A 144,179-nucleotide genomic window follows, 5' to 3' on the forward strand; every position below is an offset into this window, starting at 1 on the left:
AATTGCTGAAGCCTTGTACCTCGTGCTTGATTGTCGCGCATCAATTTTATTGACAAACACAAAACTCTCGACAGAACTGAGAGTATGGAGCAAATGCTGAAACCAGAGCGTCTGATGCTGGACCCACGTGCGGTCGGCGCCTCTAACACCTTCGACCATTGGCTGAAGTGTTTCGAGGACTACCTGGCAGCCTCTGCAGCAGTTACTACGGATAACGACAGACTCCAGGTCTTCCATGCGAGGGTAAGCGACACTGTCTACCTCGAGCTCTTGAAAAAGCGATACACGAGACCACCCAACGAGATCCACGCTCGTTACCTCCTCGCTACACGACGTCGGCAGTCGGGCGAAACCATGGAGGACTACGCCAATGAGCTCTTGCAGCTTGCCAGGGGCTGCGACTGCAAAGCTGTGTCGGCCGAGCAGTACATGTACGACCTCGCCCGAGATGCGTTTGTGGCAGGGGTAGGGTCTTCGTACATCCGGCTCAAGCTATTGGAGAAAGGGAATCTCAACCTGACCCAAGCGATGGAGATGGCTGAGATGCTGGAGGTGGCGTCGAAAAGCTTGGCCCTGTACCCAGAGGACCACGTGGAGACAACGTGGCAGGAGCAGTCACAAATCCCTCCTCGCCCGACGGGCTCGCGCTCCCATATCGACCCGACAACGGCAGCAGCTCCAGGCGGCCCGCGGTGCTATTTTTGCGGAGGAGCCAAGCATCCACGGCAACAGTGTCCAGCTAAAACGGCGATCTGCAACCAGTGCGGTAAAAAGGGGCACTACGCGAAAGTCTGCAAATCGAAGCCCAAGAACGGCAGTGCAGCCTGCGACCCTCCAGAACGGAGATCATCTCCATCGGCGTCGCAGGACCCACGAGGTCCGACCACGTGCGAGCCCAGGACGACGCCATTGTGGCTGGCGGAGGAGGAGGATGACCACCAGGAGTCGTTACGCTTGCGCCCTCACCCACGTGCGATTCATGGGGGCGGCCATCTTGGTCGACGACGACCAGGAGCGACCAGCAGGGGTCCACAGCATCAACCTCGGCTGCCTGCAGTGACGTCCAAGGGCCAACGGTGGCGTCGATCACCCTGGACCAGGCTAAGCATCACAGGCTTGACTGTTCAATGATGAACATCAAGGTAAATGGTCGTACTGTGTATTGTCTGTTTGACAGTGGGAGCACCGAGAGTTTTATTCACCCTGACACTGCAAAGAGGTGTGGACTCCGGGTTCTACCTGCCAAACAGACAATTTCTATGGCATCACGGTCCCGGTCTGTACCGATCCAAGGACGTTGTGTGGTAACTCTGGAGGTGCAGGGCACAATTTACGAGCGATACAGGCTCCTTGTGTTGCCGCATCTTTGCGCGCCAATTCTCCTCGGACTAAACATTATGGTCCACATGAAGAGTGTGATCCTACAGTACGGTGGGCCACTCCCTTCGCTGGCAGTAGGGAATCAGCCGCAGCCTCCAAATCGTCCAAAGCGTCCCGCATGCAATCTTTCCACACTAAAGATCACCACACCCTCTTTATTTAAGAATCTGGTACCAGGCTGCAAGCCCATCGCTACTAAAAGTAGGCGTTACAGCGCTGAAGACCAGATCTTCATCAGATCTGAGGTTCAGCGGCTCCTCAAAGAAGGGATCATACAGTCCAGCGTTAGTCCGTGGAGAGCACAGGTCGTGGTGGTTAAAAGCGGGAACAAACCCCGGATGGTCATCGACTACAGTCAGACCATTAATCGTTATACGCAGCTGGATGCGTATCCTCTCCCGCGTATATCTGATATGGTCAATCAGATTGCGCAGTACCGGGTGTTCTCCACCATAGACCTTAAGTCCGCCTACCACCAACTCCCCATCCGCCCAGAGGACCGACAATACACGGCTTTTGAGGCGGATGGTCGTCTGTATCAGTTTCTTAGGGTTCCATTTGGTGTCACCAATGGGGTCTCGGTCTTCCAGCGTGCTATGGACCGAATGGTGGACCAGAACGGGTTGCGGGCTACCTTCCCGTACCTGGATAATGTCACCATCTGCGGCCATGACCAGCAGGACCATGACACAAACCTCCAGAACTTTTTGCGCACTGCGTCTCGCCTGAATCTGACCTATAACAGGGAGAAGTGTGTATTCCGTACGCGCAGGTTAGCTATCCTGGGATACGTGGTGGAAAACGGGATCATTGGCCCTGATCCAGACCGTATGCGCCCCCTTACTGAACTTCCCTTGCCCGCTAGCGCAAAAGCACTGAGGAGATGCCTCGGCTTCTTCTCTTATTATGCGCAGTGGGTCCCCAACTACGCGGACAAAGCCCGTCCGCTCATCAAGTCCACGACTTTCCCACTCACGCCGGAGGCCCAATTGGCCTTCAAGGCTTTGAAAAGCGACATTGCGAAAGCCACGATGCACGCGGTGGATGAATCCATCCCTTTTCAGGTGGAAAGTGATGCATCGGATTTCGCCCTGGCCGGCACACTAAACCAGGCAGGCAGGCCCGTCGCGTTTTTTTCCCGCACCCTTCAAGGTCCCGAAATTCGGCACTCAGCGGTGGAAAAGGAGGCTCAGGCTATTGTGGAGGCCATCAGACACTGGCGCCATTACCTGGCGGGGAAGCGGTTCACCCTGATCACGGATCAGCGATCCGTGGCGTTTATGTTCAGTAATACGCAGAGGGGCAAGATCAAGAATGACAAGATCTTGCGGTGGAGAATTGAGCTCTCCACCTATAATTACGATATTATGTATCGTCCAGGGAAACTCAATGAGCCCTCGGATGCCCTCTCGCGCGGAACATGCGCTACCATACAGGAGGACCGCTTGAACGCCCTCCATAATGACCTGTGCCATCCTGGGGTCACTCGGCTCTACCACTTCATCAAAGCCCGCAACCTGCCCTACTCGGTGGAGGATGTCAGGTCAGTAACAAGAAGCTGTAGGATTTGCGCGGAATGCAAACCGCACTTTTACCGACCTGACCGGGCACAATTGGTCAAGGCCACTCGCCCCTTCGAGAGGCTGAGTGTGGATTTTAAGGGCCCCCTTCCCTCTACGGACCGGAACGTGTACTTCCTCAATATCATAGATGAATACTCCCGGTTCCCGTTTGTTGTCCCCTGTGCGGACACGTCGACTGCCACAGTGATCAAGGCATTCCGTGATCTTTTTACCCTGTTCGGGTACCCCTGCTATATACATAGCGACAGGGGCTCGTCGTTCATGAGTAACGACTTGAGGCAATTCCTGCTCTCATACGGGATTGCCTCTAGTAGAACCACGAGTTACAACCCTAGGGGCAACGGACAGGTGGAGAGAGAGAATGCTACAGTCTGGAAGGCTGTCCTATTGGCGCTGAAGTCCAAAGGCCTTCCAGTCTCCCATTGGCAGGAGGTCCTTCCAAATGCGCTTCACTCCATTCGCTCCCTCCTGTGTACGGCAACCAATGCTACTCCCCACGAGAGGATATTCTCATTCCCTCGGAAGTCGTCCTCGGGGATATCTTTACCAGCCTGGTTGACGTACCCAGGACCCGTCCTTCTGCGGCGACATGTGAGGGCCCGCAAGTCCAACCCCTTGGTCGAACCGGTCCAACTCCTCCACGCCAACCCTCAGTATGCCTATGTGGCATATCCTGACGGGCGAGAGGACACAGTCTCGATTCGAGACCTGGCGCCCGCACGGGACGTAGCAACTCCTGTCGCTCCCATACCCCCTGTCACGAATCCCCTATCACTTATTTCTTCCCCGGACGTGGCGCGGTCAGCACCGGGACCAGTGCATAACAGTTATACTCCCATGTACAGCTTGCCTGAGACTCGGAGATCGGCGCCACCCACAGACGGTACCGGGATCCCCTGCACCACCGCTTCACCAGGGTCAACCGGCCCGTGAGTCCTCGAGGGGACAGCCGGACGCTGTTTTGGAGAGAACGCCACCGCAAGCACCTGCTCCGGTGTCACAACCGGTGTTGAGGAGGTCACAGCGTCGGTGCGGTCCTCCTGACCGTCTGGACTTGTAGATTTTGTATATATGTAGTCTGTTTTCGCACCCCGCCGGCCTTTGTTTTCAAAGGAGGGGTGAATGTGGTGAACCATCGTTGGTTACCACTGTGGGGTTATTCTAATGTTGCTGTTGAGTTAGGGGGTTGACACTGTGGGGTTGTTATAATGTTGTTGTTGGGCTAGGGTGTTTACACTGTGGGATTAATATACCTGTGGTGGATGCTGTTATGGCACATCCCAGTCGGGCCCCGCCTCCTGGGAGAGGTATAAGACCCTCTGCTCAGGCGGGACCCCTCCAGTCTGGAATGGTGTACTCGTGTTAGATAGTTCCATTGTTTGTCAATAAAAGCCTTCAATTGCTGAAGCCTTGTACCTCGTGCTTGATTGTCGCGCATCACCTGCCTTTTTTGTGTGTCTGCCTTTCAGCTTCATCAATCGACTGAGTCTCTTGGGACGGCTGCCTATTCTAAAACATAAGCACAGCTACCTTTCTGCATCTTGCTCATCCTTCTTGTGGATTCTGACCCAGGAGTCTTGGAGCGTTCTCTATATTGCTCACCCATCTTGTAATTGCCCATGTTACTACATTACTCAGGGTCTGGTCATATCTCTTCTTAGGTGCATGTCTCTCTCGTGAGGCTATGGTGTTCCACATCTTGGGATATTGTTCTACATTCCCGCACTCCTACATTCCTTGCCACCTTTTTTAATTGCCACCACAGTACTATCACCAAACCCCTTTCCGAAACCATGTCTTAATTTGGATGTAATATGGGTTCTTTATGTTGCCGTAGTGATGGCTCATTGAGATCTCATAGAATCATTGAATCCCGACTGTGCAGAAAGTGGCCATTTGGCCCATCGAGTCTGTACTGACCTGACCCAGGCCTTCCCCGCCCTATCCCCGTAACCCCATGCATTTGCCAAGGCTAATCTATCTAACTGGCACATCTTTGAACACTAAGGGACAATTTAGCACGGCCAATCAACCTAACTTGCACATCTTTGGACTGTGGGAGGAAACTGGAGCACCCGGAGGAAACCCACGCAGACATGAGGAGAATGTGCAGACTCCGCACAGAAGATCACCCAAGGCTGGAATTGAACGCGGGGTCCCTGGCGGTGTGAAGCAGCGGTGCTAACCATTGTGCCACCACGCTGCTTGTGTGTTTAAACGTGTTTATTGGCCAGCTTCAACTTCTAACAATTCCAAGTACGGTCTTAAATTGTGGAATCAAAATAACACTTGATGTTAGACTTTAAGCCGATTCCAAAGCCAGCTTTTATCAGCATGTACTCAGTGACTTCAGGCATTTAAAAATAACAGCAGTGATACTAACTCAGCCACCTTATCCATTTCAGATTATAAGCTGCTGCAGCCCATGTATTTTCTGATAAAACTAATACTTATCGCTCACCATCACTTACTGATTTGGGGTTATTGGTTCTTCTACAATGCTTATGTATCCTTCACTTTTGCATAATGTCTTAGTTACACAAGAGGTGTACTCATTTATACATGTGTTTGATTTCTTTAAAACAGCACCGTAAATAAAGTTTTAGGGGACCACTTTCATGGAGCTTTATTCATTTCCCAAAACAAGAAGTGCGATCGCCGGAGTTTTTCACAGTGTGGAAGTTGAGAAGTTGAAGCAAAATCTTGCACTAGATGTGCAGCTGTCAAGAGGCTGAAAAGAACATTCACAAAAATAGTGCGGTCACAGTGAGTCAATCATTCGCCATGTTAGAATGCCCCCACGGCTGTTTGACTGGCTCCCTTATGTTGCTGCCACTCAAAGTCAAAGCACTTTCCCCTTACCTTTCGGAGGAAGATGGCGATACAAGGAGTTTGGGTTTATGCTTCTGCAGGCAAGTTTTTTTATTGTATTATCGGGATACTTTTATTAATAATTGGAACATTGTGTGTTTAGGTTAGAAAATATATATATATATCCCAAAGTGAGTATATTTTGTATAGCACCTTAACATTTATATCCTTTACCATTGCATTCAGCTTCTGAACAGGGTATGAATTTAATGCTGTCTTTGCAATTATACTTCAATTCAATCCAAAGTCAAAATATATTTGAAGTATTTCCTGTATTTAGCATTATTAAAGTTTATTTTATTTAGCTACACTTTGAGTAGATGACCAGGGCGTGTTGTACAGAAGTATTTTAAATTGCGCTATTATTAAATTGCTTGCTTTGGTCGCATGGCAGTGGATGTATTTCGAGCAATAATTGACTGGGGAACTACTGGGAAGAAATAATGCAATGATGCAGGTCATTTAAAGTTTATAAACTCGCGTGTCGGCCAAAGATATTTAACCAGAAGCGGTATAGATGAACAAAAACATGACGTAAGTCAATTTGTCAGTGAAGTGCTTTAGTTTGGATGATCTAACACAAGTGGTACCAAATATTAAACGAAAGAGCACATATCCCCATGGTGTGGTTATTTTAATATTTCTGCTTGGGTAATCTTCAGATCTCATTCCCACCTGTGACCTGCAATAGGTTATCTTCAAATAAACAAAATTAATGGTCAAGGTTTCTAGGCCCTGACAGGCCCATCCGGCGTGTCAGTTCGCATGCTCCTTCCCAGCCCCGGGGACATTTTGCTGGAGGCAGGATTGGGGCTACCCATCCACAAGTGGCAGGGGGTGGTCGATTAACAATAATTAAAGTCCATTGTCAGAGGCTGACTGGTAGTTTACTGTGCCCCCCCCACCGCCCCCCCCCCTCCCCCCGCCCCCGCCGCCGCAGAGGAGTTGGACATTAGACCCAGTTGCCGAGAAGCAGCTTCCGGGTGGCAGACTGGGGCGCAACACTGTGGTGAACCATCGTTGGTTCCCACTAGATAGTACTGAGCCAGGGTCTGGCCAGTACTACGAGTATGTATATATGTTGCTGTTGGGGTTAGGGATGGGTTGTTCTACCTGTTGCTGTTGGGGTTAGGGTTGGGCTGTTACACCTGTATTATAGTTATTATGGTACATCCCAGTCGGGCTCCGCCTCCTGGGAGAGGTATAAAGGTCACTGCTCTGTCTGGGACCCCTCAGTCTGGGATCGTGTAGCTTCGTTGTAACAGTAAATAAAATTGATGCGCGTTATCACACACGAGGCTTGAGATGCTCAAGGAAATAAAGGCTTTTATTTACTGTTACAACGAAGCTACCATGTATAGTACACGATCCCAGACTGAGGGGTCCCAGACAGAGCAGTGACCTTTATACCTCTCCCAGGAGGCGGAGCCCGACTGGGATGTACCATAATAACTATAATACAGGTGTAACAGCCCAACCCTAACCCCAACAGCAACAAGTAGAACAACCCATCCCTAACCCCAACAGCAACATATATACATACTCGTAGTACTGGCCAGACCCTGGCTCAGTACTATCTGGTGGGAACCAACGATGGTTCACCACAAACACTTTAGTAAGAGTTTTAACAACACCAGGTTAAAGTCCAACAGGTTTATTTGGTAGCAAATGCCATTAGCTTTCGGAGCCCTGCTCCTTCATCAGATGGAGTGGATATTTGCTCCCAAACAAGGCACGCAGAGACACAAAATCAATTTACAGAATACTGATTAGAATGCGAATCTTTACAGCTGATCAAGTCTTGAAGATACAGACAATGTGAGTGGAGGGAGCATTAAGCACAGGTTAAAGAAATGTGTATTGTCTCCAGCTTACCTGTCTCCAAGGCGGCCTTCACGACACACGACAGCACAGAGTCGCTGAGCAGAAACTGATAGCCAAGTTCCGCACACATGAGAACGGCCTAAACCGGGATCTTGGGTTCATGTCACACTATCAGTAACCCCCACAGCTTGCCTCCTGGACTTGCAGAATCTCACTGGCTGTCCTGTCTGGAGACAATACACATTTCTTTAACCTGTGCTTAATGCTCCCTCCACTCACATTGTCTGTATCTTCAAGACTTGATCAGCTGTAAAGACTCGCATTCTAATCAGTATTCTGTAAATTGATTTTGTGTCTCTGTGTGCCTTGTTTGGGTGTGGAGATGCCGGTGTTGGACTGGGGTAAACACAGTAAGAAGTTTAACAACACCAGGTTAAAGTCCAACAGGTTTATTTGGTAGCAAAAGCCACACAAGCTTTCGGAGCTCCAAGCCCCTTCTTCAGGTGAGTGGGAATTCTGTTCACAAACAGGGCATATAAAGACACAGACTCAATTTACATGAATAATGGTTGGAATGCGAATACTTACAGCTAATCAAGTCTTTAAGGTACAAACAACGTGAGTGGAGAGAGCATCAAGACAGGCTAAAAAGATGTGTATTGTCTCCAGACAAGACAGCCAGTGAAACTCTGCAGGTCCAGGCAGGCTGTGGGGGTTACAAATAGTGTGACATGAACCCAATATCCCGGTTGAGGCCGTCCTCGTGTGTGCGGAACTTGGCTATCAGTTTCTGCTCATCTCCAACTTCCACCCTAAACACGTTAAAGAAGCCATCCCCTACGGACAAGTCCTCCGAATACACAGGATCTGCTCAGATGAGGAGGATCGCAACAGACACCTCCAGATGCTGAAAGATGCCCTCATAAGAACAGGATATAGTGCTCGACTCATTGATCAACAGTTCCAACGCACCACAGCGAAAAACCGCACCGACCTCCTCAGAAGACAAACACGGGACACAGTGGACAGAGTACCCTTCGTCGTCCAGTACTTCCCCGGAGCGGAGAAGCTACGGCATCTCCTCCGGAGCCTTCAACATGTCATTGATGAAGATGAACATCTCGCCAAGGCCATCCCTACACCCCAACTTCTTGCCTTCAAACAACCGCACAACCTCAAACAGACCATTGTCCGCAGCAAACTACCCAGCCTTCAGGAGAACAGTGACCACGACACCACATAACCCTGCCACAGCAACCTCTGCAAGATGTGCCAGATCATCAACACAGATGCCATCATCTCACGTGAGAACACCATCCACCAGGTACACGGTACATACTCTTGCAACTTGGCCAACGTTGTCTACCTGATACGCTGCAGGAGAGGATGTCCCGAGGCATGGTACGTTGGGGAAACTATGCAGACGCTGAGACAACGGATGAATGAACACCGCTCGACAATCACCAGGCAAGACTGTTCTCTTCCCGTTGGGGAGCACTTCAGCGGTCACGGGCATTTGGCCTCTGATATTCGGGTAAGCGTTCTCCAAGGCGGCCTTCACGACACACGGCGGCGCAGAGTCGCTGAGCAGAAACTGATAGCCAAGTTCCGCACACACGAGGACGGCCTCAACCGGGATATTGGGTTCATGTCACACTATTTGTAACCCCCACAGCCTGCCTGGACCTGCAGAGTTTCACTGGCTGTCTTGTCTGGAGACAATACACATCTTTTTAGCCTGTCTTGATGCTCTCTCCACTCACGTTGTTTGTATCTTAAAGTCTTGATTAGCTGTAAGTATTCGCATTCCAACCATTATTCATGTAAATTGAGTCTGTGTCTTTATATGCCCTGTTTGTGAACAGAATTCCCACTCACCTGAAGAAGGGGCTTGGAGCTCCGAAAGCTTGTGTGGCTTTTGCTACCAAATAAACCTGTTGGACTTTAACCTGGTGTTGTTAAACTTCTTACTGTGCCTTGTTTGGGAGCAGATATCCACTCCATCTGACGAAGGAGCAGGGCTCCGAAAGCTAATGGCATTTGCTACCAAATAAACCTGTTGGACTTTAACCTGGTGTTGTTAAAACTCTTACTGTGTTTACCCCAGTCCAACGCCGGCATCTCCACATCATGAGCAACACTTTAGTCAGGCTTTGCTGGCCCTCCCCATCTGCCTGGTCTCAGCTGTAGTCTCAGGCCTCTCAGTGGAGCAGTTTCCTCCTCCGCAATGGTGACCTACATTTTTTAATTTAAAAATTTGAAATATTGGAGAGGGAGCCTCAAAATTGAAGCGTCCCATAGCCCTCTTATTGACACTTCAGGCCTCATCTCTTGGCACTGAAGGGTCTCCTATTCATCCTCCAGCTGCGAGAGCTTGTCCCCCCACCCTCACCCCTGCCCTTAAAAGAACAGTGAATCTGTCCTTTATTGGCTGATGATGGGAAAATCATTGCCAAGTGACTGTTTCTCACATAGTGTGGGCCTATGAACCCCATCTGACCCTCACATTGGGGTCCATTTCCACAAGGAAATTATGATGAATTTGTCTAAGACACTGGCTAGGCCACAGCTGGAAAACAGCAACTTTACATGGTAAGAATTATTTTTTTCAACCTGAGAGTGATTAGAACTTAGCACAATTAGTTATTAAAGTGTAAACTACCACAAGATTGAAAGGAAATTTATGCTCCAAACTTCTTTCAGAATGAAATTTGAACCTTTAACTTTAGTATTGGCTTTAACCGCGAATAATGATTGAACATTGGATCCTAACTCAGCTTTTTAGGAAGTCTTAACCTCTTGTTGTATTGTTACACTTATGAATTGTAGAATCCCTACAGTGCAGGAAGAGGCTATTCAGCCCATCGAGCCCGCACCAACAACAATCCCATCCAGGCCCTATCCCCGTAACCCCGCGTATTTATCCCGCTAATCCCTCTTGACACTAAGGGGCAATTTACCATGGCCAATCTACCTAACCCGCACATCTTTGGAGTGTGGGAGGAAACTGGAGCACCCCCACACAGACATGGGGAGAACATACAAACTCCACACAGTTAGTCACCCAAGGCCAGAATTAAACCCAGGTCCCTGGCTCTGTGAGGCAGCAGCGCTAACCACTGTGTCACCGTGCTGGCCCAAATTACAATATTACAACATAAGCAGGATCCATTTCATCTGACCATGAACTGTCTTTTTTTCCCCAAATTTTTATTCAGTCCAAATCCAAATTCTAATTGAATCCAATTCTTGCGACGGGATTTTCCCATCTCGCCCCCCACCCCCCCCCACCCCCCCCCCCCCCCCCCCCACCCCCCACAGTAATTATAGTGGGTGGGACACTGGACCATTCAAAGATCTATTGACCTCGGGCGGGATTTTCCGATCTTGGGGGAGTGTGGTGGGAAAATCCCACCTATGTTCTCCACACAAGTGATGCAAATAAGATCCAAGCTGACAAGATAAGGCATTGCGCTCTCATCTTGGGCTTGATCTGATGCTTCATCTTAGCCAAAAGGCTGAGATGGCTTTGAAAAATTGCATCAGGCAACACCTCCGTTGAAGTTCATTGGAACCCTGATCCTAGCCTGCGAGATCAAGCTGCCTTAACATTGATTCTCCCCTAGCCTGGGCGAACCACTTGCATGGGGCGAACAGGATCAAAGGTTATGGGGAGAAAGCAGGCTTAGACTATTGAGTTAGACAATCAGCCATGATTGTGATAAATGGCAGAGCAGGCTCGAAGGGCCGAATAGCCTCCTCCCGCTCCTATCTTCTATGTTTCTATGATCATGGTTTCAACACTGCCAGGTATCCGACCATGAACTGTCTTCTCTTGGCAGGCAGGTAACAGGGCTTCGATCAGTCTAGTTTCTCACTGGCTGGTGGGCAGCCCTCCTCTTTATGGTAAGAGGTCTCACAACACCAGGTTAATATCCAACATGTTTATTTGGAATCACGAGCTTTCGGAGTGCTGCTCCTTCATCAGGTGAGTCACTTGATGAAGGAGCAGCGCTCCAAAAGCTCGTGATTCCAAATAAACCTTTGGACTCTAACCTGGGTGTTGTGAGACCTCTTACTGTGCCCACCCCAGTCCAACACCAGCATCTCCACCTCCTCTTTATGAATGAAGCATATGCTTTTCAACATTTGGATTCAACGTTAATTACAACTGAGTCCCCAGCCTACACTCCAGCTTGTGTACAGGGAGGAACCTACTCTTTCCCTACACCTGCCACACAGCTCAAGCTGCAACGTGGCGTTTTTTCCAGCTCATTATACACTCTCAAGTGCATAATTAAGACATAATTTACATATATCCTCTTCTAATGTAATCAATGCAAATAAATTGTAATTTTAATCCAATTAACATGTAATTAAGTAAATTGCACTGTCGGACGTCCTGTGCCTCAGTGCATGGCCTCTCAACACAAAACTCCAAGTTCTAGTCTCACTCCAGGCTTTCTTTGCAATGGGAGAGATGAGCTTGATAATCAGCCTTGCTAATCCTTGCAGTATCTCCCCACCAGTCCCCAATAAGAATGTTTGTGAAGATATATCAACATAACCAAACTGCATTAGTGGACCCACCAGCAACTGACAGGACAGCTGAGATTTTCCTAATCTTTGGTAGTTCCCGTGGAACTGCATCAACTTTTAACATCCACCCACAACTGAGTCAAGGGCATTTCCTGTGATCATAGTGGGGAGAGATCAGGTAATGAATGGTCTCTATGGCAGGCCAGTGGCACCTGTCACAGCTTTAAGGATTGGGAAGCGGAGTGATCTCTAGATATAGTAGCATTCACTTTTTGGGAAGTCCTTATTAAAAAGCCCGAATAGGAATGCTGAGTGCCCGCAGATACATCTAATGTCCGGTTCCATTAAAGCATCAATGCCAGGAAGAATGCATTTTTCTATCCTGCCATTAGTGAGGCACGGTTGCACAGTGGTTAGCACTGTTGCCTCACAGCACCAGGGACCTAGGTTCAATTCCAGCTTCGGGTCACTGTCTGTGTGGAGTTTGCATATTCTCCCCGTGTCTGCATGGTGCTCTGGTTTCCTCCCACAGTCCAAGGATCTGCGGGTTAGGTTGATTTGCCATACTAAATTGACCCTTAGTATCAGGGAGATTAGCAGGAAAATATGAGGGGTTACAGGGATAGGGCCTGGGTGGGATTGTTGTCAGTGCAGGCTCGATGGGCTGAATGGCCTCTTTCTGCACTGTGGGGATTCTATGATTCTATGAGGCATGCCAACCTTAAGGGTAGCTTCCCTGGCCCTGCCCACCACTGGGATTGTCCAAACGTGCTAAAAGCTACTGGACTATTTGGCTGGTCTGCCGAATCTTCCATGGGGGGGGCTGGGAGGGGTGTGGTTTGGGGAAAGGGGGTTTTGGATGTGGGGGGGGGGGTCCTACCTTATTAGGACCGGAAAGTCCTGGCTTATTTTCAGTGAAAATGACACCAAAAATTATTACAGTGCTCGATTATTACGGAGCTCTTCAAAATGCAGCTGATGAAAATACAACAAAACGTACTCCAACTTATAAATCAAAGAAAGGTTTTAATAAAGAAACATCATTACTCCAAACTTGGGGCCTCACCCTGGGCCACTCCAAGCTACACACAATACTACATAGTTCCTTATTTATAGTGGTCAGTGTGGTGGACTTCAGTTGCACCTTTGTCCTGCCTGGACCACCATTGTTGTGTTTGTCATGCCTGGACACATCCCCTGCCGGCTCCTCCCCTTGTCACCTAGTATAAAGGTGGCTGTTTCCTCCCCCTTGTTCAGTGAATAAAAGCCTACAGTTGTATTGGCACACAAGTAGTCTTTTGCCTAATTGATAGCGCATCAGTCAGCTGACTATTACATCACTCTTTAATTGGTTTACTGGGTCAGCTGACCCTTACATCTTGTTCCCATTGGTCATATTACATCCAATACAAAGTTGTCACCGATTACATTCTAACGCTTGAACTGTGCTGAGATCTGGGACAGTTGTCCAATTATCTGCCATCAACAAGAATTACGTCAGTGAACGAGCATGGCTGGAGAGGAAAACCGTTCTTATAAATAATAATTTTCAAACTATTAATTTGTGTTCTCAGATACAATACATTAAGAGCAAAGTAAACAGACTAAAGTACAATCAATAATTTCTTCACAATTCATTCCCTGCTTATAAAAAAACTGGTGTCATTCCAAGCTAATTTTTTAAAAGAGTGTGTTTCTTGCATTGGTTTAATTGATCTGTTCTGGTTTGCAGGACTCCTCACTTTAATATGTTCCATATTCGCTGAACAGACTGTGAATTCCAGGGTAGGGGTTTTATTTCTTCACGTGCTGCAGAGGGGCTACTATCAAGAAGGATTTCTCTCTTTCCAGGAAACATTTGGTGAGCAAAACCATCCTACTTCATGTTTTCTTATGGTGTATTTACGCTCCAAAGTTCGCATCGGCACAGTAATTTCAACAGTGCACTGATGCTGAAATTTATCCATTCGTTGGACATGGGCGTCACTGGCGAGACCATAGCATTTATTGCCCATTCCTAGATGCCCTTGAGAAGGTGGTGGTGAGCTGCCTCCTTGAATCGCTGCAGTCCACATGCTGTGGGTTGACCCACAATGCCATTCGGGAGGGAATTCCAGGATTTTGACCCAGCAACACTGTAAGAATAATGCGATATGTTTCCAAGTCAGGATGGTGAGTGACTTGGAGGAGAACTTGCAGTTGGTGATGTTCCCGTGTATCTGCTGCCCTTGTCCTTCTAGATGGAAGTGATCGTGGGTTTGGAAGGTGCTGTCTAAGGATCTTTGATTTGATTTTTTTTTTGATTTGATTTATTATTGTCACATGTATTAACATACAGTGAAAAGTATTGTTTCTTGCGCGCTATACAGCCAAAACATACTGTTCATAGAGAAGGAAACGAGAGAGAGCAGAATGTTGTGTTACAGTCATAGCTAGGGTGTAGAGAAAGATCAACTTAATGCAAGGTAAGTCCATTCAAAAGTCTGACAGCAGCAGGGAAGAAGCTGTTCTTGAGTCAGTTGGTACATGACCTCAGACTTTTGTATCTTTTTCCTGAAGGAAGAAGGTGGAAGAGAGAATGTCCGGGGTGCCTGGGATCCTTAATTATGCTGGCTACTTTACTGAGACATCGGGAAGTGTAGACAGAGTCAATGGATGGGAGGCTGGTTTGCGTGATGGATTGGGCTACATTCACGACCTTTTGTAGTTTCTTGCGGTCTTGGGCAGAGCAGGAGCCATACCAAGCTGTGATATGGTGCATCTGTAAAAGTTGGTGAGAGTCGTAGCTGACATGCCAAATTTCCTTAGTCTTCTAAGAAAGTAGAGGCGTTGGTTTGCTTTCTTAGCTATAGTGTCGACATGGGGGGACCAGGATAGGTTGTTGGTGATCTGGACACATAAAAACTTGAAGATCTCGACCCTTTGTACTTCGTCCCCATTGATGTAGACAGGGGCATGTTCTCCTTTTAAGCTTCCTGAAGTCGATGACACTCTCCTTCATTTTGATGACATTGAGGGAGAGATTATTGTTGCCACACCAGTTCACCGGATTCTCTATCTCATTCCTGTACTCTGTCTCGTCATTGTTTGAGATTCGACCCACTGCGGTGAATTGCTGTAGTGCATCTTGTAGATAGTACACACTGCTGCTACTGCGCGTTGGCAGTGGAGGGAGTGGATGTTTGTGGACAAGATGCCAATCAAATGGGCTGCTTTGTCCTGGATGGTGCCAAGCTTCTTGTGTGTTGTTGGAGCTGCACCCATCCAGGCAATTGGGGGGATATTCCATCACACTCCTGATTTGTGCCTTGTAGATGGTGGACAGGCTTTGGGGAGTCAGGAGGTGAGATACTTGTCATAGTTTTCCTCGCCTCTGACCTGCTCTTGAAGCAGTTGTGTTTATGTAGTGAGTCCAGTTAAGATTCTGGTCAGTGGTAACCACAAGGATGTTGACTGTCCGTGTAAACCCAGAGACAGGCCCCTGACATTGAAAGAAGTGGAATGAATTGAATTTGGATACAATGTGGTGTCAAATCTGGTTGGTAAAGAACTCTTTGGTTAGATGCTCTGCAAACTGATCTGGCCTAACTATAGATATTTAGAGAGTGGAGATTCCCCACTCTCTCTGAGTGCTGCTGCAGCCACACATCACAGAGCTCTCACCAAAACGGGAAGAGTTACATTTCCAGCCAGGAGGACAGCAAGCGATGTAAACAAAGTTCTGCCGACCTGGAATTGCCGGTCTGAGATTGAAAACTGATTTGATTTGATTTATTATAGTCACATGTATTGGGATACAGTGAAAAGTATTGTTTCTTGTGTGCTGTAGAGACAGAACATAACATTCATAGAGAAGGAAAGGAGAGGGTGAAGAATGTAGTGTTACAGTCATAGCTTACTGCAGCGTAAATGTGTCCTTTCTGTATAGTAGTACGGATATGCAGCTAAACAACAAATTATACTTTCATAAGCCCATAAGATATTGGAGCAGAATTGGGCCATTCGGCCCATCGAGTCTGCTCCGCCATTCAGTCATGGCTGACATGTTTCTCAACCCTATTCTCCTGCCTTTTCCCCATAACCATTGATTACTTTACCATTCAAGAACTATTTATCTCTGTCTTAAATACATTCAGGCCGTAACTCTACCACCTCGCCCGCCATGGAATCGGCACAGGCAAGGGCCCGACAATGGAAATTTCCATTGACCTCAGGCGGGAATTTCCGGTCTCTCCCGAGCAAGGCCATAAAATCCCGGCCTTATGGTCCCGGCCTCCACAGCTTTCTGTGGCAATGAATTCCACAGATTCAGCACCCTCTGCCTGGAAAAACTCTTCCTCATCTCAGTTCACAAGGGTCATCCCTTTACTCTGAGGCTGTGCCTTCGGATCCCAGTCTGTCCTACTCATGGAAACATCTTCTCCGCATCTTCAGTATTCTGTAAGTGTCAATGAAATCCACCCCCCACCTCATCCTTCTAAACTCCATCCAGAGTCCTCAAACACTCCTCGTACGTCAAGCTTTTCATTCCCGGGATCATTTCAATAGGATTTGGTTATAAACAACGATAGTACAAAATTAATTGAATTCCTCGATCTGCAAAAAATATTTTCAAAGTAGCAATGTCCAATTTTTAGAAAACGTTTAGGAGACTTTGAGCGAATCTGTTCGAGAACATAAAGATCGATTCTGTCTTCAGATTTGAATCCATTCCAAATGGTCAAGAATTGTAGCCATTCATATCCGAATGGTCAAGTATGAAGAGCACACATGGCACGGTGGCACAGTGGTTAGCACTGCTGTCTCACAGCGCCAGGGACCTGGGTTCAATTCCGGCCACGGGTCCCTATCTGCGTGGAGCCTGCACATTCTCCCAGTGTCTGTGTGGGTTTCTTCCGGGTGCTCCGGTTTCCTTCCACAGATGCTTAGGTTAGGTGGGTTAGCCATGCTAAATTGCCCTTCAGTGTACAGGGATTTGTAGGTTAGGTGGATTGGCCATGGTAAATGAGTGGGGCTATGGGGATGAAGTGGGGGTGGGGTAGGCCTGGGTAAGATAATCATGCAGAATTGATGGGCCAAATGGCCTCCTTCTGCAATGTAGGGATTCTATGCACAGTAGCAGATACAGTCTCAGATGTGTCAGACAGGAGATGAGACAGGAAATTCAGTGATATATTTAAAGGGGTGGGAACAATTAAAGGGACGTGTCACAGCTGGGGAATACAAGATTTAGAAAGCCTTTGAAGCCAAAGCTTGAAAGGACAGACTATTAATTTGTTGTCGTCAAAATGAAGGGAAAGGGACCCCAGATAGGGGAGGCGATGGCCTAGTGATATTATCGCTAAACTATTAATCCAGAAACTCAGCTAATGTTCTGGGGACTCGGGTTCAAATCCCACCGCGGCAGATGGTGGAATTCGAATTCAATAAAAAATATCTGGAATTAAGCATCTACTGATGGCCATGAAACCATTGTCGATTGTCGGAAAAACCCATCTTGTTCACTAATGTCCTTTAGGGAAGGAAATCTGCCGTCCTTACCTGGTCTGGCCTACATGTGACTCCAGAGCCACAGCAATGTGGTTGACCCTCAACTGTCCTCTGAAATGGCCACTCAGTTGTCAAGGGCAACTCGGGATGGGCAATGAATGCTGGCCCAGCCATTGACATACATGTCCCGCGAATGAATAAAATAATACACAAAGACGTGTCTGCAGACGTGTGAACAATTAGCCCAACACTTTGCCCCGTTTGAAGGCTCTTGAATCTGTAGTGTTGCACGAGTTCCTTGGTGGGCAAGGTTGTACTGTGACAATATTCCACAGATCCATTCAACTGGGTCGGCCAAGTTTTCAACTGTAGTTAACTTTCGCTTCACTGTCCCTATGATGCTTGCTGTTTGTGGTGTCCTTGTAGACCCTGAGAAGACAACCAATGAAACAAAACTGGTTCTTGATTGCGCTGGCATTCTTCCCTCATGCAGCACCATGGACACATAACGCATGATGTTCTGTGGGTCCTGCCTCTGAGGAACCATTGAGCAGGACGTTTAGACAGGCATTCACATATTGGGGGTGATTCTCCCATCGCGACCCACAACTTTTCTGGCTGGTTGGGCTGGGAGATGCGCGCCTTCGGCCTTTTTTCGGGATTTGCGCATGCGTCGGGAATGCAAGACAGGTAGGTCATTTGAATTTTTTCAAATGAAGTTTAAATATATTTTGCATTTCATTATCGGGCATTTGCCGGTCCCGATAGAATCTCCCACCCCACCCGGAGTACTTCATTCTGGCGGGGTTTAGAGTAGCTCCCCATGTTCGGGGAACTAGTGAGAGACCCCGCTGGAATGAAGGGGGGGCAATCAGGGCCCCCCCCCGGGAGTCGGGGGGGGGGGCAGGGGGGTGGTGCCCCCTGGTATGGCAAAGTGTCCATACCCAGGGGGCACCTTGGCAGTGCCCACCAGGCATCGGGCAGTGACTAGGGGGTGGGGCCTATTGTGGGTGGGGCCTAGGTGCAATTGGTGGGGGTGGGGGGTTCCGTTGCCACTCTTCATGCCGATCAGTCAGGGCTGGAGGGAGGCCAGCGATCGGGGCAGGCTTGGAGGGGGGGGGGGTGGCGGGGTGGGGGGGGGGGGTGTGGTCTGCCGAGGAGGGAGAGTGGTCTGCCTCCCGGGGGCGGGGGGGGGGGGGGGGTGTCTGTCCCTGGGGGGGGTGTCTGCTAGCGGGGGAGGGGGTGGGGGGATCACCATTCTGGGGGGTTGGGCTGGACATCGGGGCACTCCGGGGCAGGTGTAGGTCAGGGCTGGCCCGGGAATTGCTGTGGGGGCTGTGATCGGGCCGTGGGGAGGGCTGGAGGGGCAGCACTGCGGTGGTCCTGTGCTGGCCAGCGATTGAGCTGGCCAACAAACTGGGAGACCGACAGATTGGGATCACTGTGCATGCGCAGAGTTCCAGAACTGTCAGACTCCGGCGCGAATAGGTCCCGCTCCCGCCCTCCCACCCCCCCGCCCCCTGGTATTTAATGAGATTCACGATTGGGACCTCTGCATTGCACAGAGCGGGGAGATTCGAGTGAGAAGTTGAACTGAGAAAACAGTCGTGATCTAGAACAGTTTTCCCGCCAATTCAGCACTTTTGGGAGAATCGCCCCCATTATTGCGAACCATTGGGGGATTAGTTCACACAACGTCCATTAAAAAGTGGATCCTCCTCCACCAGCACCACATCTGCTGAAGTGAGGTAGTTTCACCTCTCTTTGCAAGTGCAGGAGGTAATGAAGTTCCTCGTTTCATTGTTTTTTAAAAAAAATTTTGAAATAGGCTTTTTTTTTACTGACAGTTCAGTAAATGAAATTTCTTTGCCACGAATCTAAGGTAAAGGCAATAAATCCAATTTGGAATTCAGGAGAAACATCTTTATTGAGTGAGCAGAAGTTGAGAGGAATAAGATGGATGCTTTCAAGGTGAAATTAGATAAACATGAGGGAGAGACTAATCGAAGGATATGCTGATAGGGAGAGAGGCAAAGATGTTTGAGGAGGGCCCCATGGAGATTAAACACTAAATGGAACCAGTTAGGCTGAAATGCTGGTTACATTCAATGTAATTTATTTTTTAAAGTTTATTTTTTATTGTCACAAGTAGGCTTACATTAACACTGCAATGAAGTTACTGTGAAAATCCTCTCGTCGCCACACTCCGGTGTCTGTTAGGGTACACTGAGGGAGAATTTACCACGGCCAATGCACCTAACCAAGACGTCTTTTGGACTGTGGGAGGAAACCAGAGCACCCGGAGGAAACCCACACAGACACGGGAAGAACGTGCAGACTCCACACAGATAGTGACCCAAGCCGGGAATCGAACCCAGGTCCCTGGCGCTGTGAGGCAGCAGTGCTAACCACTGTGTCACCATGCCACTCTCGTCCTCACATCACCATACAACATTCACCAATCCTCACTAAACTCACCAAGGTTCCTTTGACAGCACCTTTCAAACGCTCAACCTTTACCACCAAGTAGGACAAGGGCAGCAGATGCATGGGACCACCACCACTTGACAATTCCCCTCCAAGCCACTCACCAGCCTGACTGGGAAATACATCATCATTCTTTCATTTTCACTGGATCATAATCCTGGAAACGCCTCCCTAACTGTACTGTGGGTGTACCAACACCACCGCGATTGCAGCAGTTCAAGAAGATGGTTAATCACCACCTTCTCAAGACCAGTCATGGATGGGCAATAAATGCTGACACCAGCCAGTGATGCCCATATCCTGTGAATGAATAAAGAATAAATAAAGAGGTAGATATGTATTGTCGGCTTTACAATCATCACTTTGGCACAGAAGAAGCTTCTTGTTCATTATTTTATTGACCCTATCCGTTTCAATGTAAAATTGTCATTTACTATTTATTTCAATCTCAACTTTCTATTGTAGGCGTAATAACCAATACTCCGATCACATTCAGCACCAACCTCGATGATCACCCTGATCGCCCACGATGGCTTCGCTTCACTCAGCGGACTGCGTACCATGATGGGATGCTTTATGGCACGCCAACTTTGGAGGACATTGGGCAGACGATAATTGAAGTAATGCATTTTCTGTACAGACAGTTCTTGAGCATTTTTAGAATAAGTTTAAGTTTGTTTATTAGTGTCACAAGTAGGCTTACATTAACACTGCAATGAAGTTACTGAGAAAATCTCCCAGTCGCCACACTCCAGCGCCTGTTCGGGTACACTGAGGGAGAATTTACCATGGCCAATGCACCTAATCAGCACGTTTTTCGGACCGTGGGATGAAACCTGAGCACCCGGAGGAAACCCACGCAGACACAGAGTACAGACAGCGAGCCAATACGTGTACAACATTCAGTAAAAATTTTACAGTCTAAGTATGATGTCCTTATAATTAACCATCTATTTATAATTCTAGCCCACTACCATTTTACTTCATGGCAAGTATGCAATAACATCCTTTATTTGACTAAAAGATTATGGTTAAGTGTTCTTGATCCAAACTCATTTTTCCATATGTTGTATGTAGCATGATATAATATACTTAATTAAATCGGATGATTCATTCAGATTGTTATAATGTTCTTAACTTAATTGTATTGTAATATTTAATCTTTAGTGACAAAAGAAAAAAATGGTCATGTATAATTATGGTTCAAAACATTTCCCTAATTTTTACAATGGATGTAGGGCTGTTTTCTTGTTCTATATTATTTTATGTACTTTAAACACAAACATTAATTGTGCTTTCAAGAAGAAATTAGATCTAGCTCTTGGGGCTAAAGGGATCAAGGGAGATGGGGGGAAGGTGGGATCAGGATATTGAATTTGATGATCAGCCATGATCAAAATGAATGGCGGAGCAGGATTGAAGGGCTGAATGGCCTACTCCTGCTTCTAAATTCTATGTAGCTACAGCAGAATTAGATTTTTGTCTTTAATGAGTTCATGTTATACAATCCGACATGAATACTCAATCAAATCACAGAATCACAGAATCCCTACAGTGCAGAAGGAGGCCGTTTGGCCCATCGAACCTGCACCGACAACAATCTCACCCAGGTCGTACCCCTGTAATACCATGTATTTACCCTGCTAACCTCCCTAACACCAAGGGACAATTCAGCATGTCCAATCAATCTAACTTGCACATCTTTGAATTGTGGGAGGAAACCGGAGCACCCGGGGGAAACCCACGCAGACACGAGGAGAACATGCAAACTCCACACAGACAGACACCCGAGGGCGAAATTGAACCCGGGCCCCTGGCGCCGTGAGGCAGCAATGCTGACCACTGTGTCACCGTGCCGCCCCGTCTGATTTTTTAAATTAATGTTCTCATGATGCGCTTTAAGAACTCAGGGTGGGATTTTCTACCCCTTCTCGTGGGCGGGATGTTCTGGTACCATCGAAGGCATCATCCCCCGATGGGTTCTCTGGTGGCACAGCTGGTGAGCAACGCAAATGGCCATTGACTTCAGTGGGACTGGAGGTTTCCGCCGGCAGCCACCTTCATCACTGGAAAACCTGCCACGGAGGGTGAGGGAGTCCCTCAGACACCCTGCTGTACAACTCCAGCCTGGCTGAAGAAAATGAGGTTTGACCAAACCACTCATGCTAATTTTCTCTTTAATCTCTACACTCCATGCATACCAAGATCAAACTACAACACATTAAATGACCCATAATTCAGACTTGAGGTAACTTGGAATGTGAAGATGCGTTCAGGTTTATCCCAGTCTCTCCCAGTGATTCTGTTATGATTCTATGGTCCATTTCAGATATTCGACTCCTTTATGACTATAACTATTGACCAAATAACTTGCCCCAGATTCTCAGTGAGTGACCTCCCTTCAGCTCCTCATCCTTTGCAAAGCATCCCCGTTCAACAGAACCAAAACCTGTTTCAACTCATTGTGTGCTGATCCCACAACCAAAGACCTACCATAAATCACAGCCTATCAGTTAACATGGTGCATCAGAAGCCCTATTTTCCCAGCCCCAAAAGTCAAACCTTTACCTATACTTGATGTGTAAGCCAACCCTTCTTTTCAACCACAGCATGCGATGCTTTCATTAAAAGTCAACCTCAATCTTTCACCTCACACATGCATGTTTTAGTTTCTGATATATTATAATGGCGGCACAACGGTTAACACTGCTGCCTCTCAGCACCAGGGACCTGGGTTTAATTCCGGCCTCGCATTACTGTCTGTGTGGAGTTTGCATGTTCTCCCCGTGTCTGCATGTGTTTCCTCCGGGTACTCCGGTTTCCTCCCACAGTCCAAAGATGCGCGGGTTAGGTTGATTGGCCATGCTAGAATTTTCCCTTAGTGTAGAGTGGGATTAGTAGGGTAAATACATGGGTTACTGGGATCGGGTGGGATTGTTGTCAGTGCAGGCTCGATGGGACGAATGGCCTCCTTCTGTGCGGTAGGGATTCTATGATCCTATGAACCGAGTGCAAGGGACCAAGTGGTGAAAATGGGAGTTTAAGACAAGCTCACACTTGCATTGGATGCCGAGGATGTTCCAAAATGGCGACTGCCGACTCCTATACCAGCTTTTATACTCGCTGTGTAAGGCAACCCCAATTTTGGAGGGATTTTTCGAGGCTCCAAATATTGACTGATTCGTCAACATCCAAGGTGCACTGAAATACATGAGTAGTGTTAATCTACACCAGACACTAAGAATACTGCACAATAAAGATGTTCTGAGGTTAATTGCTGTTTTCTTTTTGATTAGGTAACGGCTTATAATAGGGAAACGTTTGAGACAACAAGACAAAATATCATCATTAATGTCGAGCAGCCAATAGGTGAGATTTTTCTCATTCGTTCATGGGATGTGGGCGTCGCTGGCTGGGCCAGCATTTATTGTCCATCCCTGAGGGCATTTAAGAGTCAACCACATTGCTGTGGGTCTGGAATCACATCTAGGCCAGACCGGGTAAGATTTCCTTCTGTAAAGGACATTAGTGAACCAGATGGGTTTTTACAACAGTCAATAATGGTTTCATGGTCAACATTAGACATTTAATTCCAGATTTTTATTGAATTCAGATTTCACCATCGGTCATGGTGGGATTCAAACCCAGCTCGCCAGAGCGTTACCCTGGGTCTCTGGATTACTGGTGCAGTGACAATACCACTACAAATTTCAACATCTGCCGTGGTGGGATTCGAACCCAGAGCATTACCCTTGGCTTCTGGATTACTAGTCCAGCGACAATACCACTAGGCCACTGCCTCCCCGCACTATTTCCCATGAAATAATCAATTGATGACTTTCCCACTCTGTCACCCGGTCGTGAAATAAGCCTGAATGAATGAACCCACTTTATTTACAGTGTGTTAATTTATCTGAGGATCCATATTGTTTTGACTTTTAGATATTGTATAATTTGATGAGCTAATGGAGAGTCACACTCCGAGAAAAGAAACAGAGACTAGATTATGGGGCGGCACGGTAGCACAGTGGTTAGCACTGCTGCTTCACAGCTCCAGGGACCTGGGTTCGATGCCGGGCTTGGGTCACTCTCTGTGTGGAGTTTGCACATTCTCCTCGTGTCTGCGTGGGTTTCCTCCGGGTGCTCCGGTTTCCTCCCACAGTCCAAAGATGTGCGAGTTAAGTTGATTGGCCATGCTAAAAAATTGCCCCTTAGTGTCATGAGATGCGTAGGTTAGAGGGATTAGCGGGTGAAATGTGTAGGGATATGGGGGTGGGGCCTGGGTGGGATTGTGGTCGGTGCAGACTCGATGGGCCGAATGGTTTCTATGACTCTATGATCCCGAACAAACCACAACCAATAGATAAAACATATTGGCTGGAACTCTACCACCTCGCCTGCCATGGAATCGACGCGGGTGAGGGTCCGACAACGGAAATCTCCGTTGACCTCAGGCTGGAATTTCCGGTCTCGCCCGAGCGAGGCTGTAAATTTCCGCCCATTATTTTATTTGGATATCAGCAAGTCTGATTTTATTTTTCCGCATTCAGACAGCCCCATCATATAAATTTCAGACTGACCGATTTAATTTGAAGATATTCTCGTATCGTTAATAATACAATGACACTTACTGGAAGACAGACATTCATTGGGCAATTAATCACCATCAGCAGTGAAAACAGGAAGTGGCGGCACTGTCTGGAAATGACCAGGATTCGCAAGTGGCCATGAATGTCGCTGGCATTGTTTGTGGGTTGTTGAGGTTATACTTGTAGGAAAACCAAAAAGTATTTGCGCCAGAGGTTCAGTTAAATAATTTGGATTGGGACATGGATTAATTTCCTGGGTGATTGTGTTATTCACTCACAGAATGTAGGCATCACTTGCTAGGCCAACATTTATTGCCCTTCCCGAAAGGCCCTTGAGAAGGTGGTGATGAGCTGCCTTTTTGAACCACTGAAGAGCATGTGGTGTAGGTCCACAGTAATAGTTTTAACAACACCAGGTTAAAGTCCAACAGGTTTATTTGGTAGCAAATACCATTAGCTTTCAGAGCACTGCTCCTTCGTCAGATGGAGGTGAAATGTCACTCCATCTGATGAAGGAGCAGCGCTCCGAAAGCTAATTGTATTTGCTACCAAATAAACCTGTTGGACTTTAACCTGGTGTTGTTAAAACTCTTACTGTGTTCACCCCAGTCCAACGCCGGCATCTCCACATCATGTGTAGGTACACTCACAGTGCTGATAGGGGGGGTGTTTAAAATTAAAATCTACATCTTGTAAAGTTACACTTCGCACATCAGATGTACAAGTTTCAAGTATCATTTCAAACATTATACAAGTTCAAAGGTTCAGTCTACTTTTTTATACAGTGTATTTACAGGCACTCATCACACTGGGTGACTTACTCCATTGTTTGCCTTTGTTACTTAGACACAAATGTCCACCAAATGCTTATTTTCAGGTGTCCATTTTTAAAGAAACAGATGTGTGATAAATGCTGATAATGGACTATCAGGCCATGTCTGTGCATTTATTCTCAAATATTTAGCACAGTAAATTTTGTTCCAGCAACAGAAACCTGCTTTGTGCTTTCATTTAGCTGGGCACTGAAGCTAGTCCATTTTCATTTTGACCCGGTGACAGTGAAGGAATGATGATATAATTCAAAGTCAGGATGTGAGGCCAAAAGTTTTTCTCCAAGCCATGAGGGGATATTAACTTTCTAGTTGTTTATTGTGACAAAGAATGGAGCATTTCTGTTTGCCATTACCTTTGTAATGGTTCCTTTCATTCAATCACAAGACACAAAGGAGTTGCGCTCAGGATCATGTCCCGAGTCTAACTCAGTAGAAAGGTGGTAGGCTCAAATAGAACATATTGCAGTATTCAATAAAAGCAAATTACTGCGGATGCTGGAACCTGAAACCAAAAGAGAAAATGCTGGAAAATCTCAGCAGGTCTGGCAGCATCTGTAAGGAGAGAAAAGAGCTGACATTTCGAGTCCAAAGCTCTTTGAACAAAGGGTCATCTGGACTCGAAACGCCAGCTCTCCTTACAGATGCTGCCAGACCCGCTGAGATTTTCCAGTGTTTTCTCTATGTAACAGTATTCCTTATGTGGCAGGGGGACAGGAATCTCAGTCAGGGTGGTGCGTGGGCCCAGATCTCGCAGATCAAATTTTCTGACAATTTCAGCAACAATGAAAGGTGGAATCACAGGGGAGAATTACGTGTTGGATGGGACTTTCCGGCCTTGCTTGTCCTGAAACTCGAGGTCAACAGACCTTTCCGTGGTCTGCCCCTCGCCCGCTCCGATTCCCATGGCGGGCAGGGGGGTAAAATTCTGGCCTTTATGTCAAATGTATTTGAATGCTTAAATATTTGTTCCCACTGTAACTGATGTGAAGGTCTGATCTTTTTGCATACAATAGAAAGGGTACGTTACAAAACCAATCCACATTGGTTTACATTTATAATTTACCAGCTATATATAATGTATAACGTGTAAAGCACTCTTAATTACAGACGATTGATCATCATTCACCTATTTGCAGACATTGGCCTTCAAATTCAATGATGCTGTCTATTCCACAGCTGTAAGACGGGTATCAAGGTTCCCATATGGTGGGTGGTTCGCACATACATTCTGAGCAGGACATGTACCATATTGATACAGACACCAAGAGCATCAGAGGTCAAGGTTTGACACAAGATTATGTCCTTTTCATGTGAAAATCCATAAATGCCAGCAACAGACTGCTCCATTTTGTTTTCAAATTACTTCCCTGAATTTGGAGCTGGGACGTGTCAGAGCATTCCTCTCGACTCCTTATTAAAATCAAGGCCACTGTTGGTTGCTACTCAGCAACCCCTGCTGCCCCCCCCTCCCCCCCCAACACTCCCCCCCGCTTTCCCCTACCCCCCCACTTTCCCCCCAAACCCCAATTTCCCTCACCCCTCCGCCATCTCCCACCCCTCCGCCTTTCTCCTCCCCCCCCCCCCCCCCCCCCCCCCGCCCCCACTTTATCAGTGACCTACCTGGGATCGGGGGTCGGCCAGCTCAGTTGGCTGGTTTGTGACTCAGAGCGATGCGAACAGCATGGGTTCAGTTCCTGTATCGGCTGAGGTTATTCATGAAGACCCCACCTTCTCAACCTTGCCCCCTCGCCTGAGGTGTAGTGATCCTCAGGTTAAATCAGCACAAGTCCGCTCTTCCCCCTCAAAGGGGAGAGAAGCCTATGGTCATCTGGGATTATGACGACTTTACCTTTTACTTGAGAATGTCCAGCTGATCCCCCCCACTCTGATTGTACATCAGGCCTGAGACCCAACATCGAGTGGGTCTTCGACCAACTCCTCCTTGAGAAAACTAAAGTCTCGGTCTTATGGTTTTTGAGTCACGAATGAAAGTTTTAAAAATGTTTACGTTGATAACCAATCACTTTTTTCTTATTCCTACACTTTCTCCTCTTGCGCAAGTGAAATGAAAATATATCAATGTTTTACATAGAAGAAGATAGGAGCAGGAAGAGGCCATTCGGCCCTTCGAGCCTGTTCCGCTAATCATTACGATCATGGCTGATCATCCAACTCAATAGATTAATCCTGCTTTTTCCCCATAACCTTTGGTCCCATTCGCCCCAAGTGCTATATCCAGCCACCTCTTGAATACTAAAATATTTTCCCCAACATTGTTACACAAACAGGTTACCCTGCGGGAGAGGATTTGTCTGCTATTATTTCTGCAGGCAGTAATACAACAATTAATGCGGACAAAATCAGCTGTTAATTCTCTTGCAGGGGAACTTTGCTCACATTTGTTAGTCAAGTTAAATGAAAGTTCTTTCTTGCTGCAGAGTTGAAATTGCCGTACCAGGTTGAATTCCTTGTGAAAAACAGAGATGTGGAGGAGGTATTACCCTTCGAGGTTCAAAAACATTTCATGGACAGATTGCAGAGCATCTGGGAATCCAATCACCTGAGTATGGTCAATATCACTTCTGCATTAGACAGGGGAGGTCGAGTCCCACTGCCTATCGAAGGAAGGAAAGAAGGGTGAGGCAATTTCTATCCATTTCAAAAGCATTTTTGATTTTGATTTGATTTGATTTGACTTATTATTGTCACATGCATTAGTATACAGTGAAAAGTATTGTTTCCTTGCGCGCTATACAGACAAAGTATACCGTTCATAGAGAAGGAAAGGAGCGAGTGCAGAATGTAGTGTTACAGACACAGCTAAGGTGTAGAGAAGGATCAACTTAATGCAAGGTAAGTCCATTCAAAAGTCTGATGGCAGCAGGGAAGAAGCTGTCTTTGAATCGGTTAGTACGTGACCTCAGACTTTTGCATCTTTTATCTGATGGAAGAAGGTGGAAGAGAGAATGTCTAGGGTGTGTGGGGTCCTTAATTATGCTGGCTGCTTTTCTGAGGCAGCGGGAAGTGTAGACAGAGTCAATGGATGGGAGGTTGGCTTGCATGATGGATTGGGCTACATTCACGATCTTTTATAGTTTCTTGCGGTCTTGGGCAGAGCAGGAGCCATACCACGCTGTGATACAACCATTGTGAGTCTCAATGCAGCGCTTCTGCACATTTCTTTATGGGTGAAAATATAACTGACAGGTATAAACCATCCAGCTAACTATTGCCAATATCTGTCAGGTTTGACATCAACTATCACATTAAAAACATAAAGGGCAATTTCTCATTTCCAATGCTCTGCTAAGTAGGAGCTTGACTGAAAGTCATCAGATCTTGGAGTGCAGAATATTGGGCACCTCTTATACTGAACAAGCTGTTTGGGGAATGGAATGGGAGATTAGGAGAAGATATGGTCATTTCTTGATTTTCCTATATTCATTTATGGGATGCGGACATCGCTGGTTAGGCCAACATTTATTACCCATCCTTAATTGCCCTTTGAGAAGGTGGTGGTGAGTCGCCTTTTTGAACCACTGCAGTCTCTGTGGCGTAGGTACACCCGGAGTGCTGTTAGGAATAGAGTTCCAGGATTTTGACCCGAGGGACCTGATTTTACCATTTTGACTCTAAGTGCTGAATCTGGGCGCAATTCAGATCCGACTTGGAAATCTGTTCTCAGGCGCCCCCATACGCACTTAGCCTGAAAAAAAAATCGCGAGTCTGAATCGCGCTGTGGGCGGGGTTATCACATCCTAAATGATCGGACCTCTGAACTGCGCATGCGCAGTGAAAAAAAAATTGAAAAATGCACCTGTGTCACATCGCTCACGGGCCGTGAAAAGTGGAAAAAGCAGCTGCGATGGCCCCACGGACATCGCCCCACTCCCACAACATAACTGTCCCCCTTATCCACCCACCCCCCCCCCCCCCCCACTACCCAGACCGATCGCGATCCTTTGCCCCCCTTCCCCTCCACCGATCGCCCACAGAGTGGCAGTGGTCCCCCTTGCCCCTGCCCATTCCCCCATCCAAACCCCCCCCCGCCCACCAGAGATCCATCTGGCCTCCCTCCCCCCCTACCAGAGAATGATAGGGCCTCCCTCCTCTCCCCCCACCCCCCCCTCCCCACCGCGCCCCCCACCAGAGAGCGATCGGGCCTCCCTCCTCTCTCCCCCCACCAGAGAATGATAGGGCCTCCGTCTTCCTCCCCTCCCCCCCCCACCAGAGAATGACCGGGCCTCCCTTCCCCCCCCTCCAGAGATACATCTGACCCGCCTCCCTCCTCCTCCCTTCCCCTCACCAGACAATGATCTGACCTGCCTCCCTTCCCCCACCACCGATCCAAGTCAGAGAGCGGCCGGAAGCTCTTCAGAAGCTGGAGCGCCCGAAACAGACCTTTGCCGAGCATGTCTGTTTTGCGCCGAATCTGGATGGGTGAAGGCGATGGTAAAGGGGGAAATGCTGGTAAAGTTGGGTGGGCAACCCATTAATTCAATTTAAATGCATGCAAATGCATTTAAATCATCATTGCGCCTGTTTCGGGCGCAGTTCAGATCGTGGCCATTACTGGGCCTTGGTAAAGTGGGCATTTACGCGGACGCGGGCGCGGATCGGGCTTATCGCCTCACGCCCGACTTTACCAAGTCTTCACCCCCGAAATTGAGCGTGACGCAATGGGTAAAATCGGGCCTGAGGAGTCCGAGGGGAAGTATTCCTGCTCCTCCTGGCCCCCCCAAATAATTAAACATGTCCTGGGCCATTTTGTGAATGGCTGCCAGTCATCCCGTTTCGTATATCATTCACTTATTTGTATCTCAAACTTTCAAACAGGGCTCTGTATGCACCATAGGATCCTGATTTGTAGAATTGAATGAGGCTCTGGCCTGATTCAGGCTCAGGTTTGGGTTGTCCTTTGGTGAAGGACCTGGCAATATGGTAGCCATTACGTGAGGAACAGGAACAGACTGATACCTGCATCACCCCAGTTGAAAAAAAACATTTTCATCCAGCATGCCAACTTAAAATTGGTCTTACAAATGCTGCCATATGAGATATATTTTGCAGCCACTGTTCATGGAAAGGGTGAATGTCTACTAATTGGTAGGTAGATGCATAGCACAACAACCATTTTTATTATCCCTTCTCTAAAACTAACAGTCCTGATCATAAAAGACAAGACCCATGCCCAAAACTGAAATAGAATATTAAATTTAAGGCACATCTCTGGAATCATAGAATCATAGAATTCCTACAGTGCACAAAGAGGCCATTCAGCCCATCGAGCCTGCACCGACAACAATCCCAACCAGACCCTCTCCCCGTAACCCAATATATTTACCCTGCTAATCTCCCTGACACTAAGCAGCAATTGAACATGGCCAATCAACCTAACCCGCGCATCTTTGGACTGTGGGAGGAAACCGGAGCACCCGGAGGAAACCCACGCAGACACGGGGAGAACGTACAAACTCCACACAGACAGTGACCCGAGGCCAGAATTGAACCCGGGTCCTAGATGATAGAGTTTTATATATAGAATGATATTCTACATCTCTAGTTGGCATTATTTCTACCTGTATTTTAAGACTGGTAATTCTATCAATCTACTGTGCTTTGTTGGTCTCTTATCTCTTAATGTGTTCTGAGTCGAATCTAATTTCTCTCAGTAATATTAAGATAAAATTGCTTATTAATGGAAAATTCTGCCCCTGTGCAAGCCTACATTCTTTCAGCTTCTATCCACAAAATTCCTAACTTCGTTTTTCCTTTTCAAATATTTCATTGCTTTGCTTCCAATGAACTGTTTCATTAGTAATGCCTTTGCAATTAAAATGCCACAGGTTGTATGGGATGATGGCATGCACAGGATCTTGTGCCTAGCTGGCATGCTATATCAACATTTGTGGAATAATGAAGATCTACTGTGCATTCGTAGTTAGGTTTCATATTAATCAAACGCGGCTGTCGATAAATATGGAATCCACATAGAAACACGCTCTGTCAGAGAATGAAAAATTGCACGAAACTAAACTGGCAATTGAAGTGTTCATCTATTTATGTAGATGGTGATACAGGAAGAAAAACGATTGCAAGCATATCGCATTATTTCCCTTTATCAGCAGGAGCTCCGAGTACCTTCGTCGTGCACAGAGACTATTTTTAATTTGTAGCAAGTATGAAATGTTTGTAAGTACATAGAATGGAATCTGGCAGAGAATAAAATTTACCATAGCAACCACAGCCGGTGCGAAGCTACTGTGGAGAATTAACCTCCTGTCGCATGTATTATGTCTGGTTCGCCCAAACATAATGCATATTCATTCAGAATTGCTGTTGTGCGTTGCTAAAACTAACACATGCACAACTGCAGGCAGCCATTACTGAACAATGTGATTTATACTTCAGCCAAAGGGCAACACTAAGGGCCCTACTCTACACGCCCTCGCTACTTTAAAAATAACTCAAATGTAAAATAGTACATGCACATAATTCAATGTGCCTAAACTAATATCAACGTACCTGAAAACTTAACAGGTTGGGTTGCAAATCTGTTCTTCATTACAACTATAACGTATTTGACCAACATTTCCAGAGTAATTTACAGGTTTAAACAATGTATTTCACGGTGGCACAGTGGTTAGCACTGCTGCCTCACAGCGCCAAGGACCCAGGTTTGATTCTCAACCTCGGGTGACTGTCTGTGTGCAGTTTGCATGTTCTCCCCATGTCTGTGTGGGTTTCCTCCGGGTGCTCTGGTTTCCTTCCCACACTGTAACGATATGCAGGTTAGGTGGGTTGGCCATGCTAAATTGCCCCTTAGTGTCCCAGGATGTGTAATTTAGGGGGATTTGTGGGGTAAGTACATGAGATTTTGGGGATAGGGTCTGGGTAGGATGCTCTGTTGGAAAGTCAGTGCAGACTTGATGGGCCCACTGGCCTCCTTCTGCACTGTAGGGATTCTATAATTTCCTTAACACCAGTATATTTTTAATAAAAATAACAGCATTTGACAAGAAACGATGACAAGAACAATTTTCTTCTTCTTCCTTCCTACACACTTTCAATTTACCTCCTTGGCTTATTTCTCTTTTGCCGGAATTCTATCACCTCGGACAACGGAAATATCCGTTGACCTCGGGCGGGAATTTCCGGTCTCGCTCGAGCGAGGCAGTAAATTCCTGCCCTTTATGTTTGCACATCTTCTTCCATTTCCATTGCTTGACTTTGTTCTCTCAACAACTCCGACCATGACCTTCCGACCAGTGATGAACTCTCTCAGATTCATGCCTGATCTATCATGGCTTGTCCTCACTCTGTCTTGCATTTCTATAAGACCATAAGAAGTAGGAGCAGAAGTAGGCCACTTGGCCCATCGAGTCTGCTTTGCCATTCAATGCGATCATGACTGATCTGATAAGATAATCCTCAACTCAATTTTCCCACCTTGTCCCATAACTGTTGATTCTCTTACTGAATAAAATCTGTCTAACTCAGTCTTCAACATACTTAATGACCCAAACTCCACAGTGCTCTGTGATAAAGAATTCCAGCAATTCAATACTCTTTGAGAGAAAAAAATCCTTCTCATCTCTGTCTTAAAGGGGTGACCCCTTACTCTGAGATTATGTCCTCTGGTCCTAGGCTCTCCCACAAGGGGAAACTACCTCTCCACAACTACCCTGTCAAGCCCCCTGAAAATCCTATATGTCTCAATAAGGTAATCTTTCATTCTTCTAAACTTCAATGAGTACAGGCCCATCCTACTCAACCTCTCCTCATAAGAAAAGCCCTTCACACCCGGGATAATCTAGTGAATCTTCTCTGGACTGCCTCCAATGCCAGTATAGCTTTCCTTAGATAAGGAGACTGTGGTGAACCATCGTTGGTTCCCACCAGGTAGTACTGAGCCAGGGTCTGGCCAGTGCTATGAGTCTGTATATATGTTGCTGTTGGGGTTAGGGTTGGGTTGTTCTACATGTTACTGTTGGGGTTAGGGTTGGGCTGTTCTACCTGTATTATAGTTATTATGGTACATCCCAGTCGGGCTCCGCCTCCTGGGAGAGGTATAAAGGTCACTGCTCTGTCTGGGACCCTTCAGTCTGGGATCGTGTATTATATATGGTAGCTCTATTGTAGTAGTCAATAAAAGCCTTTATTTCCTCGAGCATCTCTAGCCTCGTGAGTTATATCGCGCATCAGAGACCAAAGCTGTTTTCTCTTAATTTGCTATTGATGTCAGGCTTATGCAAACAGAATATTGTGCTACTTGCAAGGTTGAGCAGCCTGTTGTAGGCTATGGGGTTATTCTGCAAGGGAACAGAAAATTGTCTAGCCTGTACCGAAGGGAAACATGGACATTGCTGCTTAGTAGCTCACCCAACAAACACTTCTACACAGATCTCTTCACAATCTTTACACATCTTTCTGCAGCACCATTCGATGTTGGGCGATTCAGTGGCATTGGAACACGTTTGATTCCATTCTTGCTCAAAAATATTTCAAACTCTTTGGATGTAAACAGCAGACCATTATCTGATACCAAAACCTCTGGTAGCCTTGAGATCGCAAATCAATTTCTCAAACCCTCAATAGTTTTAACACTTGTGATATTGGGCATAGACTCAACATTTATCAACTCGCTTACAACTATCGACTTTTCCCTTCCACTTCAAATAATTGGGACTGACTCACTTCCTTTCTTGGAAGACCATGGAATGAAAGGAACCTAGGTTGGGTCATTCCTCATTCTGAGACACGCTCCATAACTTTTCACCAACTCTTTACCATCCCTATTTTTGGTTACCAAAAATGACTTCTTGCTGTAACTTTCTCATAATGACTATTTTTGTGAACTCATAAGAACAAAGAACAAAAGAACAAAGAACAGTATAGCACAGGAACAGGCCCTTCGGCCCTCCAAGCCTGTGCCAATCATGATGCCTGCCTAAACTAAAACCGTATGCACTTACGGAGTTTGTATCCTTCCATTTCCATCCTATTCATGTATTCATCTAGTTGCCCCTTAAATCCTGCTATTGTACCTGCTCCCACCACCTCCCCAGGCAGCGAGTTCCAGACATTTACCACCCTCTGTGTAAAAAACTTGCCTCACACATCTCCTCTAAACTTTCCCCACACACTTTAAACCCATTGATGCACCATCAATCGAGCAAAGACTAGTTTGTATGCAAGAACAAATAGGCTTTTATTAGCAAAAGACTTGAAGCACACCCATGCCGATGAACTGGTCCAGACTGAGGCAGAGGGTTGGGGAGCAGTCGCCTTTATACCTGGACCGGGGGGGGGAGGAGTCTCGGGTAGGGCCGGCAGGGATGTGTCCAGGCATGTCACATATACAGGTAATAAGCTAACAGTGGTTTACCCCACCAATGTCCCCGAGTACTTGACTTTTCTACTCTAGGAAAGAGCATCTGACTATCCACTCTGTCCGTGCCACTCATAATCTTGTAAACCTCTATCAGGTCACCCCTCAACCTCCGTCATTCCTGTGAGAACAAACCAAGTTTATCCAACCTCTCCTCATAGCTAAAAGCCTCCAGACCAGGCAACATCCTGGGTAAACCTTTTCTGTACCCTCTCCAAAGCATCCACATCCTTCTGGCAGTGTGGTGACCAGAATTATACACAATATTCTAAATGAGACCTAATTAAGGTTCTATATAGCTGCAGCATGACCTGCGAATTTTTATATTCAATGCCCCGACCGATGAAGGCAAGCATCTTATATGCTGAATGCATGATACATGATGAAGTTCCTCTGACAATCTTTTTCGAATGGCAGAATAATGGCTTTTAAACCCCAAAGGACTCAGGTTTGATCTACATTCAGTTCATCGCTCTGTGTGACATACTCCTGCCATTTCTCATCATCACACTCCTTAGGACTGCCATTGAGCACTTTACCAAGCACCACTTTTCTTGAGAGTTCCTTCACTAATTTCTCTGGCAGATGTTTGTGTACGTAAAGCAATTCACAGCTAACTCAGTGGCTAAAAATGGATCAGTATTCAAGGGAAATGCTGAAAGGGAGTCTGTATTTGCATGATCTGCTGACTTAATCTCATATTGATCCGTAATTTTCTATCATCTGGTCGTCCTTGTTCAAAGACCACTTTGTGCTCTCTTAACATGTTCTCAATGTCAAACCTACTCTTACTGATTTCTACTGTCAATTACCCAGTCCACTTTAACCATATTTTCTTCAGCCAATTCCTTCCCATCAGGGATGCTTAGTTCCCTCCTACAACTACCAATAGCAAGTTATAGCATGTATCATTGTATCCCACCCTAACATTAGATTCACCTAACACTGTTATTTGAATAACACGTTTAAAGTTTTTTTTAAAGTTTATTTGTCACATGTAGGCTTACATTAACACAGCAATGCAGTTACTGTGAAAATCCCCTAGTCGCCACACTCCGGCTTCTGTTTAGGGTACACTGAGGGAGAATTTAGCATGGCCAATGCACCTAACCTGTCTGTGTGGAGTTTGCACATTCTCACCACGTCTGCGTAGGTATCCTGTGGGTGCTCCGGTTTCCTCCCACACTCCAAAGATGTGCGGGTTAGGTTGATTGGCCATGCTAAATTGGCCATTAGTGTCAGGGGCATTAGCAGTGTAAATACATAGGATTATGGGTATAGGGTCTGGGTGGGATTGTTGTCGGTGCAGACTTGATGGGCTGAATGGCCTCCTTCAGCACTGTAGGAATTCTATGATTCTAACCAGCACTTCTTTTGGACTGTGGGAGGAAACTGGAGAACCTGGAGGAAATCCACGCAGACACGGGGAGAACGTGTAGACTCCACACAGACAATGACCCAAGCTGGGAATCGACCCGCTCTGAGGCAGCAGTGCTAATCACTGTGCCACCGTGCCGCCCTACTAGTCAGTTCTCACCAGTTTTGCATGAGTAAGTGTGACTTAGGGATTTCTTGTACTCTCCTTCCAAGGTAACAGACACTGCTGCAATTGTGTCAATGATTAAAGGAAGTTGTGAATCTCTGACTTTCATTTTTATTGTGGGTGCAGGGATTATATATTCAGCCCTATTACCCTCATCTTCCATGTGTTGTTTCTCTTGCTCACTGGCTGAATATAACCCTTGATCTTCCTGCTCGGTAATTTCTGTTTCAAGGATTTCCAGGCTCTTGAACTAGTTTTAAGTCCACCATGATCTTGATTTAGTGCATGGATGCAACCTGGTGCTTCACAATGACCTGGAGTATTACTGTTTCCTCCATTCCTGTGTGTCATCTGGACATGCCCCACTTTCCTACAAGCACTTTGACTGGAAATAGGGGCAGTTAAATGGTTGGTGGCTACCATGATTTGATTTTGATTTAATTTGATTTGATTTGATTTATGACACTGTTAGCATCCAAATTTCTGACTCTGGGACTTTGAACTTGCCTACCATGGCCTGTACCGCATTGAAATCCAGAGGGCCTCCCCTGCCTGCTCAGAGAAAGAACTCCCTTGCAATCTGCAGCTATCCCTTTCTGCCATCCATGGCTAAACTTCATCTAAGGCTTCTTTCTATATCTGCTTATTGCGTTTGCTCAAAGGTTTGGCCTGGGTTTTGTTGTTCTTTAGTTCTCCTACGGACCAAATCTCTGTGCTTGATTTCTGAGTTCATGCCATAGCCACTGTAACAAGGGGGTTTCTTTAATCTGAGATTAAACTGGAATTCTTCCATTTTGAGACTAAATGCGGTGGTGGGCGGCTCCAACAGTGCCTGTCCCACAGATGGTAAGATCCCGTGCCAGAACCTGCACTTGGAAACTCATGAATCACGCACAGGGGAGTTCCCCTCCGACTCTCTTGGTGGGCCGGCAGCTGATTCAACTGCTCTCAGCTGAAAGGTTGAAAGGCCCCAGTGCCATATTTAAACACCAGTCCAGCACACTCATATCATTCTCTCCGGCCCACCTGCCTTCACCAGACTGCGCAGGATGTCAGCAACCCAGAGGGAAAAGACCAGCAGCCTCAAAAAGAAATATGTTTCTCGAGTCAACCACTCTCCCCCTGAGCCCATCATCTGCGAGGTGTCCATGCCCCACTTAGACCTCCATCCACCACATCTAGATTCTTTGTGCATCCCCTTCCAGTAAACAATGTGGCATCCCTTTGACCCCCTTGTTTGTGGGCTTTTCATGCAGCCTTGTCAGGGTCCAAATTCCCCTCCCCTCGGTCTTCCCTCTGCCATCCAAAGCGTTAACTGTAATCTGAGATATATCGTTGCAGCTATAAACATCCATCTTTTGCAGCAGAAGTCAATGGGCCGAATTCTCCCAAATTGCCCGCAATGGGTTTGGTGGTGGACGATGGAGAATCCAGCGAGAGCCAAAATGTTGGAAACACGCTACACAAAATTACGTTGCAATTCTCCCAATGGCGGGTTAATGGCGGGTCAGTCCTCCGGCTGGCAGGTGATGCGAAGGCCATTTGCATTAATTTACATTTTGTGAATGCTTATTAAACAGCTTCCTGCCAGTGTCCCATCAGGCCTTCCAATCTTGCGTCACGCCAACCAGAAACCACGTCCGCGTCAAACCCGATTGCTAAAGAGGGGTGTGCACAAAGTGGTCCTCATTTAGCACGAGAGCTGCACTGATTCTGATGCATTGAAGTCACCCTGTTGGGGCAGACCGGATCCTGCCCTCCATCTCCATGCCCAGCCGGTCTTTATGGACAGCACAATGCCCATGCACCCTCCTGTGTCACCATCTTGGTCCATTACAACCCCTGGGGCTGGGGAATGTAGGGATCTTCTTGCCCCTGGTGCCACACATCAGTGTCGATCTGGACAGCAGTGTGCTGCGGGACTCATGCAGCCACCACAACAAAGACCCGAAATTCAACAGGGCTGAAATGCGGAGGGAGCGGGGGTGGTGGCCTGATGAAGGCAAGTGGGGCAATATGGAAGGAGGGCTGTGCTGGGGTGGGGGTAGGGTGAGGGTTCATGATGACAGGCAGAAAGGCAAAGAGGTGGATTGACTGCTGCTGCAAAAGATGGATCTTTATAGATGCAACGATATATCTCAGATTATAGTCATGCTTTTGATGTTCGACAGGTTGGTTCAATCATGTCACCACCTGCTATTACATAAACACTCTGCGTGAAATAAATGCTTGTTAAGTCTTTTGGGGCGGCACGGTAGCACAGTGGTTAGCACTACTGCTTCACAGCTCCAGGGTCCCGGGTTCGATTCCCGGCTCGGGTCACTGTCTGTGTGGAGTTTGCACATTCTCCTCGTGTCTGCGTGGGTTTCCTCCAGGTGCTCCGGTTTCCTCCCACAGTCCAAAGATGTGCAGGTTAGGGTTGATTGGCCATGCTAAAATTGCCCCTTAGTGTCCTGGGATGCGTAGGTTAAAGGGATTAGTGGGTAAATATCTGGGGGTAGGGCCTGGGTGGGATTGTGGTCAGTGCAGACTCGATGGGCTGAATGGCCTCCTTCTGCACTGTAGGGTTTCTATGTTTCTATGTTTCTTGTGTATGAAATTTGAATTATTTTCGTAGCTTAACCAAACCTTTTAGGGGGTTAAATTCCTCACCCGAAATTCAGCAGAAGTGCTACAGAAACCGGAGGGAGCTGATATGAATGGATTCCTGTGGCAGTTCCACCAAAGTTCCACCAGCCAAGCAAGCTATCCCCTGATGAAATTCTCCCAATGTCTAAAATAAAGTCTCATTTTGTATGGACTGCTCAATGTTGAGTCCCAATGGCTCTGAACTGCTTCCAATGTATTTATATCCTTCCTTAAATAAGGAGACCAATACTGTACACAGTACTCCAAATACGGTTTCACCAATGCCCTGTATAACTAAAGCATAACCTCCCTACTTTTGTATTCAATTTCCCTTGCAATAACTGAAAAGAGGACTAATAAAAAAGAAGCATATTATCTGAATGGTGAGAACTCTGAGATGCAGAGGGATCTGGGTGTTCAAGTGCATGGATCTCAGAAGGTTAGTATGTAAGTACAGCAAGTAATGAGCAAAGATAATAGAATGCTATCAGTTATTGCAAGGAAAATTGAATACAAAAGTAGGGAGGTTATGCTTCAGTTATATTCGTGAGACCATATTTGGAGTACTGTGTACAGTACTGGCCTCCTTATTAAAGGAAGGGTATAAATACACTGGAGGCAGTTCAGAGAGGGTTTACTCGACTAATACCAGGAATGGGCAGGTTGTCTTATGAGGAAAGGTTGGACAGGCTAGGCTTTTATCCACTGGAGTTTAGAAGAATAAGAGGTGACTTGATTGAAGCATGTAAGATCCTGAGGGGTCTTGATAGGGTGGATATGGAAAGGATTTTTCCACTTGTGGGAGAATGGGAACTAGGGGGTCATTGTTTAATAATAAGAGGTTATCCATTTAAGACAGAGATGAGGAGAATTATTTTCTCCCAGAGGGCAGTAAGCCTTTGGAGCTGTCTTCCTCAAAAGGTGGTGGAAGCAGAATCTTTGGATATATTTAAGGCAGAGGTGGATAGATTCTTTATAAATGAAGGGTGAAAGGTTTGGGAGTAGGCAGGAATGTGGGGTTGAGTTACAATCAAATCAGCCATGATCTTATTAAATGGTGGGAGCAGGCTTGAGAGGCTGAGTGGCCTATTTGTGCTCCTAATCCATATGGTGTGGTAACTATCACTGGAATTTGCCTGTAGTTTTAAAACCTATGGGATGTTGTTTGGGGAGGTTTAACTCACAAGATAGGGAGATAGAGGGATATGGAACTGGGTAAATTTAAAGATAATGATGTCTAACCATTAAAGTACTAAAATGGATTTTTTATTTAATAAACATTTATTTTGTTTAAAATTATCACAAAAACACCTGGGAAATCTTTTACTGGTCTTCACAGCTTTCATCACTTAATATCAAATTGCAAAATGCGATTGAGAGCAACTGTTCCAAACATCTCTTCTGGGATTTGTAATACCCGAATATGCTTCTTTTTTATTAGTCCTGTCGAAAAGGAAAATTCACATTTTCCCACATTGTACTCCTTTTGCCAAATCTTTGCCCACTCACTTAACCTGTCTACATCTTTTGTAGCCTCCTTACATCCTCTTCACAACTTACCTTCCTACCGATCTTTGTGTCATCAACAAATATAGCAAACATATACCTTTGGTCCCTTCATCCAAGTCATTGATATTAATTGCAAACAGTTGAGGTCCCAGTACTGATCCTTGTGGCACACCATTAGTTACATCTTGTCAACCAGTAAATGACCCATTTATGCCTACTCTCCATTTCCTGCTGCTAGCCAATCTTCTATCCCTGCCAATATGTTACCCCCATATCATCAACTTCTATTTTTCACAGCAACATTTGATGTGGCACCTCAGTAAATGTCTTCTGGAAATTGAAGTACATTACATCCGCTGGTTCTCCTCAGCACATGTTCAATCCACAGCACATGTTATTTCTTCAACAAACTCCAATAAATTGGTTAAACCTGATTTCCGTCTCACAAAACCATGTCCAAATTGTTGGAAATCAAAATAAATTATTTTTAAATGTATACACGTATGGACATCCAAAAAAATATAGGACAGGAAAGGACCATAGGGGCGGCACAGTGGTTACCACCGCAGCCTTACAGCGCCAGGGACCTGGGTTTGATTCCCGGCTTGGGTCATGGTCAGTGCGGACTTTGCACGTTCTCCCTGTGTCTGTGTGGATTTCCTCCGGGTGCTCCGGTTTCCTCCCACAGTCTGAAAGGCGTGGCTAGTTAGGTGCATTGACCCGAATAGGTGCCGGAATGTGGGAATTTCACAGTAACTTAATTGCAGTGTTAATGTAAGCCTTACTTGTGACTAATAAATTAACTTTAACTTTAACTTTTGACCAGTTGCTCCATCATGCCTCTCTACTGACTTCTAAACCCCATTATCCCATCCATGTTCCAATGCACCTGAATACCCAATTCCCTTTTGAAATAGTCTTGCAACACTGATGTGGAGATGCCAGCGTTGGACTGGGGTGGGACAGCAGGAAGTCTCACAACACCAGGTTAAAGTCCAACAGGTTTATTTGGAATCACAAGCTTTCAGAGCACTGCTCTTCTCTGCTTTTGCAACACTGTTCATGGATCTTCAATGATTTGTGAGCTAGACCATCCAGCTCCTTCTCTATCTCAGTGATTTTACTAAGTATGTACATTTTTGGTGTCGCTCCTAACCAAATGCATAACACCATTATGAGTCGTGATTAGAATACTGCCCAGTTCTGCCCTTCATATTATGAGGCCCATAAAGGATTTACAAGGATTGTGCCATAACTGAGAGTTTAAACTATTGGGAAAGACTGAACAAGGTAGGGCACTTTCCTCTAGAAAAGAGAAGACGTGGGGTGACCTAATAGAGATTTTGTTTTCTCTAGAATTTGATCGGGTAGACATAGAGAAAATGGGCAGGATTTTTCCAACCACGCTCGCCCCAATGCTGGAAAATCCCGCCCGAGGTCAACGGACCTTTGCATTCAGCCCAATGTTTCTGTTTGTTGTGGATTAGGAGTTCAAATCTATATAGAATAGTTACTAATAATTGCAGCAAGGAATTCAAATGCAACGTCTTTCCCCAGAGAGTAATTAGAATGTGGAATCTGCTGCCACATAGTTAGTGAGGGAAATAATATAGATGCATTTAAAGGAAAATGACATAACTACATAAGAGATAAAGGGAGTGGAAGGCCGTGCTTACTGTGTTAGAAGTAGGATGAGCAGAGACTTGTGTACGGCATAAACATTAGTTGGGCTGAAAGGTCTGTCTCTGTGATGTAATTTCTATGTAATGCACAACTAGTTTAAAGGAAATATGCCAATTCTGTCATATCCAGATCTGCTTGCAGTCTATTTTTTATCTAAGGCCTTTACAGCTGCACAAAAGAGGTGAGATGAACTCCAGAGGTGAGGTGAAGGTGACTGCCCTTTTGATAACAAGGCTGCATTTGACTGAGTGTGGCTTCAAGGAGCCCGAGCAAAACTGGAGTCAATGGGAACCAAGGAGAAAACCCTCTACTGGTTGGATTCATACCTAACAACAAGGAAGATGGTTGTGGTTGTGGTTATTCGAGGTCATTCATCTCAGTTCCAGGACATCTCTGCTGGAGTTCCTCAGGGTTAGTGTCCGAGGCCCAACCATCTTCAGCTGCTTCATCAATGACCTTCTTCCATCTTGAGGTCAGAAGTGGGGATGTTCGCAGATGGTTGCACAATGTTCGGCATCATTCACGACTCCTCAGATACTGAAGTAGTCTAAATGCAACAACACCTGGACAATATCCATGCTTAGGCTGACAAGTGGCAAGTAATATTTATGCCACACAAGTTTTTTTTTATTCAGCCAGGGGATATAGGTGTTGACGGCTGAACCAGCATTTATTGCCCACCTCTATTTGCCCCTGAACTGAGTGCCTTGCTCAGCCATTTCAGAGGGCATTTCAGAATGAACCACATTGCTGTGGGTCTGGAGTCGCATGTAGGTAGCAGATTTCCTTCTCTAAAGGACGTTAGTGAACCAGAAAGGTTTTTACAACAATTGACAATGGCTTCAAAGTCATCATTACATTTTTAATTCCAGATTTTTATTGAATTCAAATGTCACCATCTGCCATGGTGGGATCTGAACCCAGGTCCCAGAGCATTAGCCTGGATCTCTGGATTACTGGCAATGGAGATTCTTCTAAATTGAGGTTAAAAAAAATCAGTAACAATCAATAAAACTCTCATTTAAACATTTGTCATTGATACTGTAAATAAAGTAAACTGTAGTCCTTTAGTAAAAACATAAAACACCTAAGTAACAAATAACCATGTAGTCAGAAATGACATCAAAGGCAGATAATGTTATTACAGCCTCTCAAAACTGTTAATCACGCTCTTGAACAGCTGTATCAACGGAGCTGAGCACACATACAGATTTTGGAATTCAGCCCAGTGTTCATAACAACCATATTTATCAAAACATTGGCTTGCAGCGCCAGACCCTGAAATTGAAAACAGTTGGTGTTAGATTTCCATTTCGAAGTAGATTGCCTGTCAATAAATGGAGTAGAGTGGGCATTTTTTCCCTTTGGCAATGGAGCAATATACTTTCAAAGTTAAAATGTCCCTGGACATTGAAATCACAGTCCAAGAAAAGACAGAAAAGTTTACCAGCACATTTTCTCCACAGTTTAGAATGGCACTTTCTCCAAAATGATAACTGCTGTACTGTATGTCAACACTTTGACAATGCTGGTCAATGTAATAACCAAGTTACCTTTTCAGGACAGATCTCTGTCGCACAGTGGCACAGTGGTTAGCACTGCTGCCTCACAGTGCCAGGAACCCAGGTTCAATTCCCTGCTTAGGTCACTGTCTGTGCAGAGTCTGCATGTTCTCCCTGTGTCTGCGTGGGTTTCCTCCGGGTGTTCCCATTTCCCCCCACAGTCCAAAAGATGTGCTGGTTAGGTGCATTGGCCATGCTAATTTCTCCCTCAGTGTACCTGCTGGAGTGTGCCAACTAGGGGATTTTCACAGTAGCTTCATTGAAGTGTTAATGCAAGCCTACTTGTGACACTAATAAATAAATTTGAACTAAGAATCCATAGAATCCCTACAGTGCTGAAGGAGGCCATTTAGCCCATTGAGCCTGCGCCAACAACAATCCCACTCAGGCCCTATCCCCATAACCCCACATACTTACCTTGCTCGTCTCCCTGACACTAAGAGACAATTTAGCATGGTCAATCAACCTAACCCACACATCTTTGGACCGTGGGAAGAAACCAGAGCACCTAGAGGAAATCCATGCAGACACGGGGAGAATGTGCAAACTTCACACAGACAGTGACCACAGGCTGGAATTGAACCCAGGTCTCTGGTGCTGTGAGGAATGATGTGGAGATGCCGGCGTTGGACTGAGGCAGCAGTGCTAACCACTGTGTCATCCATGCCTTATGATCAATCACTGCATTAAAAGCGCATCTACATTACAATGCAACACTTAATAGTGATATTTAAGGTGTCAGAACATTTGACATTTACTTGTCAGAATGTTCTGAATCTCACAGCAGATGTCGCCCAGTGATCATGAATTCGCAGAGCTGGCGGGATTCTTTTTTAGAACTTCCATAACTCCCATCGACACAGGAGAATAGCGAGGGGAAAGGAATTCAAATTTCCTTTGATGCTCACAATGGCAATGTTGACCTCAGAAGAGGTCTGTGCAGGGTTCAAAGACTGGATTCTTACGTCCGTTCACACCAGGGGAATTTTCGCATCGTGCTGCAGTGAATGGAGATTTGGCTGGGTGCTAAATTCTCCGTCCTCACTGCAGCAGGAGTAGGGCGAGAACGGCCAGTAAGATTGCGCCCAAATCCTTCTCGACCCATGAAAAGGACACTCGGAAATACAGCAGTCGGGAAGAAACTGCGAATTGCAATTTTCGGACAACTTAACTTTTCCTTTTTTAAAGTTTATTTATTAGTCACAGGTAAGTCTTACATTAACACTGCAATGAAATTACTGTGAAATTCCCCTAGTCGCCACAGTCCGGCGCCACTTCGGATCAATGCACCTAACCAGCACGTCTTTCAGACTGTGGGAGGAAACTCCCGGAGCACCCGGAGAAAACCCACGCAGACACGGGGAGAACGTGCAAGCTCCACGCAGACAGTGACCCAAGCCGGGAATCGAACCAATGCTAACCACTGTGTGCCACCGTGCCGTCCCCATTCCGACCCCATTGCTGCTTCCATCGGGAGATGAAAGTTCGGCCCTTCAACTCCAAACCAAATTTAAACAACCTAAATTTACTGTGAGGAATTAATGAGTGGAATTGTTGATTGAAAATTTACAAAAGGAAATTAATTGCCTCAAAATTTCATGGCTCGTGATGCGCACCTTACTGCCCCGAGCTGTGAAATTTGCATTTGTGCCCAAGCGAGCGAGAAAAGCATTGGAGCTTTTCTCTAAAGACTGTCACTCTTAGTACCAGTAGGTGGCATGTGTATAAAGGAAGAAGTGTTGCACATGTTATTAGTGTCAAATTTCATTTCTTTGACATTCCAGCCCAGTGAAGCTGAAAGAGTGAAAAGGTGACTCCAGCCCCACAGAATGAGCTCAGTTCCCAAAATATTAAAAATAGCTGTCTGGAAAATTTGGGATCCTTTTTTAAAAGAAAAATCTGACCTGGAATTCCACATCGGTTTTGGCATTTCTGAAACCTAAACTTTGGGGGAACTGATTGACGAACCAACAAATTAAAATGGATTCTTTTTTGTATTCCAAAATGGAAACTTCTGAATTTCTAAGATGTCCCCTCCCATGATATGCCTGTTAGGATCACGCGTGGCTGATTTAAGTATTTAGTAATGAGGACCATTGCTTTTATGCCCGCAATGCACTGAGGATAAGTTGCAATGTAAAATATAATGTGCATATGTTGCCAGGCTCAGCTGAGACAAGCTGAAATCGGGATATGTTGAGACTGATATTTAAGTAGTATCACAGCAGCGAACAACTTTTTGGAACAAGCTATTGACATCCAGTTTAATCAGCCTTAGGCTTGCCTCGGGCTGATTGTGGGAGTTGGGAGATGTTTACAACGCCGCCTCTTCCAGCTTCACAGCTCGGGCTTCTCAAAAGCAGGGTTTAGCATTCTGGATGAGCATAGCTTCGTGAAAGGGTTAATAATCACACAAGTTCGGCCATGCTAAAGTCTCCCTCAGCGTATCCGAACAGGCGCTGGAGTGTGGCGACTTGGGGATTTTCACAGTAAATTCATTGCAGTGTTAATGTAAGCTGGCGTGTACTAATAAATCAACTTTAAGACTTTAAAAATCATATAAGCTGCAAGCTGAATCTCACTCGCACAGGGAAAACTATGTGCAAACAACAGGTCTTGATTAAAGCAGACCCAGATAAGAGTCAAGGACCATTTAATTTGATGATGTGCAGCTGCAGCTCAGGTTTGCCCATGAGAACAAGGGACAATGGAAAGGGAGGTTAATATACCATTGGTCAGAGATATAGCTATCACTGCTAGACTTTTTCTTGATTCATAAGTGGGACATGGGCATTGCTGGCCAGCACTTACTGCCCATCCCCTAGTTGCCCTCCGACTGAGTGGTCTGCTAGGATATTTCAGAGGGCAGTTGAGAGTCAACCACATTGCTGTGGCTCTGAAGTCACATGTAGGCCAGACCAGGTAAGGATGGCAGATTTCCTTCCCTGAAGGACATTAGTGAACCAGATCGGTTTTTCTGACAATCGACAATGGTTTCATGGTTATCAGTAGATTCTTAATTCCAGATTTTTTTTAACTGAATTCAAATTCTACCACCTGCCACGATGGGATTCAAACTTGGGTCCCCAAAGCATTAGCTGACATTATAATTAGGAAAATGCGCACAAGTTTTAATTGGACAACTATCTCCTTATGTTTGCATGATGTAAACCTCATCGATAGTTTTGAGTGGATGTAAATATAACTTCCATGCAAATATAAATCTTTGATTGGTATATGCTAATTTCTTGTAACTGGATCGTAACTATAAATGACTGTCTAATTCCTGGATTGAGGCCTTTTTCCTCATGAACCATTAGTTGGAACACTGGAACTGGCTTCTTACTACATAGTTCAAATTAAAGTCCCTGCCTGAAAGTCCAAGGGCCCTATTTTACCATTTGATTCTAAGTGCTGGGCGGACTTGAAGCTGGGAGTGTTTCAGATCCGACTTTTAGACCTGTTCTGAGGCACCCCCCATACGCACCCTGCCTGAAAAAATATCAGCGAGTCCAAATTGTGTTGCACAAGCCTACGGACGGGGCTTATCGCACCCAAAATCCTGCAGCTTCAATCGGTGCCTCCAACTGCGCATGCTCAGACCGAGACTAGCCCAGACCGATCACAGGTCCCTGCCCCCTTACCCCCCACTGATCTCAGGTAGAGTGGCAGCGGACCCCCTTTCACCCCCACTGATCTCAAGCAGAGTGGCAGCGGACCCCCTTTCACCCCCACTGATCTCAAGCAGAGTGGTTGCAGACCCACCTGCCCACCCCCCCTCCCTAACCCCCACCCCCACCAATCTCAAGCAGAGAGCCGTAGGATGCTCGGCACCTACCTCCTCACTAAGTGAAGCGCCCGAATCGGACTTATATGTAGCATGTCTGTTTTGCGCCGATTCCAGATGGGCGAACGTGGTGGTAAAGGGTGGGAAGCGCAGCCCATTAAGTCAATTTAAATGTATGCAAATGCATTTAAATTGCTGTCACGCCCGTTTCAGGCACGGTCCCAATCGTGGTCATTTTCGGGCCTTGGTGAAGGGGGAACCGGTGCGGAGGTGGGCGCGGATCGTGCTACTCGCCTCACGCCCAACTTGACCAAGTTTCTGCGCCCGAGAACGGGTGCAACGTGATGGTAAAATCAGCCTGAAGAGTCTTCGTTTGGTTTTCCCGAGAATGAGAGAGTGAAGCATGCTATTGCCAAATAGCTGTATTTTTCTCCCTCGCACTTTGTATAACATTAAGATTATACAGGCAAACCTGACCCTAACACTTTGTAAGCATGATACAGGCAACTCTGATCCTATGAGAATATCAATGAGTAGATGTGTATCACAAGTGAGGGTCTTGCTAAGGAGGCAGTGAGGGAGATTTACAACCACTCCATCAGAAACTACAGTCCTTGTCACCTGCCCAGCTTACTCTGTCTCAGCCTCACCTTTTATGGTCTAATTTTAGATAGGTGCTCAGTATATCAACAAGACACAGAAAGGGCAGGTGTTTATTAGGTGACCCAAGTACTTCACTTGAGAGCTGGTGCATTCATCAACACTTGTGCCCCAGTGATGGAGCAGTAATATAGGGCCTATCATTCTCACAGAGCTGCTCATGCGGCTCTACCAGAATGGCCATTGAGAGGACACTTTTGCCGCAGATTGTGAGTAATGCAAAACTTTAGCCAGCTGTCTCTTGCTGAGCTTTGCTATTGATAGATCATACCCTGCAGTTCAGAATGAGGCCATTCAGCCCATTGAGTCTGCACCGACAACAGCCCCACCCTAACCCCTATCCCCCCAACCCTGCTAATCCCTCTAACCTACACATCCCGGGACACCACGGGCAATTTAGCATGGCCAATCAACCTAACGCACACATCTTTGGACTGTAGGAGGAAACCGGAGCACCTGGAGGAAACCCACGCAGACATGGGGAGAAGGTTCAAACTCCATACAGACAGTCACCCAAGCTGGGAATCGAACCCAGGTCCCTGGCACTGTGAGGCAGCAGTGCTAACCACTATGCCACCGTGCTGCCATGTAGAAGACTGGAACATTCCTTGGTTGTTCTGACTGCTTCAGGATCGATAGCTGTACAGAGAAAAGCATCAAGATGATCAACACTCAAAATATTCCTCAGTGACTGATGCAACGGCCATTGGAACACAAATAAATCTTCATTTCCTTAATTCCTTCTCCCCTTGCCTTCAAATAATAGACAGATCCTTCAGTCCAGTTCCCATCTTAGAACATTACAACACATCAAGACCTCTTTTCCCCAAGAAGACCAGGTCAATAGTCATCACCTGAATAGGACATCACTCTGTGCATCTTTTCCTTTCCAACCCTGATTTCCATAAATAGTGGATTGCGCATTCTCCTTTAATACAATAAACTTCAAGGTGAACAAGAAGTCAACCTATGTTTTCGTGAGGAAATTTTTGCTTGGATATCCAGATGTGCTTTTGTTTTCCTATTCTAGAGCTTATGCTCGGTGCCTCAAGAAGGCCAGGAATGTGCGAGGTTGTTCCGATATTGGCATGTTCATCCCCACAAGACAGCTTAATCCTGAAAGGGTGTCCTAGCTAGCTGCACATTGAGAACTTGTTCAAAGGTTGCCTTCTATGAACCAGCAGCATTTTGCTATGACCAAGGCCAGGTGTCTTGCATGAGCTGCTAGTCTGAGCAGTGGGAGCTTCAGGTTGGTTGGGTCCAGCCCCTACCAGTCCAAAGATGTGTGGGTTAGGTTGATACGCCATGCTAAATTGCCCCTTAGTGTCAGGGAGATTAGCAGGGTAAATACATGGGATTACGGGGATAGGGCCTGGGTGGGATTGTTGTTGGTGCAGACTCGATGGGCTGAATGGCCTCCTTCTGCACTGCAATGATTCTATGATTCCATGATTCTGATTGGCCCTGAATCTGTGATCCCATTCATCCAGTGACCTGGTTGTTTTAATGGCAGATATAAGTCTATGAAAGTCCTGTGAGTCAGCAGCCCACATCCTGGATACCAGGGTCTGGAAGGCAGGATAAAAATTATTGCCTATTTTGTTCAAAGCTGCTCCCATGGAGGAAGTGAGGGCAATTGTCCTGAGCTGTTTGCTGCAGCATTGAAGTAGCCCTGGGCTCCATTGATGCCTGAAATTAATAACATGCTTCTGATGTTGTCACAAATGAAAGCTGACTTTGCTCACACCTATCACACACCCTTAGGGACTGACCTCAGAGCCGATATGTAGGTGTGACCTTCCTCAAAAATCCTTAGTTCTGATTCCCACAAATTCAAAGCTTACAGCAATCAGCACCTTGGTCTTAGGAAGATGAGATATACTCAACCATTTCCCACTTCACGTACTGTGGGAATGTAACATTCTCACTTACACAATCAAACTGGGGCAGCATAGTGGCACAGTGGTCAGCGCTGCTGCTTCACAGCGCCAGGGACCTGGATTCGATTCCCAGCTTGGGTCACTGTCTGTGCGGAGTCTGCACGTTCTTCCCGTGTCTGCGTGGGTTTCCTCCAGGTGCTCCTGTTTCCTCCCACAGTCTGAAAGACATGCTGGTTAGGTGCATTGGCCATGCTAAATCCTCCCTCAGTGTACCCGAACAGGCACCGGGGTGTGGCAACCAGGGGATTTTCACAGTAATTTCATTGCAGTGTTAATGTAAGCCTATTTGTGACAAAATAAACTTGAAACTGAATTCCCCTTGTGTGTAAGCATCTGAACCGAAACATGGGACAGAGAAGCCAAGTGATGGAAGGGGTGTAGATAGAGGACTGGTGCCTGAACAACATGAGCAGGAACTCATGGGAAGCTTTACTTTCTTCTTCGTTATATTACTCTTCATCTACCTCAACCTTTTGTTTTGTTGCATTGGGAGATTTCCAGGAAAGAACACTAAATGTTAGAAAAAAGTAAGTATTGCCCCTTGGGATTAAGGAGACGGGATGGAAGCTTGTGGTTGTCCATTCTATCACAGGGATTGTCGGTGTGAAACCACCAACCTGGCATCAGCACTGTATGCCAACCCCACCCAGAGGTGGAGCAGACTACCTCATTAGCAGGCGTGTGGCCTGTTCCTCAGAATCTGTGAGCTCCTTAATATCAGGGACGCCTCCCTCTGGGTGTAGGGGCTTGGAGCTCCGAAAGCTTGTGTGGCTTTTGCTACCAAATAAACCTGGTGGACTTTAACCTGGTGTTGTTAAACTTCTTACTGTGTCCATGTTTCATCAGACATCGTGCACAAGTTTTATTTCCTGATGTGATTGAATTAATTAGAAATTGGCAATTCCATGTTGACTCCTAGTTGAAGTTCAGGAAAAGGTTTTAAGGTTGCACAGATGAGTGACTGCTGTTAGGGAGGGTGCCTATACACATTATAAGATCCTGGGTTTGTGGCCTATTTAACCAGGGTGTAATGCGAACCAACAATGTGCAACTCTTAGAGCATTTAAATTGAAGAAAAACTTCTCAAACTGCTTCTCAGAGATCAGATTAAAAAATGGACTAAAAGACAAAGAAGAGCTTCTCAAGTCTGGTTGAAGAGATGGGTTTTAAGGAGGAGAGAGAAATGGAGAAGCAAAGGTAGTTCGGAAAATAGTTTCAAAAGGTGGTCTGAAGAAGGAAAGAAGAGGAAAAGAGAGTCACATAAATGTCTCCAATGAAAGGAATTGAGAGTTTGGTGGGGGATTTGTTTGGGTGTTTTCAGCGTTGTAGAGAGATAGCGAAAGGTCATGGGCGATTTAATCCTAAAGGTGACTGGGAATCAGCAAAAGCCGGAACATGAGGCAAACGGGAATTAGTGCAGTAGAGGACAAGGGAATTTGTGGTGAGTTTGTGTCAGGAGCCAAAGAAAGCTATTTTGGTCTTCCCAATATTTACCTGGAGAAAATTGTGGTTCCTCCAAGACTGGACATTGGACACAATCCAATATAAGAACATAAGAACATAAGAAATAGGAGCAGGAGTAGGCCATCTAGCCCCTCGAGCCTGCCCCGCCATTCAATAAGATCATGGCTGATCTGACGTGGATCAGTACCACTTACCCGCCTGATCCCCATAACCCTTAATTCCCTTACCGATCAGGAATCCATCCATCCGCGCTTTAAACATATTCAGCGAGGTAGCCTCCACCACCTCAGTGGGCAGAGAATTCCAGAGATTCACCACCCTCTGGGAGAAGAAGTTCCTCCTCAACTCTGTCTTAAGCCGACCCCCCTTTATTTTGAGGCTGTGTCCTCTAGTTTTAACTTCCTTACTAAGTGGAAAGAATCTCTCCGCCTCTACCCTATCCAGCCCCCGCATTATCTTATAAGTCTCCATAAGATCCCCCCTCATCCTTCTAAACTCCAACGAGTACAAACCCAATCTCCTCAGCCTCTCCTCATAATCCAAACCCCTCATCTCCGGTATCAACCTGGTGAACCTTCTCTGCACTCCCTCCAATGCCAATATATCCTTCCTCATATAAGGGGACCAATACTGCACACAGTATTCCAGCTGCGGCCTCACCAATGCCCTGTACAGGTGCATCAAGACATCCCTGCTTTTATATTCTATCCCCCTCGCAATATAGGCCAACATCCCATTTGCCTTCTTGATCACCTGTTGTACCTGCAGACTGGGCTTTTGCGTCTCATGCACAAGGACCCCCAGGTCCCTTTGCACGGTAGCATGTTTTAATTTGTTTCCATTGAGATAGTAATCCCATTTGTTATTATTTCCTCCAAAGTGTATAACCTCGCATTTATCAACGTTATACTCCATTTGCCATATCCTCGCCCACTCACTCAGCCTGTCCAAATCTCTCTGCAGATCTTCTCCGTCCTCCACACGATTCACTTTTCCACTTATCTTTGTGTCGTCTGCAAACTTCGTTACCCTACACTCCGTCCCCTCCTCCAGATCATCTATATAAATGGTAAATAGTTGCGGCCCGAGTACCGATCCCTGCGGCACGCCACTAGTTACCTTCCTCCAACCGGAAAAACACCCATTTATTCCGACTCTTTGCTTCCTGTCGGATAGCCAGTCCCCAATCCACTTTAACACACTACCCCCAACTCCGTGTGCCCTAATCTTCTTCAGTAGCCTTTTATGGGGCACCTTATCAAACGCCTTTTGGAAATCCAAAAACACCGCATCCACCGGTTCTCCTCCATCAACCGCCCTAGTCACATCTTCATAAAAATCCAACATGTTCGTCAAGCACGACTTTCCCCTCATGAATCCATGCTGCGTCTGATTGATCGAACCATTTCTATCTAGATGCCCTGCTATCTCCTCTTTAATAATGGATTCCAGCATTTTCCCTACTACAGACGTTAAGCTGACCGGCCTATAGTTACCCGCCTTTTGTCTCCTTCCTTTTTTAAACAGCGGCGTAACATTAGCCGTTTTCCAATCAACCGGCACTACCCCAGAATGCAACGAGTTTTGATAAATAATCACTAACGCATCCACTATTACCTCTGACATTTCTTTCAATACCCTGGGATGCATTCCATCCGGACCCGGGGACCTATCCACCTTCAGTCCCATTAGTCTACCCAGCATATATATAATATCATAGAGAGAGTAGAGGGGCTGATGGACAGGTATTGCTGTGCACCCGAAGCATATATTTCTAAGTCTACCCCATGTCTGCCAATGATGAAGCCAAGGAGTAGTATATGTCTGAAAGAGGAGGGTCTGAGAAAGAGGACTACTGAGATAATAATGAGTGGATATGTTACGGTGCTGTCTTGATGTTTTTCTTGTTGTATTTAAAACTATTGTCCCCTTTAGTAGCCAGACAAAATCGCGGAGTGGTTTCAAGATGATTTATTGACCAACTACAGTGCTACAGGACTCCGACTAAGTCATTCAGACCAGTCAGAGTGCAGAATTCAGAAATACACAAGCAATTATTGTTTCAAATTCAATTACAAGTAATTAGCATTTATCAATTAAGTATAGGAGTTATCTCTATCACAGTTATTAATTACGGTTCTTGCATTCATACATTGGGGTAGTGTCCAATTATAACTTGTGCATGTTATGTCATCAAGAAATGATAGCTGTATATCTGTCCAATGGTATATAAACCTCCCTTTCCATTGTTCTTTGTTCTAATGGGCAAACATGAGCTGCCTTAGGCCTTGACTCTTATCTGGGTCTGCTTTAATCGAGACCTGCGGTTTGCACATAGCTTTCCCTGTGTGACTGAGATACAGCTTGCAGCTTATGTGATTTTTAAGCTTCTGTGATTATTAACCCTTTCAGGGTGAAAGGAGAGATGAGATAAATGATTCGCTGACAATATTTGCATTGGTATGAATGGGACTGAACAAGGGCAGTCTTCCAGAGCAGGACAACGGAGGAGAAACATTTTAGGAGGGTTGGCTGATCGACTTGATAATAAAAAGTAACAGGGGACCTCACAGAATGTCTTACTGTAATATGCACGATGACATGATACTAGGCACGAGTGAACTATTACTTTGAAATTTACCATCCAAAGAAATCTGATGTTCTGTGTCGCTCGAGAGTAGCAGCAACAATGACATTGATTTAACAAAGAAAACATCCAAAAGAACTTCAGGGAAGCATCAGATTTCTGTTCGCGAGATATATCCAAATGTCTTCTCTGATTTCTGGAGCCTTTGTTAAATGTTTGTTGTTGCAGAATTCCTTCCAAGGAGAATACTGGATCCTTCCCAATGATAACAAAAAAAACCCCACACCAATAAACAAGATGCATTAGTGTCTTTAAAAATGCTATTTTTGTCCAAAAAAAGTGCCTAGCGTTGAATGTAATTCTTTGATACAAAAATGTCTTCACCAGATTTGTAATTTTTAAAATCTGCTTGGCATAATGCAGTTATTTTTAAAATCTTACCCTAATTAACAATAAATATAACATGATACGCTTGTGTTTTTTTAAAACAGCGTGTACATAAAGGTTGGCTCCAATGTTCCCTTTCCCTCGTGCCTGGAGGAAGAAGCAAGCCCTGATGAACAGTGCACTGACCAACTAGAACCCATCAGCTGTGAGGATAGCTTGAGTCCTCATTTTATTATTAACTGGTGTAATATTACATTGGTGAGTATTTTTGTCTGGCAAAGTTTATGATAAGTCACAAACCATTCTCAAAATATATTCTGCAACAAAATGTCCCTCCCTCTATCTAAAAGCTCTGAAGGTTTAACACTGCAATGAAGTTACTGTGAAAATCCCCTAGTCGCCACACTCTGGCGCCTGTTTGGGTACACTGAGGGGGAATTTAGCATGGCCAATGCTCTTTTCTCTCCTTACAGATGCTGCCAGACATAGAAACATAGAACATAGAACATTACAGCGCAGTACAGGCCCTTCGGCCCTCGATGTTGCGCCGACCAGTGGTACCAATCTAAAGCCCCTCTAATCTACACTATTCCAATATCATCCATATGTTTATCCAATAACCACTTGAACGCTCTCAACGTTGACGAGTCCACCACTGCTGCAGGCAGGGCATTCCACGCCCTTACTACTCTCTGAGTAAAGAACCTACCTCTAACATCTGTCCTATATCTCTCACCCCTCAATTTAAAGCTATGTCCCCTCGTGCTAGCCAACACCATCCGAGGAAAAAGGCTCTCACTATCCACCCCATCTAATCCTCTGATCATCTTGTATGCCTCTATTAAGTCACCTCTTAACCTTCTTTTCTCTAACGAAAACAACCTCAAGCCCCTCAGCCTTTCCTCATACGATTTTCCCACCATACCAGGCAACATCCTGGTAAATCCCCTCTGCACCCTTTCCAACACTTCCACATCTTTCCTATAATACGGCGACCAGAACTGTACGCAATACTCCAAATGCGGCCGCACCAGAGTTTTGTACAGTTGCAGCATGACCTCCTGGCTCCGAAACTCAATCCCTCTACCAATAAAAGCTAACACACCATACGCCTTCTTAACAACCCTATCAACCTGGGTGCCAACGTTCAGGGATCTATGCACATGGACACCCAGATCCCTCTGTTCATCCACACTACCAAGTATCTTATCATTAGCCCAGTACTCTGTATTCCTGTTACTCCTTCCAAAGTGAATCACCTCACACTTCTCCGCATTAAACTCCATTTGCCACCTCTCAGCCCAGCTCTGCAGCTTATCTATGTCCCTCTGTAACCTGCCACTTCCCTCTGCACTGTCTACAACTCCACCGACTTTAGTGTCATCCGCAAATTTACTAATCCATCCTTCCACGCCCTCATCCAATATGACCGCCATCAATATCGGGAGAGTGGCTGAAGCATCGTCATTAGGCCCAATTGGTCTTCAGAAATTCCACATTCACTGGGCAAGATCATGACAAGGCAAGACAACGGCCTCGTCACTCTCCGTCTGATATGTTTAGCTCACCATCAGCACGGTAGCGGCACGGTAGCACAGTGGTTAGCACTGCTGCTTCACAGCTCCAGGGTCCCAGGTTCGATGCTCGGGTCACTGTCTGTGTGGAGTTTGCACATCCTCCTCGTGTCTGCGTGGGTTTTCTCCAGGTGCTCCGGTTTCCTCCCACAGTCCAAAGATGTGCGGGTTAGGTTGATTGGCCAGGTTAAAAATTGCCCCTTAGAGTCCTGGGATGCGTAGGTTAGAGGGATTAGCGGGTAAATATGTGGGGGTAGGGCCTGGGTGGGATTGTGGTCGGCGCAGACTCGATGGGCCGAATGGCCTCCTTCTGCACTGTAGGGATTCTATGATCAGCTGTAGATAGGCTGAGATTTTCAGCCTGCTGAGATTTTCCAGCATATTCTCTTTTGGCACCTAACCAGCATGTCTTTCAGACTGTGTGAGGAAACCGGAGCCCCCAGAGGAAACCCATGCAGACATGGGGAGAATGTGCAAACTCAAGCCGGGAATCGAACCCGGATCCCTGGCGCTGTGAGGCAACAGTGCTAATCACTGTGCCACCATGCTGCCCTGTGCTGAAGGGTTCTGAATAAAACTTATGTAGATTTTTGTTGAATGAAGTTTTAGATCAAGAAAACCACCAAATCGAAAGCCAATGAATATTTCAGAATGCTACGGTTCAAGAGTGGCTAAAGTTTGCTGTGAGCAAATTATTATGTTTGCGTTTGTCCATAAACTTTCCAGAGGTTTTGCAGTGCAAATATGGTTAAACCAGATAAAGAAACCTACTGCGGCTTGGTTGGAGAAAAATTAAGCTGTTGAGGCAAGCGGGTTCAGGAAACCAGAATAAGGAGACGCTTAACATACATAAGGAATGGACCTCTAGGTTGAAGAGCAAAGAAAGTGCAGGTTGGGAAAGGAAACAAACTTCCAGGCAGGTCAAATAAAGGAGGAACAAGTTGGGGGATTATAGTGGTTAGTTGGAATTGCAGTGAAAAGCCTGGGCCTCTTGGTCATCAGGCTTGGGTGTATATTGAGGGGAAGCTGGAAGCCAGGCTGTTAAGGGAGGGCAGGTATGATGGAAGATCTCTCTGCGATGAGTAGGCCAAATTGATCAGAGTAGGCAAGGGACCAGAAGGAGTCTGTGAAGGGCCAGCTTTGCCATGCCTAATGTTAGGTGCATTGGCCATGTTAAATTTTCCCTCAGTGTACCCAAACAGGTGCCGGAGTGTGGTGACTAGGGGACTTTCACAGTAACTTCATTTTGATTTGATTCGATTTATTATTGTCACATGTAATAGTATACAGTGAAAAGTATTGTTTTCTGCACGCTATACAGACAAAGCATACTGTGCATAGAGAAGGAAAGGAGAGAGTGCAGAATGTAGTGTTACAGTCATAGCTAGGGTGTAGAGAAATATCAACTTAGTCCGAGGCAGGTCCATTCAAAAGTCTGATGGCAGCAGAGAAGATGCTTTTCTTGAGTCGGTTGGTATGTGACCTCAGACGTTTGTCTTCCTGACGGAAGAAGGTGACGGAAAAAGGTGGAAGAGAGAATGTCCTGGGTATGTGGTGTTCTTAATTATGCTGGCTGCTTTTCCGAGGCAGCGGGAAATGTAGACAGAGTCAATGGATGGGAGGCTGGTTTGCGTGATGGACTGGGCTACATTCATGACCCTTTGTAGTTTCTTGCAGTCTTGGGCAGAGCAGGAGCCATTCCAAGCTGTGATACAACCAGAAAGAATGCTTTCTATAGTGCATCTGTAAAAGTTGGTGAGAGTCGTAGCTGACATGCCAAATTTCCTTTGTCTTTTGAGTAACGTAAGCCTGCTTGTGACCCTAATAATTCAACTTAAAACTTAAACAGCATATAGAAAGTAGCATGTCCCATCTCAATGGAGCGACCCCTTGGTGGGGGATGGAGGGGGCGGGGGGTGCGTGAGACAGGCAGGAGATTAAAATCACAGGAATGGGAGGTATGGCAGGTGACATATTTAAATAAATATTTCAAAAATGTTTATGTGAATATAGTTACAAAAAGTAAGATTGCCGTACTTGTAAGAAAACAAGACATTGGCGGGGGAGTTCAAATAAATTATAGTAGACCCATGGAGACTGGTGGGGGCTATAGTATTTTTAAAAAATTGAACATAGTCTAAGATAGGTGCGAGAGGAGATACAAAACTGAGCTGTAGTTTAACTACTGGTGGAAGAATGTAGTTAAGTTGCGAAAAGTTTACTTAGGTTATTGCCATTATGTGGACACAGAAAATGATGAGAAAAGTTGAGGAGGTGTATGTAGATGAAAGAGCTTCATGTGTGTATTTATCTGTTTCTTAAATGTGTACATTTATTTGTGCTCACATGTTTCTTACAGCGGCAGCATGGTGGCACAGTGGTGAACATTGCTGCCTCACAGCACCAGTGATCCGGGTTTGATTCCCGGCTTGGGTCACTGTCTGTGTGAAGTTTGCACGTTCTCCCCGTATCTGCGTGGGTTTCCTCTGGGTGCTCAGGTTTCCTCCCACAGTCTGAAAGACGTGCTGGTTAAGTGGATTGGCCACGCTAAATTCTCCCTCAGTGTACCTGAACAGGCACCGGAGTGTGGCGACGAGGGGATTTTCACAGTAACTTCATGACCCTTTGTTAATGCAAGCCTACTTGTGACTAATAAATAAATAAACTTAAGCAAACTGCCATATTTTTGCTTTACAGATTGATAAATCCATACCTGATATCCCTGAGGCTATGATTCCTGGAGATGGTGTCCTTACTGATGGTGGAGAATACGACCCACCTTCAAATTCTCTTGAGAACAGGGACTACTTCTTGGACTATGTGGTTACAATAACCGTCCCATTAGCAATTGGCCTGATCCTGTGTCTCATCCTTGCTTATATAATGTGCTGTCGTCGAGAGGGCTTGTAAGTTTTGTTTTAACAATTTAAGTATAGTATCTCATAGTTTGGTTACCTGTGAATTATTATGTTTAACATTCCAGCGTATTCTGAGATTTAAGATTAAAAGGAATGAATTTCCATTTTATATCAGTGCCACAAAACACTTCACAGCCTATTGAGGGTATTCACTGCAGTAAGGGAAGAAATTCAACACCACTGTGCGCACTATATCATCTGACAAATAGCAGTGTGATGAATGAGTGGATAATGGGAGGAATATTTCAACTAGGCAGCTAAGAGTATAACTGGTGTTGTGGATCTGTCTCCCATTGTAAATACTCCCTGACCTTCATTTCCATTGGTTTCTATGATGGGAGGCTAAGCTGCAATGCCAGTTTCAGGTAAAGATGGCATATCTATGCCAACCTGGTTAGTAATATATGTTGAAGAATAACTTCGCCAAAACCCTTGTGAGACTCCAGTGCCCTTCTTTGAACAGTGCCATGGGACCCTTCACTGAGGGTGGTAGAAGAGGTTTGGGCGGCACGGTGGCACAGTGGTTAGCACTGCTGCTTCACAGCTCCAGGGTCCCGGGTCCGATTCCCGGCTCGGGTCACTGTCTGTGTGGAGTTTGCACATTCTCCTCGTGTCTGCGTGGGTTTCCTCCGGGTGCTCCGGTTTCCTCCCACAGTCCAAAGATGTGCGGGTGGTTGATTGGCCAGGTTAAAAAATTGCCCCTTAGAGTCCTGAGATGCGTAGGTTAAGAGGGATTAGCGGGTAAATATGTGGGGGTAGGGCCTGGGTGGGATTGTGGTCGGTGCAGACTCGATGGGCCGAATAGCCTCCTTCTGCACTGTAGGGTTTCTATGAGTTTTAAATATATATCTCACCTGAAAGTCTGCGCTGATCATTGTAATTTAATTTTTAATGGCACTGAAGGCTTTAACATTGCGATCGTTGCTTTGGTACTAAGTTTAATTACTTGGCAATGGTAAATTAGGATTCGCAATCAAAAGTTAATAGCGATTTTAAAATTTCAAGAAACCTCTTCTCATGTAGGAATTTATGCTAACAAATGGTCAACAATGGGGCATCGCATCTCGCTGAATTCAGGAGACAATGGCAACCACATCTTTTCAGTCAAATCATTTTTTATTTCTTTAAAACATTTGTGACAATATAAGGAGCTTTATTTGGTGACATTTAGTATAGTCAACACTGAAAGGAAGGTCATTTACAACAAACATGGTAACTAAAAAGACCTGATAAAGCTTCCCACCTTCATCACGTGCCACAGGATTGTAAGGAATGAATCAATTACAAAGAGCAAAGAACAAAGAAAATTACAGCACAGGAACAGGCCCTTCGGCCCTCCAAGCCTGCACCGACCGTGCTGCCCGACTGAACTGAAACCCCCTACCCTTCCGGGGACCATATCCTCCATTCCCATCCTATTCACGTATTTGTCAAGGCGCCCCTTAAAAATCACTATCGTATCTGCTTCCACTATCTCCCCAGCAGCGAGTTCCAATTACCTGTTATGAAATGTAGTAATCAAAGGAAACTGGAGTCTAAGACCATTGGTCAGAAGGACATGATAAGGTACTATGTTATCAGAGAGAAGTCTGACGTGGATATATGACATGATTGCCAAAATGTTCAAACTTCAACCAGACGGAAAATCTCTATTCTGGAGTCTTTATTGACAGGTAAATTGAAATTGTAGTTTCTCCTTCCGAGATATATTAGAACTATAGTGACTTATATTCATAGGAGTTTAGAAGAGTGAGAGGGGATCTCATAGAACCTTATAAAATTCTAACAGAATTAAACAGGGTAGATTCAGAAAGAATGTTCCCAATGGTGGGGGAGTCCAGAACTAGGGGTCATAGTTTGAGGATAGAATTAGAGAATGATAGAGTGCAGCAGAGACCCTTCAGCACATCGAGTCTGCACTGATGCATGAAAGGCCCTGACCTTTTTTTAATTAATTCACGGGACCTGGGCGTCGCTGGCTGGTCAGCATTTATTGCCCATCCCTAGTTGCCCTTGAACTGAGTGGCTTGCTAGGCCATTTAAGAGTCAACCACATTGCTGTTGCTCTGGAGTGACATTTAGGCCAGACCAGGTATGCATGGCAGATTTCCTTCCCTAAAGGCCATCAGTGGACTCGATGGGTTTTTCCAACAATCAACAATGGCTTCATGGTCATCATTAGATTCTTAATTCCAGATTTTTAAAAATTGAATTCAAATTCAGTCATCTGCCATGGCAGGATTCGAACCCAGGTCCCCAGAACATTAGCTGAGTTTCTGGATTAATAGTCTAGCGATAATACCACTAGGCTATTGTCAACCTAATCCCACTTGCCGGCACTTGGCCCATAAGCATGAGTGTTATGGCATGCCAAGTATTCATCCAGGTACTTTTTAAAGGATGTGAGGCATCCCACCTCCACCACCCTCCCAGGCAGCGCATTTCAGACCATCACCATAGGGATAAAGGGGTAAACGTTTTAGAACTGAGGTGAGGAGAAATTTCTTCACCCAGAGAGTGGCGAGTGTGTGGAATTCACTACCACAGATAGTATTTGAGACCAAAACTTTGTCTGATTTCATGAAGAAATTAGATATAGCTCGAGGGCCTAAAGGGATCAAAGGATATTGAATTTGATGATCAGCCATGATCAAAATGAATGACAGAGCAGGCTCGAAGGGCCGAATGGGCTACTCCTGCTTCTAGTTTCTATGGTTCTAAGTGGGGAAGCAAAGCAGGTTAATTGAACGTTATCAGACCATAAAAACGATGTAAAATATTTTATTTACACTGAGTGAATCCTTTATACAACCGTTCATAACTTCACTATTCTTACAATTTTGTCTTTCACAAAACAGTATTTTCTGCTGTATTCAATTTTGCCGCATGTTTGCTTGTAATTGTTATTCTCATTTCCACACATTAGACATTGTCTTCTTCCAGATTCATTATGTCGCTTGTCACCACTTTATTTGCTGCTATTGGACTTCAAGCAAGGAATCAATTAGCAAGACTCATTTTCAGTCAGTGAAATGGGATGACCCAGGAATACAGCTGAATCCACAATTTGCTTTCAGTTACCATGGAGGCGTGTGAACTGTTGCTGGATCCACCACTCAGCCTCAATCTGTTGGTTGCTTCTGCACTAAGAGATGAAATGTTACAATCAGCAGATGGTGATCTTTTTACAAATCCTCACCCTGCCTTTATTAAGAGTAAAGTGCAGAAGCCATGTAAAATGCTCCTGCCACTCATAGTGTCGTAGAGTTTTACAGCAAGAGGCCCTTCGGCCCATCATGTTTGCATTGGCTGTCAAGCACCTATCTTAATCCCATTTCCCAGCATTTGGTCCGTAGCCTTGTTGGCTATGATGTTTCAAGTGCTCATCGAAATGCGTTTTAAATGTTGTGAGGGGTTCCCGCCTCGTAACAGCCTTTCACGCAGTGAGTTCCAGATTCCCACCACCCTCTGGTGAAAAGGATGTTCCACAAATCCCCTCTAGATCTCCTGCCCCTTGCCTTAAATCTATGCCCCCTGGCTATTGACCCCTCTACTAAGGGGAAAACTTTCTTCCTATCCACCCTATCTATGTACCTCATAATTTTGTACACCTCGATCAGGTCCCCCCTCAGCCTTCACTGCTCTAAGGAAAACAACCCCAGCCTAACCAGCCTCTCTTCATAGCTGAAACATTCCAGCCCAGGCAACATTCTGGTGTAACACCTCTGCACCCTTTCTAGTTCAATCACATCCTTCCTACAGTGTGGTGACCAGAACTGCACACAGTACTCCAGCTGTGACCTAATGAGTGTTTTACACAGCTCCATTATCCCGCAGAAAGTTACATATTTATGGTAATGTTGACAGTGATACAAGGAGATTTAACTAAAGTTAAGATAAGGAGATGGTCAGTGCCTGGCACTTGTGTGGCGCGAATGTTACTTGGCACTTGTCAGCCAAAACCTGGATATTACCCAGGTCTTTTTGCATTTGGACATGGACTGTTTCAGCATCTGAGGAGTTGCGAATGGTGCTGTACATTGTGCAATCATCAACAAATATCCCCACTTCTGACCTGATGATGGAGTGAAGATCATTGAAGCAGCTGAAGATGGTTGGGCCCAGGACACTACCCTGGAAGAACATCTGCAGTGATGTGTTCTGGAACTGAGATGATGTTGACATACTTTCTTATCTTGGCTACAGTACTCACAACCTCTTTATTTACAACACTCTTAACATTGCCCTGCCCAGCCAGTCCTGCAATTACTGCACCACACATCACTGAACTTCCTTCTCCTCATCACACTTACCGCGATTTCAACCTTTTACTTATCACTCACAACCCACACACAGATTGTCAGCTGACAGACACATTCTCCAAGTATCTCACAGGACACACTTCCCTCTTTCTGGCAGGAGAAGGTCATAAACAATATGAGTCCACAGGCTTTTACAAGAGGAGTCAAAGCCATTTTGTATATCCTTCCTCTTAAGGAGAACTTCCTTGCCTAATGGAGAGGTACAAAGTGGAGGCTGTGGCACTGCAAATTTGGAGGTTTCTTTATAACTGACCCTTCCTGCTTCTCCACATACTCAGCACGATGAGCTGCAGATGCTTTCAACACCAACCTCTTTCCCTTTGATGTCACCCAGACTACAAGCTAACCATTGTATCTCTCTTTCATTTCAGCTGCTAGGAATGTTGATGCCCCTCAGCTAGCAGAGGAAGTGGGGTGGCGCTGTAGCACAGTGGTTAGGATTGCTGCCTCAAAGTGCCAGGGATCCGGGTTCGATTCCTAGCTTGGATCACTGTCTGTGCAGAGTCTGCATTTTCTCCCTGTGACTGCATGGGTTTCCTCTGGGTTCTCCAGCTTCCTCCCACAGTCGGAAAGACATGTTGGTTAGGTACATTGACCATGCTAAATTCTCCCTCAGTTTATCTGGACAGGCGCCGGAGTGTAGTGACTTGGGGATTTTCACAGTAACTTCACTGCAGTGTTAATATAGGCCTACTTGTGACACTAATAAATAAACTTTAAAAACTTTAAACAGGCAGTTCAAATTCACAAGGACAGCAAATCTTAAGAGAGCACCGATCTGACTCTTGCAAGCAGCAGCTCAGATACTGACACTAAATTGCCCTTTAGAAGTTCGGTTGGAGGACATATTCCTGGTGATTTTACAGGCACGAATGCACAAGAGCCAAGGCAATGGTGAAGGCCACCACAGTTGGCTGTTTGTAGGAGGGTGAAGATGCAAACTGGTTCTGCTGAGGACTTGTAAAACACTTGGAGGTCTCAGGCTAATGAGGAATGCTAATGGACATACACCAAGGAATGCTAAGTGCACTGTGCAGCCTGCCAGGAAGCTCCCAAACAGTATTAGCATGGGGGCAATCTAGCTCCAACTTCACTCATCCTTGTACGGCGACCATTCTGTCCAGCGGGAACATTGAGAATATGGGCACATTCTCAGTGCCCTGTGACACCCGGCGGAATTTACGAAGGAATAAATCTGGGATGGAAACCCAGCCCAAATTCCTGTACCCGCCCCCCCCCCCCCCCCGAGAGGTACAAACTTGAACTCAGCCCTCCAGGAATTTCAGGGCTGGACAGAGTCAAAAGGCTTAAACAAAGAGGAAGTTATAAGTGGTGTCAATGAAAGGAATGAATCGAGAAGGAAGAGAGCGATAAAGAAACCGCAACTGAAGGACCACACAGACATTTCGAGGCAGCAGTGGAAGAAAAATAAACTGCATTGAATCATGTGTTTCAACCTACCTCTGCAATAAACCAAGTGTGTAACTAAAAATGTTGCTACAAAGGTTAAGTTAATGGGATGGATTTCTTAAAGTTGCATAAAGCCCATCTGAATAGATTTAATAAATTGCTTTATAATTACAAATGCAAGACCGATGTGTCAATGTTGGCGATTAGCATATGCTTCTGTTTTGAATGTTTCACATTTACAAGTGAACCTCCAATAATTTCCTCTTCCCTTCTCAATGGAAGTTATTGACCACTCTCAATTTGTTCATTTGCAGGGAAAAAAGAGATGCAAAGACAGCGGAGTAAGTTGCTCCTGTTTCTTTATCTTTCTCATTTACAAAAAACTCAGTTCTCGGGAACAGAACTAGGTCTTTTGAATACAACATATTTATTGGGGGCGGCACGGTGGCACAGTGGTTAGCTGGCTCACAGCGCGCCAGGGACCTGGGTTTGATTGGGTGACTGTAAATGAACTATAGGGTTCATGGTGGGAGATATAGGAAGGATATCAGAGGTAGGTTCTTTACGCAGAGAGTGGTTGGGGTGTGGAATGGACTGCCTGCAGTGATAGTGGAGTCAGACACTTTAGGAACATTTAAGCGGTTATTGGATAGGCACATGGAGCACACCAGGATGATAGGGAGTGGGATAGCTTGATCTGGGTTTCAGATAAAGCTCGGCAGAACATCGTGGGCCTGCTCTGGGAGATTGGCTGTCCTGAAATGTCATGCTCTGCAAGTTATGATAATCGCAGACATTCAAAGTCAGCTCATTGTGAATGCAATACATGTTCAAAAAATGAATTATTATATACCTCATGCTTTTTCCTCTTTTAGCATTCAACTTGTCCATCATCACTCAATTCAAGATAACACCAATGAACTTAGAGATTTGGCTAAAGGCCGGGAAGGTCTGCGGCCTCTCTCCACTCTCCCCATGTTTAATGCAAGAACTGGAGAGAGAGCACCTCCACGCCTGCCTTTCAACTATGACACTTCCCGTGTACCTCTTGTATTGGATCAACAGTAAGTTCCTGCATTGTTAAACTGCCATTATTGTGAGAGAGAAATGGGCAATATATTGCAAAGAATCAGTGAACATCTATTCTCTATTTGGACATTATACAATGGGTTTAGCTCAGTTGGCTGGACAGTTGGTTTGCGGCGCAAAACGATACCAACAACATGGGTTCAATTCCCATACTAGTTTAGGTTATTCATGAAGACTTTGCCTGAGGTGTGGTGACCCTTAGGTTAAATCACAGCCTATGGTCATCTGGGACGATGGTGACTTTACCTTTATATTGTACATCCACTGTTTATTTTTGTTTTATGTTTAAAATCCTACATTTGATACTTGCTTAGTGAGGGCTGCATTTTAAATTTTCATCCGAATCAAAAAATGTTTAAGTAAAATAAACATTTTCCAGTCGTCGAAAACCAACTTTCACTGCCAGCTTGGTTTCACAGTAAATAAAGTTGAAAAGAGTTAATGCAAGTGTGTGTTTGGTTTCCCTGTTAGCTAACTAGGTAGAGAGATTTAGTGAGGAAGTTCTAGATTTTAGTGTCTCGGGGTGGGATTTTCCATCCTCCCGCGTCCCAAGACCAGAAATTCCTGCCTGAGTACAACAGACCTTGGTCTACTGAATTTCCGGTCTGGTCCGCTTCGATTCCTGCGGCGGGTAAGGCAGGAAGTTTTTTGGCTTTGGTTTCTGATGCGCGATTGATTCACACGGGAGGCTAGGACGTACCCAGGAATAAAGGCTTTTATTCACAACAAGATTGGAGCACACTACTTAACAATATTATCCCAGACTAAGGGATACTAGGAAGTAGCAGTGACCTTTATACTCCTGTAAGAAGGCGGAGCCGAACGGAGTGTACCACATAAAACAATAATAACAGGTGGAACACCCAAACCCTAACCCCAACAGTAACAAGAGTAACATATGTACAAGTACCCATAGTGGTAACCATCTATGGTTCACCACAGTTTCTGACAGCAGCGTTATCAATGGTACAACGATTAAAAATGGGGATTCATAAGAGGCTAGAAATGGAGGAATGTGGATCTCAGAGACGTAAACTATAATTGGTGCAAGATCACTGACTGAAGGTAGCTTTTATCTTCTCTATTTTGCATTTAAGAGCCCAGTTGTGAAGCCATTATTGCACCGAGGAGAAATAGTTATGTGTGTGTAACAAAACAAAATCTGGCAGTATAACTATTAGAACAGCCAGGCAGTTTTTCTGTTCAAATAGATTCAATACAAAACATTTGAAGCAAATTATGTTACCATGCGACATTTCATATTACAAAGAATGAAGCACTGACGCTTCAGGTAAAAGATTGTATTTAGCTGGGAAATGAATCCTGACACACAATTTTCGAAGAAAGGTCATATTGCTCTCATCACTGACGAATTTCCATCTGAAGCATCATATTCGGTAACCGGGGTGCAAGTATCAGTGAATCATTATGGGCAGAATCTTCCGGCCATTCACGCCGGTGGGATTTTCTGGTCCCGCTGTAGTGAACGGAGATTTGGTGGAGTGCCAAATTCTCCATCCTCTATTGCACTGGCAGCGGGGAGCGAATGGCTGGCAAATCCCAGCCTATATCACCTCTTTAAAGCACAAATACAGAGTAAAATAGTAGCCCGTTGAATGATTGTGTTCAGTTAATCATTTGCAAATAATCATTTCGCTCCTCAATATCATATGGATATATTACACAAGAATAACTATTTTATTGTTTTTGAAATAGTTACCATTTCCCTACGAGTTCACTCACCCTATTAAAACCCCTATGAGCGGCAAGGTGGCACAGTGGTTAGCACTGCAGCCTCACAGCGCCAGGGACCCGGGTTCAATTCCAGCTTCAGTTGACTGACTGTGTTTGCACATTCTCACCGTGTCTGCTCGGTTTCCTCCGGGTGCTCCGGTTTCCTCCCATAATCCAAAGCTGGGCGGGTTAGGTTGATTGGCCATGCTAAATTGCCCCCTAATGTCAAGGGGAATAGTATGTGGTGGTACGGGGATAGGGCCTGGGTGGGATTGTTGTCAGTGCAGGCTCGATGGGCCTTCTGCACTGTAGGGATTCTATGATTCTATGGATGAAAATTATACTTATGCATATCGTGATTTAAGACAGAAGGGCTGTTTTTATGATTGTGTGAATCTAACAGGTGAAACACTCAGACAACAACGCATTTGTAAAACGCAGCTCCATAATGTATCAAATTAGTTCCAGATTCCATTCACCATCGAATCATAGAATCTACAGTGCAAATTCAACATGGATTGTTAAGATTGTTAAGACTTTTTTGTGATCAATTTGTGTTTGAGTGCGTGGATATTTGTATGGTTCATTCTTACTAGATTCACCAGAGAAGTGCGCATTCATTTGTTGTCAATTTATATACCTTTTAGTTTTTTATTTGTTTATTCATGGTTAAAAACGTGTTTTGTTTTCCATCAGGGAGCCACACAGTGACCCTTAGAAGACGACTCTAACAAGATTCATAGAGTACGTGTAAAACAACACAATAATGTAGCATAAAGTTTAAACATTTATTGATTAAAATTTAAAGGTAAAGTTTATTAAACATCCAAACTGCAGTTATAAATCTATCTTTTTTCAATGAATCTTGTTAGAGTAGTCTTCTAAGCAAAAATTACAGCAATATTTTGATTGTTAAATGAGAAAATCAAAAGAAAATGACAACATTCATGCAATTTATAATCAAAATGCAACAGGGCACAAGAGTAAATATTGCAACACAAATACTTGGATAAGCATTTATTGAATCCATTCCTGCCAACTTTTACTGGGCAGCCATAAGAACGAGCAAATGAAATGTTCTCTGGCACCAACTCCTGACAAAGATCTGAATACAAGCACAGGAACCCCCGCTCACATATTTTAATAAGGTCAATATTTAATTCAGGCAGTCACTGCAGGGGTACCGAATGAATCCTGAACCAATTTGGCAGCTGCCACATTTTGAATACACTTCCCACGTAGGATGTCCCACTGCGCAATTCGAACAATTGGCTGGGTTTTATGGCGCCTTGTCAGGCATGTTTTCACAGGGCACGTAAAATACTACCACCTTCCCGCCCACCCACAGGCTGTCCCTCGTATTTTGCGAGCTGGGTGGCAGCCCTCTCGCCACGTATAAATTGATAATTAGAGTTTGTTACCAAGCCAATTGACCAGGATATTACCCTGACCATAGAATAGAATCCCTACAGTGCAGAAGGAGGCCATTCGGCCCACCGAGTCTGCACCGACCACAATCCCACATAGGCCCCATTCCCGTAACCCCATGCATTTATCCTAGCTAGTCCACCTGACACTAAGGGGCAATTTAGCATGTCCTATCCACCTAACCCGCCCATCTTTGTGATCATCATGTGATTGGCATGGGCGTGCAGTTGTGAGTGGGGAGTCTATTTCTTGAGGCCAAGTTGGAAAAAAGGTGGGAAGGAAGGCAGCATATCATTCAGTGGGGCGGGTTGTTGGCTGTTGCCCTCTGTGCATTAGGGACACCTTTCAAGAGATCACCCCTCACCCCCTTGTTCCTTTGTACCTGTACTCCAAAATCCACCCAACCGCCACTTTCCCGGGTTCTCCGAATGCTAATCATCTTGTCCTCAAAGCCTGGGACTTCCATGTCTCCAGCATAAATATTCTCCTCTTTCTGTGCCTGCTTGATGTAGGACTGAGTTGAGGAGGAACTTCTTCACCCAAAGGGTTGTGAATCTGTGGAATTCCCTGCCCAGTGAAGCAGTTAAGGCTATCTCATTGAATGTTTTTAAGGCAAGGATAGATACATTTTTGAATAGTAAAGGAATTAAGGGTTATGGTGAGCGGGTGGGTAAGTGGAGCTGAGTCCACGAAAAGTTCAGCCATGCTGCTTCTAGTTCTTATGTTGGCGTCCTGGCATTGCCCACTACTGAGCTCTAGTGCTGCCAGTTTGGCCAACAGCTCTCGAGGGTGAGACTGCTTTCGACTGAGAGGCGCAAGTCCAACCCTGAGCCGGTTTAGCCTGCCGGTGGTGTGCTGTGGCTGCGGAGTGGGCTTCTTCCAGATGCATCAGCCGCTGGCTGACTTTCCTTCTTGTTGGGGGGCAGTGAGCCCCTCGTAAAATCCAGCCCAGTGCGCAAAAACTTGATGAAATACAAAGGAACATCTGTCCCAGGTTATCCTTTTTGATTTGCTTTGATTTATTATTGTCACATATATTAGTATACAGGGAGAAGTTTTGTTTCTGACACGTTATACAGACAAAATATACTGTTCATAGAGTACATAGAGGAAAAGGAAAGGAGAGGATGCAGAATATAGTGTTACAGTCATTGCTAGGGTGCAGAGAAAGATCGGCTTAATATATGGTAGGTCCATTCAAAAGTCAGAAAGTACAAATTCAACATGGATTGTTAAGACTTTTTTGTGATCAATTTGTGTTTGAGTGCGTGGATATTTGTATGGTTCATTCTTACTAGATTCACCAGAGAAGTGTGTGTTCATTTGTTGTCAATTTATATACCTTTTAGTTTTTTATTTGTTTATTCATGGTTAAAAGCATGTTTTGTTTTCCATTAGGGAGCCACACAGTGACCCTTATCCCAGGTAAGTTTGTTCTTGAGTACTAAATTAATAAGATTCTCAAAATAATATTAAATGAGTTGAAGTACTATTGCAATGCTGAGTGGTTTAAATACAGATTCAGATTTGACCAGCTAACCAATACAACTGCAAATTAGATTGCTTCTAACAGATCATTCACACCACCTACAGCTCAGTGCATGATACTGCTACAGTAAGTCACACTTCTCACAGCCTTAACCTTAATGCTTTCTGTTTTTTGCAGAAACCAACCAAAGGCACAAAAAGACATTGGTAAGTATTTCAGTACTGGAAGAATATAACAGAAGGCAACTTTTAAAATAAAGTAAGATTAACAAATGATATATAGCATTGAAAAGCAATCGGTTTTTGGAGTGTAGGGCCAGAAGGGAACCATTTAGTACCTCAAACCTATTCCGTCGTTCAGTTATCTTAACTCCATTTACCAGCCTGGCTGTGATCCTTACTACCACTCCCTAACAAGAAATCTTAGTTTTGAAATTTTCAATTGACCCAGCTTCAATTGCATTTTTGGGGAGAGGTCCAGATTCCTACTACTCTTGGTGCGAAGAAATGCTTGCTGACATCATCCCCAGCACTAATTTTAAGGTTACGCACCATGTTCCGATCTCCCCTACCACAGGAAATAGTTTCTCTATCTACCCTGTAAAATGACGGCACCATCTCAAATACTTCAACTGAATCATCCTTTAATCTTCCATACTCAAGAGAATAAAAGCCTCATCCTGGCAAGTAGTCCATCACACTCCTATTGATGGTGGACAGGCTTTGAGGAGTCAGGGGGTGAGTTACTGGGTACCCAATACCCAGCCACAGTATTCACCTGGCTAGCCCAGTCAATCGGAACCCCCTCCCCCCGAGGAGGTTGATGGTGAGGGGTTCTGCGATGATAATGCTGTTGAATGTAAATTACAGAAAAATAAAGTTAGTCTCTGCACAATAGAGAAACGAGACAGATATAATTAGGAGACATGATTAGGAATGTCATGCCTTCTGGGTAGCCACAGGGATACCCAGTGGCCTTACTGCAACGAGATTGTGACAAGCGATTGCTTAAATATAAAATTGCCTTTATCATCTTCTTACATGGGTCATTTCAGTAACAAGTGTTGATGCAAAGAAAGGATTACAGAATGCAAGACTGTTGACAGGAACAACAGGCCGCATGAAAAGCTTTTAGTCAGTGTCCCCATGGAATTGCCAAGTCAGAAAATTTACCCTTTCATTCTTCTCTGCAGAAGTAACCCAGGGATTCACATAAAATCAATTACTTTAAAGTTGCAAAATACGGTCACGGATGCAAACACATTGGCTGGAATTTTCCGGCCGTTCACGCCCCGCCGCTGCTGCCAGAGAGGACGGAGAATTTGGTGCTCAGCCAAATCTCCGTTCACCGCGGCGGGACGGGAGAATCCTGCCGGCCTGGACGGCCCATTGTGCGCACAGCAAGATACCAAAGACAGCAACGTAATGAGTGATGAGTTGATTCATTTTGATTGATTTGACTTTTGGGCTGAGGGAGGAATGCTGGCAAGCACACTCCTTGTTCTGATATTAATAGAGGCACAGATGTGGGACTTCAATTTAAAGTCTTGGCTGTAGGACAACACCTCTGGCAATGCAGCACTCCATCAGCACTGCACTTTAATATCAGTCTGGATTATTTGCTTAGGTGCAAGTTGAACGTGACAGTGTCTCAATTACTCTGCCAATTCACTTAGGTTCATATGTCCCTACCAAAAACATCCAATTATTATAAACAGACACTGCTTTTGTAAAAGGTATAAATTGGTACACCGTTTACTGTTGTGAAAAGTCCCACTTGAGATTTGCCAATTTTATTACTCTTATCCAATTACATTGAGAAGAACTGAATGGATTTCATAGTTCTAGGATCATACTGTATTTAATTACATGCATTTCAGGAAGATTTTTAGAATCAATGGCACGATGACACAGTGGTTAGCACTGCTGCCTCACAGCACCAGGGACCTGGGTTCAATTCCTGGCTTGGGTCATTGGCTGTGCTGAGTCTGCACATTCTCCCTGCGTGTGTGTGTGTGTGTGGGTTTCCTCCGGGTGCTCCGGTTTCCTCTCACAGTCCGAAAGATGTGTAGGTCAGGTGCATTGGACATGCTAAATTCTCCCTCAGTGTACCCGAACAGGTGCCAAAGTGTGGTGACTAGGGGATTTTCACAGTAACTTCATTGCAGTGTTAATGTACGCCTACTTGTGACACTAATAAATAAACAAATAAAGGAATTGGATCATTAATGGAATTGTTTGACTCAACAGGGTTTTTTTACATGGGTGATTGAGTTTTGCTTTTGCAGAAAGGTTAAAATAAGACTTGAGTAATATGATACTCAACAAATATCCTCCATCAAGGCTTTAAAGCATAAAAGGTTTGGAAAAAAAATCTCCTCTTACCATAATACTTTAACTGTCTGGTTTACATGGATAAATCCTTAAAATCTCCTCTGATATTCTGGACCATTGTATGATGTGCTTCAAAAATGCTTATAATATTGGAAATAGGTCAGAGAGTTATTATAGGCTCTAATGCCTGTCACAAATTTTCTTTATAATTATTTTATGTACTATCCCATTATGATTGAAGAATATTATTTTAATCGCTAACATTTTCCCCATTTCGTGAATGGCCAGTATGTGTTGAAACTTAATGTTATCTCTTTTTAATTAGGTAAATAAAGGGCATAAAGAAAGGTTGCCGACTGGATGCCAATCACTCCAACACAAAATATGATATTTTCCATCATGAAAAAGAGCAAGAAGTCAAATTAGAAATGCATGTATACTTAGACTAATGCCATTGATTACTGTAACGATTGCTGACATTGACAGCACCTTCCCCAAAGCGAGCTGCATAGCTGGATAAACAAAATCGGCGTCTGAAGCGGAAATTACAATGTGCAATTACAGCAAATTAATATGATATGAGCATAACGCGTTTGTGCAGACAGAAAAGGACTTTTATTGGTGCCTTATTGTTTTTATTTGGTAATATCACTCCACGTGTTTTCAGTGCTATTTTCGAATTTTACGTGCATAATAACACAATGAGAGGATCCACCTACAAAGCAATAGTGCAGCAAAATCACAAGCAAAGATTTAGCGTTTATGGATGTTATCCAAATGTTTATGTGGAATTAATGCTTTACCTTAACTTTATTTTGTGCAATATTTTTTTGTGCAATATAGATTTTGTGGGCTCTTTATGAATTTCGTATGTCTTTCACAATAATTTTGTACAGAAGCACAGGGTGGGTTAGAAATTCTTCTTGGATGGTGCAGTACGTTCAACTCCATTGATTGCAATGGAACCAAATATCAGGCATTATGTAGAGCAGACAGCCAATATAATACTACCGATTCTGCCCCACTGCCCGAGACAAATTTCAAGTGGAGTCACAGGTGGCCAGGGTGGTGAAGAAGGCATTTGGCATGCTTGGTTTCATTGGTCAGAACATTGAATACAGGAGTTGGAATGTCTTGTTGAAGTTGTACAAGACATTGGTAAGGGCACACCTGGAATACTGTGTACAGTCCTGGCCACCCTTTTACGGAAAGGATATTATTAAACTAGAAAGAGTGCAGAAAAGATTTACTAGAATGCTACCGGGACTTGATGGTTTAAGTTATAAGGAGAGGCTGGAGAGACTGGGACTTTTTTCCCTGGAGCATAGGAGGCTTCGGGATGATCTTATTGAGGTCTATAAAATAATGAGGGGCATAGATAAAGTAGACAGTCAACATCTTCTCCCAAAGGTAGGGGAGTCTAAAGCTAGAGGGTATAGATTTAAGGTGAGAGGGGAGAGATACAAAAAGGTCCATAGAGGCAGTTTTTTCACTAAGAGGGTGGTGAGTGTCTGGAACGAGCTGCCAGAGGTAGTAGTAAAGGTGATACAATTTTGTCTTTTAAAACACATTTAGACAGTTACATGGGTAAGATGTGTATAGAGGGATATGGGCCAAATGCGAGCAATTGGGACTAGCTTAGTGGTAAAAATTGGGTGGCATGGACAAGTTGGGCCGAAGGACCTGTTTCCATGCTGTAAACCTCTATGACTCTATAATATCTCCGCAGAAAATCAGTTGGTGCTAAAATTGTTAGTAGTTTTAAGGACTGTAAAGCACTGTAAAGCTTGAAAGACAAAACAAATGATATGGTGTAAACAATTTTCAACAGATTACCTAGAAGTCGAATGCAAGTTGCAAATATACTAACATTTTACAATTAGGATGGATTTTCTGATTTTTACTCATAGTTTAAACAAATGGATAAAGGCTTTTTTATGTTAAGTTTCTTTTCACATGTATGCATGAATTATAATTCACAATTATACAATTAAGTTTTTCATTATGTGAATTCTTGTTGATATAGTGTATGCATTTGCTTAGATACATATGAAGAAAATTACTTCCTTAGACTTTGCTCCAAGATAAATCATCACCATATTATGATGCCACAATGTCAGTTCAGCTTTGCACACTAAAGTCAATGGGAAAAGAATATTTATTAAAGATACATATTCACTAGTTATTTCAGAGTTAGCCTAATTATTGAAAGTAGGTGAACTTTTTTTACACAGTAGTAAACAGAAACATGGGGGGAGGGGGTGTTAATATGAAAGCTGGCTCCTTCATTGGCACTGACTCCTGATTCTCAGGAATGGAAGCCCGATACAGAAATTGTAATGGGCAGGGGCGGACCATCCAAAGGTCCGTTGACCTCGGGTGGGATTTTCAAGTCTTGGGGTGAGCGTGGCTGGAAAATCCCGCCCCTGTTCATTGCAGAAGCCTCTATCGCACCCAAAGATGCCTTAGGAATCTGAGACATCACAACTAATGCAAATTATACAATCTCCACATAATATGGCATAAGGAGTGCTCCGCGTGGGCAGCACGGTAGCGCAGTGGTTAGCACTGCTGCTTCACAGCTCCCGGGTTCGATTCCCGGCTCGGTTCACTGTCTGTGTGGAGTTTGCACATTCTCCTCGTGTCTGCGTGGGTTTCCTCCGGGTGCTCCGGTTTCCTCCCACCGTCCAAAGATGTGCGGGTTAGGTTGATTGGCCAGGTTAAAAATTGTCCCTTAGAGTCCTGAGATGCGTAGGTTAGAGGGATTAGTGGGTGAATATGTGGGGGTAGGGCCTGGGTGGGATTGTGGTCGGTGCAGACTCGATGGGCCGAATGGCCTCCTTCTGCACTGTAGGGTTTCTATTCTATGAATTGGGTACTTCAGAGAAGTACCTCGCACTAAGTTGATCTTTCTCTACACCCTAACACTACATTCTGCACTTTCTCATTTCCTTCTCAATAAACGGTATGCTTTGTACTGTGTGCAAGAAACAATACTTTTCACTGTATGTTAATACATGTGTGGCAATAATAAATCAAATCAAATCAAGGAGGCAGATGGCAATTTAAACATTTTTGATCCTGGATGGTGCCCTCCAAGACACATGGCCACCTTTACTGTTGCCCCATTTTGTTTTGGTGTTCGCTGCCCATCAGTTTCTGTAAGAGGATGCCAATCTTGCCTGAAGACCAAAAAAAATGTTTGCATTGAACAGAACGCTGACATCTGATACTCTGTCCTGAATTGTTATTGGTATTTGCAGTTGTCAAGCATTATGCAATATCAAATTATGTAAAGGAGCTGACCCTGAATTATAGGCCAGGGTCTGTCCATTAAGGCAAACAGATGGCCATAGCCTCTGGATTAGCAGACATAACATGGTGCATTATCAGCTGTGCGTATAAACTAAACATTCAGGATTGGGAATGCTTGGCACCTTCACAGCCAAAAATTAAAAACATATTTGATTTAGTTCATAAGTCAATGATATTGACCAACCATCAATTTCCTTCTTTCCTGTGGCGAGGAACCCAAACTTGACTCATTATTAACCTGAAGGTTGTGTTTGTGCTGGGATGGGAATTTCGGGTCTGAAATGGAAACCATCGTCCTACCACCACAAAGAGCAATTGGCAGGATTTTCCAGCCCGTCCTGCCAGTGGGATGATCCGGTCCAGCCAAAGAAACCATTAGAAATGAATGAACTTGGTTGATAAACACCCAGTGGCCAGCACTGGGAGACCTGGATCAGTGCCAATAATTGGTTATTACAATGAGCCATTACACACTGGCATGATTTAGTGTTTATTTAAAAAATATTTTTTACTCCATTCTTGTAGTTACAATGCTCAGAGTCCAAAGATGTGTGGGTTAGGTGGATTGGCCATGCTAAATTGCCCCTTGTCAGGGGACTAGCTTGTGTAAATGCATGGTGATAGAGCCTGGGTGGGATTGTGGACAGTGCTGACTCAATGGGCCGAATGGCCTCCCTCTGCACTGTAGGATACTCTATGAGTGGACCAGGCAAACCCAAATCCATTCCTTGCTTGCTCCAAAAACCAAATTCAAAATCCAATTGAACCCAATTCATGGTCCCCACAAGAGAGACAAACAAGACCCAAGTTGACGAGGTCAGAGATTGCACCCCATCCTGGACTGGGTGTGGTGTTTGATCTGAAGTGTCCATCACTGGTCACTCAGCATTGCCTGATTCACTGGTCCAGCCCCCGCCCCTGTCTGCCCCCCCCCCCCCCTCCCCCCGGGCTGTGATGGCCCCCCGGGGGGAGGGTGTGGGGGAATGGTCTGCTTGCCGGGGTCGCCCTCCGTAGCGGCGCTGCTGTAAAAGGAAGAGTCCCTGCGGGCGGGAAGGGGAGTCCCGGTGATCCCGGAGCCAACCCACCCCTCCACCCTTCTCCCCCCGAGTCAGCTCCAGCTCCCCCGGCCCCGCAGCGGAACCCTCCCGGGAGCAGCCGCTGTGGTTGAGTGAACCCCGGCGCCGCTTCCAGCACTGCCTGCTTTGCGCTGTGCCCCATTCCGTCCTCGCTGCTCCCAGGCATCAGTTTAAAGTTCTCCCGCTGCCAAGCCCCCAGCAGCCGCTGCTGCAATAACTGGAATAATGTTTGCCTATTCAACCCAAAATCACCGTCAGGAATTAGAGCTTTAGCAGCATCCGAGCGCCAACATTCAAGCCAAACATCTCATCGCCCAGCTTAACCTCTAACTCAGTGGGGTGTCTGATGTTTTGACTCCTGTAAGAAGTTTAACAACACCAGGTTAAAGTCCCAACAGGTTTATTTGGTAGCAAAAGCCACACAAGCTTTCGGAGTTCCAAGCCCCTTCTTCAGGTGAGTGGGAATTCTGTTCACAAACAGGGCATATAAAGACACAGACTCAATTTACATGAATAATGGTTGGAATGCGTTTGGAATACGTTTTGAGTCCTCCCAGACTCTTAGCCCACCCTGGCTGGCTGGCCTTACCCCTTTCAGTAACCCACCCCCTCCACAAAACGGCATGCTTTGGGTTTGTGTCTGCCTGAACAGTAAGTAGCGTTATCCTCCTCCAGTGAAATCCAGGCTCCTCTTACTAACCAACGGTCAGCTCAGACCATAGGCCATAGGAGCACAAATAGTCCATTCAGCCCATTGAGTCTATTCCTCATCCATGACTAAAACAATATGATCCTCAAATCAACAAAAACAGAAAATGCTGGAAAATCTCAGCAGGTCTGACAGCACCTGTGGAGAGAGAATAGATGTGGAGATGCCGGCGTTGGACTGGGGTAAACACAGTAAGAGTTTTAACAACACCAGGTTAAAGTCCAACAGGTTTATTTGTAGCAAACGCCACGTTTGCTACAAATAAACCTGTTGGACTTTAACCTGGTGTTGTGAGATTTCTTAACTGAGAGAGAATAGAGCCAACGTTTCGAGTAAGGACGACCCTTTGTCAGTTGCTGAGATTTTCCAGCATTTTCTATTTCCGATTCCAGCATCCGCAGTATTTTGCTCTTATGATAATCCTCAACTCCACTTTCCCACTTTATCCCCGTAGCCCTCAATTCCCTTACTGATTAAAAATCTCAGTCCTGAGCATACTCAATGACCCAGCCTGTACCACCCCTCTGCAATAAAGAATTCCACAGATTCACTCCCCTCTGAGAGAAGAAATTCCTCCTCAGCTCTGTCTTAAATGGGTGACCCCTTGTTCCGAAATTATACCCTCTGGTGCCAGACTCTCCCAGAAGGGGGAACAACCGCTCAGCATCTGCCCTGTCAATCCCCCTGAGAATCCTATGTCTCAATAACACTACATTCTGCACCCTCTCCTTTCCTTCTATTTGTACGGTATGTTTTGTCTGTATAGCACGCAAGAAACAATCCTTTTCACTATATATATACTAATACATGTGACAATAATAAATCAAATCAATAAGGTCGCCTCTTATTCTTCTAAACTCCAATGAGTACAGTCCCGACCTCTCATTACAGAATCCCTCCATACCCAGGATCAACCTTAGGAACCTTCTCTGGACTACCTCCAAATGAAGGAGCAGCAAGCGCTCCGAAAGCTTGTGTGGCTTTTGCTACCAAATAAACCTGTTGGACTTTAACCTGGTGTTGTGAGACTTCTTACCGTGTCTACCTCCAAATGCCAGTGAAATCCACGTCTGTCTCAATAGCCAACTGAATAGCTTGTCTGGAACAGAATCGCCACCAAACAAAATAGAAGTCGGATTCTGGATTGGAACAAGGCTGGAACAGCAGTACAAGATGCACCAGGATTCATTCCCTAAACATGCCCATTGCAAGTCCACTGGGGCTTTGACTCCAGAATTTAACCCAGTCGCCGGATCGAGATGAAAATCCCAGATTGTGCCTCCCGCCCACAATTAACTACAAAATGCTACATTGAGGCAAAACAATGGCTCTTTTTTTGCTGTCAGTAACGACACACTGAGGCTTACGACTGCAAATCCTACCACCAAATCCGACTCCAGTGTTTGAATTTCTTCGTCAATTAATCTGAAAAATTTTTTTGGGGGGGGGGGGTAGTTAAAAAAGTGAAGCTGAACCAAAATAAAACTAACTCCGACGCAAAGTAAAGCACACAATCGATCCAAAAACAGCAGCAACCAGCCAAATCCAAACACACACAAATTGCTGAAGGTAAAAGCAACTTAAACTAAGTCCCAGTTTAAAAGTCAGGCGAGGTGGTCTATCTCCCCGGAGCTCCTGCCCGAGTTGGGATGGGCACGACTGCCAGAGGAAGTGTGAAATGTCCAGTTAAATAGGGTCAATGTCGAAGAAGCATTCCTGTAGAGCGGCCGTGGGCAGTCTCTCCAAGTCACGGTGACGTACGGGAGATGTGACCAGAATTGCTATAAGACTTGTGAACAACTCGTTTCTCCGCGGGACTTTTCTGACTTTTCACTGAGCGACAGTGAATCACCAACACCCGCGCCGAGTCTCACAGCTTTTACGAAACTTTAATGTTGAGTTCTGAACCAGATTTTGGCTTCTACACACACACACAGGCATGCAGCAGTGTCTGGCATCTGTTAAACACTATCAGAAAGAACTGGATTGCTATTCGAGCGCAATTAGTAGAAAAGGCAACCAATCTTAAATTGTTAATTGTTGAAATCAACAGCGCTGCTAAAAGTAGAAACTCATGAGATGGAGGGAGGAGGGAAATGGAAAGTTCTTTGGTCCCCGGACTTGGATTTACAGAAACTTACCTTGTTTCTGAATGGTCTTGCTGGCGCTCTCTGATGGTGCTGGTATGTTTTTGTAGCATTTTCAGCTGGCTGTGTTTGTGGAGCTGACTGCTGGCGCCACCTGTGTTCCTTTAAATAGTGCAGGGGAAACCGCAGAGGTCACATCAATCCGGACTCCAAACCTGAACTCTGTCTCTCTCTTTCCCACACGGATGCTGCCAGACCTGCTGAGTTGCCCCCACCACCCCGCTCCCATTCTCTGTTTCTATTATTTTTCAAATTTCCAGTATCAACAATATCCTGCTTTTATTTTATGTCTCAGTAATATTTTGTGGGAGGCCATTCAATCAAGTTTTTAAAGTTTATTTATTAGTGTCACAAGTAGGCTTACATTTACACTGCATGGGCGGCACAGTGGTGCAGTGGGTTAGCACTGCTGTCTCACAGCGCCAGGGACCCGGGTTCGATTCCTGGCTTGGGTCACTGTCTATGGGGAGTTTGCACATTCTCCCCGTGTCTGCGTGGGTTTCCTCCAGGTGCTCCGGTTTCCTCCCGCAATCCAAAGATGTACGGGTTAGGTGGATTGGCCATGCCAAATTGACCCTAGTGTCAGGGGGATTAGTAGGGTAAATACATGGGATTACGGAATAGGGCCTGGGTGGGATTGTGGTCGGTGCAGACTCAATGGGCTGAATGGCCTCCTTCTGCACTGTAGGGATTCTATGATGATTCTATGAATGCAGTTACTGCGAAACTCCCACACTCCAGCACATGTTCGGGAGAACGAAGGGTCATCCAGACTCAAAACGTTGGCTCTATTCTCTCTCCACAGATGCTGTCAGGCCAGCTGAGATTTTCCAGCATTTTCTGTTTTTGTTTGAGGAAGAATTTAGCATGGTCAATGCGCCTAGCCAACACGTCTTTTGGACTGTGGGAGGAAACCGGAGCACCCGGAGGAAACCCACGCAGACACGGGGAGAACGTGCAAACTCTACACAGACAGTGACCCAAGTCTGGAATCAAACCCAGATCCCTGGCGCTGTGAGGCAGCAATGCTAACCACTGTGCCACCATGCCACCCTCTTGATTCTTCAAAGAACAAATAAAATTACAGCACAGGAACAGGCGCTCCAAGCCTGCACTGACCATGCTGCCCGACTGAACTAAAATCCCCTACCCTTCCGGGGACCATATCCCTTTATTCCCATCCTATTCATGTATTTGTCCAGACGCCCCTTAAAAGTCACTATCGTATCTGCTTCCACTACCTCCCCCAGCAGCGAGTTCCAGGCACCCACCACCCTCTGTGTAAAAAACTTGCCTCGTACATCTTTAAACCTTGCCCCTCACACCTTAAACCTATGCTTCCTTGTAATTGACTCTTCCACCCTGGGAAAAAGCTTCTGACTATCCATTCTGTCCATGCCCCTCATAATCTTGTAGACTTCTATCAGGTCGCCCCTCAATCTCTGTCATTCCAGGGAGAACGAACCAAGTTTCTCCTCATAGCTAATGCCCTCCATAGCAGGCAACATCCTGGTAAATCTTTTCTGTATCCTCTCCAAAGCCTCCACATCTGGTAGTGTGACGACCAGAATTGAACACTATATTCCAAGTGCGGTAGACTTGCCAGGTAGACCTTGGAACTCCCCTGCCCTCCACAATGCCCCTTCATCCTAGCAACCGATTCCAGGCATTTGCCTCCCCACACCCTTGTGCACGGTGTCACAGTGGTTAGCATTGCTGCCTCACAGTACCAGGGACTTGGGTTAAATTCCTGCCTCAGGTCACTGTTTGTTTGGAGTCTGCATGTTCACCCCGTCTCTGCGTAGGTTTCCTCCAGGTGCTCCCGTTTCATCCCACTGTCCAAAGATGTACATGTTAGGTGGATTGGCCATGCTAAATTGCCCCTTTGGATCCAAAAGATGTGGATTAGCCATGGGAAATGCGCTGGGTTATGGGAATAGGGAGGAGGATTGGGTAAAATGCTCTTTCAGAGCAGACCCAATGGGCCAAATGGCCTCCTTCTGCACTGTGGGGATTCCACGATTCTCTCCGCGTTTCATTTACATTTTGTTTACCTCTTGTGTGGACAATGATTTCCTGTTAGTGCTCTTCTGTAGGCTTAATGAGTTTATATTTTAACATAATCTTCCTGATTTTTTAACACCCATAATAATCCTATATACTCCTGTAAAATCACCTCTCAGGCACCACCTTTCTAAACTGAAAAGCTTGAGTGTCTCAAGTCATTTCTCCTAATTCAAAGCTCTGGCATTAAGGATGTGCTGAGTGGTTCCTCTTTGCAATGCCTTCAGCAATGGAATGTCTCCCTTGTTTCTTGGTATGCTCAATGTCTGCAGTTGATTCGAGCACCAGACATTTTAATTATTACCTACACTAATTTACTGTGAACTGGTCAACGCTTGGGCTAACCAAATCTTTCCGGCTGCTAAACAGACAAAAGGATAAATGTTCTGAGGAGGGGTTATTCATCAAATACAGTTTCACTGAGCAGACTGCTTTGCAGAAGGGTCATTTGGGCTCAAAATGTTAACTATGTATTTCTCTCTCTCTCCACAGATGCTGCCAGACTTACTGAGTCTATCCAGCATTTAATCTTTTTATTTCAGGTTTCTTGCATCTGCAGTATTTTAATTTTATTTGCTTTGATTGATTGCTGCCAGTAATATTCACTCACCCCTCGGTGAAAGCAGTAGTGGCCACCCTTAAAACACCTGATTTTAAGTACTTTAAGAGATTTATATTGCAAGATAGTCTTTGTGCCAGTGTGGCGCTGACTTATAGTTATACATTCTCCACGCATTGCCCAAACAGAAATGTTTTCAATACCAAAGTTAGTCATAAATAGTAGAATTTGCCACCCTTTTTCAGCCACATGATCAATTCAACATTCTTCATTTCCACAGAAATATTCTTCAAATAGCTTCCAGATCACTGGCTTTCCATGTCTCTCTTTGAACCTGTCTATCCCTACATTGCTGTATAACCATGCCTATGAAACTTGATTTACTCAATCAAACTGGGTGACTGTTTTGGCTGCTGCTTCAAACTCAATCCCATCACTTCTATTTCCCTGTTGTTACATCTTTTCTCCTTTATCCCTCTCAGGCCTCTCTTCTTTCATAGAAACATAAGAAATATGAGCAGGAGTAAACTATTTCATCCTTCAATCCTGTACTGTAATTTCATAAATGGTTAATCTACCTCAAATCCATCCACCTACTTAATCCTTATTATCCTTTTACTCCCTATGGACTCGAAACGTGAACTCTTTTTCCCTCTCCACAGATGCTGCCAGACCTGCTGAGTTTATTCAGCATTTTCTGCTTTTATCCCTTTACTCCCTATCTGCTAAAACATCTATAATTGAATAGAATCATAGAATTGTTTCAGAGCAGAAGGCCATTCGGCCCATTGTGTCTACTTATGTTCATTCACAGCCTCCGATTCATTTCTCCTCTTGAAGGCACTCTGCCCATTCAGACCCCTACTTCAATCTTTCACCACTCTTTGACCTTTGTACTTTCGTACAGCTCTCCCAGTCTTGAATCTCTCTTGCATGAGCCCACAGCTTTCCTCTGTGCTTTCCTTGGCATTCCATTGAAAGGTTCATCAAGATATTAATCGCTGCTCTCTTATGAGTAGGCATCCCAACTGCCCCATTTTACTCTGCAAACGTCTCTCCCACTAGGGCTAATTTTGCCAACTACCTTTCTATCCAATTCATCTCTCTCAGTGAACATTGTGGATCCCAGCCAATAAGCTATTGTGACTGGTCTCCACTGATCCCTCCAGAATAATCATTAAGCCAATACCCATAAACAAGACTGTTGCCATCCCTGGTGTTTATTGTGGAAGGTTGCCTCAATTGAAACTTGGTTGACAGATGATAAAGTATTCCTGCATAATGCTGGCTCCTTGCCTGTTCCTGTGCTCAATCTCCTGGCCCACCCAAGCTGCTATGATGGTGATCTGCTCCCCCACCACACCACTCCTTGGCTTGTCTGCTGACCTCTCTGGTATCACTCCCCCTTTTGAACACCTCACTTTTTCCATCTTGCTTGACTATTGAAATCCTTGCTTTCTGCCACCGAGCCAAGTAAATCTCTCACTGAGATATTTCATGGTTTTCCTCCCTCAGTTTCTGATTGCTTATCCTTGGTGATTCCAATCTCCAATTTAACTCAGCTTGTATTCCCTTGATGGAGTTCACTGCCTTCCTACCATCCCTTAATCTTTCCCACCATATAAATTTGTCTATTCTTATTCACATTCACCTCCTCAATCTTGCCATCACGTGACCTCTATATTAGCTAAGTCACAGGTAAAATAACCTCTGATCGGTTCCTTGTGTCTCAGTTCATTAATATCCCTCTTTCCCTTCTTAATGCCAGGAGCTTCTAGATCCACCATTGTAAAATGTGTCCAACTCCCTTGATTGCACCACTGCTGCTATATCAGACTGCTTATCTAACATCCAGTACAGGATCAACAGAAATTACCTCCAATTTAATAAGGGAGACTGAAGCCATTGTGTTTGGTCCCTATTCCAAACTCCATACCCTACCTACAAACTCGATTCCTCTCCCTGGCAACTAAGACAAAACCAGACTGTTGTGGTGTCACCAGGGGCTGTGTGCTAGAAGGGCAGTACTTTTCTCATAATGTTTTCCAGTTTCTTGACAGAGTTTCCCCCTACCAAGATGGCCTCATGAAGTCAATCTGGAAATCACATGGCAGACTGATGGAAAACCCTACCAGCAATCATTGTAATGGGGATCAGCTATGTAGCCTTGCTAGGCTACACCAGCAGAGCACTGGATCCTGTGAAAGAGGAAGCCATCTTGGTGAATGTGAGGAGTGTGAAGAAATTGCTGTGTGCATAATTGTGTGTTTGTTTCTGTACAAAAACTCTAGTTTGGATTGAACTTTGTCCTGTATAAGAATCCAGTCTGGTAATCTGACCTTCTTCATCCATGTTTTGACCTTGCATCTGCCTTGTCCTCCTGTAGGACTGTCACCGTTCTATGCTGTGTTGAGTTTATCCTTGGGAAATGGATTAGCCATCCAGGTTTAAATAGAGATATATTGTGAGTAAAGTTAGGCTCAAAGAAGAGCTGGGTGTTTATTTCCTTTTCTGTTTTGCTGGGTATCTGAAGTCCTTCAAAATAGGCATTCATTTTGTCTTATTTGGACATCTGTCTGAGCGACTGAACTGAGTAAACTCCACCCCGCCTTTCACAATCCCCAACCCCTTTCGACATCACACAGTTCACACTGATGTCATATTTGACCTTGAGGTGGGATTCCAATCATATATTCTTGCTATCACTGCCTATTTCACAACATCAGAGAACTATTCAGCCCATTACACCCATGCCTGTACTTTGTAGAGCACTCTAGTCATTTGCATTCCTCCACTCAGCAAGTTTATTGCCCTCAAGTGCCCATGCAATTTCCTTTTGAAATCATCAACCCCACTTCCACCTTCCTCATAGACAGCAAGTTCCACATTCTCACACTCACTGCATAAAAAACTCCTTCCTCACTTCCCTCCTGCACCTGTTGTGTCTAAGTGGTTGAGGTCATGTATTTCCTGTCGAAGGAAGCTTGGCAAGGTTCTGCAGTGCATCTTTTAGATGGTCCATGTTGCTGCCACTGTGCGCTGTGGTGGGAGAGAATGTTCAACGTGATGGATCAGATGCTGATCAAGCGGGCTGCTTTGACCTGGTTGATTACAAACTTCTTGAGTGTTGTTGGAGCTGCACTCATCTGTGTTTAAATTTGTGTCTAGAAATCATAGAAACCCTACAGTGCAGAAGGAGGCCATTCGGCCCATCGAGTCTGCACCGACCACAATCCCACCCAGGCCCTACCCCCACATATTTTACCCGCTAATCCCTCTAACCTACACATCCCAGGACTCTAAGGGGCAATTTTTTAACCTGGCCAATCAACCTAACCCACACATCTTTGGACTGTGGGAGGAAACCGGAGCACCCGGAGGAAACCCACGCAGACACGAGGAGAATGTGCAAACTCCACACAGACAGTGACCCGAGCCGGGAATCGAACCCGGGACCCTGGAGCTGTGAAGCAGCAGTGCTAACCACTGTGCTACCGTGCCGTCTCTTGGAGTTGGGATGGGGGGTGGGGATGGCGGGGTTTCCACTGGTTGGAATCATAAATAGTTTGAAGGAAGATGGTTTTTGTTGTTGTTGGGCAATCATCCCAGCCCAGGATATAATTGCAGGAATGTCATAGGATAGTTAGGCTGAGCCATCTTAAATTGCTTCTTCAATGACCTTACTTCCATTATAAGGTCAGAAGTGGGAATGTTCACTGATGATTGCACAATATTCAATACTGCTCGAGACTCCTCAGATACTGAAGCAGTCTGTGGTCATATGAAGCAAGACTTGGACAACATTCAGACTTGGATTGACAAGTGGCAAGTAACATTCATGCTACACATGTAGGAAGCAATAACCAACTCAACAAGAAACAATCTCACCATCTCCCCTTGGCTTCCAATGGCATTAACGTTGCTGAATCTCTCACCGTCAAGATCCTGGAAGTTACCATTAACCAGAAACTTAACTGGACCAGCCATATAAATACTATGGCTGCAAGAGCGGGTCAGAGGCTGGGAATCCTGTGGAATCACCTCTTGACTTCCCAAAGCCAGTCCAGCATCTACAATATACAAGTCAGGAGTGTGATGGAATATTCTCCACTTGCCTGGATGAGTGCAGCTCCAACAGCACTCAAGACGTTTGTCATCAACCAGATCAAAGCTGCCCACTTGATTGGCATCTGATCCACCACCTTGGACATTCACTCCCTCCAATGCGTACAACGGCAGCAATGTGCACCATCTACAAGATGCACTACAGCAACTTGCCAAGCCTCCTTGACAGCACCTTTGAAATGCATGACCTCTACCACTTAAATAGACAAGGGCAGCAGGTGCATGGAAACTCTACCATCTGCAAGTTTCCACACATCACCCTGACCTGGAACCACATCACCATTCCTTCACTGTCACTGGGTGAAAAACCTGGAACCCTCTTCCAACCAGCATATTGGGTGTACCTTCAACGCAAGGATTTGATTTGATTTATTATTGTCACATGTATTGGGATACAGTATTGCAAAACAAAAGTATTGTTTCTTGCATTCTATACAGAATATAGTGTTGATAGAGAAATAAAGCGTTAGGAGTTCATGAAAGCAACTCACCACCACCACCTTTCCAAGGGAAATTAGGGAGGGGGGACAAATGCTGGTTTAGCATTCCTTAAACAAACAATTAAAAAAATTGGTTGTTATTCCAAAATTTTTCAAAGCTGCACCCCACCTGCCCTTGGCCTGCATTTGCACCTTTCTCTAGTTTCTCTCCTATCTCCCTTCATACTCTTTCCAGGCACATCTTGCCCCTTAAACCATCTCTTGACCCCTTGGAGAGGGAAGGCAGGTTGGGGGTAGGGCAGTTGTTTGCCAAAGCAACGATGATCGGGGAGGGTGGAGGTGTCAAGGGTGTTCTTATTAGGAGAGAGTTAATGATGGCAGGTTGGTAGGGCAGGAAGACCTTATTGCCTCAAACTATTGACCATCCCGCTTTCCTATCCGGCTCCTATGGTAGTTTATATGGTTAATAGCCCTGTCTCTTTAGGTACAGTCTTCCTGCCCTACCAATCTGCCATCATTAACCCTCTCCTAATAAAAACTCCCTTGACACCACCATCTAATTCTCCATTAACTTATGGTTCAAAGATTTTCTTAATCCCTATTGAATTGCATGTGGTGGGAATGGAGGACGAGATGCAATAGAAAAGTCAGTGGATGTAGCCATGAACGAGGCATTGATAGGGCAGGAGGCTACTCACTCGGTGAGGGGTAGGAAAACTCGGATAGGAAGAGACAACATAAGTAAGTGGCTTTCAAGCAATCATCTAACAGAAGAAGTAGCTGAGTTATGAACAGAACTGCAAACTAGAATAGGAACTGGTGGGTTAAGGCTTGATTTTCTACATGAAACGTAGCACTATTTGGTGAAGAATTTCTATTGTTTTAGGTAATACCATAGGGATGACATCAGGTAGTTACCAGCAATACATTGTTGCCTCATATCCATATATATATATATATATATAATTGCTTTTGTGGGACAGTTGAACAGTTTTGTGGTGTTAGGGACATGTAAACAAGAAGGATTTCGCAAGTTTCAGGTTAGTAAAAAGAATTCTGTTACAGAGATATGTGCAGATTCACACCATAATCCATTAACTTCAGGACAACCCAGAGGATGTAAACCCTCAAGTGAAACATTTCAGTTCTGTTCTAGAGGAGCATGTGGAATGCTCTGAGGATATCAGCACATCTTGCATGGAAGCCAGTGCCAACCACGGTTAGAAGTTGTGCGGTCTCCTTTTTTAAAAAATCTGTGGGAACAAAAGGCCAGGACATTTATCAAATGTGTTACGTGATGCCTATAAAAGAAATCTGTTTATTCCACTTTTTTTAAAAAACCGTATCCATTCCCAGCATATTGCCTGTGAATGATCTTCCTGACAATCCCAGTCAGTTCTCCTGAATCAACACTTCAAACTGATGCCATTCCTGCGGTGTAGCTTTTCAGAACTCCCTGCTCTAAATGTTCTTTAAAGAGTTCAGCATTATTTTATCGGTCGTTTAAGTTCGGTGATGGCAAAAAAAGCCTCTTCTGGATGAATGGAGTGACCCGTTTAAAAATAGTGACAGGAGTTCAGTGATTCAACTATTATGTAGTGAAGAATACATATTCACGAATATTTCTTGGATCATTTAAACATGCTTTATTTCAGCATTCAAAATAATTAAAAACATCTCAAATTATTATACATATACAAAATAGGTACATATCCATGTACTCGCCCCAGAAACGTCTGCTTCTTTTTTTTTCCCCTCTAAAGTAGAAAAAAAAAGTGTATTGCCAAAAAAAAGCACAAAAAAGGGCATTGAGATGATGAAACAGGAAATGGCAAGGGAGAGAAGGATCCACATGCTTAACTTTGAAGAAGACAGGTAGTTGGCGATGTTCCGTTTGCACATAAAAGTTTTTCTCCTAGTGTAAAGAACAGACACTTCTAAATAGCACCTCATTTGGAAGAGAAATTCACTGTGTTCCTAGACAGGGAGGAATGTTTCTTAGCACCAGTCAAAGGTTCTTCAAGCTTTCTGTGCAACGCTGCACAGCTTTAGGAACCTATGCATAAATAGCACCTTTCTTTTTATATATTTTTTTTGTTCTTGTGGATGTGTAACCTATCCCAGTACTTTTTGATTCACTGTGCCTTGCTAAAAACAGAAGGTAACATTTTGTGTGAGGTAGCCCTATAAGATTTGTATTGCAAGATGTGAGGTTTTTAATCTTCTGCACTACAAAATAGCAAAGAAAAGATGCTTTCTCACCACATGTAGAAGGACAATAACAAGCTTTTGACATTTTTTCAAATTTATTTTGCCACCTGAAAATGGTACATACAATCTTTCAGTTTTTCTCTGCAGTGGTATATGGCAAAATGTCACCTGCAGTGATCTCTTAACTCCAGGGAGAGGTTTACACCTGACAAGTACTTTTTTCCTGTTGCCATAGAAACAGAGAACATAAAAAAGTGTCCTTGTAGTTGTCCCACCCGTCTTCAGGCCCGAAGTTTAAGCAAATGGACCATGGCTGTCGAGTGAATTAGAATTCAATGCATAGAAAGTTTAGAGATGACTGCAAGTAAATTTCAAGTCCGTTTTACAAGAAGCAGACTGGGCCAATGTCAACACCAAATTCTTGATCAGCGCCACCAACGTCCATAGGTGCAATGTCAATAATAGGCAGTCGTGATGTTTTCGTTGTTTTGTATTCAATGACTGTCCTGCCCCATTCACCAGTATGTCTCTGTAGGGTTGAAGGAACATCAAGAGTCATTAATAATCCAGGACACTGCATGAAGCACCTGTCTCCCTAGTGTATCACGTTCAATGTATTTATCACCTTGTATGGATTCTACCAGGTTTTCATTTCATTTATTTCCACAATATTACACTCTTTAGATTAATGCCCAGTAGCCAAGATAAAAACTTTACCCCATGACTCATTCTGTAGATAGCACCTCTTAAAACAATCATTTTTTAAAAAATTCATTCATGGGACATAGGCGTCACTGGCTGGCCAGCATTTATTGGCCATCCCTAGTTGCCCGAAGGCAGTTGAGAGTCAACCGCATTGCTGTTGCTCTGGAGTCACATGCAGGCCAGACCAGGTAAGGACGGCAGATTTCCTTCCTTAAAGGATATTAGTGAACCAAATGGATTTTTCCGACAATCAACATAGTTTCATGGTCATCAGTAGATTCTTAATTCCAGATTTTTATTTATTGAATTCAAATTCCACCAGCTGCCATGGCGGGATTCGAGCCAGGTCCCAGAACATTAGCTGAGTTTCTGGATTAATAGATTAGCAATAATACCACTAGGCCATTGCATCCCCATTGCTTTTTATAGATATGACTTAAGAAATAGTTTAAAGAATATCATTGAAAGTATTTAAATGTCAGAGGGCAAGTCGCCCACTATGTTGAATTAGATCTTACTAATACAACAGGCTGTATTGTTAATAAACGGGATCAGAACATCCTTTATGATGCTGTATTTCTACTCAATGGATGTTGATATAAAAAGTCTTCAGGATTTCAAACTCACCGTGCAACCATCCTCAGAAACGCTGTATGTGAATCGACTGTTGCCTTCTGCTCTGATTTCAATTTCGTTGGAACCTTGCAGCAATACAGCCTTCTTCAGGTTACCAGCTTCTTCATCCATATAGGCAATGCTGTTCTTGCAGTGGTATGTGATATTCTGGGTTGCCTCGGAGGACATCAAGCGCAGGAAGGTAACCTGGATTGCAACATCTCCGGCAAGGACACCATCATCGCCACCATAGCCAAACTGAAAGGAAGCAAAAAATAAAGTTAGGTTAGTCCTTGAAATGACTATTATGAATATAAGACAATACCCGTATGGTCTTGAAGCAAACTTGCAAGCTGGAAGATGCTTTAAACTCACTATTTAAGATTTTATTTATTTAGTATCACAAGTAGGCTTATATTAACAATGCAATGAAGTTACTCTGAAAATCCCCTAGTTGCCACACTCCGGCGCCTGTTCGGGTACACTGAGGGAGAATTTAGCATGGCCAGTGCACCTAACCAGCACCTCTTTCAGATGGTGGGAGAAAAATAATGCACCCGGAGGAAACCCGTGCAGACATGGGGAAAATGTGCAGACTCCGCACAGACAGTCACCCAAGCCGGTAATCGAACCCAGGTCCCTGGTGCTGTGAGGCAGCAGTGCTAACCACTGTGTCACCGTGATTTGTAAGTGCTCTTTTCACTAAACAAATCCATTTTAATCTACTGTCTTTTAATAACCAGATCAGATGCATTTTAGTGGAGAATAATGTGTTTTTTTAATCAAATAAATGTTCATACCTGGAATCCTCCATCCATGTTCTCGCCAAACCAGATGTGCTTCTTCTCCTTTGGATTCTTGGTTGTGTACCAGTTCTTTTGTGGGATGGACTGTGGGCTTGAGTAGACGCAGGTCTCACCAGTTTCCATGTTACAATATACGCGGATGGCATCCAGAGTGCAGCCTTGGTTAGGGTCGATCCAGTAATCACCTGTGTGATCAATGACAAAGGTGTTTAGTGTCCATCAAGAGTGCTTCAACATAGCAAAGTGAGACTTTGACCTAGAAGTTCGTTCACAAGCTGTACATTGACATAATTTTGAACCTTCTTTTACAATTGCATTTTGCTATCATTAAGTCTTTTCTATTACTGCATTGCACTTTGCTGGTGAATATAATAGTCCCGACATTCAAGCTTATTCTGTGGTCAATTGCAGTGTTGCAATGGGAATATTTATTGTTTTATGCATTGGAACTCACCGCTCTTCCATTCTGGGTGGCACATCTTCAGGTCGCGGCAAGTGCGGGCTGGGTTCTTTCTGGTACCCTCGGGGCTGCGGATGTTCTCAATCTGCTGGGTCAGGGATTTCAGTGTGGTGTCGATCTGAATGTCACGATCTCCAGTGGCACCAGCATCATCGGCTCTGAAGTAACGGAGTGGGTCTGGACCTTTCTCGATTTGTGGGGCTCCGAATTGGAAGTCGAATCCTCCGGAAGATGGGCCGGGTGGTCCAGGGACACCGGGAGGTCCGGGTGGACCCTGCGCAAGTGATCAAAACCGCAGTTAGGTATAAGGCGCGTGAAAGAAGATGATGGAATTTCATGTCAATGCGACAGCAACAGTGGAGACATTACTTACAGCAGGACCCATGTCACCATTACGACCACGAGGACCAGGTGGACCAATAGGACCAGGCAGTCCACTCATACCATCTTTACCAGGAGAACCAGATGAGCCAGCGGGACCCTAGAAGGAAGGAAGATCCACAAGAAATGGGATCAGAGGCAACTCCATTACATATATTCTTTATAGCATTAGAGCAAATGATTTAGTTAAGTGATTAGAAACCGTGCTACACATTCCAAACATTACTGGTTCTGTTCTAAATGGTTTCTTTTGTTTCGAGTCACTGTATTAAAAGTAGAGCATTATGTAGGGAAGAACAACACGTTTGAAAAGTGACCTCCCTTTTATTCAATGAAGGATATACTTACACGTGGGCCACCAGCACCAGCTGCACCAGAGGGACCTTGCTCACCGGGAGGACCCTGTAAGGTTACAGAAAATGTTTCAATGTGGAGAATTCATCACAGGGCACAAAGATGTTGATGGGTAGGCAATGGAAAGAAATTCGGTCACGAAAATAGGCAACTTACAGTAGGTCCGGGAAGACCTTGCATGCCAGGGAAACCTCTGTGGCCTTTCATGCCTCTTGCGCCAGCCTCACCAGCTTCACCTCTGTCACCACGGGGACCGACTGCACCCTAAAGGGAAAAGAAGCCCATTTCAGTCGCTCACCTTTTGTACCTCACCACTTTGGAAAACGACAAAGCGATTCCCTTCACCCGGACTAATAGTTCCTATGCTTTTTTTAACAAGTTAAACTCGGGCCACTTCTTAAGAAGAGACTCCTACATTTTAGCTTTATCTACTTTACTTTTGTGGTTCCATTGATCAGTACAAATAAAGCAGAGGTGAAAAGATTAGCCTGCATCTAAATTATGCAGCATCTGATTAATTTCAGTATATCTGCAAAAGTGTAAATTTCCGCCGGCAGCTCTGGAAGTAAGAGTTGGAGTCTACTAAGCAAAGTGGAAGTTACTTACCACTGCGCCACGAGGACCCATTGGACCAGAAGGTCCAGCTGGACCAGCGGGACCCTGAAGGACAGAAAGAGGATCAGATGTCAATAATGCATTATTTTCAAATCAGCAGAGCTTGAAGAATTCTACATTTTGTGTCATAAATGGGAGGTGTTTAATGTTTAACAGCATGAATTTTGAAATTAACACTGGAACTTGAACGAATGACTACAGATAATCTGCAGTTATTCAATTTGCATGCTAGATTTTAACCTGAGATTGCTAACAATTAACTGCATGCTTTTATAATCTGGATAGTGGAGCTGCAGTGTTATGTATTTGAAGGATTTGCAATTGATGAGTTTGTCCACAGTGGAAATGTTTATAATTTTTTAACCAGAAATATTGAAAGTTTTTTTATTTTAAAAAAAGGTATAATTACAGCCTCTCCACGATCGCCACTCTTGCCAGCGGGACCAACTGGGCCGGGAGCACCAGGGGCGCCTGGGGCGCCAGGAATGCCAGATGTGCCAGGCTCACCACGATCACCCTACACAGGAATGAAGCATTCGTTATAATCCAATGACCATTAATTCGTTAAAATTATTAATGATACTTGAGAAGTTGAAATGGAGATAAATGGAAATAAACTCACTTTAGGACCAACAGCACCATCGCGACCAGGGGCACCTTCAGCTCCAGGAGCGCCCTGAGAGAGGTAAAATATCAAACTAAATAATCTGAAGGATTGATGTCAAAATATATTCATCTGATTCCGTACATCAATGCTCTCATTTACTCTTTCATTGTAGTGTTGGTATAAATTTTGTGCAAACATTGCGGTTATACAGTGAATGCAGCTTGACTCAAGAACCAGGGCATTTCCCGATTCACTAGAAGAAGAGATCTTACTGCAATGTGTTTCAGAAGGAGCTTGAGTTTCCTATCCAACTGGCACTCCACATCAGGTGCCATTGTGAAATTGAAGCCCCCCTACCCTAATATTAAGCTTGCGGAGTGATCTGCAGCCTCTTGTTCAGGAGTTTCTGCCAACATTACAGCAGGAGTTCAGGCGACCAGTCCACCCTCCCCTCCCCAAGACCAGGTGCCCTCCTGAGAAAATTCCAGGTGGAAGTGCAAACGCATCCTCAAAAGGTGCGCTCTTTCTCTGTCTCTCTCTTGTTTGCATTTTAGGTACCATACCTTGACAGGGCTTTGGCAACCATGGATTTCCATATGTTGGTTCATGGTCACACTTAACAAAGCACTGCAGTTATTTGCCAGCTTCTTCTGCAGGTTTTGGTTGACCAGGTGACCCCCCTGTTCTTACCACCTGCATTGGGTGTGTTGGAAGAATTTGTAGGCTATTAATCAACTTGCCTAACCATGTTACAAATGCATCTTCCATCGTCATCAAGTCCCAGCGTGGGACTTTAACCCAAGCTTTGGACTCATAGGGACACTATCACTGTGCTACACATCAAAAAATACTCTAAGCTGGATTTCATAGAATCATAGAATCCCAACAGTGCCGAAAGAGGCCATTTGGCCCATCGAGCCTGCGCCGTCAACAATCTCACTCAGGCCCTATCCCTGTCATCCCATGTATTTACCCTGCTAATCTCCCTGACACTAAGGGGCAATTGAGCATGGCCAATCAACCTAACCCGCACATCTTTGGACCGGGTGGGAACCGGAGCACCCGGAGGAAACCCACGCAGACACGGGGAGAACGTGCAAACTCCACACAGACAGTGACCCGAGGCCGAAATTGAACCTGGGTCCTTGGCGCTGTGAGGCAGCAGTGCTAACCACTGTGAGGGAGCGGAATAATTCATCTCAGGGTTGATTATTGTGAAGGACATGATTGGGTATTTGCTAATGTGTCTCAATGTAATTCGTTTTCATTGGTCAGTTATTACTGGAAAGGTATGAGTCCAGTAGGGATAGAAAAACAAAGGGATCTCAGATTATCAATATACCAATGACTTAAAGTTGCACCACAAGTTAGCAAAGCCATAAAAAGGCCAACCAAATCCTCAGCTTTACTTCTAGAGGAACAGAATTGACAAGTTGAGAAGTTATGCTAAATCTACAGCAAATCGGAGTTAGACCATACTTCTGGGGTTTGTTCTGGTCACTTGTTAAAAGACATAGAGGCACTGGAGAAGGTTCAGAGAAAATTGATAAGCATTATGCCAGGAATATTTGACCAGGCACATCAGAAAAATATGAAATCACTGGATCTCTTTCCAATTCACATTCCACATCTGAAGTTACACTTTTAAATCTAGCTCACTGACCCTGTTGGGTGGGATGGTGGACCCATGAAAGTTCTCTGTCCGTGGCCCAGATTTTCTGGTCAGTGATGTTAAAACAAAAAAGGTTGTGTGGTGACCTAATTTAAAGTTATGTCTTTAAAGTTATGAAAGATTTTGAGAGAGTGGATGCAGAGGAAATGTTACGGAAGAGCGTAACTAAGAAGGCATCAATTTCAGAGAGGCACCAAGAAGCCCAAAGGAAATTCAGAAGATTTTTTATTTTACCTAAAGAGTGATGAGAATATGGAACTTGCTGCCACAGGTGGTGACTAAAAGGAATAGTTATAGATGCATTTAATGAGAAGCTAGACAAGTATATAAGAGAGAAGGGAATAGAAGACTACAATGACTGATGAGGAAAGATGGGAGGAGGCTTGACAGGAACATAAATAGTGGGATGGACAGTTTAGGCCAATGTCCTGGTTGTGTGCAATGCATCCTATGTAATTTTGTTCAGGAGCACAATGTCATTAGTTTTATATGCAGAGAAATATGTGACGTACTGCTACTTTACCTTGATGCATTTCCAATGAAATTCTTTGCTCTGCTCTTTCACCAAATGATGAGAGAGAAAAGAATTTTGAAAAGTGCTGATGTGTTCATATGCTAGTGTTTTAGGACAGCCCTAAGTAAGTCAACTGTAGGTCAACGCTTCAAGAAATTTAAAGCCCTGCCATCCTTACTTCACGACCAGATTCACCAGGTGGGCCAGCTAAACCAGGAGGACCCATTGGGCCAGGGGGACCACGGTCACCAGGTGCTCCAACTGGACCAGCTTTGCCAGGCTCACCCTAAAAGGATAGAGAAAACAGTTTTGCTTAGTGGACATGGAGACTCTGATCAAGGCAAGATACAATGGCACGACCATGGCAGATCAAACCAAAGAACAAGATAAATATCAAATGTACTTTTTACTATCAGAAGAAAATCTTATTCAGAAGTATGGCTGAGAAGACAGTTTAAATATTCTTATAGGAAACAGTTCAGTATATTCTGTTGATAACATTAGAAGAACTTATAGAAAATATGTAACATGTTGCATTGTCTATATTATTATATCAGCAACATTGCAGAAAGAAAGTTATTGCCCTGTAACTTACAGTTTTGCCTTGGAGACCCATTGCGCCACGCTCGCCTTTTTGTCCAATCAAGCCAACCATACCACGCACACCAGCAAGACCTTGAGGTCCAGGCAAACCGGCTGCACCCTTTGCGAGAAAGAAATTGACATGATATAGGAGGGCTGAAACATTACTGATTTCATTCTTTTTAATAAATTGCTTCCAAAAACATTTTGCATTCAATGTCAGTAATTACTGGCTGATTAGTTAAACATCAGAAAAAAAAAGCCCTTCTTCTTTAAATAATGTATGATGGAGAATGAGGGCACTACGTTTGCAAACTTTTATTCTGATATAATGGGTAGAAATGGAGTAAAACAGACTGTTAGGGGCTTAAAACATTTTGGCTTTCAGTAATACATTAGGGTGTGAAATTTGACTTATTAAGTGGGACAAAGGTCAGTAGATTGGGCAGCCATTATAAATGCAATCTGATTTTCCTCACCATTAAAGTTTCAGATTACATTATTATGCTTCATTTCGAATGATATTTAACGGGAGAATTTTTCAACTGACCACTTAATGTCGGGCATTGGGATTTAGTGCTCAGAAAGTATTGATTTCAAGTCTTGTGTGTTTTGAACTTACAGAGGGACCATCAGCGCCAGGAGAACCCTTCTCGCCAGGGATGCCAGGAGCACCAACGTTACCAGGTTCGCCAGGGCGACCAATAGAGCCGGTTTCACCACGAATACCTTTAGCGCCTTCCTTTCCAACAGCACCTGGTGGACCTGGGGGACCAGAGTTTCCCTATAAATGAAGGCAACAGTTAAAGTTTTAATGTCTCAAGTAGTAACTTAAATAACTATAGTGATAGTGAAGGAAAAGTTCAGAAAATGTCCTTGAATTACCAACTAATATTGCTAATATTTTGCAATTATATGAATATTTTGTCTGAGATTGTATCAATAGATAATATCACAATTACTGTACTGTAATTTTCAATACAATAATCTTTAAAGTTTAAACTTTAAAGATTATTTATTAGTGTCAAAAGTAGGCTTACATTAACACTGCAATGAAGTTACTGTGAAAATCCCCCAGTCGCCACACTCCGGCGCCTGTTCGGGTACACTGAGGGAGAATTTAGCACAGCCGGTACATCTAGCCAGCACGTCTTTCAGACTGTGGGAGGAAACCGGAGCACCCGGAGGAAACGCACGCAGACACGGGGGAGAACGTGCAGACGCCGCACAGACAGCGACCCAAGCCGGGAATCGAACCGAGGTCCGCTGGTGCTGTGAAACAGCAGTGCTAACCACTGTGAAAAAGTCATCTTAAAATATTTGTAAAATGTACTTACACTTGGGCCAGGGGGACCAACTCTTCCGGCAGCACCAGGGAAACCAGTAGCACCCTAAAACAGAAGAGAAAATAGTTACAACAATTCATTCTTACAGTTATATTTTCTCTGTTAATATATATGCATGTAATACAAAATGTTAGTACAGCAACATGGGAAGCATTTATATTCATCGTGGAAAATCAGTTTTTGATGAACATTTTCAGAACTATTTGAAAATGTTTTAGCAGAGATTTATTGGATGCAAAGAACAGGTAAATAATATTTAAACTCAAATGCTTCACTTGCAAAACTCTTCAGCACATTTTCAATTCGCATTCCACCATGCACCAGCTCCGAGTTCACGGTTCCAAACCTAGCTCACTCGTCCTGTTGACGGATTTATAGAAGTGTGAAAGATCTGAGTCCGTGTGCCAAATCTTTTGGCCAGCAGTGACAGCAATGGCACTTGCCACTGACCTCGAAGAAAGATGCCCACAAAGATCTAATGATCTTTCTGCCCTTTCCGGGCAGCTCTGGTGTCAAGTCAGCGGGATGTTTTAGTCTGCAGCAGCAGAATTATCAATAAGCAGTCAATCACATTGACGGATTCACACACTGCAAACCAGGAGGTTAAAAGCATCGAATGCTCTTTATTTTGGAAAATGTGGATTTTTAAAAATTATTGTGGAGAAATTTAATTCCATTAATACATTAGCTTCTCAGTGTGTGTAGCTGTGAGTATAGTGTTAGTATGCCCTTAAAAACCAAGTCACCTCTCATTCAATGAGAGGTGTTCAGTTAGCGGGGCAAACAAAAGAGTGGGAGTTCTCCTCAATCCATCAGATTTCCCACGGATTGTAGTCTGTGGAGTTGTGGGGGTTGGTTTGCAGGGTGGGAATAGACTGTGCGTCCTCTGAATAAGTGCACCAGTACTGTCAGCAACCTTTGGATCTCCATGTTAATCTGCACATGTGGCGTCTCCATATTTCCAGTGGCATAATGATGGCAAACACCAACAATCTTGGCGTCATTATGGCTGCAAAGTCCAGGCCAATATGGCCAAGGATAAGGAAAGCCAAGTTAACGGTGTAAATGCAAGGGATGGCTTAAGTCAGTCCCCTGGAATCCAGAATAAAACACATACCAAATGCCAATGGAAGGTGACACAGTGGCATTGAGGAAGATTTGAGTAACTCAAAATGTGAACTTACAGGTGGACCTGCAGCACCGCGAGAACCTTTAGCACCAGGGGGACCTGCAGGGCCCTGTGAACATAGAAAGAAGAAGTGGCCTTGTCTTAGATGGAGATATACATCAAAGTTTTGTCAGTAAGTACAGTTCTTTTTTCAAGTTAAGAACACAGCTTTAGGAGCACCTTTATGTTCTATCTCTAGTTACTTACAGCTGGGCCAGCAATTCCAACAGCACCAACAGCACCCTGAGGACCAGGTTCACCCTTTGCGCCAGTATCACCAGAATCGCCTTTAGCACCAGGTTGACCATCTGCACCCTATGAAGAAAGGAAAAACTATTTTCACCTCAGTAACACCAATGCTACATAAATCCTCATATAAATTGCCCCCATGCTCTTAAAGGCCAAATACAAAATTGTGTATATTATGTAACAGTTGTTATTCTTAATGTATGGTATTATGTAATAACGACATTACTTTTATATATCCTGACAGGCTTGATTGTTTTTCAAAAATTTACATCAGAACCAATCATTTACAAACTTTCATTTACCAAAACGTTCCATTTACCAAAAGCTTTCATTTGCCAGAAAAAATATTTGCCAATAATTCATAGCTTTTGAGATAAAAGGTTTACAATACTTACAGGGGGACCAGCAAATCCAGCAGGGCCAGGGGAACCAGTTTCACCACGTTCGCCCTACACAGTAATGCAAAAGATCAGATACATATATCACCATCAATGAAGCTTCATCAGAGTTGAGAAGAAGTTGGGTTAAAAAGGGACTTGCAAAAAAAAATTAAATAATGTACGAATTGAAAAGACATGGAGGTCCGTTCTGTTGGGGTCTTGCAGGCGGATGGCAGAAACTACCTCTCTCAGAGAAGTTGTGAATCTGTGGAACTCGCTGCCCCAAGAGTGCAGTGGAGGCAGAATCAATCAGCAGATTCAAGAGAGCGATCGATATGTTTCTGGTGAAAAGCAGGAGAAAGGGAGCAGGCAGGAAAGTGGAGCTGAGATCAGGGTATGATCAGCCATGATCATGGTAAATGGCAGAGCGGGCTCAATTGCCCACTCTTGCTCCTAATTCCTATGGAATTGTGGATGTTTGGCCCATGACTTTGCAATTCACGCCAGCCGCATGTTGGACCTACCAGCTGTACGGGGTGGGGGGGGGTGGGGGTGGGGAGGAGGAGGGCTTTAAAAATGTACTGATTAATGTACGATGTTTTGTGTAAGCTAAATGTTACTTACAGCAGCACCACGAGAACCAGTTGGACCAGCGGGACCAGGAGGGCCAGCTTCACCCTACAACCAATGGATATAACAAAGAAACAATCAGAACAACATATAATGGAGAAAATATCAGCTGAAAATATTCACGCCATACATTTCGACATCTATTATGTATCAAGTATTAAAACGGTGATATAGCTACGGCGATGAAAAGTTGCTGCATTGTGCGATGTAGTGATTTTAAGAAAAAAATATAAGATCTCAGTGGCTCACTAGTGTCATTTTATGCATTAATTCTATGTTGTACTTCATGCATGTTGAAGATACATATGGTGTATGACACCAAGCTTATAGTTCCTTTAAGAAGGATTTTGACCATGAAATAAGAAGCGTGATTGAGAATGCGTACCTTCTCACCAGGAGCACCAGAATGGCCAGGTGGACCAATTGCGCCAGTCATGCCCTAAAAAATGACCACATTTTGAAATTAGATTGACAATTGTCAGTAGCTCTTGATTGCGCTGAAAAATATGGCAGAATGTAAATATGAACAATTTTCAATATATCAACATAATACAATAAATTCTTAGCTCCCAGTTTGGAAGCATGCTCAACGGGAGGTGCAGGAAGGATTCTGCTCAGTAATATCGTCGCACCGATACTCCAGTTTGGAATCCCATTAATGACCGTTTCGCACGGCCTCACTCGGCCCGGAGCTGTAAAATCCCACCCCGAGGTCAACGGACCTTTCCATTGTCCGCCCCGCGCCCATTCCCATTCCCATTCCCGTGGTGGGCGGGGCAGGGCGGGGCGGTCGAATTCCGGCGCACAAGTTTGAGAATTCGTGCAAAGTTTTCAAACTTTTAGCAACGGCCATATGCAGAACATTTAAAAAAAGAAGAAATCTGACCACTTACTCTCGCGCCATCTTTGCCTGGAGCACCATCGCTTCCTTTTGGACCTCCCTCGCCCTTTGTAGAGGAAGAGAAGCCAAGCAAAGCAGTTATTGTTTTGGTCACAAATGAGCAAGTGGCAAACAATATTTACAGTTTTGTGAACATTCCAGTCAAAGCTGGAAAGAATTTGCAGCACAGTTGTGCTGAGTATACTCACTCTCATACCCTTGGCACCAGGAAGGCCACTCACACCACGGTCGCCAGGCATACCCTGCATACCAGGGGAACCTTGAGCACCAGGAGCTCCAGGGGCACCAGTATCACCCTGAAAAGGACAAGCAAGTGTTAACATTACAGAAAAGACAAACTAAATATAACTCAATACTTTCACACTTTGAATGAGTGTATTCCTGTATCAGATAATACGTTGTCAGTGATGAGCCATGCATGTTTTAAAGTCACGCACAGCTTTGGAGGCTTTAGATTACTGCACCTGAGTAAGGCAGCAGTGTTTTTCATGTTTCGAGAAAGAGGGTGGGCTTTTTAAAAATTACTTTGTATCTCTCGGGAAGCTCCCGATATGCTATTTCCATCATACACGGGTGCTACACTGAGGTATTGGGCGGGATTTTACGGCCAAGCGAGACCGGAAATTCCTGCCCCAGGTCAACGGAGATTTCCGTTGTCGAACCCTTGCCCACTCCGATTCTGTGGCGGGTGAGGTGGTAGAGTTCCGGCCATTATGTTTAAGCTGGTATGGTTTAAATGGTTATGTTGTACTTGTACCTTTAAGATGGATGAAAGTGTGCACTAAAGTGTCACCCTCTTCACTTAACCCTCCCGGGTTAAGTCAATTCTAATCCTTGCTGCGTCCTTCTCCAGACTGGCATACCAATCCAATTGTTCTGGATGTTTCTCTGCCTGAATGGCACCTTGTATCCACCACCCAAAAATAAAGACGCAATCCCTCCACTCCCAACCTTCCAGCCATCACCTGATATCTGCAAAGGTTGCTTCACCCATCAGCTTAAGTGCCAGCTTGCCCATTTCTGACTTCAAATGTTATTTTCCCCAACCCAGTTCTCTGACACTTGCAGCTGAACCCCATCTATCTATACATCTTTGGACACTAAGGAGCAATTTAGCATGGCCAATCCACCTCATCTTTGGAGTGTGGAGTGTGGGAGTAAACCGGAACATCCAGAGGAAACCCATGCAGACATGGGGAGAATGTGCAAAACACAGACAGTGACCCGAGGCCAGGAATCGAACCCGGGTCACTGGCGCTGTGAGGCAGCAGTGCTGACAGCCGTGCCGCAAGTTGTTGCCGGTCTAGAAATCCTTTATTTAATCCCACCAGCGAATGTGAGATAATGTAAATTCTGTCACTTTTTGCAATGTTATGTGCAAGGATTTACCTTAGGACCATCGTTACCGGGAGATCCAGGACCGCCGCGTTCACCTGGAGCACCAGTGGAACCGGCAGCACCACGTTCGCCTGTGAAACCTCTTTCGCCCTAAAGAAAATGGGATTGGGCCATTAGAGAAGATCATGGATGCAAATACTTTCCATTGCTAGATGATCTTTACAATTGGAATTTAAAATGAAGACAACTTACTCTTGAGCCAGTAGCACCAGGAGCACCAAGATCGCCAGGCAAACCCTATTGCACAAAAATAGAATTAAAATCCAAAAAAACACATCTCACACAGGCATTAAAACTATGGCATTTTTATAGGACAGTTTCTCCTCTATATGTTAACATCTTTTGTCATTTGTTGGACCCCACCCGTGCAATAACGTGCCATCGCAAGATCTTATATATTAGGGTGGGATTTTCTAGTCCTGTCAATGGGGGGAACCTTCTGTGGCAGCTTTGGCCTGTCCAGCCAGCCAATGTTCCTGGTGGAAGTGGGAGTGGGGGGTGGAAAGGGGAAGGGGAGTGGCAGAGAATCCCACCCAAAGTCTCAGTAAACAGGAAAATATTTTCTGTGCCCCAAGCAAAGTTGAAAATATAAAACCTAGAGAGGAAAACTTCTCCTATTCATAGCATCAATAAAAAAAAATCCTCTCATTTACACCAATTTTTCTTTCTATCCAGCAACCTGAGATTGGAAATTGGAGAGGGGTAGAGATATAAGCCAGGCAAAGATTTCGTGGTGCTCATTATTACATTCGCATTAAGTGGTAATGCAATCCTGTTTATGGTCAAATGGCAATGAAATCAAGATTATAACTCAACCCAACCCTTGGAGGATCGTGAATACCTGTTGCCAGTAATGCTAAGTTAACTTCATAATTGATCAAATGTTATGGGTGTGTCCAGCACTAACATTGAATGGCTATTATATGCTGGTAATAATATTCCATTACATCTCCCTGGCGAGATACATACCTGCTCACCGGGTTTTCCAGCTTCACCAGCAGAGCCGGGAGGACCAGGAAGACCCTATTAAAGTAGAATTGGGATATTGTGTGTTGTTAATTGAATTATTGATCCAGAGTAATGTCGCAAATGATGTTACATCATTACAAATTCTGAAGACTATTGAAGTGTCTCATACCTGGAAGCCAGGGGGACCTGCGGGACCTTGTTCACCTCTCTCACCACCTGGGCCCTGTTTGATAAATGATAATCACAGGTTAAAATCTTGGGTTTGGATTAGAACAAAGAACAAAGAAAATTACAGCACAGGAACAGGCCCTTCTGCTCTCCAAGCCTGCACTGACCATGCTGCCCGACTGAACTAAAACCTTCCAGGGACCATATCCCGTTATTCCCATCCTATTCATGTATTTGTAAAGAACAAAGAACATTACAGCACAGGAAGAGGCCTTTTGGCCATTAGATTAGAGTGTACAATATTTTATATCCACAGAAACCATGGATAAATATGACTGGGTATCCAGTGCATCCCATTTCTAATGACGATCTTCAAAAATATAAATATAATATTAATATTAAAAAATAAGCAATTATTGCATAGTCTGTTTGGCTTTGGTACAAGGTTATGTAAAGCCAAAGAGAATGGAGCCATTATTGTCTTTGAAGTGTCCTCATTTGCCAATCTGTCTCCAACATAATGCTGGGGTTGCTTTGCTATGTAAGCTAAGGACTTTTGCCCAATGTATTAGATTATTGAGTATTTTACTTACAGCTGGGCCAGATGGACCAGGGGCACCGACATCACCATCTTTACCAGCGGGACCCTATGGGGAAAAATGTTGACATTTTTTTATTACGCCTGTTGGTGATAATCCATCCTCTGTAAAATGCTACAAAGTGAACCTCCAATACAGAAACCCTTGAATGTTATTCATAATCATATTGAATTAGTATTGGCATGAAATACAGCCAGTTTTACAATCTGCATTAATTGAACGAATGGTCAAACCTTTTAAGATAATTGAGAAATGTGTAATTTGGGCTAATGCCCTGAAATAAACTTACCACTGCACCAACGGCGCCAACAAGACCTCTCTCACCAGCTTTGCCAGGCTCACCCTATAGGATAGAATGTATGGTTAATTATGGGTATCATAAGATGTGATCGTTTAAATCAATTGGATCTCCTTACTTCCCGTACGACCACCAAATGCTTCACGCTATCAATTTTTATTTTGTGCAATAATCTATCAGAACCCTGAAGTCTGGAAAATTGTGGTATCAGACAAGTACAAGTATCTGGGGCTCATATAACATGCCCTGTTCTTTACTTTAACAAAGAATCTACCCCATAATGACCACCCATGCATCATGCAAACAAAATCAGGGCTGCACCATTTTCCTTGGCACCAATGCTTTCAATTCCCAACCTGGAGCTAAAACTGTACGACTGTATTCGGGCAGATACTGGTGTGTTTGCAGCACCATATTGATTAGCCAAAATTTGCTTTTCTCCAAATTTGGCATACCTTGAGAAGGCATTTGATGCTAGCACATGCTTTAACCCATGGAACCATAGAATCTCGACAGTACGGAGGGAGGCCATTCAGCCCATTGTGTCTGCACCGACTCTCTGAAAGGGCATCCCACCCAAGCCCATCCCCGTAACCCGACGCATTTACCCCGCTAATTCCCCTTACCTACACATCTTGGGACACTAAGGGGCAACTTAGCATGGCCAATCACCTAACCTGCACGTCTTTGGAGGAAACTGGAGTACCCGGAGGAAACCCATGCTGACATGTGGAGAACATGCAAATTCCACACAGACAGTCACCCAAGGCTGGAATCGAACCTGGGTCCCTAATGCTGTGAAGCAGCAGTGCTAACCACTGTGCCACCGTGCGGCCCATGAAGGATACTGATTCTCATTAAAAGGACTATGATACCTGCTGTGTAGCCTTAGATTTTGATTTTCATACTTACAGCAGCACCTTTAGGACCAGGGAAACCCATCACACCAGGTTGACCTCTTGGACCAGCAGAACCAGGTGGACCAGCGCGACCATCTTGACCAGCTGGGCCCTATTAGGTTAAGGTAGAATATCAGATAGTGGCAATTTGTAGGCTTGCTATAGAAGCTCATACTACACCTAGATTTCTTTTATAGAGATATTTGTTACATTCATTTCATATATAAATGATGTGGAATAAGTTTAAAATGCAGCACCATGACTTTTTAAATTTCAATTCTATTCTGCCTATATAATGACAACATGGTATCTATCTGGTGAAAATTTTCAACTAATATTCTAAAATGCTTTCTTCAAGAAAGAAATACTTACAGGGGGACCAGGTTTGCCATCAGCACCGGGACTACCAGGGCTACCAGTCAGACCCTAAAGTAAAAAAAATTGAATTAACACATTAGTACATTTTTCAGAAACATTCCAATGCTTTACACATACTGAGTTGCTGCTAGGCAGGCAACCTCAACAATTAGAGTGCATGCTACACAGAGCAATAGAGTAAATGTACAATTTATTTGTGTCTGAGATGTTTCCCGCTTTTCAAGAAGTGTCTTGCATTCCTGTATGTGCACCTGAACAAGTATAGCAGAAGCCACTGAATGGCATTGGGCGGGATTTTCCAGTCACACTCGCCCCATGACCGGAAAGGTCACGCCCAAGGGCAACAGAACTTTGCATGGTCCACCTCCACGCATCCCCCCCCCCACCCGCTACGATTCCCATGGCGGGCGGGACGGGACAAGTCCCTCCATTGTCTATACAATTGAAATACTCCCAAAGGACTCTTACAATGTATGAACCAGCTTCAAGCACAGAATCATGAAGTGGTTTCCAAACTCGAAGGGACAAAATGCTCCCTGGCATGTTGAGCAGTCTCAAGGAACAAGATTTTTTAAATATCAGATGTTGTCACTTTTGATCTGCTGTGCTTGATCAAATATTTCAGTGTTTTAAAGATAAATTGAACCTTAATCCTTTTCTTTTGTAGTATATTCTACAGCTCATGCAAGGTATACTTGGGTTGGAATTCTCCGACCTCGCACATGACTGGGATTCTCCGGTCCCGCTGCTGTGAATGGGAGCGCCAAATTCTCCATTTTCGCTGGCAGCAGTGGCCGGGTGAACGAGATCGAAGAATCCAGTCCTTAGTTACTCATGATGTTGCTGTGTGCAAAATTATGTAAAACCAAATTTCCTTCCACTTGCTAATTTTAGCAAGAGTATAGAACAAGGGACATGCTTTTGCAATTGCAGCTTACGTTTTTTGCTATAATTCATGAGGAAAGAAAAATGTGTCCCTTATTTCATACATTAATATTCCATCTTGTAGTGAGTACTGCATCATATATACAATTTATTAGTATGTTTTTCACGGTTTGAGTTTTATAGCTTTTGCAGTTTTCTATAGTGACAGTGTAAAGAAAAAGTTGCTTAAGAATGATCCCAATCCCTTACTCCCCAGTACCTTATCCTAGTCAAATACTCACTCTTGCACCAGGGAGACCGGCCTCACCAGGTCGGCCAGGTTCACCAGTAGCGCCTTTGGCACCAAGAGGACCAGCGGGACCACGTTCACCTGGAACACCCTGTAAGAGGACACGCACAGGAAATGAGGAGTGTGAAGGAATTTGCTGACTGCACAGCTCCTGTAACACTGAACAAAACAGAAGACATTTTTTTTGTCGAGTTTACTTACCTTGGGACCAATAAGACCCTCAGCACCAGGGAAACCACGGTTTCCAGGGCCACCCTGCAATGGAATGGAAGGTAAAGGGACAAGGTTATGTATTTTGTGACGACCGTAGAGATTGGCAAAACATCAGGCGACAGATTTGAAATGTGGATGAAAATAAGAGTCTTCCACTTACGCGTTCACCAGAGCTTCCAGGAAGACCCTGAACACCAGGCTCACCACGAGCGCCCCTCTTGCCTTCCTCACCAGCTGGGCCAGGGAGACCTTGGGGACCAGTGGAACCCTAGAAAATATCAATGTTACAATCAGTAGCCACTCAACGGCAGCAGTCGACCTGTACATTATCATACAGTTTGATTATATTTCCAATTACATTGAAATCTATGAAGCTGTTAAGTGGAAATAATTGCTTAAAGCTGATGATGAATACTTACAGATTCACCTTTTGCACCAGATTCACCTTTGGCACCAGGAGCACCAGCTTCACCCTAAGGTTAAAAAAATATATAGATTAAAAGACGGAAGGCCAATAGTGACGCAGGTTTCTTTCTTAAAAAAATAATGAGATTCTTTCTAACACCTTGACCCTGAAATTCTACAGAAAATTTCTTGGTAAAGGACCAATGAGGGATCAGTGGAACATTTTGGGGGGGGGGGGGAACAGTACAAATAGCAGTTTTCAGCTGTTGATGTCAATTTCCAAGAGGTTCCACAGGCTTCCTGATCAGAGTTGCAATAGAACCCACGGTCAGGGGTCATAGAGCATCAGGGCCGAGGTAGCTTTCTGAATATGCATTGCACCATGTAGGCAGACCCACTAGTCTGCACATTTACATTTGTAGTTAAAATATTTCAGATGCTATATATGTTCCTGTTGATGATTAATAATGGATGAAGAGAGTGTTGTCCATATTATTTTTAACTGATACATCAATACAGCATAGCTGTCTTTTTTTTTAACCTAGATTTTACATTAGCCTTCATATTAACCCTTAGGATACTGATGATGAGTGTCTTGTTTTAGTGGTGATCAATTCTCTGGGCTGCTGAAGAGAATGTTCTTTAAAGATGAATATATAAAATAATGGATCATTCGTTTAAGGGATGGGACTAGTTCAAAGGTTTTGAGGAAAAAGCAGGATTAGGCTATTGAGTTGGATGATCAGCCAGGGTCGTAATGAATGGTGGAGCAGCCTCGAAGGGCCAAATGGCCTCCTACTGCGCCTACCTTCTATGTTTCTATGTAAAGCCAGATGTAATAGAGCTCAACTGAATGGTAAAACAGCCGAAATCAGGTCGAATCTTCAGCCCATCGGTGGCCACATTTCGAAAATAATTGTCCAATTTCGGAAGAGAGGCTAAATCCTTGGACAGGTGGGGCTAAAACAGGCAGAGAGGGAAAGTACAACCTAAGTGACTTAAGCTCTTCCATTTGAAGTTGCTCTATAAGTATACATTTTGGTGGTATAAAATTATATTGCAGTTGTTAAACTAATTCTGAAGTTGGAGTAATGTAATCCTGTCATACTGAAAGATTCTTTTAGTATCAGAGTGTGTGACTTGAAATTTTGAAAAAGAAATGGTTAGCCTGGGGGTACCCCAGAACCTGGAGCACTTAAAAGTTTAATCCAATCTTCCTCCCACTACAGTGGATGACCCAGTGATTACAATGATGGCAAGCAGATACATTGCTGTGGCAATGTAGCAGCCACTTACCGTGTTACCCTTAGGACCAGTGGGTCCAACAGCACCTTGTGGGCCACTTGGTCCTCGTGGGCCAGGGAAGCCAGGAGCACCAGAGATACCGGGACCACCCTAGAACACAAGCAGATAAAATTATCATTCAGTGCTTTCAGGATTTCCTAGAAAATCTCACTTCACCACAATAATTCAGAAGGCAAAGGAATGATTTACTTACAGTTGCACCTTTAGCTCCAGGTTGACCATCAGCACCAGGGTTGCCCTACATGGTGAAAAAAAAAGTAAATATATTAGTGGGAGCAATGTTTAAGAAAGCACATCTGATTTGATTTGATTTATTATTGTCACATGTATTAACATACAGTGAAAAGTATTGTTTCTTGTGTGCTATACAGACAAAACATACCATTCATAGAGAAGGAAACGAGAGAGTGCAGAATGTAGTGTTACAGTCATAGCTAGGATGTAGAGAAAGATCAACTTAATGCAAGGTAGGTCCATTCAAAAGTCTGACAGCAGCAGGGAAGAAGCTGTTCTTTAGTCGGTTGGTATGTGACCTCAGACTTTTGTATCTTTTTCCTGAAGGAAGAAGGTGGAAGAGAGAATGTCCAGGGTGCGTGGGGTCCTTAATTATGCTGACTGCTTTGCCGAGGCAGTGGGAAATGTAGACAGAGTCGATGAATGGGAGGCTGGTTTGCATGATGGATTGGGCATCAACATCAAAGATACGTTAACATTGTTATGGTGGATAGTCTTTTGAATTTTCAAATAAGTAGTTAATTTGCCCATTCTCAAGGCCAAATGGGGATGGGCAACACATACTGAACTTGCAGCGATGCCCACATCCCTCGAAAGGGATAGGCAAGAAACAGATTACCCCCGTCCCATACCAAATACTCACAGGGGCACCAGCAGGGCCAGCAGGTCCGGGATTACCGGGTTCACCACGAGCGCCAGCAGGGCCATCGGCACCACGACCTCCGGCGGGACCAGCTTCACCCTATACCAAAACCAAAGAAGAGATTTTAATGGAACAAACTATTCCTTTCATCGCAGTGTTAATGCAACAGCAGCACAGGCCTGGCGGTCCAGGTGCTTCCAATAGGACTGGTAAATGATCATTAACTGAACGGACTCCATTTTAAAACAGCAGTTGGCATTTTGTTTAGGCCTGACAGCTAGGCGATGCAAAATTATCTAACTAGGATCAGGTGACACAAGACAAGGATGAAGAGAGATTATTTTGAGACAGGTTTCGGTATCTCTTCCATTTTAAGGTTTATTTATTAGTGTCATAAGTAGGCTTATGCTAACACTGCATGTGAAGTTACTGTGAAAATCCCCCAGTCGCCACACTCTAGCGCCTGTTCGGGTACACAGAGGGAGAATTTAGCACAGCCAATGCACCTAACCAATATGTCTTTCGGACTGTGGGAGGAAATTGGAGCACCCCGGAGGAAACCCATGCAGACACGGGGAGAACGTGCGGACTCCGCACAGACTCATGCAGATCCAAGCCGAGAATTGAACCCAGGTCCCTAGCACTGTGAGGCAGCAGTGCTAACCACTGTGCTACCATGCCGTCCTAAGGCTATTCAGTTTGAAGTACATGAACAGAAAAGTTGGGTGGCTTTGCCGTATGATATATTGGCTCTCTTAGGATGTGACCATCAAGAACAACTTGTCACTCATTGATACCAGATCAATGGATGGAATGTTAGATTAAAATGGGAAAAGATATTCATCCAACCCAACAGATTGGATTATTCATAACTATATTCAGTGAAAATAGAGAACAGAACAGCTATTCTGCATAGTAAACTAAAAGCATGTATGAATTTGTATATGAAATTAATGGAGTTAATTCACAGATTAGCAATAATCTCACTGAAAGGTAGGCAGGCTTTAGGGGCTAAATAGTCTGTTTTATTCCTACGCTTTAAATATTCCTAGCTACCATGTAATTCCAAGGTAAAATATTCCTCCTAGTGTAAGGCCTGTTAATGCTTTCAATGTCCTGTATAAACCTCACATCACATAATAGTGAATTTGTTTATTTTCTCTTGTCTTGAATCAAAGCAATTCTGCTCTGTCATTGATCAGCTTGGCTCTAACCTGGATATCAATGTAATCTCACAGATGTTGATCTGTGAGCATTTTTATATTACAGGAGAATGTCTGTCCTGCCCACTTTTGCGATTCCCTTTAAAGGCACACTGTCTTTTAATTCCGAGAGAAAATGCTCCGGACTCACTGCCTGCCTTTGCGTTAACAGAACTCGTTCCTCTCTCCCAAAAGGAGAATAGTCAACAGCTTTTCACAAAGATGAATAAGGTCAATGGGTCTTGACACCACTAAGAGAGAGAAGCCCATGCATTCTTCTCACATCATGGGAAATGCAGTAGAAATATCCTTTAAATCCAAGCCTGTCAAAACAAGCAGTGTGATGAGGAAGCATGGTACTTCTGTCTTTTAGTCCCTTAGAGATAGTAGGATGAGTCAATGAGAGGTATGTTCTTAAACATGGAACATCGAAGATTCGATTATGCATCAAATTTGTAAGGCATGCGTGGTTTGCAATACTATGTGACCAGTTAAAGTTGAATTTGCCCCAACCTGACCTTAGTACTAAGTAGATGCTTAATTTCTTAATTTCTCTTCATTCAGACATATTTGCCAAGGGGATATCAGTTATGGCAGGAGATAACCGCAATGCTAAATGCCAAATTGTGGCTTATATACGATAGATAGATATAGATAGATAGGTTCTTGATTAATAAAGGGATCAGGGGTTATGGGGAAAAGGCAGGAGAATGGGGATAAGAAAAATATCAGCCATGATTGAATGACGGAGCAGACGCGATGGGCCGAGTGGCCTAATACTGCTCCTATGTCTTATGGTCTTACCTTAGCACCAGGAGCACCGGGGAAACCAGGGGGACCAGCTGGACCAACGGGACCCTGAAAGGCAAGATTCAGATTATGTTATGTTCGGGGGAAGAAGGCAGACTCTGGCGAACAAGCAGTAGAAAAGTTGAGGAAACATGTTGATCGAAGTTGACAAAAGATACTTACATTTGGACCAGCAGCACCAGCAGCGCCATCATTACCACGGGCACCCTGCAATAGTTAAAGGAAGAACTCATTATTACATTTCTGCGAGTCACATCACAAAAAATCATACAGCCTTTCCAATTAGTTCACCAATGTAATTTTGTACTCACAGCAGGGCCAGGGGGTCCAGGTCGACCTCGCTCACCGGTAACACCACGTGCACCCTGAAACAAGACAATGTGAGATGTTATTTCTATTCAATTTAATACACAGCATTGTAAATGTAGAAGAATGTGATGTAATAAGTGTTTTTTGTCAATACTTTGATGTGAAATCAATTGCGATGAATCCCTACAAAGCTACTAAATTTTGTTTCAAAAGTAGGGCTGCAAATTCCATGAGATTCCCTTGATCTTAAGCTTTAGTGGATCAGAGGAATGCCTAACAAAATTGCTTGAATGGCGGCTGTTAGCTAGGGGCTCCAATCAGGAACCTGCACAAATATCAGACATAGGTGTCAGTATAAAGTGATGTTCTCTCCCTTATACTCATGTCTACTTTTGCACCCAATTATTGAATGGAAGAAAGTGGAGACCAGAATAACAAACTGCTTTCCAAGCAAAGTTGATATCAATGTTAAACTGTATAATACAGGCCCAGAGTATCTTTACAGCTTAGTAATTGGCCTTGTATGTAGCTTTCAAAACAAATGGATTGTGTCGAACAAATGGGTCTCTCTTATTGCAATTTCCCAAGAAATACCATCAAGGCTGTGTTTGCAGGAAAATGAATCATTTGCTTACCATTAAGCCAGGGCTGCCATTTTCACCAGGGGCACCAGTTTCACCCTATTGTAAATGGAATAAAAATCACAGTTAGAACACTGACTTATTGTTATACCAATAAGACTGAATATTGTGCAGAACTAGATGGGAAGAGAGGACATTGAAATGAACGCGCATTCCACATGTAAGGAAAATGGAGACATTACCTTAGGGCCAGCTGGTCCAGCATCTCCCTTAGCACCATCTAGACCATTGTAACCCTGTCGAGAAAGGGCAGAGGGATGAGAAATCAGGCTCTTTAAAGCTGAACAGTAGTTCACAACTGAATTTGTCTTTATGGACTCAAATTGCCATATAAAAAACATTTCATATTCTTTACAAAAACATCTTTATTCAGTACATTAATTTGACTGAACTGTGCAATTAAACTTACTCTGTGTCCCTTGATGCCTGGAAGTCCGGGAGTTCCGGGGAAACCACGAGCACCCTGAAAACATAGGAAAAGTCTTGTAAAATATGGGAATTGTCTTAAAAATGAAACATGTTTTCTTTGGGTGAAGCAGTGTATAATATTATGAGATGCACTGATATGTGTATTTTTCATATATAATTAATATATTTGAAAACTGACTGTTTCAATATGCCATCTTGCTCTGGTGGCTTTTTTCAATAGCTAAACATGTGATAGACAAATCTAACATACTGTATTATATGGGTGTTGCACTATGCTCGATAAATATTGGTGGGCAAGTCCATTACCTGAGGACCAGGAGCACCACGGTCGCCGGGACGGCCAGCTTTGCCATGTTCACCCTATGGAGAAACAGAACAAGCTCAGTCATTTATAAACTGCTATGGAGATTAAAGTTAATTATTCTGAATGAAGCACAGTACATGCATAGGACGCGGGGGCACAGCCTTAGAATAAAAGGGAGTCACTTTAGAACAGAGATGAGGAGAAATTTCTTCAGCCAGAGAGTGGTGGGTCTGTGGAATTCATTGCCACAGAGGGCTGTGGAGGCCGAGACGTTGAGCGTCTTCAAGACAGAAATTGATAAATTCTTGATTTCTCGAGGAATTAAGGGCTATGGGGAGAGAGCGGGTAAATGGAGTTGAAATCAACCATGATTGAATGGTGGAGTGGACTCGATGGGCCGAATGGCCTTACTTCCGCTCCTATGTCTTATGGTCTTATGGTCTTATGGTCTTAATCAATATATGCATTTAATCTTAGATGATATGAACAAGGATTGAGTTTAAAATCTTGTATCAATAGTGACCATATACTATTTCAGTTTGGCAGAATCGATTAGATTCAATGGTCATAAGCACACTTGTGAAACTAATGCTGAAAGTATCGCTCAGTTGCAGTTAATACGGAAAGAGCAGCTAGTGGCTGCAGGTTATTGCGCTAAGTACATTTACACACCATTTGCTGCTACTTACATCATCACCATTCTTGCCAGAGGGGCCAGGAGGACCGCGTGGACCCATTGGACCCTAAAAAAAATTAAAAACGTATAGGTAACAATGCTAAACACGTCGTAACCAGAAATAAATAATGTAGTGTTGTTAACGGGGCAAAATATTCATGCCTTCTATAATTGGCTGAAATTAATGATTGCTGATAGCTGGCATCAGAATATTCTCATGCCTAACAATTATTTGTTTGGGGACCTTTCTTCTCAAAGCATCAATGGTCAAGGTCCAGCTTGAGGTAAGTTATTAGAAAATATGGTAACCATGCTTCTGAACAATTTATGAATGAATACTACATCCTTATGGGAACCGCGGTGTCATTTCTTTTACAGGATTACTTACAGGTGCACCTGGTTCGCCTGGTTCTCCTTGGTGTCCCTGGAATCCTTGAGGACCCTAAAGATTAAAGAAGATCAAGTATATATAATTAATAAAAGGCTGTGTTCTTTTCCAATGAAATTCCTACCCTCGTTTCATAATAGAATCAATGGATAGCAACAACTTTAACGTTTACGTTTTGGATAAGCCTCCAATCTTTTAACAGATTTTTTTTCTGAGAATCAAATATTAACCAATATTTTAAGAAACTTTTTGTACTTACTGGTGTGCCAGCTGGGCCGGGAGCTCCTCTGGGACCCATTGGACCCTGGGTAAAAAACAAGACTTATTCAGTGAAGAGATATACATGTATTTTACCTTCCATTGTTAAATAAAAGTAACCATAACAATGTGCTCACATTTACCAAATCAAATTAAAATAAATACGATAAAACATGCACTCGCTAATCTTTTCCCTCAAGCCAATGTATTCTACCCTCAACTGATCTTAAGTGAACGGTTCTGTTACTCTAATCTATTCATAATTGAGACTATCTTTCCACCAGATCAAAGTTAATTCTGTATATCTTCACTGTCAGTGACTACATGTGACATGTTTTACTTCAGGAGTGCAAAAATGACCTAAAACATTGCAAACCTAATGGATGCATTGCTTCCTCTACTCTTACATGCGTTATGTGGAATAAAGATCAATGGCTCATACCATGGGTCCAGGCATTGGAATACCGCCAGATGTTTTCTCACTGAAGCCACCACTCATTTGAGGGAGGAAGTTCTGGAAGAGAGCAAAGTTATGTTAGATGTCTGGCACCTGCAACAGTGTATTGGGAATGATTAGACATGTGGCACTGTTTGTTTCAGTGGGAAAACACTGAGAGTCACTCACTCCGCCAAGGCCAGATGTTCCAGGTGGACCAGGGGGACCAGGGGGGCCATCACGACCTGGGGTTCCTGGAATTCCATCTCTTCCTGGTAAACCTGGAAGTCCCTAAAAATGCAAAAGAAAAGATTATGATCATCATTAAAGTGGAAAAGATAGCATATATCACTTCACTCTGGCTGCAATCATGCTATGTCAACGCTCATATCTACCACCATTTCCTCAGTTGCCTCTTCCTGTTTATTGTCGTTTCCTGTGTGTTGTAAACCTCTAAAGCCTCTCCATCATTCTTAATGGATTCCTTTTCATTTTAATGCAACTTTAAGAGGCCAATGCTTTTAGCCATTGACTACGAATGATTAGAATATTTTAAACTTCAGTTCCTGTCGATTTTAATAGCTGGGCATAGTCGCCCTCTATTGTCATTGTTTCAATCAGTCATCTAGACGTTTGGTAGCTTTTTATAACTTGGATTTTATAATTGGGGATAAGATGGTAATACTCTACTTACTCTATCACCCTTTGGACCAGGTTCTCCCTTGGGGCCTTGAGGTCCCTGAAAAAAAATGTATAATCATTAAAATTGTAAATAAATGTAAGTTTGAGGAATTACACTATATTCATTTGCTTAAATCAGTTTTGTAGCTTGTATATGAAAAACACTTCTCTTTACCTGAACTTCGGGGCCAGAGGGGTACTGAAAGAAAAAAAAAACAATTTATAAGTCAGTTAGTTAGATGTCAAAAATGGCAAGTGGGTAAATATGTTACTTTCATATAGTCTCTTAGTGAAAATGTGCTGTACTTACTGTTTCTCCACCTTCTCCTGAAACAAAAACAGAAAAAAGGGATTAATCTGTAAACAGGCCTTCTCAAATAACAGAAGAAGTCACAATGACAATTCAGGAATGATAGATAATTTGTTTCCTGTACATATTTTTGCAGGGCTGGGAGTGTTAGAGCTTTAAATTGGTTGTAAGGCTGCTACATGGATTAACTCTACCGGGGGAGGGGCAAGGGCGGGGGGGGGGGGGGGGAGCGGGATGTGTGACATCGACATTGAATCATTCAGTGATGTCATAGCTAATGCCCAAATTAAAAATACTAAAACAGTTAAACTGGTTTCAACAAACACCCCTTCCAAATCAAATAATCCAGAAAGTGACACAAGTCTGGGCTGTTCTATCATGAACAGTGATATGTCATTTAACTCTAACTGAAAAGTGGCTTGTTTATGTTTGCCTTTACAAGTCAGCCCCTATATTTCTGTACTGCAGAAGCTCAAAACATTCAATGCCACTTTAAAAATGATTCGGCAAAAAATGTTTCTCAACAAACAAAGTAAATAGTCATTGTTCTGCTTTCATGTAATCATTGCTATGTTACAGCGTCAGTTACCACGCCAGTATCAAATTACATTTTTTATTCATAATAAAGTTCATATCCATAACATGAATCTTGTCAAAAGTTATATAAGGTAACATTGACAATTATTGACTTTGAGGGATGCCAGATTTGATTAATTCCACTTTGGTTTTGCCTTATTTTCCACCTTCATAGAGGTTTATACATTTATTGCTATTATTTTCACCTATATATGCATAGCTATTATTTCCACCTTTTTAAGGTTAAAATATAAGTATATTGCTATTACTTTCCACCTTTATGGTGGAAATATATATTTCCATATATAAATATATATATGCACACATTGCTATTCTTTCCCACTTTTTTATGGTTCATATATATACATTGCTATTTTCCAACATTTTAAGATTCACATATATTCACATTGCTATTATTCCACCTTTTTAAGGTTAATAGGTATACATTGTTATTATTTTCCACTTCTTAATGGTTAACATAAATATATACATTGCTATTATCCCCATCTTTTTCAGGTCGATATGTATTTATTTCTATTATTTTCTACTCTTTGAGGGTAATATATAATCATTGCTATTATTTTCCACTTTTTAAAGTGAAAAAATATATACATTGCTACTATTTCCCATCTTTTATGGCTTATATATATATATATAAATATATATATATATACATTGATATTAGTTTCCACTTTTTAAATATATACATATTGCTATTATTTTCCAACATATTTAAGGCTAATGCATATATTGCTATTATTCCTAATCGATTTTGCTGCTGATAATTAAGAAGGGGAATTTGGTCATTGTATGAGTTGATTTAAAAGAGTTGTCAGGTGCTGGGCAATATAAGTCTTTGGGAGTTTCAAACAATTGCACTTGCCAAGTGCCCAAAGCAAGAGGCGGTCAGTCACACTTACGTCCTTGTTCAGGGCAGATGGGGCAGCATTCTCCGAAGGGGATTTCAGCATTGGGGCAGTCGCTGGTTTCCTCGCAGATTATATCGTCACAGAGGATCTGGCCATTGTCGCAGACGCAGATCTGGCAGGCCTCGGGTTTCCAGATGTCTTTGTCTTGGTATTTCTCTCCATTCTTCATGCAGCTCTGTCCGTTAGCTGAGATACAGACGGGAGAGGGGGAGGATTATTAATTTATGCTCAACCTAGCGCCCTCTGATGCGCAGAAATGCAAGGACAGAAAGAAAACTTGACCAAGGTTAAACTTGGGGCGAAAACAGCCAAAAGTTTGTCCCAAGTTCAAACGGGCTAGAAAAATCATGCAGAGTTCTATTTATTTGTTCACAAACGATGCAAAACAAAACTGTAAATTACATATTTGAATTAAAATATTTTAAATGGCAGTGGTATCAGAATTTCGTAAACTGCACCACATCATGAAATACTAGATTTAAGTTGCAGCAGAGTTCCTGTTTTTTTTGCTGCTTTTATTTCTATTTTTTAAAATATATTTTCTTTTACATTTAAAAACATACATGTCGCTGTTTAATTAAACATACATTGAAGCCCAAGATGTTCGGGCAAGAAATTCAACAGATGGCGCTCAAGCCCTATCCCAGATTCACTGGACAAGTTACCCAATTGCCACACACAGCAGTGAATGGCCACAACTCAACCAAGTTCCTCCACCAATCCACTCAAACTGAATTCACTTAAAAGTCGCCCATGCGAGATTGGCTACATGGTGCCGGAGTAAATTAGACCTTGGTTTTCTTGGGGGTCTGGGGTGGGTGGGGGTAGGGGAGAGGGCGGTGTAGTGGGTTGAGGGGGGGGGGGGGGGGGAGTTGATTGCTACACTTGACTCACACAGTACTATCTGGAGATGGCGCTCTTGAACCGCGGCGCTGAACTGGCGCTCAGTCCTAAATGGCTAGACGCAAACATCTGGATTGCTTCTATCGAACACTGTAACCTTTTCCCCTCCCCTTGCACATTTCAGTTCCCGGGCTTGAATGTTCAACAAGTCAATTTTCGACATTGCAACCACAATCTTATTCTTTCCAAAAACCTCATGTCTATAATTCTTTGAGCATGTTGGCATCTTTTGCTGAACTTAGAATGAGATAAAGTCCCTAACAATTGAATCTAGATTGTCTCCCTCCAATGCAATTTACCCTTTTTATCATTCCTTTTAAAGTATCTTCCAAAATCACATTGTGAACTGGTTGCCCTGCCCACTATTTTCTTTAAAAAAACAAACTTTTTGGAAGTTCGCCTCGCAGGGGACTGTTCTGTTCTGACACACCCACTCGCAAGGAGCAGCTGTTTTGAACCAACTCTCTGCTGCATCGGTTCCCCCTTCAGTTCCAATTACATTTTTTTTGTCCTTTGTTCTGTTCGCCTCTCGTTAAACGTGGAGGATGCAACAAATCTTCAGCATCTGGATGCTGGCGGGGGAAGTTACAGACAGTCTGGAGAGTCACGAACTAGCTTTGTGCTGCAATGTGTGTGTCGTTTTAATGCACCAGGGATCGAAAAAACGATTCCATAAAAGGGAATTCCTTGCAGCGAACTATTCCAAAGCGTTTACATAAGTGTTTTTTTTAAATAATCGGAAAATCTGAAACTAATGGCAGGAAAACTTCGGCTTAAGTTTTCGGAGTTACATTTCTAAGACTTTCTAACTTTCTTTTTCCCTCCCCCAGAAACAATTGAACAACAAACGCCACACATCCCTCTCGAACTTCGCAGCAGGTCGTTTTTTTTGAGAATTCCCTTCCCAAACTGCAGTAAAGTAAACGAGAGCAAACACTTACACTCATCATCTTCCGCTTGACATCTTCCCACCACTAATGTTGCTGCTAGCAACAGCAAGGTCCGAGTATCCACAAAGCTGAACATGTCTAAATATTAGACATGTAGACTCTTTGGGGTAAAGGGAAAAGTTTCGTTAGCGTCCGGACATACAATTGTTCTGGTGTTTAATTCCAAACTTCAGCACCGAGCCCCAGCAGAAACTTCCTACTGTTCCCTCCGCACAGCCACCCTCCTTTTATGTGCGCCCTGGCTTGGGAGGTGTGAACGGTTGCCGCCCATCTCCAGGCAGGCTCGTCCATTGCTTCCCGCTGGAATCAGGCGGAGTCCCCGCCCGCGGGAGGAGTCCACGCTCTATCCACTGAAATGTACCAACGGGATGCAACTCCTCCAATCAAAGAGCCACAGAGGCAATTTCTGGACCCTAGCAGCCATGTGGCTATAGGAACAGCGCATGTTGTGCCCCACCCCTCCCCCCCCCACTCCTGTCCACCCACCCCAATTCGACCCAAGACCCATTCAATTTGATGAACCATTTTTTTTGTCCCAATCTCCTTCTTAGCAACGCAAAGGAACATCAGAGATTTTTTGGTGGGGGGTGGTTTGGCTACGTTTCAGAGCAAGAGAGAGAAAGAGAGAGACACGTCGGAGACTGACTGGGTCACAGAGGGGTTGGCACCCACTCAAGCGGAGGAATGGCCTCACTTTTACTAACCCAGCCTACACGTAATCATTTTTATTGATATGCCAACTCATCAGATTTTTTTCCCTCTTCATCCCATCTAAAGAAAGGAAACATTGATAGCAACTAACTCAATAATAAGACCTCGTCGAGAAAACCGAGGGGGAGAAAATAGCACCAATAAAATAAACTTAAAAGGATCCAAGTTAAATATTCTGGGAATTATAAATAATCGCTCCGATTTGAACCCATGCATCAGTCAATTTATGCTGTAAATGTTCTCAAAGGCTTTTATGTTTTAAGTGCGTTTTATTTCCCATTATCAAACAATTATTTATTTGGTGGGATTCATTCCGGAGTGGTGATGTGGATTCTCAGGAGTTTGCATTGGATTCTCTAACTCATCAGCTGAAAGGGAGACGCTTACTGTCTGCCTATCGCCACCAGCAATCCGATAGGTTTGAAATTCTAAAACACAAGGGTCGTAAACCTTGTCAGTGTCCTTTTATTTTTGATCAGATGAATGATTCTGAAGAGCGAGAACCCCGTTTGGTTTTGATTTCCAAACGTTTATCTTTTGCCATGACTGCAATGCGATCCCACAAAAAATCAGCGAGATTGCAATTGTACTTCGCCAACTATCTGACTTCCACACATTAGAAACACACCTGCTGTAATAATGAGCTCTCGTTTTGATGTCCAAACATCTGGGTGAACTGTTGTGGGGAGGGGGGGGGGGGGTTGGGGGCTCTGTGTGTGTGTGTGTGGGGGGGGAGGATGGGGGGGGGGTGGTGCAGTGGGGGTGGGGGGAATATTCTCATTGTAAAGTGACATGTGGCAAAGAGACGGCTGTGAGAACGGTCCCTTGCAATGTGGCTGCAGCCCCGAAAGAGAACATCGAAATAACAGGCGAAGTGAATGTTCCCTGCTTCCAATTATTTATTGGGATGGTCAATCATGTTGGTGTAACTTTAGCAAAATACTGGGCGCAGTGAGGATGTGCTGCGTCGCGATGGGGAAAGTGGACATTTGAATCTGAGGTGTTATAAGGAACAATTTAACAATGATAATTTATCTTAAAAAGAGTTGCACAAACCCATATAGACATCATCACCCCAGGGCCTTACAGAGAGAGAAAAAAACGCCAAAGTGATAAATTCATTTCAGAGCAAGCTTGTAAGGCAACTTAATGCCTCAACTCAGAGTGAATGAAACACATTTCAAAGCGAACACCCCAATCTCTCTAACAGACTCTGTCAGATAATCTCCGTCTCCAAACCCGGAGTTTCATCACCAAACGAAAGGCGGGTTGTGGAGTCAGGAAGAGTGCTCTAAAGGTGGGAGCTGGGACGCACTTGCGGACTGGTAATTAGGGGAGGGAGGGGGGAATAAAAAGGAGACAGTGAAATATCACACACTGGGAGAGAGGGCAAACCAGGAGATCATCCCAGTCATCGGGGAACGCGGAGCTGCGAAGGAAGTTCACCGCGGGCTGCAAGTTTTCTAGAATGAATCCAGGGATGGGGAACTGGGAGGTCTGCGGGAGAAGTCAGGGGCGATTAAAAGAAATAGTTTGAGTGCATTTTGGAAGTGTGATGCTTTGAATGTGATGCTTTCGGGTAGAAACGCTGCGATTGTTCCCAATGTCCGCATGGGCATGCTAGCTGCTATATTAATCTTCCGCGTTGATTTAACGAATTTCGCTTGTGTTACAAGAGTTAAAGTTCCACCCCTCTTGGTCGACGTTCATGGTCTAAGTGGACTTGGCTATTGACACCAAGCGCAAGGCTCCACACTGAGTCCTGAAGTCGCCTCTCCCTCTCTCAATCATTTGGCTAAATAGATATCACTCCCCAGCACTGAGTGAACCCTCTGATCCGGACCTCAGGATGTTCCTGCACCCTCCCTACTAACTTCCCTCACGCAATGATGAAATAATTCATTGCGAGGATCAATATTTTATTCATTTGAGTCACAGACAGCAAAGCTGTGCTCCCCCCCCCCCCCTCCCCCCACCATCGGTCAAACTTTCCTTTAAGCCTACTTACTGCAAAGAAACAATTGCGAAGTGGTGGGAGCGTGGGAGGGAATCATTTACAAACTAGTTGAAATCACTAACGAAACGCTCCGGGGACGTTCAGGGCATGATCTGGTGGTCTCATCTGATCGTAGGATATTTGTGAAGTTTATTTTTGTAGGGTGTAGATTCTATTACTGACCCCCTAAACAAAGGCAACCCCCCCCCCCCCCCCACCCTGAACATCGGTGCCCTGGAACTGAACAATGGAGCGATTTCTGTCTCTGACACCGAGTAGACAGTCTAACATCTGGGATGCGTTACACTCGCTTACATCAACACTATTCCAGCTGCAGATGGGATGAATTAGTTAACATGTTTTTGGATTTTAAGTGGGGAGGAATTTTAAGACTGGCCATGGATTGGCGTTCGCCAGCACACACACACAAAAGTTAAAAAGAAGTCCACGGTGGTGATTTTAAAAAAAACACCAAAATCGTTTCTTTTCCTTGCTCCTTTGGCGGAGTGGAAGTTTGAAGTTGCTGATGTGGGAGTGTGAGTGTGTGCAAATGTCATTCCGCATCAAGCGCCACAACAACACAGTGCTGCCCGCACTGCATACGTGGTATATGTGTGTGAGGGGCGAGTTCCTTCTGCAGAGAGAAGTTACAATTATTTCAGGTCTCCCCCACCCCCCTCCCCGCGCCTCCCCTCTCAGTTTTACAATCTGCAACTCCAAGAAAAAGGGGGCCAAAATGCTAGAAAATAAGTAACAAAAAGTCCTTTACTTTCAACTTTTAAAACATTGAAATAAAAGTGATTTTTTATTAGCTGGGCTATTGGCTTGGTATTGGTAAGGTGACTGCACAAATGTTACAAATTATCTTACCTTTTCCAATTGGAGTACAATTTGTGCTATTCTAATTAAAAATTTCGTGGGCTCTGAAAATGTCTTTTTACAAAGGGAATTTGATTGGCAGATCGCTGGGTGTTACTATTCTTTAAATATGCCCACTTTCCTACTGGTCCGTGATTAGTTACTTTCTCATTCAGTGCAGGAAGGGGAAGAGGGCCACAGCACCAGATATAGAACATTCAGCCACTCAGCATTGCCCCACTATTCAATTATATCACAGCTGATCTGTATCTTAGCTCCAATTCAGAATATAGGAAATAGGAGCAGCAATCGGTCTTGGTCTTGGTCTTCTTCCAGGAAACCATATGGGGAAGGATGATCCTGGAACCAATCTTTAATGAGTTTTGCATTTATTTACAAAGTGACACATTGCAAGCATATATCTCCTAACCCAACCACACCACAATTGATAGAAGTGTCTCTTCATATGCATTCAAGTGAAAACTCCATTATCGCCCTCCATCTACAGGTAAATTAAATACAATTGATACACAATTTACAGCAGGGTTTATCAAACCTGCTCTGCCATTGAATAAAGTCATTGCTGAACCTCGACATCGAATGTTCTTCCCAGCATTATTTCCACAATCCCTTGATTCCCTCAGTACCCATCAATCTATCGATCTCAGCTTTGCATATACTGACTGACTGAGCATCAAGGGCAGTGAATTCCAAAAATTTGCAACCCTCTGAATGAAAATCTTCCTAAATATCCTAAATGACTGATTATTTGCCCCAAGACTATGATCCCTAGTTCCAGACCCTACAGACAGGGGGAAACAATTTTTCAGCATCTACCTTCTCAAGCCCTCTGAGGATTTTGTTTGTTTCAGAGGTCACCTCTCATTCTTCGAAACTCCAGATAATATAGGCCCATTCCACACAATCTCTCCTCATTGGATAACCCTCTCCTCCTAGCAATCATTCCAGTGAACTGTGGTTGCATCCCATCTAAGTTTATCCGAGGTCACAGTTGTACATGGTACTCAACATTTGGTCTCACTAATGCCCTATAATTGCAGCAAGACTCCCTTACTCTTATACTCCAACCACCTTGCAATAAAGGTTAACGTATCATTTGCCTTTCTAATTGTTTGCTGTACTTACTTTCTGTGACTCATATACAAACCCTCCCAAAATTTTTCTGAATACCAACTCTTACTGGTTTCTCACTTTCTAAAATAATTTTCTTTTTCCATGTTTCTTACTTACTAAAGTGAAATCATTTCACACTTCCTCACATTACACTCCATCTGCCACCCTCTTGTCCAATCACTGAACCATTCAGTATCCCTTTGCAATCTCTTTGAATCCAGCTCACAGCTCAATTTTCCACCTAGATTTTTTGATTTGATTTGATTTATTACTGTCACAAGTATTAGCATACAGTGAAAAGTATTGTTTCTTGCATGCTATACAGACAAAGCATACTGTTCATAGAGAAGGAAATGAGAGAGTGCAGAATGTAATGTTAAGAGTGCAGAATGTAGTGTTAATTGTATTATCAGCAAGCACATGTTCCCTAATCTAAATTGTTGATATAGATTGTAAATAACTGAGCCCCTTGCAGCACTCCACTAGTTACAGCCTGCCATCCTGAAAATGATGTTTAATGTTCGTTGACCAATTCTCACATCATTTTGTCCTAATCTCATGAACCCAAATCTTGTAAAACATTCTTTTGTGTGGCACATTATCAAATGTCTTCTGAGAATCCAAGTATATTACATCCACTGGTTCCTTTTCGTCTATCTTGCTAGGTACCCTCCCAAACAATTGAATAGACTTATCAAACACAATTTACCTTTCATAAAGCCATGTTGAGTCAACCTAAATATACTATAATTTTCCAAGTGCCCATATCATTTGTAATAGATTTCAGCATATCCCTACACTGATGTCAGTCTGTTATTCCCTGTTTCTTATTCCTCCTTTTTGAAGAAAAGGGTTCCATCTGCTATCTTCCAGTGCATTGGGGCAGTTCCAGAATCTGGTGAATCCTGGAAGATCAAAACCAATACATTCATAGACTCATACAGTGCAGAAGGAGGCCATTCACCCCATCGAGTTTGCACCACCCACAATCCCATCCAGACCCTATCCCCACAACCCCATGCATATACATACCCAAGATAGTCCCCCTGACACTGAGAGGCAATTTAGTATGTCCAATCCACCTAACCCACACATCTTTGGACTGTGGGAGGAAACCAGAGCACCCAGAGAAAACCCACACAGACACAGGGAGAATGTGCAAACTCCACACAGACAGTGACCCAAGCCGGGAATTGAACCAGGGTCCCTGGTGCTGTGAGGCAGCAGAGCTAAGCACTGTGTCACGTGCCACCCACTACCCACTATCTTTTCAACCACCTCTTTTAAATGCTAGTGTGGAGACCATCAGCTGTTTGTCACCTTATCGTCCCATGAATTCTTACGTAACTTTTTCTTCACGAATATTAATTAAGCTTTGCTGACATACTGTTGAAGCTTTTGTTTAATTCACAAAAAAATAGATATGTTCCTTGAAGAAGACAGGTGAAATTGCAAGTCCAACTGATAATTCTAAATTGGTGGTCAGAGTAACTCTTAGCACACTCAGGGCTGTTCAGAAGGTAATGTCCAATCATGGAATCACATCCAACATTAGACATTATATTCTTGCAAGCATGGACTTGTTTAATATGGTCAGTACTCTGTTGAGAATAGCTGAGGGGACATGCCTAACAATTGCACTCTTTTTTTGAATCAAACAAAAGCTATGGATCTCTGGTCCATTCTTTATAGCAAAACCTCGACCAATCAGAGTCAGCCTGCAAATGTGTCAGCATCCTTTCCTAATAGAGTATAAATTGTTCACTTTGAAATTTGGCATTCTTGCCTCTGTCCTGATGAATGCAAGGCAAAAGGCTTTGACAGCATGTCTTGTTTTTCAGCAATACTCAAGCTCTGTAACACCAAGTGACTTATTTAAGTTCCTCACTCTCATTAGACTCTTGGTTCTCCATGATATCTGGTGTGTTTCCTTATGTCCTCCTCTGTGAAGGCCAACACAAAACATTTGTTTCATGTCTTTTGTATTTCTATATTCTTCATTATACTTTCTCTAAAAGATCCATATTTATTTTCATTTATCTCTTCCTTTTACACACTTGTAAATGTTCTTAGACTCTGTTTTTGTTTCTAACTAGTCAAATATTTTTTTCCTCTTTATCAATTTTTTTGGACATGCTTGACTGATATTTAAAACATTCCCAATTCTCAGATTTATTACTCTTTTTGGCAGCACTACGAACCTCTTATTTTTTAGCAAATATAATCCTTACCTTCTTTCGTTAGCCTTGGCTTTACCACTTCCCTACTGGAGATGTTATTCATCAGGGGGATGTATATTTATTGAGAAAGAAGTGGAAGATATGCTACAACTACACAAAGTCCTAGTTAGACCACACCTGGAGCACTGTAAGCAGTTCTGGGTATATATTGCTCTTGGTGGGAGTACAGTATAGATTTATCAGATTCACACCTGGACTTCAAGTCTTTAAATTATGAGGAGAGATTACACAAACCCTGGCTGTAATTTGGAAGGTTAAAAGATTGATTAATCAAATATAGTGCCTTTAATTTTAAGTTTTTAATATTTTTTACAGTTCAGATTTATAAATTTACCCTTATCTGCAGTCTCCCTCTGCTGTATTACATTATAACAGTAAGAGTTTTAACAACACCAGGTTAAAGTCCAACAGGTTTATTTGGTAGCAAATACCATTAGCTTTCGGAGCGCTGCTCCTTCGTCAGATGGAGTGGAAATGTGCTCTCAAACAGGGTACAGATGTCGATATGCGCGATCTTCTTGGAGATCCTCTCCACTTGGAGCCAGTAGTCATGACGTGGAGATGCCGGCGTTGGACTGGGGTGAACACAGTATTACATTAAAGCCATACCTGCCACCCTGGTTATTTGATTCACCAGCACACTGGTCCCAGTCCTGTTTAAGTAGTGTCCATCCCTTTGTACCAATTCCCTTTTGCCGTGTACTCATGCCAATACCCCATGAATTGAAAACGCAGCATCCCGCAACCTTCTTTCAGCCATTTATTTAAATCCCCAATCTGCTGGTCTCAGGTGGCTCAGGTATTCATGCAGCGATTATTTTCTTTAAGGATGTGTATTTAACTCGCACCTGGGCAACTTCAAACTCCCTCAGCAGAAACTTGCCCAGCTCCATGTCCCTTGTTAACCTCACCTAACCAAGACCATTAATTCCAGTATTGAAAGCTTCAATTGTTTGAATATTCACACTGTTTGGGGGCCAGGTTACCACTGCCCTTTTGGGTGAAAAATATCTCTTGAGAAAACTTGTTCATTGACTGTTCTTCTGCAAAAAACAGAACTAATTCCATGGAAGTATTCATTCTGCTTTTCCAGCCCCCGCTTTGATGAGTAAACTTTTCCAAACCAAACAAAAATAACGCCCCTGATTTCCATCTGGTGGAACCTGGGTGCGGTGGAACAGCTAAATTAAAGCCAATTGCTTACCTACTCTGATCGAACTATTTTTCCACATAACTTCACCTGCACTTGCTCTTTGAGCAGGTGACCAAGACCAGGAAGGAAGCGGGACCCAACTTCAAATGTGCAAATGAACTCCAGGGCTCAATCTGTTCAAGGCCTTGAGGGGCAGCAGTGTTGGCTTCTGCACCAGGAAAACGCATCGAGAACTGTATTGTGGGCCCGAAGACACCCAGAAGGGAAGTTTTAAAAGTTTAAGATTTCCTTGTGGGCAGGAAAGGGCAACATTGCCCCCATTGGGCTTCACAAGGTAACCTTGGACCCGGATGTATTGTATGGTTGTATCTTTTCCCATGAAGAGGTCTAGGTTGAATAATAACCCTTTATTAATCACACATAAACATACACATACATGCAGGATACAGTCTTTCACTAGGTGCAATCTTCATGCCAACTTGCACGAGACTCACGACTACACTCTACTACTTCCATTGATTCTCTACGTCATAATGTAGGTGGTACTATTTTCCCAGTCTCGCAATAACTCTTACAGTCCCAAACGCCCTAATACCACATATCACACCCCACCCCCCCCTCCCCCAAGTCTTTACCCAAATGTACTTACAATAATGTTTGCATTCTCACGCCAAGCCTCCAACTTTTGATTCTGATGGTCTGGAGGTTTCACAACTCTTCCAGACCTCGTTCTTTTCAAGTTTGGAGGAGTGGCCATCCCAGTTGCTTTGGGCTGACTTTGTTGACCTTGAGTTGAAGTTGTCGTACTTGGTGTTGCAATTATTTGGGTTTCTACGTCTGGTTCACTCAAATGTATGATAGAAGATTCACCATGAGAAATGAGGAGATGTTCTGTCTGATTGTGCCTTCTGGGTTATGTATCAAACAAGGTGGTCTTTGATCTCCATCCCTCAGGGCAATGACACCTTCTCTGTCAAGCTCCCTGATCCAAATGTTCTCACCTCTGCCCAGTGTGGGCAGGGTTCTCATGCAGTACCTGTGGGTGCACCTACACCTCAGGGCCTGCAGAGGTACAAGAAGGCAGCTCACCACCACCTTCTCAAGGGCAACTAAGGATGAGCAATTAATGCTGCCCTACCCAGCAATACATTTGAATAATTTTTTAAAAACCTTCTACTGTAAGTGGAAGCTTGTTGCTGTCTGTAGAATTGTTCTCAGTCCTGAACCTAGTTCTTGACTTCCAACCCTGGGATTAATTTCTCCAGCAGTATGGGAAGTTGAGTGCAAAGTTTTCTACCCTTTCAGCCTCACCGTTACATTGAACAACATAGGAACATAAGAGCTAGGAGCAGGAGTAGGCCATCTGGCCCCTCGAACCTGCTCTGGCATTTAATAAGATCATGGCTGATCTTTTCGTGGACTCAGCTCCACTTACCCGCCCAGTCACCATGCCCTTAATTCCTTTACTGTTCAAAACTTTATCCATCCTTGCCTAAAAACATTCAATGAGGTAGCCTCAACTGCTTCACTGGGCAGGGAATTCCACAGATTCACAACGCTGTGTGTGAAGAAGTTCCCTCTCAACTCCGTCCTAAATCTGCTCCCCCTTATTTTGAGGCTATGCCCCCTAGTTCTAGTTTCACCCGCCAGTGGAAACAATTTCCCTGCTTCTACCTTATCTATTCCCTTCACACTCGTATATGTTTCTATAAGATCTCCCCTCATTCTTCTGAATTCCAATGAGTATAACCCCAGTCTACCCAGTCTCTCCTCGTAAGCCAACCCTCTCAACTCAGGAATCAACCTAGTGAATCTCTTCTGCATCCCGTCCAGTGCCAGTATATCCTTTCTCAAGTAAGGAGACCAAAACTGTACACAGTACTCCAGGTGTGGCCTCACCAGCACCTTATACAGCTGCAACATAACCTCGCTGTTTTTAAACTCCATCCCTCTAGCAATGAAGGACAAACTTCCATTTGTCTTCTTAATTACCTGCTGCACCTGCAAACCAAGTCCTTGTGATTCTTGTGCAAGGACACCCAGGTCCCTCTGCACAGCAACATGCTGCAATTTTTTAGCATTTAAATAATACCTTGGGGATACCTTGGGGAGCTGAAGAAGTATCAAAATCTGTAATTCCTGGCACCATGAGTGAAATACCTATCTGCAAATTGTAGCCCATTGACAGCCACCACCCAGTCCAGGATTCCATGGATCGCAAAGATTTCTTTGAAATGACCAACACAAAGGTTGGCCGATTGGACAGTGTAGGGGATAGCAATAACTCCAAATCAATATGTTGGAGTGGGCGGTAAAGTGACAGATGGATTTTAACACAAAGACGTGTGATGTCATGCATTTAGGGAGGTCAAACAGTTTTGGGGAGTACACAATAAAGGGGAAGATGAAGTGGGAGACCTTGGCGTTAAAGTACACAGCTCCTTAAAGGAAGCAGGTCAAGTAGACAAGGTTGTAAAGAAGGCGCATGGAATGCTCTCCTTCATTGGCAGAAGTACAGAATATGAAAGTAAGGATAGAATGTTGGAATTGTATAAAACCACTGGTGAGGCCACAACTGGAGTATTGTGTGCAGTTCTGGTCAGCACATTACAGGAAGGATGTAATTGCTCTGGAAAGAGTGCAGAAGAGGTTTACTGGAATGTTTCCAGGACTAGAAAAGCGTAGTTGTGAGGAGAGACTGGATAGCTTGGGTTATTTTAGTTGGAACAAAGAAGACTGAGGGGTGTCTTGAAAGAGGTGTACAAAATTATCAGGGGAAGAGATAGCATGGACAGGATAAGATTGTTTCCCTTGGTGGAGAATTCTAGTAAGAAGTCTCATAACACCAGGTTAAAGTCCAACAGGTTTATTTGGTAGCAAAAGCCACCAGCTTTTGGAGCGCTGCCCCTTTGTCAGGTGAGTGGAGAATTCTAGAACCAGGGGACATAGATTCAAGATAAGTGGCAGCAGGTGCAGAGGGGACATGAGGAAGAACTTTTTTGTGCAAAGGGTGGTGGGTGTCTTGAATTCACTGCCCGAATCGGTGGTGGAGGCAGAGACCCTAAACTCTTTTTAAAAATACCTGGATCTGCACCTTAAGTGCTGTAAACTACAGGGCTATGGGCCGGGGGCAGGAAGGTGGGATTAGAAAGGGCACCTGGGTGTCCTCGGTTTGGCATGGACAGGATGGGTTGAATGACCTCCTTCTGTGCTGTAACTTTTCTATGGTTCTATGTGGATCCCTACACCACTTGTTGGGCTTTTTTGAGATTTTATGGTGTGTAAACAAGCACATGTGTTTGGGGTTGTTTCTCAGTGTTAAGCTGCGTGCAACTTAAGGTCACCATAGTTACAGCCTTCATCCAATCTGTTTAACTCATTTGTGAAAGAGTTGATGGGTTCACTGGGCTTTTGGACTTTCTTGATAAATTTTGCTTGCTCCAGAATGTTATTGTTTCTAAGGTTAATATAGGTGCCAAAGGACTTCATAACCTCTTCAGCCCAGTGCTAGCTTTGTATTCCTCAAGGACCTTATCTGTTTCCAATTTCCTGAAATTTATGTATGCCTCCTTCTTCTTTTTCACTAAGCTCACAAACTCTCTTGTCATCCAGGGTTCCCGAATGTTGCCATCTTTATCCTTCATTCTTTCAGGGACATACTTGTCATGAATTGTTAACAACTGACTTTTAAAAGATCCCACATATCGGATATGGATTTACCCTCAACCTGCTACCCCCCAGTCTACATTCCCTAGCTCCTGCCTAATACTGTTGTAGGTAGTCTTGCCCCAGTTTAGTACTTTCACTCTGGAACTACTATCCCTTTCTACAAGTATCTTGAAACTGAGAGAATTGTGATCACTGTTCCCAAAATGGTCCCCCACTAAAGAACAAAGAACAATACAGCACAGGAACAGCCCCTTCGGCCCTCCAAGCCCGCACCGCTCCCTGGTCCAAACTAGACCATTCTTTTGTATCCCTCCATTCCCACTCCGTTCATGTGGCTATCTAGATAAGTCTTAAATGTTCCCAGAGTGTCCGCCTCCACCACCTTGCCCGGCAGCACATTCCAGGCCCCCACCACCCTCTGTGTAAAATACGTCCTTCTGGTATCCGTGTTAAACCTCCCCCCCCTCACCTTGAACCTATGACCCCTCGTGAACGTCACCACCGACCTGGGAAAAAGCTTCCCACCGTTCACCCTATCTATGCCTTTCATAATTTTATACACCTCTATTAGGTCACCCCTCACCCTCCGTTTTTCCAGTGAGAACAACACCAGTTTACCCAATCTCTCCTCATAACTAAGCCCTTCCATACCAGGCAACATCCTGGTAAACCTCCTCTGTACTCTCTCCAAAGCCTCCACGTCCTTCTGGTAGTGTGGCAACCAGAACTGGGCGCAGTATCCCAAATGCGGCCGAACCAACGTTCTATACAACTGCAACATCAGACCCCAACTTTTATGCTCTATGCCCCGTCCTATAAAGGCAAGCATACCATATGCCTTATTCACTACCTTCTCCACCTGTGACGTCACCTTCAAGGATCTGTGGACTTGCACATCCAGGTCCCTCTGCGTATCTACACCCTTTATGGTTCTGCCATTTATTGTATAGCTCCCCCCTACGTTAGTTCTACCAAAATGCATCACTTTGCATTTATCTGGATTGAACTCCATCTGCCATTTCTTTGCCCAAATTTCCAGCCTATCTATATCCTTCTGTAGCCTCTGACAATGTTCCTCACTATCTGCAAGTCCAGCCATTTTCGTGTCCACTGAGACATCAATCACCTGCCTGGGCTCATTTCCCAGAACCATGTCTAAGATAGCCCCTTCCCAAGTTGGACTATCTACATATTGCCTCAAGAAGCACTCTTGGACACACTGAACAAACTTGACCCTGTCCAAGGCCCTGGCACTAAAGGAATCCCAGTCTATGTTGGGGAAGTTAAAATTACCCATCACAACAACCCTGTTGTTTTTACATCTTCCCATAACCTGCTGACATATCAGTTCCTCCACTTCATGCTGGCTGTTGGGAGGTCTGTAATACAATCCCATCTTGCTGGCAGTGGGGCAGGAATGGCTGGAGAATTCCAACCATTGTTTCCTATATTTGTTTGTTTTTATATTGGAATGTTACTTGCAATTTATCTTTCATCTGGAACTTCAGCCTCCATACCTGAAATGGCTTTGCTTTAATTCTTCATTCAGAGAGATTTTGAGCTTCTTCATCTGATACCACCATGTTGTAAGGTTGCGTGTTGTATCATGAAGAGGTCTAAAGGCTTCTGTGGTTGAACAATAGCTGTTTATTAATAATACATAACTATATGGGTGACACAGTGGCACAATGGTTAGCACTGCTGCCTCACAGCGCCAGGGACCTGGGTTCGATTCCAGCTTTGGGTGACTGTCTGTGTGGAGTTTGCATGCTCTATCCTTACTTGAGAAAGGATATATTGGCACGAGAGGGGGTGCAGAGGAGATTCACTAGGTTGATTCCAGAGTTGAGAGGATTGGCTTATGAGGAGAGACTGAGTAAACTGGGGCTATACTCATTGAAATCCAGAAGAATGAGGGGGGATTTTATAGAAACATGTAAGATTATGAAGGAAATAGATAAGATAAAAGCAGGGAACTTGTTTCCACTGGCGGGTGAAACCAGAACTGGGGGCATGGCTTCAAAATAAGGAGGAGCAGATTTAGGACTGAGTTGAGGAGGAACTTCTTCACACAAAGGGTTGTGAATCTGTGGAATTCCCTACCCAGCGAAGCAGTTGAGGCTACCTCATTGAACGTTTTTAAGGCAATGATCGATAAATTTTTGAACAGTAAAGGAATTAAGGGTTATGGTGAGCGGGCGGGTAAGTGGAGCTGAGTCCATGAAAAGATCAGCCATGATCTTATTGAATGGCGGAGCAGGCTCGAGGGGCCAGAGGACCTACTCCTGCTCCTAGTTCTTATGTTCTTACGTTCTTATTATGTATCTGCTTGGGTTTCCTCCAGGTGCTCCGGTTTCCTCCCAGATTCCAGAGATGTGCAGGTTAAGTGGATTAGCCATGCTTACTTGCCCCTTAGTGTTCAAAAGTCTGTAGGTTAGGGGGATTAGTGGGGTAAATGTGTGGGATTACGGGGTAGAGTGCGGGGTGGTCTGTGTAAGATGCTCTTTTGGATAGTTGATGCAGACCCAATGGGCTGAATGGCCTCCTTCTACACTGTAGGGATTCTATAATATACATATATACAGGATACAGTCCTGACTAAGTGCAATCTTTATGCTGACTTCTACCAGACTTGTTATTACACTCTATTACTCTCATGTGACTCTCCACAGCATAACGTGGACAGTACTGTTTTCCCAATCCCACATTAATCTTTACAGGCCCAATCACCCAAATATTTCAGGATCCATAGCCACAGAACCCCTTCATGACTGTGGCCTGAGCCTCCCCGCTACTTGAAGCCTAAACCCACTCCCCCCCCCTCACCACCTCCCACCAGCCACCCCTCCAGCCCCCAATCGTGATCTGAGCCTCCCTCTCTCTCAATCAAAGTCTCAGCTTCCCACCAATCATAGCCAGAGTTTCCCCCGTTCATGGGCGGACTCCCCACTCCTGCCATGCTTACTGAGGCCTGTTCCTAGACTTCCCCTTCCCCAGCTCCCTGTCATCAGATTCCCACTTTTGCCCACTGGCTGGATAGTCAGTCTGAATGGCAGACCCAGTGCTGGAACTACTTCTTCAGATGAGGGCTCCCGGCCTCTGACCTTGTCAGGTTTGTTGTCAGCCTGGAATCCGCCGTACCCTTTGTGGTGAACCACTGTAGTATTGTCTGTTTGTGTGATATGCCTGGACACGCCCCTGCTGCCTCAATCCGGGGCTCCGTCCTTCTCTGGGTATAAAGGTGACTGCTCTCCGCCCCTTTTGCCTCAGTTTGGATTAGCTATCGGTTCGGGTGTGCTCCAGTTCTTTCGTAAATAAAAGCCTGTTATTTCGCAACAACGAGTCTTTGCATAATCAACGGTGCATCACCCTTCCCACCAGCCCTGTAAAAATTAAGGTCACTCTTTACTTCTTCTTGCAAAACAAGACATCAAACTTTGCACTCAGTGGCCATTGAAGGGGAAGCCATATTAAGTAACCTTTTAAACCTGAAAATGCTAAACTTATTGGCATATCCACAGCTTTGTTTAGGAGTGTTCATATGAGTTCTTTTCACCTTTGATTACTTGAACTAAAGTTCTTGAGAACTAATGTAGGCAGAAAACCATGCATTCACTCAACCCTTTAAAGCAGCCCTTCTGCTATTTTCAAATAAAGGATTAGAGCATACGCTAACATTATTGATTGCAGGAGTGATCCTTTCTGTTCACTGGAGTCACATTAGCCTCCGTCCAAATTTATCAAATCCTGGAACAGACAAATAATGTTTTGAATCTGTGAGAAGCAAATCCCCATCACTTACTTTATCAGTGATCTTGTGCTCGTGATGGGAATGTCTAGATTATGACAAAAATAAATTATAAGAAAATAGACAAAGATTATATTTTTGAGAATGGTGTTTTTTAACAAAGAAGAAATTAAGTGTACAGGGTATCAAGAGATTTCTCAAGAGTTTCACGGAATGAGGTGGCACAGTGGTTAACACTGCTGCCTCACAGCACCAGGGACCCCCACGTTCGATTCCCAGCTTGGGTCACTGTCTGTGCGGAGTCTGCATGTTCTCCTCGTGTCTACGTGGGTTTCTTCCAGGTGCTCCAGTTCCCCCCCACAGTCCGAAAGACGTGCTGGTTAGATGCTTTGGCCGTACTAAATTCTCCCTCAGTGCACCCGAACAGGCACCGGAGTGTGGTGACTAGGGGATTTTCACAGTAACCTCATCGCAATGTTAATGTAAGCCTACTTGCGACACTACTAAATAACCTCTAAAAAAAAGTTCTGGCACTGTCACTGCGAGCAACAGAATAACTGCATCAAACTTTTTCTTCTGCTTGCCCTAGCAACCGGTGGCACAGTGGTCAGCACTGCTGTCTCACAGCGCCAGGGACCCAAGTTCGATTCCCAGCTTGGGTGACTGTGCGGAGTCTGCATGTTCTCCCCGTGTCTGCTTGGGTTTCCTCTGGATGCTCCGCTTTCCTTCCACAGTCTGAAAGACGTGCTGGTTAGGTGCATTGGCCATGCTAAATTCTCCCTCAGTGTACCTGAACGGGCACCAGAGAATGTGGCGACTAGGAGATTTTCACAGTAACTTCATTGCAGTGTTAATGTAAGCCTACCTGTGACACTAATAAATAAACTTAAACTTAAAAAAAAGGAGTTGATAGAATTGTTTTCAGACATAACTGAGAGTCCTGAATAGTATATTGCATTCCAGATGTTAAGATTTGGAACTTGACTAAGTGGATGAAAAAGGTAATTGGGATGTGAAAAAACAACAAGATAGGCAGTTGTAGAATGAAGATCCTATAAAGGGAATTTCAGGAGCTAAGTGGAATGTTTCAATGAAAAGGATTTTCAGCGTAAGAATGTCAGTATTAATTCCTTTTCCTTATGTTGAAGGGTTTAGTGAGCGATCTATGAGAGCTCTTGCTGCTCTTAGGTCAAAGTTATTAATTTTTAGATTGAAATAAGAACAGAGCAATTATTGGTGATGGATTCCCCTGTTGCTTCAATGGATGAATTTTCAGCAAGTTATGAAAAACAAGCCCAATTTACAGTCTAGGGTGGTGTCTTACATTTGACATTGGGCAAATCTTGATGTGCGTAACCAATTGAAAGTACTGTGCACGCACATTGTGATGGTGGCATGTGCATAGGTGCCATGCTTGTCAGAGGTACGTGATTCTGTTCTGCTCAAATGTCAAAATCTTCATTCAAATCTGTCCGAGTTTATTTCTTTTCCATATATTGGGATCCAGATTGCAAGCTCTGAAATGTTCTTTCAGATTGTCTTTATATCTGTGGTTAGGACATCTGGTGCTGTGGGTTCCTGTTCTTAGTTGACTCATAGATCATAAAATCCCTACAGTGCAGAAAGAGGCCATTCAGCCCATCGAGTTTGCACTGATTATCTGACAGAGTATTTTACCCATGCCCACCACCTAGCCACATTCCTAATCATCCTAACCTATGTTAGTGTCCTAACGTTGGACACTAAGGGACAATTTAGCATGGCCAATCAACCTAACCTGCCCATCTTTGGACTGTGGGAGGAAACCAGAGCACCCGGAGGAAACCCACGCAGACATGGACAGAACACGCAAACTCCACACAGATAGTCACCCAAGGCTGACATTGAACCCAGGTCCCTGGCGCTGTGAGGCAGCATTGCTAACCACTGTGCCACTGTGGAGAGCTGCCTTTGTAACAGCAATGTGGTATATAGATTAAATAGTGACATGCTTGAGGTAACAGCAGGAAGGGATTTGGCCTTTGTGAGACACATCTGGGATGCTGTGTTAAATTCTGTTTTCCATGTTACTGAAAAGGTGTGGAATTACCAGAGCGAGTCCAGGGGAGGGTTAAGAAACCACTTCCTGAAGATGGAGTGAGAGGTTACAGGTAAAGATTACCTACCCTCCCACCTTACTCTGGGAAGCAGCTCGAGGGATTTTTGCTAGAGTTTTTTTTAAAATTTTCATATAAATGGAAAATTTGGTTCCAGAAAAGTTTGTTTCATGTACCAACTGAATCAATGTATACTATTTATTTCCTCACGGATACAGAGAAAGGAAATACCAATGATGAAAGTGTATCAACTAATGTTTTCCTTTTGTTGTATCCCTTAAGGACTATTAAGTAATCACAAGATAATTTTTTGGTTCTATTGTTAATTTTAAATCTGCTTGAAAACTACTGAAAATCCAAATAATGCAATCTGAAGTATATCTTTGGTATTGTGATGGTTAAGGAGATAAGAATAATTTCAAATCATTGGGGAATATCTTTAACTTTACTATCGATCGCCTTTTCTCTTCATTCTTTCATAGCATGTGGGAATTGCTACCAAGATCAGCATTTGTTACCCATTCCTCATTGCCCTTGAACTGTGTGGCTTGTGAGGCCATTTCGGAGGGCAGTGCAGAGTCAACCACATTGATGTGGGTCTGGAATTGCAAGTAGGTCAGACCACATGGGAGTGGCAGATTGCCTTCTCAACTGTGGGCTGAGATGCAGAGAAAATCAACAATGTGATTGTGACAAGTCGTCCCCCACACTGGTCTGTGGTGGGGTTCATCCTTTTGCATGCCATGAATGCTCATTGGAGTAAAGCAATGATTTCCTGCTTTCAAGATAAAGTCCGTGGCACATGGGAGGCTCGTGGCATTCGGATCCCGTTTGTTTAAAGGTGGCAAATACCAGTCGGCTTTGTGCAGTCCTGTATTAGGTGATATACTTCTGCCTTAAGGATATTCAAGGACTCTGCTTCAACCACTCTTTGAGGGAGAGAATTCCAAAGTCTTACAACTTGTTTAACTCTACGGTGCAAGGGAGGGGAGCAGGAGAATGGCAGCCAGTATGGAGACTCTAGAGTGGGAGGTGTGAAACAGTGGTGAGGGGGAGTGGGCAGGGCTGGGGGGGGTGGTTTGGCGGTGGGGGAGGTGTGCAGTGGGTTTTGGGACATGGAGGACTGGAAGATAAATCCTGGGGGAGAGTAGAGGGCTGATTCAGGGCATGACAGAGTGAAGTGAGAGGACGGGCTTGCTGATTGTGGTGCTGGGATCAGTCAGTCAAAAACAAAAAGAGGGGTCTAAAGGATAGTGTCAGCACTGTTCACATGTAGGTCCACCTTCAGGGCATTGGCTGGCAGAGTCCTTACAGAGCACTGAGTTCGCCTACAATTCTGATTAACCTTGTCCACAGTGAGCTAGGACGAGGTCTTTTACAATGCACAGAAGCGAGGGCCTGCTGAACCTGTGAGTGCAAACATGTCCCATGGAGAGGCAAGTACAACATTGGACACTGACATTCAATATAAAGGGTAAACAAAAAGAAACACAGCATTGTTATTCCACAATAAAGGAAATGTCTTTACTTCATTGTTATGATCATTGCATGCCAACCATGAGGCAGCTCTCTGACTGAACCAGTCTCAACAAATAACGATTAAAGTGAAACCAATTTAATGTGGAATATTTACAGGTGAAATTTCAATTTGAAAAACACCGGTGCCACCTTTGTGCTCTCAATAATTCTTGATGCTAATGGGGAAACGGAGTTGGGCAGGAAAGCTGTGTTGTGAAACCACAGCTGTTTGACCAGGAGGCTTTTTTATAGCCCGCTCATACCAGCTGTGTTTTACCACTGAGAAGCATCTCCCACCGTGCATGTTTCCTAAACACACCTCTGGAATGTGTAAAATTTTAATTGTAATCGGGTGAGAAATGGGAAAAAGGCAAGAGAGGGGAGCTGAAACCAAAAGAGAAAACGCTGGAAAATCTCAGCAGGTCTGGCAGCATCTGTAAGGAGAGAAAAGAGCTGACGTTTCGAGTCCAGACGACCCTTAGTCAAAGCCCTTTGGTCATCAAAACGTCAGCTCTTTTCTCTCCTTGCAGATGCTGCCAGACCTGCTGAGATTTTCCAGCATTTTATCTTTTGGTTTCAGATTCCAGCATCCGCAGTAATTTGCTTTTATTAAGAGAGGGGAGCTGGTGGACACTTGTAGCCGCTTCATCAGGAATGGCATGCTGTTGATGAATGGCACCCTACCCCCACCGTAATGTTTTTCCAAGTTTATTTCTCGGGGTGTGGGTGTTGCTGGAATATGTTGCACGTTGTTAACAACCGAAAGGCTTGGCACACCACTTCAGAGGGAAGTAAAGAATCACTTACATTGCCATGGAATTGCTTCTGTGATCCAGGACATGATTTTAAAGCACCGACTCCCCACGTAGAAGAATAGTCCATCCCTACATATTCTAACAAAATGCACCCTAACTTTAAAACCTCTATCGACTCTCCATGTTGTCTTTTCTACTCCAATCACCTATGGCCGGATCGGTTAAGAACACCAGGTTTCCTTCCCTAAAGGAGACTGAGGCCCCACGCTGGTACTGCTATCTAATAGCAATAGGGATCCATGTTTGATTGCCGGATTGGGTCACTGACTGCATGTTGTCTGCGTGGGTTTCCTCCGGGTGCCCCGGTTTCCTCCCACAGTGCAAAAGACATGCTGGTTAGGTGCACTGGCCATGCTGAATTCTCCCTCAGTGTACCCAAACAGGCGCCGGAGTGTGTCCGACTAGGGGATTTTCACAGTAACTTCATTGCAGTGTTAATGTAAACCTACTTGTAACACTAATAAATAAACTTTAATTGATGAAGCAGTTGTTTTAAAATTACAATCCAACAGCTTCACACAACTGGAGTTACTGTTATTTTTTAGTTCTATGTGTTAAAATTCAATTCGAATTCTAAGCTGGCCATGTGGAATTTGAATTCATATTCTCTGGATTATTAACTCAGACCTCCGGGTAACTACTCTCGACACATTTGGTGGGATTTTCTGGCTGGGCTTGCCCCAAAGCCGGAAAATCCCGTCCGAGGCCAACAGACAGTTGCATCGTCTGTGTCCCGCCCGCTACGATTCCCGTGATGGGCGGGATGGGAAAACTCTACCCGTTATACTGAAAAACAGAAAACTCTAGGAGTCCAGATCTATAATTTAATGGAAGTTTGAGTGAAGCTAAGTAAAATTACAATAAGACTGACAGCATTTAGGGTTTTATAAATAGAAGCATGGAGTGTACGAGTAAAGAAGTAATGTTGAAATCATGCAAAGCCTTGATTGGTAGGAGTACTTTTGGGTGCCACATTATAGAACAACCACCAAAACCATAGAAAGCATACAGTAGAGATTCTCAAAGTTAATGTCAGGGCTGACAAGCTATAGTTATGTGGAGAGACCTGAGACATTGAAAACATTTTCATTGCAGTAGAAAAGGCATGAAGGAGATTGAATATCGATTTTAAAATTATGAAGCATTTTGGTAAAATAAATAGGGATGGACTACTTCCTTCATTTGGTGAGTCGGTATTCCAGAAACACCTCCTGAATCTTCTCCCTTCCCCCACCCTCCATGCTCAATAAAACACAGTTAAGGTTGATAAAATATGAGTCTTATTCTAAACTCTAACAGTACTTATTGGATCATGTAGTCGTGTAAGAATGCTTCCCAATCCTTTAATTGGAAGATTCTAATATATTGACTGCAATTCTAGAGGGATCGAGAATTCTTAATGGATTTTTTTGGTTATTGTTTGAATTTGGGTTTTGACAAATTTTCACTCTTTGCAAACCTTTCTTATTAAATGAAATGAACATGATAAAAACAGCACTCAAAATTTCAATGAGCATCCATTTACATTTGATTTTATAGCTGCATAAAAATTAACTGACCATCGATGTCAATATTCCTGTTAAAATATGAATTATTTTGTCTACATGTCCTAACAAAATGTGTGCAGGACAGGGTTAACCTACAGTTAGATTTTGCTTTGCATTTTCTTTGTGCATTGCTGAAACTTGACATCTACGTGGCACTCTGTAAATAAAAAACATATGGAGTTAACTCAGTCCAGTGCATCCTTTAACGTTCAGTTAAATATGTAGTTTAACTGTAAGCACAAGCAAACCCAGAACAATGAAATAAATCGCAATGCATCTCCATTCTGGAAACATTTAATTCATGATATGTGGCACTGTAGATGCCGTAATGTAGAAGTGTGGCTGTTCATTTTTTAAGCACTAAAGAGCCATATAAGACCAATATGGTGGGCAGGAGGCACACACTCAGCAAGAGCTGGCATATGCCTTCTGCCATATAGTTTTTAAAAATTTATTCATGGGACATAGACGCCTCTGGCTGGCCAGCATTTATTGCCCATCCCTAGTTGCCCTTGGAGGGCAGTTGAGAGTCAACCACATTGCTGTGGCTCTGGAGTCACATATAAACCAGAACGGGTAAGGACTGCAGATTTCCTTCCCTGAAGGACATTAGTGAACCAGATGGGTTTTTCCTGACAATCGGCAATGGTTTCATGGTCATCAGTAGACTCTTAATTACCGATTTTTTTTTTCATTGAATTCAAATTCTACCATCTGCGGTGGTGGGATTCGAACCCAGGTTCCCAGAACATTAGCTGAGTTCCTGGATTAATAGTCTAATGATAATACCACTAGGCCATCACATCCCCATCAAAGACCAGGATGGAGGGTGGAGCAATCTTGCAGTGAGAGCCTGAAGAGTTCTGTTATCTTGTTACCTTGGCAAATTGAACCTCTTTTTCACAACTGATCTCAGCTGCTCCCAGGAACACCAAGCTTCAATGCAACCTAACAGTTATTCCTTATGGGGCCGGCCTGTTAGGCTATTGTCAACAAGCTGATTTTTGAATGTGTTTATACCTCCAATCAGAGCTTGAAGAAGCAGGAAGTATTCTCTCCACCCAATGTTCAAAGATAACAAGCTGATCTCACTCTCCTCAATCCTCACCCAGATGGTAAAAAAAACAATTTGAACCAGTATTCTTATTTCCCCGTTTTACTGTTCTTTACCTTCTGGGCAGTTATTGCTTCTTTGCTGGGCATGTGGGAGGAGTGCCTCCTCTCCATTGCGGGCAAGAACCTAGTCATCAGGTGGGAGGCACTCTCAGTGTTGCTGGCTGTGACGTGGGTGTGGCCTATAATCCACTCCTCTGGTCTCCTAACCCACCTTCTGCTTTATTTGGAGATCAAAACTGGGCCATGTCCTCAGGGACAAATCACTGGATAAAGGGAGAAAAATAAACCCAACATCGCCCCCTCATCCAGATTATCAAGCTGTGCACACACAAATGGTGCGCAGACACCAAGTGGGGATTTTTCCCATCCCATCCACCACAGGAATCGTAATGGGTGAGGGGGTGGGGTGTTCCAGGTAAAGGTCCATTGACCTCGGGCGGGATTTTCTGACCTTGGACCAAGTCGGCCGGAAAATCCCACCCCTAAGAGTCACTATCTCCTGAGGTTCTATCTGGCCCCTGTGTTTTGAGGAACGGATTTGACCATATTGCCACAGTATGCTCCATTCGTTTGGACCATGCCTTATCACCTGTCCATGATGGAAAGATTTGTGCAGAAAAACACCTTGGACCACAAGTCCTTCAGACAGTGGTTTGCACATAACATCCTTGAGGCCCTGCAAGATAAGGAGATGGTGAATCTTGGTCAGATGGTGCCCCAAGCAGACTGTCAAAGTCAGTTGATAGAACTCACTAACAAGCACCAAGCTTTGGCTGATGGTGAGAAGGCCACACCCTGTCAGATCCTTCCTGAATGCATGGATTCACAGCACCTCCTAAAGCTGCCCTTGAGGTGGCAGCAGTGGTGGAGAGACCATTGTTCATGTCCTTCTGGGATAATCCTTTGCAAATTAGATCTGGAAAGCGATGCGATATCTTTTGTCAAGCATCATCCCCATCAGCTTCATGACACAGGACTCAGTGCTCTATGGGCTGTTCCCAGGGACACACACTGAGAGAAACATAAACTGCTGCTGAAGGAATTTCATCTCAAAGAAAGATACTCTTTGGTCTGCCTGAAACTTGCTGCTCTTCCAATGCAAAGAATTGTAGATGGCCAAATGTTGCAGATCGGCACATTCCAAAGTCCAGGATTACATGCTGAGGGATGCATTAAAGCTTGAGGCAGCATTGCAATAAGGAAAGATGCTTCCACCATTGTATATCAAGGGACTGGAACTTATGTAAAACCCCTTGGGCTGAATGCGGAATGTTTGATGAAATGTAAATGTGCATTGTAAATATAGAGCGGGATTTTCCAGACTCGCCCGTCTCCAGGATCCTCCAGTCCTGCCAAAAGCCAATGGACTTTTGGCTGGGCTGCCGAATCTCCCAAGGAGCGACCCACCATGATGGGGTGGACAAATTG

At 44.2% G+C, this 144,179-nt stretch overlaps 2 protein-coding genes across 4 annotated transcripts; one reads left to right on the plus strand and one right to left on the minus strand.

The window, feature by feature from the left end:
• Positions 1-5,787: 5,787 nt before the first annotated feature.
• Positions 5,788-75,039, plus strand: sgca (sarcoglycan, alpha). Of its 3 annotated transcripts, XM_078223905.1 has the most exons (12): positions 5,788-5,875; positions 13,930-14,058; positions 20,640-20,794; positions 23,471-23,543; positions 28,035-28,233; positions 54,842-54,995; positions 59,009-59,217; positions 65,276-65,302; positions 65,837-66,025; positions 70,611-70,637; positions 70,879-70,907; positions 73,360-75,039. In XM_078223905.1, the coding sequence occupies exons 1-12, from the start codon at positions 5,839-5,841 to the stop codon at positions 73,365-73,367; spliced, it is 1,236 nt and encodes a 411-aa protein (XP_078080031.1). In that variant the 5' UTR covers positions 5,788-5,838; the 3' UTR covers positions 73,368-75,039. The 3 variants fall into 3 exon arrangements, with proteins under 3 accessions (XP_078080031.1, XP_078080032.1, XP_078080033.1); XM_078223906.1 differs by lacking the exon at positions 65,276-65,302 and having other exon boundaries at positions 5,805-5,875; XM_078223907.1 differs by lacking the exons at positions 70,611-70,637; positions 70,879-70,907; positions 73,360-75,039 and adding an exon at positions 68,481-68,528 and having other exon boundaries at positions 5,805-5,875.
• Positions 75,040-89,756: 14,717 nt separating this feature from the next.
• LOC144500646 (uncharacterized) lies at positions 89,757-120,385 on the minus strand. Its single transcript, XM_078223908.1, has 53 exons — positions 120,142-120,385; positions 118,289-118,483; positions 116,793-116,809; positions 116,658-116,681; positions 116,496-116,540; positions 115,991-116,092; positions 115,808-115,879; positions 115,367-115,411; positions 115,108-115,161; positions 114,733-114,786; positions 114,046-114,099; positions 113,720-113,773; positions 113,493-113,546; positions 113,305-113,349; positions 112,672-112,725; positions 112,523-112,567; positions 112,355-112,408; positions 110,349-110,447; positions 109,665-109,709; positions 109,463-109,561; positions 108,181-108,234; positions 107,922-108,029; positions 107,750-107,803; positions 107,541-107,639; positions 106,369-106,422; positions 106,010-106,108; positions 105,089-105,142; positions 104,794-104,847; positions 104,202-104,255; positions 104,033-104,086; positions 103,256-103,300; positions 103,055-103,153; positions 101,854-101,961; positions 101,658-101,711; positions 101,150-101,203; positions 100,759-100,812; positions 100,150-100,203; positions 99,713-99,820; positions 99,522-99,575; positions 98,329-98,382; positions 97,614-97,775; positions 97,005-97,112; positions 96,588-96,695; positions 94,239-94,292; positions 94,026-94,133; positions 93,608-93,661; positions 93,158-93,265; positions 92,996-93,049; positions 92,640-92,747; positions 92,261-92,540; positions 91,801-91,991; positions 91,013-91,258; positions 89,757-90,209 (listed from the first exon to the last, which is right to left on the minus strand). The coding sequence occupies exons 1-53, from the start codon at positions 120,224-120,226 to the stop codon at positions 90,063-90,065; spliced, it is 4,392 nt and encodes a 1,463-aa protein (XP_078080034.1). The 5' UTR covers positions 120,227-120,385; the 3' UTR covers positions 89,757-90,062.
• Between the last annotated feature and the right edge of the window lie 23,794 nt (positions 120,386-144,179).

This window comes from Mustelus asterias, chromosome 11 (genome assembly GCF_964213995.1).
Source record: "Mustelus asterias chromosome 11, sMusAst1.hap1.1, whole genome shotgun sequence".
Lineage (NCBI taxonomy): Eukaryota > Metazoa > Chordata > Chondrichthyes > Carcharhiniformes > Triakidae > Mustelus > Mustelus asterias.

What these genes read in the sequence shown, in the direction of transcription:
- sgca (XM_078223905.1), top strand. Translation starts at nt 5,839, where the DNA reads ATGGCGATACAAGGAGTTTGGGTTTATGCTTCTGCAG. An exon ending in TTGGGTTTATGCTTCTGCAG is followed by an intron (nt 5,876 to 13,929) that starts GCAAGTTTTTTT and finishes TCTGGTTTGCAG; the next exon opens with GACTCCTCACTTTAATATGT. An exon ending in TTGGGCAGACGATAATTGAA is followed by an intron (nt 20,795 to 23,470) that starts GTAATGCATTTT and finishes CTTTTTGATTAG; the next exon opens with GTAACGGCTTATAATAGGGA.
- LOC144500646 (XM_078223908.1), bottom strand. Translation starts at nt 120,226, where the DNA reads ATGTTCAGCTTTGTGGATACTCGGACCTTGCTGTTGCTAGCAGCAACA. An exon ending in CAGGCATCAAGGGACACAGA is followed by an intron (nt 113,547 to 113,719) that starts GTAAGTTTAATT and finishes CTTTCTCGACAG; the next exon opens with GGTTACAATGGTCTAGATGG. An exon ending in ATGGTGCTGTTGGTCCTAAA is followed by an intron (nt 94,134 to 94,238) that starts GTGAGTTTATTT and finishes ATTCCTGTGTAG; the next exon opens with GGTGATCGTGGTGAGCCTGG.